The 144179-nt window shown below is 41.2% G+C and overlaps 1 protein-coding gene across 5 annotated transcripts; it reads left to right on the forward strand.

Annotated features, from left to right (window-relative positions):
- Positions 1 to 7699: 7699 nt before the first annotated feature.
- Positions 7700 to 120324, forward strand: TBL1XR1 (TBL1X/Y related 1). Of its 5 annotated transcripts, none has more exons than XM_071566066.1 (17): positions 7700 to 8232; positions 55690 to 55754; positions 79320 to 79387; positions 96779 to 96881; positions 99043 to 99188; positions 100645 to 100864; positions 104006 to 104138; positions 104745 to 104886; positions 105166 to 105229; positions 105331 to 105428; positions 107152 to 107212; positions 108414 to 108535; positions 108974 to 109048; positions 111485 to 111612; positions 111787 to 111952; positions 112897 to 112998; positions 115006 to 120324. In XM_071566066.1, the coding sequence occupies exons 4-17, from the start codon at positions 96824 to 96826 to the stop codon at positions 115030 to 115032; spliced, it is 1542 nt and encodes a 513-aa protein (XP_071422167.1). In that variant the 5' UTR covers positions 7700 to 8232; positions 55690 to 55754; positions 79320 to 79387; positions 96779 to 96823; the 3' UTR covers positions 115033 to 120324. The 5 variants fall into 5 exon arrangements, with proteins under 5 accessions (XP_071422167.1, XP_071422168.1, XP_071422169.1 ...); XM_071566068.1 differs by lacking the exon at positions 7700 to 8232 and adding an exon at positions 9180 to 9254; XM_071566069.1 differs by lacking the exon at positions 7700 to 8232 and adding an exon at positions 16417 to 16491.
- Positions 120325 to 144179: the final 23855 nt, after the last annotated feature.

The raw sequence follows: 144179 nt of genomic DNA on the forward strand, positions 1-144179 counted from the left end.
TAAACTTGTCTCTGACAGATACAGCCCCAGAAGAACCACCAAGGGCTGGGATATGGCCAATAAGTCTAATTGCTAGCCCATCCCCTGCTTCACTCTGCCTCTAGAAACATTCTCTCTCCTCCTCTATGTATATTTATTACGCCATGTTCTGAACTATGTGAAATCAGTGTGGAATTTGCCTGAGGTTCCTCTCTGCTGGCCCAGGGCTTCTTAGCAGTATAAGTAAAATTAAAGGAGATGCTGGGGTTGGGCTGAAACCACTGCTGCTTATAGGAGAGGGAGAAAGAAAGGAATCAGGGAGCTGTGCTTTCTGCTCTCGGCATTGCAGGAGGGTTGAGGAGTGGCTGGAATCCCTGTGATGGGCTTCCCACATACCTGGGATTTTCCATGTTTTACAATCTCAGATAAATGTAACTTTTTTTTTTGAGATGATTTGATATATTCTTACAATAATCTATTACCAGCAGATCACTGCCATGCTCATCACCACTCTCTAGGTCCAAAAGTTGGTTTTACTGTGGTTTTCTTTTTTGCATCCCTTGAAAATTTCTATTTCCAACAAGCCTACTGTTATCTCACTTTTGCTATTTTAAGTTCTGTGGCACAAAAAGGCTGACTCACAGAAAGCCGTGTTGTAGGAAATATTGGCTCAGCTGAGGAAATAATTCTCAGTTCATTCTTCCACTGTGAGATTTGGGATTTTTTTCTATCCCTTTTTTGTGTGTGTGTGTGTGTGTGTGTGTGTGTGTGTGTGTGTGTGTGTGTTTTGGTCTCATGTTATGGCACAGATCTAGCATTGTGAAAGATAGAGAGCTATTTCCAATGCACTGCTCTACCCAGTCAAATCTCTCTTTCTGTATATCCCCCAAAGTATTTTATGTACCTACCAAGCATGTTACACAGGATGCTCGCACAGCTCATAAAATTTGGTTTTGTTTTGGAAATGTTTTGTGAAATAATGCTGCCTAATCTACTGCAGCCAGTCGGGTCACTCTCGTGGCAGTGCACGTCGGAGGGGGGAAGATTACAGCCAGCTCGGGGAAGTTTGATACGTTATCAGAAGCCCTCAAGAATAAAACTGAAAGAAGTGGATGTTCAACGAAATGTAGATAATTGACAAAAAAGGGAAATATGGGAGGCCCCAGGGGAAGTCATCCTTCTGGCTGGACTTATGCTGCTCCTTCTGAGTATCTGCAGTCACCCTCTCACTCTAAAGGATTGTGTGGAATAAATCCTGGGTGTGCTTTAATTGAGTGTTAAGCACATCAGTGATGTGTAGTGAAAGACAAGGCTGGAGATCCAGGATGAAATCCTTGCCCAGCGGGGTGGGGAAACAAAAACAACCCAACAACTGCAAAACCTCTATTGACTTCAAGGGCTTTAATCAGCGGAGCAAGTTGTCTAATAACACACTGCAGGGTGTGCTTTGGCACTGCCATCTACTTCGTTCATTTTATGCTTAATATGCCAGAAAACAACGTTTAAAATCTTGAACAAATGGATATAGCATATCTGTCTGCAGGAAAGCAGCTGATGAAATAATATAAGAAATAAAACCAGGGTCTCTTGAGTGTACCTACTGATATTTTTTCCACACCTTTTTGACACCATCATTAGCAAAATCTAATTAGAAGGTGGTTTTCAACAATTGCTGTCCTCAAGACATAAAGTATAGCCCTCACATAAATCATATTATCATCATCTTTAAAATACTTCATAAACACTAATTTACCCTCCCAATTTACTTATGAGATAGATAATTATGTGTTAACAATAATATAATCACCATTAGTTGCTGTGTTAGTCCTCTCTTTTTATAGATGGAAGCTCATGCCCTGATAATAAACAGCTTGCTGAAGGCCACATGAGGAGTCTTTCAGGACTCTGATTAGGGAGCAAATCAGTCCTGGCTCAGTCCTCCCCTCACATAAAAAACACAACAATGTCAGTATAACGAAAGACAAGCAGGGTTTAAGCATGGGCAAGAAAGAGAAATCTTCTTCATGCTGGCTGGATTCTTGGACTGACAGGAAATATTAAAATAGTATGTGACAGAAATCAAGGTAAAAAATAAATATTACACCTTTTGTACTTGTGCCTTTATTTACTCTGCAGTAATCATACCGAGTAATGTAGATTATATTATGAATCACTATGACGCTTGCAAGAGCGAATTTTTTGCAACCACATCCTGGCCCTGTGAGATAATCTGTTTGATCTCCTACGAGGGCCAGATATGTCTTGCTTGAAACTTCAGAGGTGTGTGAGAGCAGCTGGTACACACCCTTTTTCGTAACCCTGTTAAAATAAAACAGGTTTGGATTTGCTTAGCCATTGTAGGATGTAACATCTGAGTTACAACCCTGAAGTTAACAGGGCACCCATCAGTATTTCTGTTTGAGAAGTAACATTTTCTTTCCATCCATATAATGTGGATATTTACATTTGCAACCAAAAAAAAAGAAAAGAAAAAATTAAAACAATTTTTAGAGCATGATTAAAGCCAAAATATAAATTTGTTCCTATGCCTCCAACACCCCAGTTCACACTGAAACCACAGCCCTGCACCTGCGATAACTAAACCTGCTGAGGTCAGTCAGTGCCACTTCTCAGAGTCAGGCCTGGATCAGCTTCTCAGCATCTCAGCATCTTTCCACATTGTTCACTCATTTTTCTCCTCTTCTTGTGTGAAACATCCACCAGTTCTCCTGGGAGAGGATTCTTGGTAGCAAGGGATTATACTCAGCTTTTATTTCGTCCTCCTTCTTGTGCCAGGAGCCACTGTGGGAGCCCAGGGGAACAGTGACATCCTCTGCCCTCAGTGGCAGCTCTCCATGGGCAGGGAGGCCCTGGGAGTGCAGCAACAAACCCACTGGTTTTCTTTTCCAAAAAATAAAAAAGGGACAACGCGCCTCAGCGGGAGCGGCTGCTTCCCTGCAGGAAGCAAAGGTGCAGGAGCCCTTGCTTGAAGGGGCTGAAGCAGCAAGCATTTCTTCTCTGTTTCTCACTTCTCCTTTGAAAATCCCTTCCTCTGGCAGTGAACTGGAAGTTCTCCTTGGTATGATACATTCACACACACATTTGTGTTCCTCTTAAAACCTTCAGGGAATGCTAGGCCTCTGGGTGGGAGGTAAGCAGCAACAAAACAATAAGGCCAATGGCTCTGTTTGGTAAGTATGCTTATCCCTGCTATTTTTTGGGGCCTGCTGGTAGCTTTCAAAAAAGAAGTGTGAAATTGGTCCAGTTCAGAAGGGCCAAGGCAAGCAGCTTGTGCCCTGCTGGAGCTCTGTACACCAGGGAGATGGTGACAGGTTCTCGTGTTTCAACACCAAGGTAGGGCAACGCATACTCTGAGCAGCACAACTTGTGTCCTGGAACTTCTGCAAGAGCCACTTCATGGCTTCGAATAACACAGTTCATCATCTGCCTATGAATGAGGGACTGTTCACCTGGTCATGCTGTGCCTCTGCTCTTGCTGTTTATTCTGGGAAGCAGAAGCCTCAGAGATCGATCTGGTAAGTGTATCAGTGAGATGATTGTTTTGGGATTGACTCCTCCCTGCCTTATGGAGATCTACAACATCATTATCTCTGTGTGTATACTTTAAAGGATCTAATAAAAACTAATGCTACAGGTGTGCTAATTAATCACCAATGTTAGACATTTTTTTACCCTAGATGTCCACTGATCAGTCACTGATGAATTTCTAGGCAGAGGTAGGGGCAGAAGATGCTCCATACCCAGAAAAAGAAGCCCTTTTCCAGCATGTCATCTTCAGCAGTCATTGCCAGCAGACTCAAAAAGAGTAAAGCCAGTGTCTTCAAAACAGTGAACCTCCATTTCCTTTCCTGGTATGCACAACACAAATAGTTCAGAAGTGTTTTTTGTTTGTTGGGGGTTTTTTGTTTGTTTGTTGTTTTTTTTTAAGTTGGTATCTCCCTCAAATTACAGGAAAAAATAGTCTTACAGTATGAAGGCCACCCGTGCTTCCAATTCAGAGCATGCAGCCACTGGGAAGTCATGGTGGTGTTGTTACAGTGTGGGTGTACCTGTTCATTAGGATTAAAGTGCCCTTGTGGTTTATGTTAATCCACTTTGGCATGCAAACTGACAAAAGCATCTTTGTGGGGAATTGGACTGTCCATAGGGGAGCCTGATTCCAGCCCCCAAGTCCCTCCTCCACTCTGGCAAGCAGGAGCTCCCCCGTGGGAGCCTGATGGTTCTTCTGTTTAAGTCAAGAGGGTTTAAGTCCTGCTCGTTTAAATATCAGGTTTAACTGGGGCTTGCCTGCATATCAAAGGCATTATGGTAATTTTTACAAGGGAAAGTGTTGAGGGAAAGTGTTTGCCCGGTGCTATCCAGGCTCCTCCCTGCTCTCACCGCTCAGTGCGGTGCTGAGTCACTGCCCTTTCTCACCCAGTAAGCACTTGCACTTTCTTGGTGCTGTGTTTGTGCAGGATTGGGTCATGCATGCCCAAGCTGGGGGAGCCCTCTGCATAAACAAGAGCTAAAAATGAACAAAGAGCCTTCCTGGTTCGCCGGTATTTATTTAACGCTGCCATGGCTGGGAAGTTCCTTTCTGGCACCTGGATTGCCTGTGGACTGGGCTTGAACTTCTCTGGAGTCAGTCATCCACTTCCCGCTGATGTGCTGGTGCCTCACTGGGGCTCCAGTCTCGCCTCGATCTGCAAAAGATTTATGGATGGATATTATATAGATTTAACACAATACCAGGGGTTTTATTATTTGCTGGAAAATGTTAATAAACCCCAAGTATTACAGATGCATTTTAATCCCTGAAGTGATTTTTGAGTAGAATGCATGAATTATTAATTGTTGTTATTGTTATTATTGCAGTGCATACCTACCTCACAGGGCATTGTGAGGATTAATTAATTCTTGTAAAGATGTAAAAGGCCGTATAGGTGTCAAGGGTTATGACTAAAGTGCTTTGAAAATGGAAACCATTCTGTGAGTGCCAAGTATTATTATTTATGGAGCTCAGGCAGTGTGCTTGGTGCTGTGCAAACACTGGGCCAGTTATTACAAATATTTGCTTATATGTGCTTGGTAGGCCGAGCACTCCCTGTTACAAGTCATTTCAGCTATTTTAAGGATGTGTCTTAAAAATATTGCTGTGAGAAGACTTGCCAGTCGTTGGGATGCCACAAACCATGAGTAGCTGTGTCACTGAAGCACTCTGCAGTCACGCTTTTATTCAAACATAGATGTGAACCAAGACCTCAGAACTGCTCTAGTTGTACATCCAAAAGTTAGGAGTTTGTCCTGTCTTTCTCACTGGAAACATAACAGTTATTGTTTAAAAGTGCCTCTCCCAGCTCGAGGCAAAACTGATTCCCCAAGCCCAGTTCGCTCACCAAACAATCCGCTGTAAACCACAAACTGCTCAACTGCCCCATGTTACTCAACATCCGTTCTTGGAAACCTCTGAAAATGAGAATCTCCCTCCCATTCGCTCTGGAAGTGGCTCTGGTAGCTCTGAGCCCAGCCGCATATTTGGGCAACAGAACTACAGAGTCTAAAGCTCATCTCAGAGAGTAGAAGGCCTTTATGCAGTCCCATGGGGGATTCACCTTCATGAAGAAAGAGAAAGCAGAACAAAACGGATGGGGTGCAATTATTAAAGCATAAATCTGCCAGAATGCGCTTTGGAGATCCTGCAGAACAGAATGTCTCCTCCGGTAATCGCCCAGTCGGGCACGTCATGATGTTAAAAATGAGAGCCTGGCACCCTGGAGCCACGACTGAACATTTGGAGAACACCAGACCACGGAAACCTCCAGCCAGATGACTTCACTTCAGCATGTTGTCGCTGCTCAGCAGATGGATGGGAAGACGGTGTTTGTAGTTCCTGAGGGCCAGACAAGGCACACTTCAGGGATTTTCCCTCCCCCATTTCTCACACAGGCTTTCTGAACGTTACACCTCTCATTCCCATTTCGTGGACTTCTCACAGCTCCTCCCATATCCTTCTCTAGGCCCTTGGTGTCCCCCACTCCCCAGAAGGGCTCCCTTTCCTCTTGCCTTAGGCTACGTGCAGATTCCCATTCTCCTTCCTCCACCCACTGTTTTTGCTTATCTTCTTTCACTAAATGAGAGTATCAAAGAGGTTAAACTGCTTTAGAAGCATGGACAGATCTGAGATTATAATGCAGAAATGGCTCCCTTGCCACATTTTTTTTGTCCCTTTTAAATTTCCCAACTTTCAGCAAAGCAGTCAAATTTTGGAATTGGACTGGATACGGTTTTCAAAAATTATCACCTCTTACATACCAAAAGCAACCTACACACCAGAGAAAGTTGCCCATTTGAGCCATGGAAATCATTACAGAAATAAATGTTTGGACACCAAGGGATTTGCAATTACAAATATGCTTCTTGGCTTTCTAGAGAGATTTTGGTTTCCTCATATAACTCTGGCCTTTTCAAGCAAATGGTCTGAAGGCCCAGGGTTTTCTCAGAATGATATGATTTTGCAAAGCAAAACAATCTGTTTTCTCAGAATATTTAAATCTTTTGCTTCATAGAAGAAAGGAAAAATGCATGTGCTTGACCTTGAAGGAAATGAGTACTGTGGGGTGATCCTACACCCAGGGACCCACCATCCAAGGCTTTGTGGAGCCGATGGGTCCCATCTGCTTTTGAGATGATGCTCAGGCAGGCAAAATCTGCCTGTGATCTGTCCCAGGCATAAGACTGAAGGTAAAGTCCACCCTTGACTCCAGAACTGCTGCCTTACGACCATAATTCTCCAGCAATACTGAATATCCATCAAAGAAAAAAAAAAGAAAAAAGAAACAAAAGAAGCACTGAGTTTGTGGCTCATCTCTTTGTCCTGTCTTGCCAGCAGTGAAATCAAGCTCTGCAGTCGTGGTGATGTGGAGGCCCCGTTGTAGCAGCACCAGAGCCAGGATGGGACGCATGGCGAGCCTTTGGAATGACCAGGGATAACACTGGATGTTTCTGTCGGATCTGGGCATGGTTTGTGGTCACTGGGACTCTGCACGGTGCCAATGTCCGGACATGGGAGTGCTGGACCATCGCCCAAGAGCGTGAAATGTTGTTGCAAAACCATTCCAATATGGAAAGTGACAAGCGTGGCTCTGATTAGCAAGGCTGGCTTGCAAAAGCAAACAATGCAGCCGTAGGGATGGCAAACAGCATTTCAATTCTAAAAATGAGCAGCGCCAGGTAGGACACCACGCCGCTGCTGTGCAGGGTTGCTTTCATTAAACGGGCTGGGAGGGCAGAGGCGGCTGCGGGGCCGGATCCCGGTGCCAGGAGCCATCGCCAACCGCGGGGCTGGAGGAGAGAGGGGAAACCACCATGTTACCTTCTGCATTTACATAAGCACTGCTGGCAGCGCAGTTTAATGGCTTTCCTAGAAAAGCTCCGCGGCCTGGGGCCTACCGTGCCCGGGCGGCCTCCCCTTCCCCTTCCATCCCATGCCATTCCCCGCCCGCCCGCCGGGAGCGGCGAGAGGGAAGGAGGGAGGCAGGGAAGGGGTCAGGGAACGCGTCCCCCGCGCTGCCAGGGTTGTGTGGCCGGGCCGGCCTGCTCCTCCTCGCCTGGCCTCGCCTCCCGGCTCCGCTCCTTCCCTTCCTCCTTCCTGCCTTCCCTCCCTTCGCTCCGTGCCTTCCCTTCCCTGCGCGGCGCCCATTTCGGCGCGGCCGGGCGCGGTGTGTGCCGGCGGCAGCGCCGCTTGGCTCCGGCCCCGGCACAGCCGCGCTCCCTCCCGCTCCTTCCATCTCAATCACACACACACACACACACACACACACACACACACACACATATTACTTTTTTTCCCCCTCCTTCCTCGGGACTTAATCTCCAGCCCCCCCTCGCCCTCCCCACCCTCCCCTCCCCCGGCCCCTGGCTCGGATATAATTGAATATCACAGCGCTACGCGCTGGGTATTTTTTTTCCTTCCTCCTCCTGTGTGTGTGTGTGGTGGTTTTGTTGTGTTTTTTTTCCTCCTGTTTTTTTCTCCTCCTCCTCCTCGCTGTGGACACCTTAAAAATACATTTATATACCTATATATATATATATAATCGGTACGTACACGCGTGTACACACAGAGCCCACACAGGCAGGGATGTGCGCGAACACACACGCGGTGGTGTAAAACACACGGGAGGAGCAGAGACAGCCCAGGGTGAATTCCTCGTGCCTCCATTCCCGGGGAAAGGGGGGAGCAGCCGCTCCAAGGTAAGAACGGGGGGCTCGGGGCTGGGGCTGGGGCTGGGCTGAGGATTGGGATGGGGATGGAATGGGATGGGGTGGGATGGGGTGGGGGGGCGGCCGCGCTGTTCGTGCCGGGGGAGGCGGGAGGGGGATGGGACCAGAACGCCGCTGTGACCCCCCTTTTAAATTAATCTGTGTATATATGCATGTATATGTGTGTATAATAGATATATTTACTCCCTTCCCCTCCCCCACTCCGCGCCGCTGGCTTCCCCTCCCCCACCCGCCTTCATTTTTTTCCTTATTTTTTTTTAACAAAAAAAGGGTTTAACGGAGCGGGGGATGGGGGCACACCGTCCTCGGCAGCGAATGGCACACGGGAGCCATAGCGAGGGGCCTATTTTTAGCCTGATTTGTGTGGAAGAGCGGCCTCCCCTCCCCCCTTCCCGCATATTTACTTGGGGGGGGAGGGGCGGCCCTGCCCCTCCCCCACCGCTTGGAGTTCTCCCCCATCCCGACCCGGCCATTCCTTAGAAAGGGATACACCCCCTCCCCACCCTCCCCAGGGCCATTCCCGATATTTCTCCCAGCCCCCCTTCACTCCCAGAGCCAAGTTATTGATCAGTTTCCCTGTGAAGTTCGGGGCGGAACAGGCAATACCCCCCGTGGCACCGAGCGGGCCCGGTTTGGGGCATAAAATAAGCTTTTTTCCCCACTTCACAGCGGCTCTCTCTGCCAGGGCTCATCCCTGACCGAAAGCCTGGTGTAATTTGTGTGTTGCATCAATTAGACGGGCTCACACGTTGATGCAATGTGTACATTTTATCGGTGGAGGATATAAGTCCTGTAATATGTGGCGGCTTAGTATTGTTGTACCCTCAAAAGGGTTAAAATGTGTCGTGTTGTTCCAGGTGAATTTAATCTTTCATCACCGAATTTCCTTTTAAGGCAGCCTGACAGAATAAAAGTCTCCTCTTGCTTGTCTTTATCCCCAGAACAGCAAAACTTTGTGCTTTATGGCAGGGGCTGGTTGCTGCAGATGACACGTGAGTCTGGAGGAAAGTTTGGTTTGTAGGTCGCTGTGTAGGAAAGTGAAGTTTGCTGGTGAAGTTTTTACTACTCTCCAGTGTGCTCAACTTCCTCGTTTTCCTGTCTGTGTAAATCAAATTCCTAACTGATTTATGGGGGAGGGGAATCACAAAGCATACTACTTATTGTTAAGGCATGGGAGGCATGATCAGGAGAACCAAGTCTTTGTTGCGTGAAAAAAGGAGTATTCTGGGCTTGTCTGACTTGATTTGCTGTCTTAGTAGTACTAAAATAAATGTCTGAGCATGTTGAGTGTATTAACAGGGTTCCTTGGCATTGGTGGTCACAGCCCTTTGGGTTTGTGAGTTGTGCCACTTTGGCACCATTTGCAAAATTGATGATTGGAGTTTCAGTTGTACCTGAGCTTTTTGGCAGTTTTGGGCCCTCTTCTTGCTCTAAATAACCTGAAGACTGGTCTGTGTGAGGCTCATTTTGGGTTTGGGCCTTCCTTTGGACATGTGTGTTAACGAGATTTTTGGAATATATTTCAAATGAGGACTGAACCTCCAAACTGATGTGTTTCCTTAAATTTAAGCAAGGGAACACGTGTTTGTGGGTTAGCGTGTGAAGGATTTTTTCCCTTATTCATAGAAAAAAAGGGTCTCCTGTGGTGGTGGCACTCAGGGCACAGGTGGTGTCCTGTAAATCATCGTAACAAACTTTGTGTGCCTTCTTGTAGTGACTTTTTTTTTCCTCTTTGATCTTGGCTAAGGCCTAATGGAACAGCAACGTACTGTATTGCCTAAGGTCACTTCAGGCTGTACACTGTTGTGTCTTAATTTTTCTTAAGGGAAAGTGGATTTGTCTCCATGAGAACTGTCTTCTGATACTGTGTCTTGGGAACTTGGTGGCCTGCCTTCCAAACTGTTATTGGCAACACCTGGAAAACACTTGGTTCTCACTCCATGAAGAAAGGGGAAGGAAGTGTAATTTAAATGTAGGAAAGGAGTTTGGGTTTGCCTTTTGGGCTTTATAATTTATTTTTAAGATTGTGCAAGAACTTATGATTTTTGTTTGTTTGAAGAAGTGGTGCCATAACGTGTGTGTGTAGTGTGAAGAACGCAATAATTACAGGAGATTGTGTTGCTTAAGCTTTTTTCCCCTCTTCAAACAGGTAGTTTAATTTTTTTCGGTGAGTTTTTTTAATATGAATGCTTCTTTCAGTTTTGCTCTATATATGGTAATTATTGATGTTTGTGTAATGCTTTGAAGTTGTAAGGCAGGGTATAAGCACTAAGTACCCAACTGCAATACTTCATAGTCATTTTCCCATCATGAAAGAGTTTGATGCTAAAAAGTGCTACAGCCCTAAGCATGAAGAGGCTCTGGATGGATTAGGGGAAATGGTCAAAATTGCTGATTAATGTTGTTTTCAGATAATAGTTTTTAGTTAGGAAGAACAGATCTGAGTAATGTAGAGCAAACTAAGTTATTTTACCTAATTTGATTTTGGTCTGGAGTTTAATTGAACATGGACTTCACATTTGAGTCAGAATGTGTTTGCTGTTACAAGTTTTGTAGTGGCAGTAAAGACCCACATCCTACAAGGATGTAATTGTGCAGGAGTCAGGAAGTCCTGTAAAACACACAGCTTTGTGAACATCAGTGGTCTCGTTCGGCTGAATAAGCTCCACAGCTGTCTGTGAAGTTGCTCCCAGAAGCTGGGTGTGTTTTGTATTTGTGGCGGGCAATGGGATGTGAATCTTTGGTTACACCAATGCTGTTTTGGTATCATAGCACTGTTAGGTGTTTTGGGGAAGGCTGAGGTGACCTGTGTGATACCTTTCCAACACTAATCCTGTTCCTTTGGTCATTGGGAGTCTCAAGGCAAGAGCCAACCCTGCACAGGTTTTGCTTGCTTTGCCTGTCTCTTCCACCCTCCCAGTCCCACTGGGGATTGTGGTGCCCGTGTGAATTCTGACACCTTGCTGGTGAGGATGCTGCTGGCAAGCAGAGGAGAGGCAGACACAAACCTCCTGCCTGCTCTTCCCCTTCTGAACTGGGATAGGGAGGTCCTAAGGTGGTCTGGTCTCTGCTCTGGGAGCAGGGCAAGGACAGGGTCTGCTGCAGGTCGGTGTGTGTCAATACTGCAGTGTTGTGATACTGAAATGTACCGAAGTGTGACTCATTCACAATCTTGTTCGTGTTGTTTCTATTGACCATCTTCACTGTGCCTGTGTTTGGGCATTTGTGCACACAGACTTTAGGGTGTAATAATGACTGTATTTAATGCCCAAAACATCAGCTTATGCAAGTAGCTGCAGGTTGGGAGAGAAGTGAAAGTGTGTGTGCGCACACTGTAATTATGCATGTTTGGCTTCTACAAAAAGTAACTGCTGTGAGAATATACTCTTTGCATGCTCATTTTTAAATACAAATTTAAGTGTTTGTGTTAGGTGAAGAAGTGTCAGTAGTTTCCCATTAGGAACTATGATTGACAGCTCTTTTCAGTGTTTCTGAGTTGCATTACATTAATGTAGTAGCTTCAAATTAACAGGTGATGAAGAACCCATTTCTGTGTTCCTGCTGTTGCTTTGGCTACCCCATTCCCAAATATGTGCAGTTTTCTAAGTGCTGCAGTATGAAGTGAGACGGTCTTAATTTCTCTAAAATCACTTAATAACAAGAGTGACTTTACTAGAAAAAGGTTCATCCAGTGATCCCAAGCAGAGTAGATGGAGACTGCTTTATTCATCTCGTAATTGGTTTCCTCCAAGATAAAGTATGACAATGAAATGAGGAATAAGGAATATCTTTTGATATGAAATTGTAGGGAAATATATTGGCTTTCTTTTAATTTTGCAAAATTGAATTAGCTAACTGGAGGTGAGAAGCAGTGGAGACGAGGCAGCATAGCTGTCACTTCGGGAGTGTTGATTGCTTGACTGAAAGGGTGTGGAAGTCTGGTCTGGAAATCACACTGCCAGTTTGTATGAAAACTGTCAACAACTTCTCCTCCTTAGGGTTTCGTCTTGTGGTATCAAATCCAATATGAGAAGACCCTTTTCTTCCTTAATGAAGACAAGGCTGAACTTGATACAAAATGCCCTAGAGTCTCAATGGCCTTGTCTGAGCTCAGGTTGAGTTTCCCTTTGGTTCTGAAGGATCCATAGAATTGTAACTCAGCTTACACTCCGAAACCATGATCTTTAACACTTTACCACGTAGCTTTCTGTGACATCCTTTGGACTTTCCTTTTTGTATCGCTAAGGAGCCTTAAAAAAAATATTCCTTTATGAGAAATAGGTGGCCATTCCAAGCCGGAGGTTCTGTAACAGCAGGGATAAATGCACACATTGGTCAGGTGTGTAGGACCTTGGTGGCTTGGCCAGCCAAGTTGTGGAATTGCTGCTGCTGCACCTCACCCTTGCTCACTTTCTTTCTTGGATGGGCTGATTTTGGGAAAGACTTTTGAGCATAATTCCCTACCTGTAGAAATAGTATTCAAAAGGTTTGGGGAATTGGTGTAGCTCTGTGAAAGAAGCTCTGAATGAGGAGGATTGTTACGGAAATTTTTGGCCAATATTATGTGACATCTTTCAAAGAGCCTCCTTTTGGCCTCTGAGTGTACTTGTACGTGGCCTAATTCAGTGCTGTGTGGAGATATATTCTGAATATGGTAGCTTGAATACCAGAAGCAACATCCCTGGGTGTGCTGTCAGACCAACACATCATTTTTTCAGGATGAGTAACACAAACAGGTTGGGTGTCAACCTGGTTATGCGGTTCAGTGCCTGCCTGTGGCCCTTGGTTGGTGCTCTGTGTGCCTTGCTTGGCTCCAGGGGCTGAGTGCTCCAGTGCAGTGGGAGTGGGGATCAGTGCCCTGCAGTTGTGTTGTGGTTCTGCTTGGTGCAAACATGATTCCTGTTGAGAGTATAAACTGGCATCAGCATCTGTAAAGTGAGATATTAATAGCCTTATTTTCTAAGATACTGCATCCCCACAGTTGCCTGTGAAGTTGACAGTCTCTGTGTGTGCTTAGCATTTCTAAAAATCAACTCTTGTACGTGGTTTGTTGGCTTTTGCAAACTCCTGTGAGGGTGTAGTTTCTGTTCCTGGGAGCAGTATTAGTAAAAGTCTGTGTTGTGTACTCTGACTTGTGCTTATTGTTGTAATTCTGAGGTCTCCATGTTGCAAAGGAGCAATCTGGTTCACTAGTAATGTCTAGCAGTAAAAATTCAGAATCATCCAGAGTAAAAACAGTTGTGTGGGGTTTTTTCTTTTATGTTCTGAGGCTCTGTTCAGTGTCGATGTACTACAGACACACTCTCTACAACCGTGTGCCATATGCAGACACACCGAGTGTCATTTTGGATTGCTGGAGGTGCATTACTGGAAGTTTTAGCTGGTATGGTGTCAGTAAAAGGCCTTCCCTTCCCCCAGTTTTGCCAGCCTGGCAAGGCAGACAAGCAGCTGTCCCTGCAGCCAATGCTGGTGCTCCTTTTAACCCGTTGTGGGTTTGGGGAATGATTCAGTCACTTCCCCAGCTGCACGCAGAGCTCCCTCCAAACCCCACTGACGTCAGGCCAGTGGTAGATTTTTATGAATTGGGACTGTGAAAGTGCCTGTCAGAACTTTCCTGCTACGTGCCTGCTGGTGGAGACCAGAGAGCGCACAGAAAAGATCTCTCTGCAGCTTATTCCTGAAGCGTTTTCTCAAGGTTAGGAGTTAAGGGTCAAATATTTACTGTTTGTGAAAATTTAGTGCTAAATACCGTGCCCAGTGCCAAACCCACAGAAATTGTCAAGGTCTAGAGCCCTAAATAGAACCAGTCCTAAAAGTTGCATTTGACATTAACAATGTTAAAAGTTCAGGCTCTTCCCATGGGTGACCTATTGCCGTCAAACTGCGGGGAATTCGCTGCTCGGCGAGCACATGCAAAGTGGATTTCAGTCCTCTGGTGGTTCCCTAAAAGTACCAGGCAAAGAAGATTTGATTTCCTGGAAGAAGTTGCCCAGGCGGGCCGAGGAGAGGAATAACAAGTTTCATAGCTCTTTTGTGGTTTTTGGACAGACTATTCATGCTTGAGTGTCAGCAAGACTTCTGAAAATATATTTTTGCTTTGTAAAACTAGTAATAAAAAGACTCAATTATTTTTCATTTATTATTGATATTGGTGTAACTTACAGTCCTCTTGGACAAATGAGCATTTTTGCCATTAATTTCAGCAGCTGGGGGAGTGCTAAATGTGGCTGAAAATCTTACAAGACCAATTGATCTTAACAGACATTAGTGAGTTTCCCGACCCTCCCCCTGCTTCCTGGTCTCTCCAGCTCACAGAAATCATGAGAACTTTTCCACTCTTAGGTTGTGTCTAAATTTGGGGGGGTAAAATAGTTTTGATATTGCATAGACCTATGGGGGAAATAACAAGAGATCTGGGTCAAAAAAGTAGGACGTGCAAGATTTAGAAGCTGTTGAAGTGTATTTATTTGTCCTATATTAGGTTAAAGGAAGTATTGGTGCTCTCAGTTGGCAACGTGTCCTTCAGTCTGCGGTGTGCTGTAAAGGGAAGGCAACTGCTAAACAATGAATCACCACTAATTTTTGTATGGGTGTCCACATTCTTCTCTAGTACAGAAATTTTTGCTTGGATATTAACACAAACACGAATTCCTAAATACAGAGTCTTGGAGACAAATTTTAATTAGGAAGTGCTTTGTAAAAGTATGGATTTTTGCCATGATGATGTTTGTGAATCTGTAGCGTATTTACTTTGGAGTTACATTTATTCAGATTTAATACTTTTTGGCATAGTTTTAAAGCAAAGTTAGCACAGATGTGGATGGAGTGTTGTCAAACCATCTATTAATGCTGACATGAAATAAATTGTGCTAGAAATGGCTAATGCAGTGGATCTGAGGTTCAGAGAAGCAGGGTCCATACTCACTGAACAACATGAATATTTTGCTGATTCAGACCTGGTACCTGATTTGTCACTTTATTTCAAATGCACAACGAGATTTCACAATGTGATGTCTTGTTGAGACTGTAAATATCGCGCACTGTGTAAGATGAAAGAAGTCAGGAATAACAGACTTCAATATGTTGACTTGTGATAAAACTTGACCAAAAATACAATGAAACACCCTCAGTTTTGGTGAACTTCATCTGATAGCAGGAACGAATATCTGAATGTAGCTGATTAACAGAAACCATTTTTTTTAACAGCTTTCACCATCATAGCAAATACGTAAATATTTGTCATAATTGTTTGAATTGTAAAAAAAATATTTTTGTATTACTGTGACTGTCTTCCAGGGCAGATGATGAAGGGCCTTTGATTATGATAGAAATATCAATGTGTTTATCTTACTGTTGGCAAGGTCTGTGTTAGTTGGGTCTTCTATTGTCTACACATACAAGGTTATTTTGATATTGGTTGTTTATTCCTAGTTCATCAAGGCCATTTGTAAGGTTCTTTCTTACAGTACATGTAATACACAGTAAATACATTAGTAATTAAGTTCTAAGTGTCTGTTCCATTAAAACAAAACACAGCCTTGATCGTGGTCATCCCGTTAAGGTGCCTGGGCACCACAGCAGTAAAATACTATTTTGCAGTAAAATAGATGGGCATTGCTTTTGCCTTAGAAATGAACCCTCTGCTCTCGCTGTGGTTCTGTGGACTGGTTGTGAAAACACCAAACTCAATATTCCTGTCTGTCTGCTCTCGTCCCAGTGCTGGGACACAGCTGGGGCCCCATGTTAGAGAGACAGTCCCTGCTTGTATATGCTGGGACAGAAAACTGGACTTTCAGAGATCCTGTATTGGCAGAACTGCTAAGAAGAATTAAAAAAATATATGAAGGATAAAGGCATGGAAACTTTCAGAGGTAGCCAGGGAAAACACTTTTGATGTGTTTTGACTCGCTCTTTGATGCTATGGATGACTTCATACATGAGACTTGGAGGGTATGTGAAATGCAGTGTCACACTCCGGCTAAGAGTACGTCCCTTACACAGGCTGAGGTTCTCTGTTGTGCCACCAGCAAGGGGTGTGTATGTTGGGCATCGCTGCAGAGCTCCAGAAAGCTCCACTGATGGTGTTAGAATATGTAAAATCTCATTTGCCTGCTCAAGGTGCCTCCCACTTTCTCAGCTGTGGTTTGTAACTACCTGCTTGCCGAATGGAGTTTTTTCAAGGTGAAAAGAAAGAAATGTGCTGGTATTAAAACCACACTCTGAGATCAGGTTAGTCAGATTTCATTTGTGTTAATGTTCCTGTAAATGCTGAAAGTTTGGCACTGCGATGTACTTCCGTGCGCCTCTTGCTGCCTGCTTTTGTTTGTTAACCTGGTGCTGTTGGGCCTACTTCTGTTCTGTGTGATTAAAATAACCTCCCAAGCTCCCCCTCTGTAATAAAAAGACAAGTAGTGCAAGATTGTACTGCTTTTTCTTTCTAAAATTTACCCTTCCAAGGGTCAGAGTGGCTGTGCCCTCTCTTCTGCTTGGCTCTGCTTCCTTGTCTGTGCTGTAGTGTAAATGTGGAAAATTAATGTTGTCTACAGGGGTATTTTGTGTCTATTCTGACAGTTGACATAATTTTATTTTTACCCCTTCCTAAGGCTTTATTGAGTTTTCTAATCTTTCCCCACCTGCTTTTTTTTTTTCCTGGACTTTCTCCTCGTCATTTTGGACTTTTCTTTCGCATTCTCCCCATCTGTTCTCTTGTCATCCTTTAAATTAAATGGGTGCCTTTTTGTTTTCACTGCTTTCTTCCCATTTCTCCTAATATTGGTGAGGTTTACGTGTAGGACTTGATCCCAGGTGGCCCTCCTGAACCAGAGGGGTTAGATGGGTTTGGATGGTGCCGTCAGGCTGCTGGGGAGGTCTCATTTTGCCGGCTGTGCCGCTGGCAGCGAGTGGAGGTGAGCGAGGACTCTGCCTGTGGCTGCGACGGGCACACAGGAAACAGAGAGGACAAATTTTGGCAGTGCTTTATTTGATAAAAATAATCTTGGCTTTAGACATAAAGCATTGATCCAACTCTTGATGAAGTCAGAGGGAGGCTTTGGAGGGAGTTGGTGTGAGCGTTTAGCGTGGACACGAAAAGCTGAGGAAGTTGGAGTGAAAACCTCTGCGCGAGGTGAGGTTGGCTTTGGGCTTTTCAAAATAAGCGGGTTTATGCAATAAGCTTTTATTGACGTTGCTCCTTAAAATTAGCAAAAACAAAGTCGGTCATCCTGAAATCAGTGGCAGCCTTATCTTACTGTTTTTGTTGTGGGTAGTGTTGACAAGTCACATGCCCCATTGTTCTGGGTGAACAAACACTGCTTTGAGGCTGCGAGCTGGGACGTGCGCACCGGCGCCGCTGTCCTGCCCGGCACAGAGGAGGGTGTAGAATTGTGACTTGGGAGTTGAAAGATTGTCTTTAAAGAGTTCACAACTAGCAACTGTGTAATACACAAAATAATATCTTGCTTGATATCTAAGCAGCGTTTTTATTTGGTGTCTTGGTGTCCAGAACATCAGAAAACAAACTCAGGTGATTAATGTGTCATGAACTCTCTCCTACCTTGTGGTCCAGTGAAACCTGAGGATAGCAGACTTTCATTCTGGCTCTGATGTGGATGTGCTTGGGACAGAGAGAGTGCAAGATGTTCTTTCTCAAAAGTCAGGAAAGAGTTTTTACTTACAAGTCTTCCAGGTGTAAGTCCTTTACCGCAAAGCTGTTGACAGTTGAGATGATAATAGTGAACCTCACCTCTACTGAAGTCAGTTTTGTGGATCACTTCTACATTACTCTTGCCATGTATAAATCCCTGTAATCAGGATATATGTAGTGTAACTAAGATGGATGCAATAGAGACTGGCTGCAGGAGCAGACTTGGCCCATGTGGATGTAGGGGAGAATTCCATTGAAATTGCTGTGAGTTTCACTTAAGGAAGAGCAGAAAGATTAATTTTCCCTGCCTACAGTGATTTTCATTAGGTTATTGTTTTTAGTGCATATTAATAATGCCAGTCTAGGTCACTGTCTGGTCCATATTTTTGATTTGTAGAGCAAGTTTTGGTTTTTTCTCTTTTTGTCAGCTCATAGTCTTGCTTTTTCCTGTTTGGATATTGGTGCTTGCTGTGTGTTTTACCTGTACAAGGCCATTCACCAAAATGGTCTCGGACTGTCAGATTCCATAGCAAGTATTACCAAGATGCTTTCATATGTAATGGCACAAAAAGTGGTAGAAACTTTCAAGCTTGGAGAAATTATCATAGCTTGTTTGAAGAAATTATGGATTTACTTTCTAGTTATAAATTCTTTCTCTATGTTTTCAGATGCCTCTCTAGCTCTCTGGTGGATTCTCAAAGACACACCTCCACTCCCCACACCCAAAATTTTGCTTTTCTGAGTTGACCTAATGTATGTGTATGTAACAGATAACTATGTTTACTTTACTTTGCATCACTGAAGATTTTCTGTCCGCATAATGATTAGGACAGAAAGCTGGTGTCGGGATTATCTGCTATTTCTGCCACTGTGTGACCTTAGCAAATGGATTAACAAATTTACCCATGCACCAGTGATTTAATACTTAACAGGAGCTTTTTCAGACCAGCTCAGTGCCCTGAGACCTGCTGGTGAAAGGGTGCATAGCAGTGGAAAGTGGCTTTTGTTTCATTTTTCAGCCTCTTCTGACTTGGAGTTTTCAGTTTAGGCAAGTGCTCCGTTCATACTCATTGGGTTTGTGTGTGTCTTCTAATTTTCTTTTATGTTGGTCAAAACATGGTCCTCCACATTGGAAATATTTTGCGATAGTGCCAGCACATGTTGAAATCAGGTATATTTGTGTCCTTAGTAATGTGGAAATGCAACCTTTTATGAAGTCTTAAGATGTGTGTGCACCCTCTGGCAGCTCTTTGGTGTTGAGGAAAGGCTGAACTTCCATGGTGGAACCACTTCAGGAATGGGTTTTGGAACGTAGATACCCAAGAAGCGACTTGACTCAGCAGTGCAGGTGGGAAGGGGCGTGGTGGGACCCTTAAGCTGACCCTGTTCTTGTTGGAGTGGAGACACAAAAAAGTTTTTCCTCTACCATGGTCTACTGACTCCTGTGCCGTGCTGATACAGTGGCTTATTGGTCCTAGAAACATCTCTGGAAGGATGTGTTAAAGGCAACAGCTATTTTAGGAGGGGGATGTATGTTAAAATCGAGGTAGTTTTGCCGAACCAGTTTGCAGCAGGGCTGCACAAACGCCTGTGTTGTCACCATAAAGGGGGTGGTAACTTCAGCTTAACCATAGGAGTGAACGTGTCTAAGTTAGGCGAGGGTGGGCCATGAACTTCTTATCTCAGCTTTGCTATCAGACAGAATCTTCCCAGGCTGCAGTGGGGTGGCTGATAGCTCAGCCAGCGATCGATCGTGTGACTCGAGCCGTCGGACTGCTTGGGTTTGTCCACGTATAAAATAAAAATAAATGGTGACACGATCTCTGTGACCTGCTTATAATTTCATTTGTGCAAGTCTTCCTTTATAATTTCCTAAATGGTTCTCGTTTATAATTTTATAGTTCAGTGTACAAGCTTGTATTAAAATCTTTTTTTATGCCCTTTACCTGGAGCTTGTCTGAAGACGTTGCTTTACGTGGGTGAGTGTCAGAATTGGTGTTTCCTAAAGCACACCTCAGTCCTGGCTGTCACAGTTGTGCTTGTGACACTGCTGAGCACATGCTCCCTCTTAAATTACCTTGTTTTCATCTGTTGTTTGGATGTTTTCCATCTGCTGGAATATGAAATTTTAGGAGGTGTTTTAATTTTGGGGAATCTCTTCAGTTTGGGAGCAGTACTTAAAGTTGTGTACATTTGGGTTTTGCTGTTGTAAATTGTACTTTTACATGGTGACTTTTCTTATTTTCACCATACTCTGAGAAGTTAATTTGGAAAAGAAAGTCCTGCCAACACTTTAATAAATCCCTTAAACTTTACAAAAATGTATTTACTCTTTCTGGCTTGAAGTTAAAAGTGGGAATTTACAGTACGTTCACATTTTTGTTTGGAATGACTCCAGAAAGAAAGAGTTTAATTCCTGTTTAGTGTAATATATATATCAGCAGATAGAGCTGTTGATGTAGTCAAGCCCTAATTGTTTAAGAAATATCACTTTTAAGTGTGATCCTTATGTGTCTTTAGAAGAGCCGAGTGAAGCCCTTTTTTAGTTGAACCATTTTCTTGTGTTCTGAAGTACTTCACGTGCTCTTTGTAAAAAATATATTATCACACTGTTGAAGTCAATTCAGGTTCTCTGGAAATGATCCAACCTTCAGGAAAGAAAAATATTAGTGTGCATGTTGAGGGAAAGGGTTTCCCTTTATTTCAGAATTTGCATGTCATGTGTAGCAAATAAGCTATTTTCAGATGCATTAAGGTTCTGTGAAACTAATTTTCAGGGCTGACAGTTTTCTAGTCCTGGGTTAAGCAAAAAGACTTAAATTTAATGTTTCCAATTTTTTTTTTTAATAGCAAAGGATACGCACGTTTGCTCAGTTATAATTTGAGTGCCATGCGTGTTTCAGGAGCACAGAAGAATGAACTGTTTAAAATGATGATGATGATGGGGTAGCGTTTTTTAGCCAGTCATTTGTCTCAGTGTCTGAAATGTTTTGTTGCCAGTTGAAATGTCGGAACTTACAGAAGTAGCCGTGCTTGGAAGTCTTAAATATTTGCAATGTGTTGTTTATTTGGTTTATGAAGTTTTATGCTGTTTGAATGCTGGTTTTTGTATGAGCTATGAGTTTTGGCAGAGCATATTCTAGCATATGTAGTCAGTCATAAACAAACTAGAAGCCACTAATGTTTTAGTCTTGTGGCTGTATCAAAGTGTCTAAGGTTAAAATTAAAACTGAATGTCTGTCTGTGCATCTTGGACCTGTGCTCCTCTGAGACCTTCAAGATGTTAATGTAAAAATTCTGTGCCTTCTGTCATTAAAGCAGTGAATATCTCAAAATTTTATATGACTTTAATATTTTACTTGAGGAGGGATTTGCAGGTTTTTAGGCTTGGTTTGTGGCCAAAGACCAGCTCATTCAGACCTGTCTTGAGTTGGGTGCCTGTTCTCCAGAGTGAGTGAAGCTCCAGTGATTTTTTTCCAGGATTTACTGTGCTTCCCTGGGGAGGGCAGGGATTTGGCAGAGGGCTGGCCTTCGGTAGCTGTGTGCTCTTCAAAGTTACACAAGCTGGGTCATTTAACAATCAGTTTCTGAAGTCTGCAGACAGGCTACAGGAGGGTGGGGACGAGGTGCGGTGAAGAGGAGCCCCACAGTCAAGGACTCCTCTTTCAAGGCAGGTGCTGACATACCTGGGGCAGCGGCGCTGGGGCAGCGTCACATCAAAGGAGGCACCATAGGGAGGGTAGTCCGGGTGTCCTCTGGCCGGGGTCAAGAGGAGAAGAGGCTGGAGCCTTCCCCCAACCAGAAGGGTTAACTGGGCTGTGCTTGAGCACATCCCTTCTCCAGGAAAGTGCCCTCCTCCTGTGCCTGGCTGGGACCTGCCCTTCCTTCCCTCTCCTCTGATTCAGCCGCCAGACTGGTGGCAATTCCCTGCACCTGTCCAGAGCACTTCTCTCGGTGTTGCTTCTGAACCAAAGGCCATCTTTGCCTCCCCATCATTGCAATCACAGAATTACAGAATCAGTTGGGTTGGAAGAGACCTCTGAGATCATCAAGTCCAACCCTTAATCCAAGCCCACTTTGATTACCAGATCATGGCATTAAGTGCCACGTCCAGTCTCTAGAACTGCAGTTTAGACATTATTTTTTTTTTGGTTTTTTTAGTATTTGCACATATTTCAGTTTATTTTCCTTATTTAGGCTTTTATCATCTTGATGACTCAAAACCTCAACTGTTTGGAACTGTTTCTTCCTCAGGCAGGAATCAGACCTGAAATGTATTTTTCTAAAGTTTATGAAGGAGAAGCTCTGTGGTAGCATTTCTGAGTTGTTGAGATTAGCTCTGAATTTCCAGATAATGTAATTTTCTTTTTTAAAAGAGCTCCCCTCCCCCCTCCCCGGCAAGCCCTTTGTGTGAATGTACTGTATGATCTCTAATTATATGATCACATACCATTCCACAAATAGTGCAATACAATAGCATAGAATTATTCCTAAGATCTTGTAGAGGTCTATTCACCAGACTACCTTAACCCTGAGCTTGCAATTTGTTTTGTGTAAATCGACTCCATCTCCTCCCAGAAGCCTGTTTACTGTAGCTCTGCCTCACAGCCCAGGTTCAGAGCTTGTTATGGAATCAGGGTTTTGGGATGGCAGCCTTGAAAGTTGCCTTTTAACTGCTCTTATACAGCTTGTGCATATTAAGTAGGATAGCAGAATAACAGTGAAATTGCTCACCTAGGTCTGCAGATGAATTACCATAATTAACTGCTGCTTCCCATGAATTGCACCTAACGAGGGCTGTGCTGTTGGCTGAAAATAAATTGCATAATGCATTGCTGTTGACTAAATTATTTACATACCTCAGAGAGGAGATGGTATAAAAAGGCTGCAGAATAAGTGCTGGACCATTATGAAAAAGAAATGGGGGAAGGGAATCAGAGCTCCCACACGGTGTATCCTGCCTTCTCCCGGGTCACCAGGAGCTCTGTGTCCTGTTTGCAATACAGTGTGTGCCTCCATGGTTACATATTTATCACATTGCGTTGCATAATGTATGTGTGGAGAAAGCAGAGTTAGATCTGTGCACACAGCCTTGGGCCTGCTCTTAAGAAGAGTGTCTGTGTGGTTATAAATTCCTAAAAATGAAATTTTTTTCCCCCCCTGTGAAACTGGTCCCAAAATATACGAGTCAAAAGCAATTATCAACCAAGCTGGACAGTTTTTGAAGTGCTTGCTGTTCTGTGTTTACTTGTGAAGCGTCTTTTGTGTGCCTGTTGTGAGGTGGTTCAGCATTTCTGGGCTGTATTCATTGCCTGTTTTTCTTAACTTCCTGTTTAGCCAAGAAGTATTTTGGAAGAGCTGTATTTGGAGCTGCTGTCCTATTTTTGTGTTGTGAATCCTCTGCAGCCCCACTTACTGACACTTACTAGAAAAGATGGTTTCACTACTATATAGGGATTACTTACACTAATTTACCAGAGGAGTCAGACAATAAATATGTGAGAGCTGCTCTGTGCACAAGCATTGGCAGCACCAAATAACTGCAATAATAAACATGAGCTTGACTAGAGATGGCAATTTGTGTTAGAATTTTCCAAAATAAGGCCTGTCTCAGCTTGCGTTTTCCATGAGTAAAAGCCAGTCTGGAATTGTGGATCTTGATTTCTGTATTTTTGGGCGGGTTGCTTTGGTGTGTGACTTTGTTTTGGGTCTAATCTTGGCAATTATTAACAAAAATTGAAAGCATTTTTTGTTCTGCATGTAGGGATGTTGGTCTCTGTGTCCCCATTGTGGACTTGGGATGGACAAAGGAAGCTGCAAGTGGGGCCTCACAGAAACTCAGTTGTTTGTGATCACTTCTGGTTATGATCCCAGTGAAAATGTGGGGAAAAGCTTTGTACAAACAGCTAAGCTTGGGAAATTGGATCACATTTATTTTTTTGTAAGTAGGCCAAAACATTTCATGATAAGGCTGGTATTGAGTAGGCTCCTTTTCCTTGCCAGACTAGCTGGAATAGGTCGGCTGTTGCGATAACAGCAACAAGAAAAACTAGTCACTTGTTTTTTTTAACCTGTTAATAATTTTTCTTGAAAAGCTTTGTTTCCTGTTTGAGAACATGTGCTTGAAGTTTGGCAAAGATGTGCCCTTTGTGTCAGCGAGGGATATTTTTGGGTTTGTTTTTGTTTTGGGTTTGTTTGGTTGTTTTTTTTTAATTTTGGTGGCACTATTCTATAAAATGTAAATCTGACATAGGCAAACTTAATTTTTGTATTTCTAATATAATAGACTGTTCATGCTAGTGAACCAGTTACTGTGGAGAGGTTGTGTGTAGTAGTATTATTAAAAAGCCATAAGTGACAAATGGTGTTATTTGGTATGCAAGCAAAAGGGTAAAGGTGGCAGAATAATCTTTGAAATTAAATATATGAATGTTCATTGAACATTTGTGACATACCTAACAAATTATGACATAGCCTTTTTAAGGAATATTTTTCTCCACAATTTCTGAATACTTTCACTTTGTTGCACAGTGTGACTTCACAGTGATGGGTGATTTACAGAGCTGAAAATATGTCCTGTGCAAGAAAGCACCACAGAGGAAAAATTTGGGTTTGTGTGTGTGTGTTTTCTTAATTATTATTATTTTGTCTGCCCTATATAGGTTTTGAGAGAATGAATGTTATGGAAACAAATGGGAGACTTTCATGTAAAAGTTGTGGGATTGCAGGGAACAAAAAGGGAATCTGTTCACGGTTAGTACAGTCCTTCAGACACAGTGAATCCTGAAGGCACTGGGGAAGGACAGAGCCTTTCCTGCTGTCCTTCTGCTGTCACTGAACTTCTGAGCTGTTATTTAGGAGAGAGGGATGACCAGAAAGGACAGCGGAGACCTTGGAAATGCTCTGCCAGAATTTGAAATCTGAATTGGGGTGTTGTGAATGTGTATTTCATTTCTGAGGACTGGAAGAGGAGATAGGGCATTAAGAATACAGAGGAAGGGGAGCAGTTGCAGTAATTGTTTGTTATTCTTTTTCGAACACTGATGACATGAATGAACAAGTTCAGTGCCCTGCTTTAACGTGGTAGGGACTTCACCAGCTTCCTAGTTCCGTCTGTTAGCAATGAACTGTTTCAGGATCATGAGTGTGTTCCAGACGCTGCCACCTGACGTGGCGCTGAGTGTTGCCCGTGGGACAGGGATCCATCATTGTGGTCAAACAACAGGGCTTGGTTGTGTGCAGTGAGAACTGCAGTGAGACAATTGTGTGGTGGGGAGTGGGTGTACAGAGATGAAAATGTGCATGGCAGTACTGATGTTATATTGTCCAGGAAGAGGAACAGTCACTTCAGTAACCTGTGGCATCACAGTCTTCAAATTTGTTTGGTTTTTTTGGTTGATTGGATGGAGTTTTTTGCATGTTACAGGGAAGTTTTGACAGAAAGGTCACAAAGGGAATAAATGAAAAAATTTTGTGCAAAGTCTTGGGGTAGCGAGAACCTGTTAGGAAGTATGAGTAGAAGGGGCAAAACTTTACATTTAAGGTATAACTCTAGGTATGGAACAATTGTAAATTTGCAGGTGAGAAAATATTCTACTTTGCGTCAGGCTTTCCAAATCCCAGTTGAGCAAAGACAGAATTTGTCTTGGCTAACATCTGTTCCTTTCTGGAGTAATTGGCTTTAGAGGAAGGCATGAAACTTTAATATGATTCCTATTTAGCTCAATCTATCTCTTTCTTCGTATTTTCAAAACGTATTTTATTTTATTAGATTCAAAAATGCAGGTTACCTATACAAGCTGCTGGCTCCTTACATAAGTAATCATATGATAAATACAATTAGATTGAGCTTCAGCAATATTGAAACCACTTCCATAGGAAGCTGGCTGACTGCCCAGACATCTGACGTCATTGTAGGAACCACACACTCAGTCTTGGACAAATGTCTTTGGCACAGTCCTGTGAAAGTCACTGGGGTTGGGATCTGGATGGAAACAGGCTCTGAAGTCTGAGTTTGTGCCCGATGCCATCTCCCTGCCCTCCGACAGCTTCCTGCCAGCCTCCGAGTGCCCGTGCTGTCCTCAGGCGGGACAGGGGGACGCCAATCCTCAGCCACCGAGCGTTCCTTCGCACACAGCAGCGAGTTTCCACTCAGCCTTCCAAACTCCTGTGATGTGGTGTAATAATGTGGCATAAGGACGTAGTTGTGGCCGACGTAAATCTTGGTAAACAGAGACGAGGAATGATGTCTCATTAAAAAATGTAGTGTGGCAATAGGAAAATCGTGTTTATTACCAGCTCTAGAGTTGTATAAATAGAGATGCAAGACATCTGCTGAGCATTGCTGTAGTAGAAATACTGAAATCACATTTACTCAAGTTAATAAAACCCGGAGCTAGGAAGGAAAGTTAGTGGAGTGAGGGGTAGAAGGAAGGCAAATGAAATGAGCAGTGGCAATGGAATGATGGGAGAGATTCTGAATTTGTTTTCGTGTGGAGTTAGTTGTATAACAGTATTCAGAGTTTTGGGATTTTATGTCCTTACAGTTGATGAAAGGGCAGGGCAGACTAACCATGTCTATGGAACTCCTTGCATCAGGCCGTTAGTTACACTTTTATTTAGGTGGTGAGCGTGTATTGGGCTGGTGCAAGCGAGAGCTGCATCTGCACGACAAGTGTTGTCCCAGCCGTGGGATCTTCCTGTGCTGTTGGAACAGTCATAGTGGGATTCCCAAATTGTAGAAGGGTTTTATGTCTCCTCTTTACACACCCGCAGGGTTTGGTCTTCAAAGATTGTTAATGCTCATCATAGAGTGGGACTTGGGTCTTTTGGTGGCCCTTTCTTTTATTGGTTATTTATTTTTATTTTTTTTAAGCAGTGAATGCATCTCAATAACATTCTGAAAATGAAAAAAAGAATTTGTGTAGTGCACTTCCAAGCTACTAAGGAAAAGAGTCATAATCTAGACATAAATTCAAAAGTAATTTATTGCCTGTTAAGCGCATATAATCCAAATATATTGAAGAATGTTTTGAATCTACTTTCACACGAAAACATAGACAGAAATCTCTCAAAATTAGTAATTGGCTCCCTAAGCAAGGTAATTGCGTCCCCTGGGTGACCAAGTACGTGCTCTTGCAGGATTGCTGGTTTTACTTATTGGAGCAAGAATAAAATAGAAGGTGCAAGTGTCACATAGTTTAGTTCCACAAACAGATGCAAGTATTTCTCTTTTTAATAACTAAGTTGGTTGAAATAATGAAAATATAGAAATGACATCAGATAGAATTCAGGATGGTTAGATAGAGCTTTCTTACCATTGTTTTATGTTAGTTTTGTTTGTTTGTTTCTGTTTAGTGTTTGGTTTGTTTGGGGTTTTTTTGTTGTTGTTGGTTTTGGTTTTTTTTTTTTTGTTTAGGTAAACCTAACTTTGGTGGTTTCACATGCATTGTCCTGAGTCTGTACATGTTTATCTGCTGTGTTTGTCTCTTGAAATTTGCAAGTTATTCTGTTGACCAGCACTTTTCTTTCATCTCATGAGTTTGTATTCAGAATTTTTTGTTTGCTTAGCAAAAAACCACAAAATAATGCCGTGCTGTTTTCCACTCAAACTCCTCTTTATTGCCTGAGCAAAATTGGTTTTGGTGGTAGCAATTTTACCTCAAGAGCTGTCCCTTCCCCCTCTCGTTTGACTTTCCTCAATAAAAACCCACTGTGCACCATTTCCACTGTAACAACCAGCTCCTTGAACCCATCCAGCTTTCTCCAAGACTGACACCAACCCAGGTTCTCTGTGGAGGATCCACCAAATTCTACATTCTGGGCCTGCTGTTAGTATGATGATTTTCTTTAAGGTTATTTTCAAAAATTGTGTAATAAAAAATCAATTGGTGAACAGCTCCAGGGGGATCAGAACAAGATTTTTTTTGATTCCTGAATCATTCTAGCTTGAACTTTGTTTTTGTTTTTATTTTTCCAAAAGATACATTTTTGCAGTGTGTATATAGAGGTGGACAAATAGTAGCATTTTTAATGTCCAAACAGTCTGGAAAACTGTGACTTTCTGCCTTCAGGCTGGATATTCTTTCATGTTTGGTGGACACTCTTGTGTATAAATGAAGTAATTACATTTTGTTTAATCCGAATGGTGGAAATTATTGTAGTATTTAGTAAACCAGTATGATTGCTGCAGTAGGGTGGCATGGGAAGACTGAGGAACTTCATTATTTATGGGGCAGTTTTTATTTTGTGGTTCATTATGTTGACTTAAAATTAATTCACTGCACAGCTCCTATAAAATTGCTTCATGTGAATAGTATTTATTTTGCCTTTTAATAAAATGCCCCAACTCCTGTGATAGGCATGAAAATAATTGAAATAAATTATATGCAAATAATTATTTAAATGGTACGGAAATATAATGTGTGATGCAATTAAAATGCTTGGACTCCCATCCGTCTCCCGAAGTGAAACCCTCCTAATGGTGTTTTTCAGCTGCCTTTGCCCATGTCCTGCTCTCAGGCTGTTCCTTTGAAGGTCAGTGGCACTTTGGGTCAACTGGAGCAACCCTGTGCATTCAAAACATGGGCCAGCCTGTCTTTCTATTAATGCCACAGTGAGGATTTCAGGAACACCCAGACAATACTGTGCTCAGTGATTCCTGGATTTAAGGCCTCAGCGGGTTTACGTCTGGAACTCTGCTGGGGTCAGAAAGCTCATGGACCTCTCACGGGTGTTGAGCTGCAGCTCCAATGCCTGTGCTCAGTGAGAAGGAGGCCAAAATCAGAGTGTTGAGGTGGTGTTTGAGTTACACAGCAAACTTGCTGGGATTTTGATATGCAGGGAAGTAAGGAAAGCTCTTTAGGATCACCGTTGAGGTGAGACATTGAGCTCTAACCAGATCTGTGCCTTTCCTGGCTGTCTCCAGGTTCAGTTTCCTCACATTGCTGTTTTTCAGAAGTTCAAAATAATGCGTTGTTCTCAACTGATGGTAATCATCTTGCATGCACTGAAGTGTGGATCTGACTGTGACCCAGAACAATTTAAAATCAGACTTCATGTCTCATGAAAATAAGTGCCTCCCAGAGGAGAAAGGACTTCTGTTTTCACTTATCGCTTGTGATGCTGAGCTCTGCTTCGTAGTTTGAGACTTCCCATCTTGCATTGACTTCCTCCGTGTCCCAGTTCATGCTGACAATGAGATTGGCTTTGATCCCAGCCTTTACTGGGAGAAAATCTTGTAATGGTTTGGGTGGCTTGTGGACAGATCTGATAAGAGGCAGTTTCTGATGTTTCGTCAGCGGGTCAGGCAGGAATTGACAGAAATGCAACTGGTGTACCTTTAAAGCATGGAGAGGGAAGGTATCATTGAGGGGAAGACAGCTCATGGGAGGAATTGAATTGGCTTTGGGAACAGCCCTGGAGCAAGAAACTATTGAAGTAAAGCCTGTGAAGATTGATCTTTTGGGGGTTATTGCTGGAGGGTATGTGAAACATTTTGCTTTCATTAAAATAAATTGTATTTGAGTGTTTTCTTACTGGTACCTTATCTCTGCACTACAATTGAAGGAAGTTACTTTTTGTCCTTGTGGATTGCAGTGGGTGTGTCTGTTTCAGAGTGTTTTTAGCCAGTTTTAGAGGTTTTTTTAGTTGGATTGAATGGCCTAGGATGGTTACCCAAGTAACAGGTTTTAACTGTGAAGGTAAAGGTAAATTCTCTGCACTGTTTGTTCACAGTGGACTCACCTGAGAACAACATTAAATGGTTTCATTGAAAACTGTTGAGAGCTATGGGAATATTTGCTTAAATTAATTCACCTCATTAATTTCTAGATGACATTGGGTAGCATGGGTATGCAGGCTACCCTGTAGTTCCACCTTTAGGAGTGGACTGCTGGATTTTGAAAGCATGATCTTCCCCATCAGAGGCAGTGTGTAAGATTAGTTGCCCATTTATTAGGAGTTTAACCAATCTGTAAGACAAACTTGCTCTTGTAGAGGGGTCTATTTCTGGAAGATGTTCTGGAGACAGTCATTTGCAATGACAATTTTTGTTTATATTTTGAAGACTGTCTTGTTGTCCTCATCCTTTTTGAAGTGGACAAAATTATTACATTGTAAGGCAAAAAGTGTAATCCTGTTTGGGAGCTAAATTGCATTATTCAACAGCAGCCTCCAACCAGTTAAATATAGTATTGACAGTTGCAGTACCACGCTTCAGTATACTGAATATTAAAATACGTGTGTGTGTTTGTGGGAGAGCATTTCTGGTGCTTTGTATTTGTTACATCATAGTCTATTTGGCATTGATCTGTCCAGTTTCAGACCCACCCACGTCACACCTGTGACCCTGCAGAGAACCTGTGGTCAGTTATCCTTCTCTGCACAGGCAAGAAGTTTTTGGTCGTCTTCTCCTCAGAAGTGTAAAACAAGCTGCGTGGAAGTGGGTGCAGATTCAGAGCCTGCAATTTGATCTTGTGTTATCCTGGTTACTTGCCATGGCAGTTTGGCCTCCCATTCTTTATTGTTCCTCTGTTCTGTTCTTTTGTTTAGGAAGTTTGGGTTTTTATGACACTAGTGAAAGCAAAATCTCAGGAGGCCATGCTGAATGGCTGCAGTTATTCGAGGAAAATTCAGGGTGAAATTTACCTTCTTTTCTCAGCAAGCGAGAAGACAAGAATTAGTACAGATTAAGACCAGATTTTTTCCTCCTATACTGTCATCTTGTTAATCGTAACTTTCAGTTATGGCTTGGGGAGGAGGAGGTGTGTCAGTTTACCCAATGAATTAAGAAAAGAGGAGCAGGTGGAGAAGTGTGGTAATGAGGAGAGATGCCAAATCTTTGAGTAGTTCAGTCCAGCACATGAAGTGATGTGTTTGTGTGGAGGGCACTGAATTAGTTCTCCTTGCCTGTGATGTTGGTTTTGGGCTGTCTCGTGCAGCAGCGTGTGGTTGGATTTGGGGCAGGATGTGTTCTTGATCAGCCATGACTTTCTGTTGCATTTTATTGAGCTGTGTGTTCCTGGAAATGATAAGCTTTGGGTGGAAGTGGGAGATTCTGGTACTTTTTTTTTTGTCCTGAGCCACATCTCTAGGCAGCTGTGTGGTTTCAGAGGGCAGGTGTTTGAAAACCTCCAATCTCTACATGATAATTGAGGCTTCCAGAAATGATTGCCCTTAGTGCATGGGCAAATGGAAAATGATGAACCCATCTACATTCTCTGTCCTGTTTTCAGTCTGATGAGGAGACTTAGAAAAGTTACCTAAACCACCTAAAATCCCAAACAAGACTAGCCCTAGGCCAGAGCTCCATGTTCATAATAGTGAGCGAGTGTGTTCTTTTGTACTTGTGCTTTTTGACTGTCTTGTTTCCAGGAAATCATCAAGGGCATGGTGTGACCGATTCGCTGCCTTTGGAGGAGCAGCAGTGTCTGATCCAACCCGGTGTATGCCACATCACAGTTGCTCCTTTTGGGTTTTTTTGGGGCAAATTCAGTCTGGCAACTTAATTTTGTACCAGCTTCTCCCTTGTGTGGTGGTTTGTTATGGTGTTTCATGTTTGGCTGAAGGAGCCCTTGACCTGGTTCAGCCGCAGACCTTGGTGTGGTTGCAGAGAGAATGGGTAAAGGTTCACATTTGTGGGGAAAAAAAACCCCAATCAAACCCTTGCAGTTCAAGGAACAGTGTTTGCCATTGTGAGAATTTCAAATTACTGCAGTGCCAAGTGTAAGAAGAGACCATCTCTTGTAACCAGTGCTGGAGTGAGACTTATTTCTCCAGTATCCTTCTCTAGCCTTTCTGTCTTCAGACACAAAAGGAAAAAAACACAGGTTGAAGTTTGTCTTTGCAGTCCCACTATGGTGGACCAATCTACTGCTGTGGGTTTGAGGTGTTGTTCATGAGGGTGCTGTGTGAGGTGTATTTTATGCCCCCACTCACGGGTCATGTACACTTGATGCAGTTCCTTTGTGTTCTTACCATGCTGGTACTCCAGGGTCCCAGTCTCTGAAACTCCAGGCTCCAGAGAATTTATCTGGTGTCCTCTGAAACTTCACAACAGCTGAAACAACTTCATCAAACTTGAGGATAAATGAGAGGGAGTTTGCTTAATAAAGAAACACACTCCGCAATGTTTTCTGGTTGTAAACCTCTCACATAAGAGTGTGCAGTTAAGGTAATTTTAAAGAAATGAAAGTTATTTTATGTGAGTGGCAGACTCTTATGTCTCCACATTGGATCCCCTGTTGGCAATTCACAATCTGTCCTTCAGGCTTGTGCTTACTGGGTGAGTGTTCACTGCATTTTCTCCTTCTGACTTCCACAGGTGCTTATTTGCTCCTCACTGGCCTGTGGCACTTACAGGTTTGCCTCTGGAGTGAGGAAATGAGGAGTCATTAAGCTAGAGGAAACTCGAAAATGGCTTGCTTCAGGCAGCTTATTGCAACGTTGTTTAGTGTTATGTTTTTTTCCGAATAGCGGAACAAAGCCACAACAGTGCAAATGTTTTAAAGGCCTTTTCTTCACTGCTGTGACTTGTTTATTTTCTTTTGTAAATTCCCCCCCCCCCCCTTTGTGTTATATTGTGCAATTTTGGGGCTGTTGCCTTGCCATAGCCAGCGCTTTAGTGAAGGTGAAAATAGTAACCTGAGTAACACCTTAAGCCAGGGGTGGCACTGGCACCTTCATGGGGACCCTGGTGGTGTCTGCTGGGCTGTGCTCAGTTATGGATCAGGGAGAGCCAACCACCTTGTGCCTGGGGAGCAGCTCTTGGCATCACAGGAGCTTGAGGCCATTCCCACATGGGGAGGTTTGGTGATGATGGAGGTGAGGAGCAGTTGATTGTAAGGAGGAATTTGACTGTTTGGGGCTGCAAGGCTTGACCTGAGAAGGAGAAGAAAGTGTCCACCACTCCAGGGGGGGCATGGGGAAAGCAAGGAGGCATTTGGAGTGGCAAAATTTGAGATCAAAGGAGGTGGCAGCAAAGTCCTGGGAGCAGAAATGGCTGGAAAGTGTCAAGGCAATAGACAGAGGTGGCAGAGGGTGAGTAGCTGGCAGAGGAGAAGCTTGTTTCAAAATGACTGGGACCATTTGGTTTATGTTAACACATTCGACTTCACAGTTTGAGAGGAGTGCAAATAAACTAGGTCATCTCATGCAAGCCTTGTTAAGAGAAACATAAAAATATGGCTAAGTGTAGTAAGAGAAACTATGGAAAATGTCAAAGATAAAATTGTTTGAATGATTTTATAATTTTTGAAATGATTACTTTTATTGGATGTGCAGTGTTAACTTAGTGAGGCAGCATGGATTTTATTTTCCCTGCTGCTATAGTTAATGATTATCTTGCCTCTTTTGGAGACTGAAAAATAACAGTGGTCGAGCATGGCTGGGGCTTTGGAAATATCTGTGACTCAGTAGGCAGTAGTTCTGTAAACAGATGTGAGGCATCTTGGAGAAGGATATAAAATTATTTAACCATAAAGCAGTGAAACCATAGAACCTTTCAGTGTGTTTACCAAAGTTCTTACAGGTACACCCTCAAAGGAAATAGAAGCACTACTAGAGAATCTCATTAATTTGTGTCTCAGTCAGCTTCAAGTCTGTACCTAAAATGCATTTCCTGACTTAAAAATATGAATTTATTAGGACAGTACTGCTGTGCTGTGGGCACCATGGGGAAGTTACTCATCTAGTGAATTAATGGAGGCAAATGTGCTGAACTTCCTTACACAGCCCTTCCCTTTTGCTGCCTGTAGCAGGAACTGATCACTTTTTTCCTGCTGTTGCAGAATAAGGAATTGGACCAGAGGCAGACAATGCTCTAACAACAGTTATGTTAGAGCTGCTCTCCGAGTGCAGGGGAACCAGGTCTGTGGCTTCCCTGCAGGTTTCTGGTTCGTCACAGCCACCTCGTCATCCTCAGTAAAGTTCAGCCCTTGGGTGGAAATCTAACTCATTTTTCACAGTAGTGAGATGAGGTGTGGAGACTGAATAACCAGAACAGCCGGGGAAGGATTTGATAATCCTCAGTATCCCTCGCTGTCCTTTCCCTTCTGCTGCCATGGGTGATAGGGAACATCTCTCTTTTCCTGGCAGCAGAGATTAGTAGTGCTGACAACTTTCTTTGTACACTGGACTCAGCATCTAATGTCCTTGAGGTAGAACAATTCCAGAAGCCTGTTCTGCTAATGAGAAAACAAACTGATTTCTTTTTAAGTCTTTGCTAGAAACTTAGTGAAGTGTCTGCTCAGGGTCACAAGTCGGGTCATGCCCATAGTCAGAATCAGCAGTGGAAAAGTTTCATTAAACAGTTGAGTGGTCTCCAGTCTGTGGCAGGAACCCATTAACAGCTGAGGGAGGTGATGGGGGAGGTTTGTGAATTGGGGAGCACTGTGGTGAAGAAAGTCAGGAAGTGATCATTGTTACTTTAATGCAAAGACTAAAGGCATCAAATAAAACTAAAAAGTGTTATCCAAAATAAACAACAGTTAGTTTTTTTTTTCCCAGAATATTCCTGCAGATTTCTTTGCTTCAGAACTTTGGTAGTGCTAAAAGTTTATGTGAATTCAGAAAGCCATTATATATTCATGGAATAAAAATTCACCTGGAGCTATTGAACACACAGTTTTTCAGCTGACATGGAAAAGGAGACTTTTGAAAAGGGATTGAAAGGAGACTTATGAATTTAGGAGCAGCTCTCATAATGAGCACTGTGTGAGAAAGCATGCTGATGCTCATCAGAAAATACATCAAGTGCATCATTAGCCATTTGGAGGGAGCTGAAGTTGGCTCTTTGGTACCAAATGAGTGATACGGAAAGTGCAAAGGACCTTCTTGGCTATTAAAAGAGAAGCCTGGTAAGTGTGTTATGTTCGAGGCATTAGAAGGTGAGGCTGGGTAAGAGTACAAAGAGCTGTGGCAGCACAAAAGCCAGTCGTCTCTTCAGAAGAATTTTGAGTGGATCTGAGTGAGGCAAGCTTGCTTTTGCCAGGACCAGCACAAGCTCAGGTGTGAGGTAATGAAGAACTTCAGTTGTATGGACGGCCTGAATAGGCCGTGCTTTGCAAGTGCTAAGCAGAAAGAATTGCAAAATTTGGATACTGCCTAATTAAAGCTGTAGTCTGTATAAAGATAGAGGCACACAGACCTGTGAAAAAGTGTGGCTTTCTAGTGAGTGGCATTTTTCATCTGGTATATGTATGTACTTGAGCTTTTTGAAGCTGCACAGTGACAGTCTCTAAGCTTAGGAAAACACTTTCAAAATAAGAACACATTTGGTTTTTATTGCCCTTTACTTAAAGTATAAGGAGCACTGGAATGTACACTTCCAGAAGGAAAATGGGCTTGCTTTTCTTTGTGATTGTTTAAGGAGTAGGTGCTCTGATTGCAGAGGCTTAGTTAAGAGGATTCTTTGAAGAGCAGTGGAAATGGAATGATGGTGCATGTCAGCCTTTCAGTAATGTTCCAACTATATGCTTTTAATTAATATTTTTTTCTTGCAAAGTGATCCTTACATGAGATTGTGGTTACTGTATGCAAAGACTCTGAAAGCATCACATGAAAATAGAAAGTGATGTCCAAAATAAACAGGTATCTTTTTCCTAGAATATTCCTGGAATCTGCCAAATATTGCTGAGATATATGTCACACAGTCTTTTTTTAAACCCTAATTTGTGAATGTTTATGACATTTTTTTCATTTTCTTACTGTGGGAAGAAGTTTTTTACTAAGCAGATATTTAGCTAATGAGAAGAACTTTGCAGGTATTTCAGAATTCCAGGAGCACTGTAAACATCCGTCTGCCAAATTAAATCTACTTTAACCCTCAAAATGTGGTTTAAACCTTACTTTTAAAGAGAATTCCTTTTAATAATTATGAACTTGATTCTTTTTATCTGCATAAATGTTCGGTTAGTAGCCTTGTGCTCATAGAATTAAAAAAATGCTACTTAGCATCCTTGAATGGTGAATCTTGCCTCTTAGCAAGGCAGGATGGGTTGAAGATAGTGCTGCTGTTCAAGCTTGGGAGAACAGTCACATTAAAGTTCCTTGCCTCTTTTTCTTCCCCCCAAATGCTCACAGTTTAACCTCCAACTTCCTCTCTGTGCAGCTGCTGTTCTTTTTCCTGGAAAAGGACAACTTTGGGGAAAACATTGGTTATAGTGTGGGTGCACATGCTTAGCAACCCTGGTGTCTAGGGGAAATGAAGCTGGGCTCTGTATGGCTTTGTTTTCCATGTTTCAAAAATGTGTTTCTATATAAAATATTTTGAAGTGTTGTATACATTTATGTGTATAAAATATAGTATTTGTATGAACATGCTGCTTGAATAGATTTGCTTTGGTGTAGGTTAGAAATAGCAATTATATGCTCTCAAATGGCTTATTGCATATGCCCAGTATACAGTTTTTCCAGTAAATTTGTAGCAGTTTGCTCAGTTGCAGGCCCATGTGAGCATGCGCTGCCTCCCCAGCGCAGTCTGGCTTTGCACGCGGAAATAAATTAATTGGGGTTTGCGTGTTAAGTGCTGTATTAATGAAAACTCAAATAGTCACGTATATTTATGGGACTTTGCAATTGCTTGACTTTTAAGATGCTTGATAATGAATTAGAATTAAACACAAACTCAAGGAGCTCCTTTGGCAAATAAGCAGAGATGCTCTTTGCACTCCTCATGCGGTGCTTTTTCATGCATATAGTATTTACTTTAGCAGCATGTGCTGTAGAACGTGCCCCTTAAAGTGCCAGTTGTGGCTTAATTATAGACACAGGAATCACAATTTTAACTTGTTTTGCTGAAGGCTTTATACTGGTGCTCTCTGAAGACAAAGTACCCATTTTGGGAACAAAAAATCCGCAACCAGCAGTACCTGCTGGACATGGGTGTGCTGGCATCATGCTTTCTACCAGGGTTACTTTATTTTATAAAAGAACTGCCAAACCCATGTTATTAAGTTTTCAAAGTCAAATATTCCAAAGGTGGAAAATAGACAGAATAACCCATTGTAGGACCAAGGCATGCAGCGAGTACACACCACACTGAGTGGTGCTCAGCCCCCAGGCTCTTCTCAGCAGGATCTGTCCGTGGGTCCCAGCCTGGGGTGATGCAAGGACTCCTCCCTCCCTGGAGCAACTCTCTATGCTTGTCCTTGCAGGAAATGCAGTGGGTTCCTGGTCCTTCTGGGTGGTAACCCTGCCTCCAAGCATAGCTGCTGGTTGCCCCCAAACTGGTGTTGCCAACGAGCTTGATTCTCTAAGTCATTGATAGAGGCATTAGATAGGTCAGATCCCAGGAGAGATGGCTGCAGTCTCCCATGTGTTACTGGCGTCCAGGTCAGCACAGAATCATAGAATGGATTGGGTTGGAAGGGACCTCAAAGATCATCTTGTTCCAACCTCCCTGCCATGGGCAGGGACACCTTCCACTATCCCAGGTTGCTCAAAGCCCCATTCAACCTGGCCTTGAACACTTCCAGGGATGGGGCAGCCACTGCTTCTGTGGGCAACCTGTGCCAGTATCTGACCACTGTCATAGGAAAGAATTTCTTCCTCATATCTAATATAAACCTGCTCTCTGTCAGTTTAAAGCCATTCCCCATTGTCCTGTACAAAATCCCTCTCTGGCTTTCTTGTAGGCTCCCTTTAGGTACTGGAAACTGCTGTAAGGTCTCACTGAAGCCTTTCCTTCTTCAGGCTGAAAAACCTCAGCCCTCTCAGCCTGTCTTCACAGCAGAGGTGTTTCAGCTTTCTGAGCATCTTTGTGGCCCCCTCTCAGTGGCTGAAGAACCCGTTAACCTCTTCCTTGGGGTCCAAGCACCCCACCATGTTTCTGCCCATCGAGTGGCCTTTCATCCAGCTGGCAACATCCCAGATTGGGTATATTGTGTCAGGCAGTGTCAAACCTCGCTTAGAGCAACAGCCTCTGCTGCTCTCCCTGTTTATTTAAGGGTGGCAGAAAATCTGCCTTTCTGCAGCCGTTGAGGACCCCTCAGCCTCCCCAGGTTCTGATGTGACAGTGGCCTTGCTGTGACCTTGGCTCTCTGCACCCTTGGACATGGCCCATCTGGTCCCATGGGTCAGGCTGTATCAAATAATCCCTGATATGAGCCTCGGCCTTATCGCCCATCTGCTGTCACTAAATCATCCCCCTCCCTCAGCAGCAGGTTTGCTTTCCCCTGTTTAGCCTTTTACTGTTATTTGCAGTATTAAACATCAAACTATTTTCTAAGCATTTCCATGAAACGTTGATTTGAAAAGTTACGGTTTATCTGTGCAATGTAGTGCAGCGTGTGTGCTACACCCCAATTACATGTGCATTAAGTGTTCCCATAAGAAGTCTAAACTGAATTTTGCAAATTTTTATTTAATTATAGACTTACATTTCAGGATGTATTAGGCCACCCACTAAGTGTGAGGGCGTTCTAGATTGCTCCCAAAGAGCTACTGGTTGCTTCGGGAAAACTTTGTTCTTGTCATCAACCTGATGAAGTTTACAGGAAATTTTCCTACAAAAATGACAGCAGCTCTGCATTGACTTCTCTATCTTACCTGATAATTTAATTTTAAAACCAAAATCTAATATTTGAAATAACTTCTTGTTAGCAACAGATGTAAATATTTTTCATTTTTATTCGATAGTTAAAGCAAGTGCTGTGACTGTGACTGAATGTGTGCATTTGTACACCACATAGAAAAGTACTCAGCATTTTATGTGTGCTTCATTCATTTTACTGTTATCAAAAACCCCCTTGTATGTCCAGCCAGAACAGGATTTTACTGTAAACCTAATGCAGTCTGCTCATTTGTATGGGTTGCTGCAACTGGAACTTTTCAAATGCATAATGTGGTGGTCACGATAATGTGTTTACAGAGTGTAAAATTTGAGCTTGAATTATGATTACTAAAATAATTGATCATCAGCATTTGTGGTTTGCATAAGAAGAGTTCAAGAAAGCTGAATATTAAATAAACAGCATGTTGGATGAACAGCATTTGTCTTTCCTCACAACTCATCAAAGGAACAAAAACTAAAAGTGTGCATTCTTATTGCCAATTACTGTCCAAGGAGGATAATGATACAATCTTTATGACCTGCTAGAACTGTATGCTTAAAATAAATTTCCCATTACATTCCTCTCAGTGTTAAAATACAGTCTTTCTACCAGCAGATAAGTTGTGCTAAAAATAAAACCAGAAAGGTCTCTCATACATAGTTTCTGGTTATTAAATAATGTGCACTCTCTCCATCCCTTCCCAGCAGGCTCTTTTGGTTTCTCCAGAGGCATTGGGAACTCCTGCAGGAACTCAAGGACCTGGTGGATGCAGGGGGTGAATGAACAAAATTGAAGTGTCTCCTTAGAACATGATTTGCTTGTTTTGAATTATCTTGCAAATGAGTAGAAATGTAGAAATGTATGGAATTTCTGTTTGTTTTAAAACAATATTTGCACTGTATCTCTGATGTCTGCAGCAGAGCATTCAGATATCAAATGTGATCTTCCTTTTGGGGGAATTTTATGTTCTGTAAGCAAAATTGTTAGGGAAATTATTAGGATTTAGAGGTGCATATTTAATTTGTAGGAGTCAACTGTGCATTCAGTATGTTTGATCAACCTGTGATCTGGGAATGTAATCTTACAGAGAGGCAGCTGAAGTGCTCAGTAGCGTGGGTGGGCCAGGAGAAGGATGGAATAACAGCTCTGGTCAGTGGAAAAGCACAGGGAGCCTCGTGCCTTGTTTTGATGTGGTGCATCCTCTGCTCTGGACAGAGAAATAAAACTGTCTCGGGGCTGGAGCCGTCGACAGTGCAGTCGGTGGAAATCTTTCAGAAGAAGATGCATTAGTGTCTCAGAGATGTTTACACCCCTGTGTCTTTGTTTTCCTGGAACACTCTGGTCTGGGAGCGTGGGAGCAACGCAGCTGCCACAGAGCCAACAGGTTGCAGGGACTTGGACGTGGCAGCAAAGACAGGGAATGTGTCTAGTGTGGCATAGGCAAGAGGAATACAGGACACACACACCCTCCACCCCCCTTTGTTTTGTTCCCTTTGGCAGTCTCCACCATCTCTGGTACATCTCTGTTTGCATGCTAAAATTATCAAATCAGTAATGATCACTTTCTTGGGGTTTTTATAGTTTTTCTTGTTTCTTTTCTGTAAGGAGTCCTTCAGGGCTTCTAAAGATCTCATTTCTATTCTTGTGATAGCAGGTGCCTTTGATAATCTGTTTTTCTCTAGTCTTGATTATTCTTTTTCTGTGTTGTTTGTTTCTTCCTTTTGGCAATTACATCCTCAATTTTGGATTATTTTAGATTTCTATTGCTGAAATCAAAACATAGTAACCATCTTTCTGCATTTGCTGATTTATTTTTTTGGGCAGTAAGCCCCTTGCCCCTTTGGCGTCCTAGTTGTCTGCATGTGCTAATTTACATTGTCTCTTAGCTGCAAGATATTTTTTGTTCAGCAAATTATTCGTGTTTGTTTGCACTTGATCATTTTTGTTTAATAGCATTTTCTATTCCATGGCACAGCAATGTCCTAGGAGAAAAGGATTTTCTCCCGGTGCTCTAATGAGTTGTTTTCTTCACTCTCCCAAATGGTGTCCCATTCTTAGAAACAGTCCAGTAAGTGTCCTTGTGGTGTGGATGTACATCAGGGTTTGGCAGATTCATTCTGCCCTGTTTGGAAATTTCTCAGGCACTGAGCTGAATAAAAGTGAATCGGACAGAAGGTTGATGGAGCCAAAGTGGCAATTGGATGCCAGTCCCGGGCTGTGGATCCCTCTGTGCTCAGGGGCTCCAGTCTCTGAGCTCCATGGAAGGAATGACTCGGCAGAACTGAATCCCCAGTGTCTCCAGCAATGATCTGAAATGAGGTTTTCGTGCTATGATCTAAAGATTTTTTTACAGTTCCTCTGAGTGAAATCTCTCCAACACCAGCAAACAGGGTTATCTGTGGATCAAAGGACACTGCCCTCTTCCTTTGGCATCCCCAAACAGTGATACTCAATGCAAAGGGAATTTTCAGAAAGCTTTTTAAAAATTAATGAGACTGGGGGGAAAAAGCTCAGAGGTAAAGCCTCAGAAACCACATTCCTTTAATAAAAGTTTTTCTTGAAACGCAAAACACCTGAATGTCAACTGGAAAACAATTTCTGTGTCATGCATTCTTTTCACAATGTTCTCTATTTGAAGATACAGGAGGTTTAGAAATTCTTGACCTGTTTTGTTACTTATATGAAGACCTGTTTGATTTATCTCAGTGTTTGATACAATTTAACATACTTAAAAAAAATAAAATTACTGATTTTTGCACCTTAGATTCTTATGGGTTGTATTGATCTCTTAGGGCCTTTCATGTTTTTGAAGTGTGTAAGAAAGTGAAATCTAAATTCAGCAGGGCATCTCTGAGGTTTCTTTGTTTGTAATGTATATATTTTATATTATTATTGATTCCTCATTTGCTACTGTACAAATGGGAACAACTTTACTATTCTTCTGACATTGCTTGTGGTTAAAATTGGCCCTTGTGGTCCAGTCTTTGGTGTTTCTTACTGATGTTCCAGAAGGGATACACAGGAGGAACTGTAAAAAAAACTTGTCAGTGAGCTGAGATTTTCTGATGTCCAAAGTGAACTTTTGGGGAACCCTTGCCTGCAAAACCAAGAGCAAGTGTGGCACTGCTGTGTGTGAATTACAGAAGTGAAGTGCAAAAAGCTTCATTTTGAATGAATGGTTAATACAAAAATAATTGTGAGCACAGTTAAAATAGATGTGACTTTTTGTGGCAACTGTCCTCTTTCTCAGTATAGTTATTTGAAGATTGCTCTATTCTTGATACAGTTCTGTGGTTTGTTTAAATAAGTTTGCTGGTTTAGAATTAAGTGATAAAGCTAAACTTGAAAAAAAAACACAAATGAAAAACTCAAAATACCCAACCCAGAAAAATTAAATTTTCTTATTTGTTTGGTTGGTGCTTGCTGTTTTAGCTCCGAAGGGACACCAAGTACCTCAGGATGTGTGTCCTGATAGGGTTTTCCTTGGATCTGTTGCCTGCCTTTGCTGCCCTATTCCAAATCTTTTTCTTTTGAAAGTATTGAGCTGCTCTTTGACTATCAAGGCTGGTTGTAGATGTTGCTTTAAGGAGGTCTTTCAAGCTTTAATTTACACGTTTGACTACTTAATACCAGAAGAAATGTCTGCTAGACCCAGGGTGGATCAAAGTGAAAACAATTTAATCAACAGGCAGAAGCCCTGTTTGAAGTAATTGATTGTAATTTTGTTTTGGATTTAGAGAAATCAAACTTTGTTGAGAAAATAACTGTGCTGCAATTTATTAAAATGTTTGATTTGCTACTAGGATTGAGTTGTTGTAGCAAAAGTGGTATTTCTTTTGCTAATTAGGCTGATTTATTGCTTTGTTCTGCTTTTGTTAAAGCACATAACCTTCATTTATACAGATTATTTAAGTTTTTATGACTTCTTATGAAGTTGCAAGCTGATGAATAGCATATTCCTCATTTACTGTGTCAAGCTGCATTTATATGAAGTTGTGTATCTAATAATGCACAAAATCTTCACTTGGTTTTCCTGTTGCAGTGTATTGGATAAAGAGAGACTATGAAAACTTCTGCATTTAAAACTAGAATAAAGAACTACTATTTTAAAAGTAGTGAAATGAACTGATTTTATTCTTCAGTATTTTGGAATTAGTTGGGTTTGTTGTTTTACAGATTGTAGACAAATTTCTTATCCTTGAATGTCCAGAGTACCTACAAGGCAATGAAGTTAGTTGAATGCAAACTAATTAGGGTATTAAAATTAATTTCTAAGCCACTGTAAAAGCTGGCAACATTTTCAAAGCACTGTCTTTGTGAACACTGTGAATGTGATTTCCAGCTGTTCCATCGGTGGTTTAGCTTTCTTCAAAGTTTAATGTATTGCTTGAGTATTTCAGTTACCTGAAATTATTCTAGTGGTTTAAGTCAGATTTTGGTTTAGTTGGCCAAGATTTTAAATTGAATTTGAAGTTAAAATTTAAACTCAGTCTTGACCCAAGGCATACCTGTGGAAAACATGCTGGCTCTGAGGTGCTGGTGCTGCTGCTGGGGCTCAGCCCTGCCCAGTGTGGGGGTCAAGGCAGTGCCATCCCAGGCAGTGCTGAGCACTTGGAGCAGAATTTTCCTGAGGGCACTGTCTCTGTGTGTGTGTTTGGTTGGTTTGAAACACGAGGTCCAACCTCTGAACCTGTGCATAGTTGGAAGCTGGGCTGTGCTCTTCCTGCTTTTAGAGATTCAAGAGGAGGTTGGGAGTTAGTTTTGCTGCTTGTCTCTGGCATCCTCCTGTTACTCTGTGGAAAGTGGAAATAGTCATGTGTGATTTCCTGTAATATGGTGTTGCATCCCTGAGTTTTAAAGGCTTTCCTGTGCTTGAAGGATGTCCTGTGTGGTCAGTGCAGCCTTTCCCTCACAGAAATGTGTAGCAGAACACATGCAACCTCTTTATCTGACTCAGCTGTTTTGGGGCATCAGTGAGACACCTGGATTTCTTTCTCATATCTGACTGATGTCACTCAATCTCTTTTTCTCTCAAGCTGAAAATTATATGATACATGACAAACTGTATAATTGTAAAAGCTTTTTTTTATTAAGAGAATAATAGTGCAGATACCAAAAATGCTGCAGTGGGCTCTCTCTCTCGCCAAAACACTGAAGAATTTCAGTTAAACAGTAACCAAAGAATTTTTTTTTGGTAGTGATTTTTTGCAAAGATAAAAAACCCCTAAACAAACCAAACCCTTAAAAAACAAAAAGCCAAAGCTTCTGTGATATTCCTCCTTCTTTCCTGCCGCCCTCCTGGTGTGACTCCATGGTGAGGCACCAGGCAGGAGATGCAGCTGGTGCTGGAACTGGAGATCCTGCCTCCAGTTCCCTTCAGGCACAGTCATTAACTTTTGTTTTATTCTAGTTGGTTATAATAATAAACAGTGTGGTTTAAAATTTACTGTGTGGTATCTGTAGGGGTTTGTATTTTAATCTTTTATAATTCTAAACACATAGTATTGATATCATGGAAGTCTCTGTGTTCTTAAGCAGAATTTAAGTTTGCCATGCCTGAGGTCTGGTTTTTAGGGTCTTTCTGGCCATGAGTAACTCAGCTACTCATCTTGGGCAGTTTTTCTTTGAGAAAGAGAGTGTTGGAGATGCTCCTGTGCACATCCAGGCTGTGAGCAGCAACAGTGAAGTCCTGCTGAATCCTGGTATTTCACTCAACTGAGGGGCTGTAGCAAGGGCAGTGCTGCAGCTCTCTGTTGGGAGGCTTAGGAAATGTCTGTCCTTTAAACTTGATTTATATCATCGTTAATTCATGGTTACCAGTGAGGAATGGTTAATTTAAAAGAGAAGAATAAACCCCCCAGGCGGGTTTGGGTGGAGTGCCTCAGATAGGACTGCTGAAATGACCTCACCAGGTCAAGTCTTCTGGTGACTAAGGATGAGCAGACTATTTGGATCCTCAGTAGTATCTTTCTGGTTTGTTAATCAAAAGAATTTTATATGCTGACTTCAATGTTTTTCCAAGTACACCTCTCTTTCTAAAATGTGTCACATGGGAGGTTTTTACCTGGAGAGTTACATGTGAAATCACATTGTCCCCTTGGCAATGTTGGTCTGTGCTGGCAAAAGCAAATTGCTGGGTTTCATTGCACCACGTTCCTGGAATCCAGGGCTATTTCCTTACCCTTTATGGCTCTATAGCATGTGCTGGGACACTGGAATTTCACACAGGGATGGGAGGCTTTGTGATCAGTTTCATTCATGTGTTACTAACACTTTATGCTGTTGTTGCTTCTCTGGCATGAGATATTTGCACTCTGCTGTAGCTGAATGCCTCATCCCCACTCATCTCTGCCCTGGGAGCCCATGGGGGTCTCTGGCTGGTCCATGCAGCCAGTGCCAGTATCCTCAAAATTTGGTAAGAGTGTTTGGCAAGTGTAATTTTGAGGACTGGCAATTGCCCAGGTCAATTAAGAATTTTGTAGTAAAGTCGTTACAGACTGAAGTAATAAAAATTAACTTCATGTGAAGGCTAAAATAAATGAATGTAGTTTCAAATCAATTTTTACTGCTTTACAGAATGGTATTAGGAACAACAAGATAAAACTAGTGAAGTTTTCTGAATCATTGTGTTAACAAATTATTTAGTTAAAATGCCTCAAGGAAATTATCTTAACTTGGTGAAAGAACAAATAGGACTAATTGCTCTCAAACTTAGCTTGTTTAGTCTGCAAAGTGTTACTAGCAAACTGCATCCTTTTTGTTTTTGTGGGAGGGGGAGTCAGTGTGTCTGTGGTGAGCACACCCAGCTGCTACCACAGTCCCAAAGGTCAAACCAGACTTCTCTGAAAGGGTGTCAAGACCAGTGAAGCAGCAGTATTCCCAGGATAATGTAGCAAGTGGATTTATTTCTGGGTAAAGCTGGTGTTAAAAAAAGGCAATATGTTAAATGGGTCAGAAGTGCTGGTTTTTGAGACATTTTTGTAATTCCAAGATTTTGCTTGTTCCTTAGGCAGTGATAAGAATGATAAGGGACAAGAAAAAATCTGATAAAGGATTGCAGCTGTACAGTGTCATACAACAAAAAATATATATATTGAACCTGGTTTTTATCTGATCTGGTAAACAGTCTCTTCTGAAGTGCAGCAGCTTGTAAACTTGGGTTGTTATTACTTGTGGCTGATGGAAGATGCATCATTATCAGGCTGCCAAGTTCTGTGCATTTATTACACCGTGCTCTGTAGGTTCTGTGTATCTATTAGTGCTAAATACATCTTTTAGTTCCATTTGAACATTCTGCCACTGACTTGGAAAAGCGTGGTAAAAAACATCCTCAAAAAAACAGGGAAGAAAAGTCCTTCACTAGGTGTGCTAAGATAATACCTTACAGTGTTCTGTTTGGAGATGAACCAGACCCCACTATTTGACATGCCTGACATTGAAGGGAGATACTTTTGCCACATGGAGTATTTTTGACAAATATGTCTGATACTCACCTGAGCATTTCCAGGTGTCTCCTTGCTGGTGTGTGTTAGCACGATCACAAAAGAAAATAGCAAAATTTACAGGCCTTCAGTTTGTTCTACACCAGAAAAAAGAACTAAATATCTGTAAATTCAAACAGAAAACAGAGGCATAGATTTTTTTAATTTTATTTTTTAAAAATTCATAGACATTGATCACTTTTGATTTTTAAAAGTGAAAGCTGAGCTAGTTTATGAATGATCATTGAATCTATATCAGAGCAGCAAAAACTGTTCAAGAAACAAGTAATTTCAGTGATGGCAATTATCTGGCATGTCTTAAAATTAAGCTGTGTATAAGTTTTCTATCTTTCACATGTTGAAAAATTAAGGAAATTTTATTTCCCAAAGACCACAACTAGAGGACTTGAGTTTGTTACTTTCTCTGATCAGTCTAGTAGCTCACATTGATAAATGTGAGTTGACTTAAACATGCAAAAAGCCCCAAACCCACCGGGTTCTTGAAGCCCTGACAGCAGTCGCAGAGAATTCTGAGGGTGTCTGCAGAGGCAGAATTCGGTAAACGAAATTCTCAAATAGTGAAATCCTATCCCCAGCCTATTCTGGTTTGAAGGAGATTTGCAGAGTGAAGAGCTCAGCCAGTTTCAGATTCCTGGTGTGAAACAATCAAGATAAGAATCAAAAAGTAAAGATAGGGAAAAGCCCTGTTAGATCAAAAGCTCCACCCTAATCTTTCTGCTTAGGCAGAATTACTCCTTCCAGAGTCCTTACTACTCTTGCTTAAAATAACAGCAGCCCCATGGCACAGCCTGTTTCTCATGATCAGTCTTGAGATGCATGATTTTGTTTTGGGCAAGCTTTTCCTGGTTATTTAAAATGTGTTTCCAGCTACCCAGTCTTCACTGGATAGACCTAAATCTTTTCTTGCCCTTGACATTTGCTCCTGTGAAATTGCTGTGTCTCCTCCTGGTTGGAGATGTTACATACTTGTACCTGAGACTCGCCCTTTAACAAACATCAACTATTTTTTCCCACCTTTTTAACTGTTTGCAAAGCAGTGTAGGTTATCTAATCACACTTCCACTTGTTCGTAGGGTAAACACCTGCTGTGTGTTGCTCTGTACGTGTAATACATTAATTCAAAGGGGCTATAAATTGAACTACACAGCTGCAGTGACCACAAGAAATTCAACAGAAAATATTTGCATTGAAACAAAAATACTGACTTACTCATTTTGGCAACAAATTCAGTTTGCTAAGGGATTTTTTGCATTCATTTTCAATAGGGAAAAACCTTTTCCTACAGTAGGAAACCCCAACACCATTGAAGTGTTAATTAACATAGGGAACAGTATTTTTAGGAAAATCTTTCATTTTTTTTATTTCAGGTTAGATCACTTAGGTCTGTTGGGGAGGTACATAGTTTATTAGTTCAGCTGTGTACATGTAGCTAAGCCTCTCTATTGCTTTGGATAGACTTGAATAAGGGCACTGTTAGGTTTTTATCAATTAATCATAGCTTAGGGATGCTCTTTGTGAGGCCTCTCTACTGTGGTTTCATTTCCTGATGCTCATCAGATCTTTTGAATATGCTGTCATTGATGAATCAAATGTACGTTTTCCTTGGTCATGCTTTAGTCCTGCTGTTAACAAAACAAAAAACAAATACAAAAGCAAAGAACAAGCAGCATTATTATATTTGTTTAATGCTGCTGTTGATTAATGACTTTAGTGCATTTATTTAAAAAATGTTTTTCTCCTTGACCATGGTGCTAAAGTAAATATTTTGCTGTGTTTTTCTATACTGTAATCTCCGTATTTTTTGGGACAGGTTTTGATGTGTCCTATTCTGTGTACAAGTCTAATATTGATGTAACTGTTTTGCTATTCAGTCAGTGTGACATACAAAGAGCTCTAGTATGTAAACAGCTTGAAAAGACAACAGAATAATATATATTTTATACCGTAATGTCTTTTTTTGTTTGTGGTGTTACTCATACCTGGTACATCATTCCATGTTTCCTGTGAGCTTTTTGTGCTGGGATGCCCATCCAAGGCCCCTGGCATTCCTTGGAAACAGCTGTATTTTGGTGGTGGAGCTGTGGGGCAGTGCTGTTCCCGTAGTTGGTACCTCTCAGGGCTGTGCTCCCTCTTCCTTTCTTGAGCCACTTCTGTCTTCCTCTTACCCTGCAGTGGGATGCTGCAGGACCTGCATGGTAGAGAACTGTTGATTTTTTTTTTAAGAGAAAAGGAAGTGTTGAGAGCACCCAACTGGAAGGGGGTAGATGGGAAGTCTCCTCATGCAATAGCAATTAGGTCTTGTGTAGGATGTGACTTGAGCATAAAACTAAACCAAAGCCTTCAAGTGAGCCCACACCTCTGAGCTCAGAAGGACACTAACCAGATTATTTGGGATCAGCTGTGCTGTCTGTCTGCCCTCCATGTTTTCAGCCCCTGCTGCAGGGCTGTCTTACCTGCTTGTGAGGCAGGAAAGCTTTTCATGGTAATGAGAGGCACAGGCTTTTCCCCCACATCCTCATCTGCAATTTGTCACGGCTCAGTAACTGCTGTGTAAGAGTAAGTTGTCCTTTTAGCAGGGGTGGCTGGAGAGCCAGTGCGTGAACAAGGGCAGCTCTCACTGGTAGGGTTTAACTTCTTGTGAGTCAGAGCCCTCACATAAGGATGCCAATTACCCTGTTAGAGAAATGATGGGGGCATGGCAAGGGCAGAGCCAGGTGGTTTGTAGGGAGGGTAGTATTGTCTACTGGTGGTTGGTAGTGGAGATACGGAAAAATGGAAAAAATCCTTGTGTTGTTTGGTCTCGGACAATTTGTGTGCTGCTTAGTCACAGGGTTTACCTGTACAGAAGTAACTTAATCTGAAGGTTATTTGTGTGAAAATATAACCAAGACACAGTATTTCTGTAGAAAGGTGGTGCTACTGCCTAAGTACATTGTGCTTCAGATGTCACTCAGTTTTGAAAAGTTCCAGGGGAACTGAGAGTGGTCTGTAAGCAGAAGCGCAGCAGGTTTTGTTAGCCAGTATTTTTGTGGGGGAAAAAAAATATTATTCCTTGATGCATTTAATGTATGATTTCAGGGTAATCAGTGTTACCTTTTTTGGCAGTGTCAGAGGCTTATGTTTTTCTCTGGCTTTGCACAAAGTAATAATAGTAATAATAATTTTAGGAAAAATCTGGAACACATTATAAACACCTTATTTTAGTGGAGCTGCATCCCAGGAACATCTGGAATATATGAGCCCAAGCTCCACCATGAACTTCACTTCTGACCTCTGGTGTGACTTAAAAGTTTTCAGAAAAATGTTTTCATACCTGTGGATTTTAAGTGCTTTTGAATATTAAAAGTAACTTCTAATTTTGAGGGCTATTTTAAAAAAACTCTTGGATCCCAACTCTTCAGCTTGTGCTGTTACTTTCACATGCCCAATATCACAAATAAGGTGGATTTTTGAGAGCATCTTGGAATACATTTGATTGGTAAACCTGTTACTTTGCTGCAAGGACAGATACCCTGCCTGGCACTCCTGCAGTGGGTAGATGGAAGGTAACCAGCCTCCCTACCGTGTTCCCAGACAGGGGGAGAGCCACAGCTCCCACACCACTGGGTGTACACAATGTTCAGGGTCAGTGGCCACAGCGGGACGACTTGAGCCTGTTGACGTCAAAGCGTCGGCAAACCCCGAGTCTTGCAGCGGAATCCAAGTTGCATTTTTTAAATGTCCTCAGCAACTCATTAGCTTGGCTTGACAAAAATGTAAGTGGAGCTTTTACTCTGAAAAAATGCCCCATTTTGCCCAAAAAAGTAAAAGTGGTAGTGGTACTGATACTGAGAGAAACACAGCCAGGGCTTGAATGATGGTTACATTAATTGGGGTTGAAAATAACACAGTATTGTCACATCCTCTTGTTATTTTGGGAGATTTCTTTATTTAAACATTTTGAGCCTAGTTCCAAATGTGATGTCTGCATAAAACATGTATCCCACCTTCCCAAAGCGTGCCATGTTTGAGACAGAATTTTAATGAGTTTAATAATTCGAGCTCTTGTTGTGCTTTTGCCCCACTGTAATGATTGCTGCTGCCTGCCATAATCTACCCAGGTTCCTCTGCAAGGCTACCATGAATCCCAAAGCAGAGGCATATATTGCTCTGAAAACAGTATCTGTCTGAAGGCACTGATGAGGCAAAGCACCCTTAGCAGAAGCAGGGAAAGGAAAGAAGGTGATTTTCCCAGGGAAGCAGTTTGAGCTTTGTTCCACATTCCCACAGTGGAGACCAGTTTTAAAGCCCTGGTAACTTTGCAACTATCAGTTCCCTACAAACACATTTCTGTGCTGACAAAAGCAGGTGCTGCCTCAGCTGTGAAGGCTCATCTGAGTTAACAGACTCTGTGTGGGGAAGGGAAGGGTTGTCCCCCAGCAGCACATTTGAGTCCATTTAGCAAGCTGGAGCAGCTGGGTTAGTATCGTGGGAAATATGGCTCTTCTACCTTGAGGAAAGGGAATGGAGAAATAAAATCTAATTATTTTTTCTTTTTTAAGTGCTATATTTTGTTTGTGTCTTGGTTCAGTTTCTAGGTGTGTATTTGAAATCTGTGGTAAACATACCAAGAGTGAGGGTGGCCTCTAAACGCTAAACATCAGATATATCTTTTTTTTTGTTTAGGAAAGGAAAATTTTTTTCTCTCCTGCCAGTTTGAGGTGAGTCTGCTGAGAGCACTCAGGTTGGCAGGGTGTTTTCTCCGATTAATCTTGCAGTGATGAATTTAAATTTAAAACTCAGTTCTAGAACACAGTCACAAAAATCATTTGTCAGTATGCTACTGTTGTTATCAATCATCATGTCTACTATTTTCAGAAAAAACCTCCACAAATTGGGAACCACCTGGAATTTTCACAGGTGGGCTGCCATCCTGCAGGCAGCAGTCTGTGCACAGGGGGTTTTGTGGCTGCTCCAGAGTCCCTTCATGGAACATTCAGTGTTTTGAGTAATAACTGTTTATGCTCTTTCTCAGTCTAGGCTGGGTTTAACTTCATTCTCTAGGATCTTTTAACTTCCAGTTTATGTGAATCGGATTACTTACTAATGAATTTCATTTAAATGCCTTGCAAGTGCAATGGGGCTGCAGCACAGCTCGCCCTCTTCCTTCCCAGTGGTACCAGCTGATTGGTATTGACAAGATTACTGGGCTGCCTTATGGGTTTTTAATGGAGCTGGCTAAGGTGGTTTCCTCTCCAGCAGTTCAGCTTCCTTCCCTTTCAGTGGCCTGTGAGCCATTTGCTGTGAGTGCCTCAATTTTTGACTGTTGTAGAAATTGGTGTTTTAACTTGTATATGGCTGATACAGCATTCTTTTTCTCTGGTCTGCTTTGTCCTGTGTTTCTCATTGCACAGAGGATTCTGTTTCTGTGCACTTCTGAAGAGTGATTCGTGTATCTGGGTAATCTTTTCTCCAGTGCAGTGCTGTCTGCTTACCCAGTTCTTACTCTTTAATCCCCTCAGATACCTTGCTTTGTTCTGACTGTTGGCTCACATACATTCATAGACATACAGGTGCTTGTCCTGTGAAAGAAGATTTCTGCCATGTGGAAAGCTGTGCAACTCTAATATGATATGAATGTACAAGTCAAGCATTTCTCCTTTGAAATATCCAGAAAGCTTATGCCAGGTTTTTCTGTATTTCTGATGTAATAAAGGTAAAAGACAGAACAAAGGTCAGGAGACACAAGTTTTTCAATTTGCACAGAAAAGCTGTTTCAGACAGTTTAGGAATGTGGGTGAATATTTTTGGGCAGGTGTTGGATACTTTCAGTGTTCCCAGGTGAGGCTTCTTGTAAAATACCCTCCGTGATGCTCCTTTCCATCCTGGCATACTCCCAGTGCTGTGCCACTCCGTTCTTCCAGAGTCACCTACTGGAGCAGCCTGTGTGCTGTTTTGTCAGTAGGAACCTCATTGCTACCTACTAATTGCAGGTGATGACAGTTTTTCACAATGTCTTGTGTGTGATGCTGATTTCCACCCTCCTCCCCCATGTGTATTTGTTTCTCCTGAATTTTCTGAATTGGTACTTGTCTCCATTCAGCTTCCCTGTTAGATCTGAAAAGCAGATGTTATTGTAGAAGTGCTGAATTGCTTGAAAAAATTGCCATACGTCACTGTGGAACTGTGATTAAAAGAAATAACTTTGGTTTGCTCTGTTCATGTTCCAAGCACGACCGTGGTAGATGCACCGCTAGTTTTGTATGTGCCTATTAACCAAATGAAAGGAAGGATTCAATGGAGTCATTAGTTTTCAATTTAGGCTTTTAAAATTATTGTCTGATGCTTTTTGCAGCCTGGTTACTGAGGGAAATATCCAGGATTTAGTTATTTTTAATTCTGTTTTGATTGGGACACTTTTTCCAGATCCTGAATCCAGATAAAAGCAGAATACTTGAGGATAATTTTGAAGAAAAGATATTGTGTCCTTAGAAGACACTCGTAATTCACAAAGCACAACATCTAATGACTAAATTTGTTGTTAGAGCTCAAATAGTACCAAAATCTCAGAAAGTAATATGAACAGTGTGATCCTAAGAGGATTAGAAGAGAAACACAAGTGCACAAGTTCAAATGGCGAGCGGGAGCAACCTGAAGCTCACACAAAAAATGCAGGTTTAGCTGTAGCACAAACCCAGTGTAATGGTTGGGGAGGAGAAAGTAGCTCGAGTGGTGGCCTTTCTGGAACAAAATGGCTAAACATTTTTGCATAGTTTTTAGAGAAACCCCTGCTTTGTACTGATTGTGTTTGGGAACAGGTAAGGAATAACATCAGTGTACACCTGAGCTGTGTGTTTATAAACACATTTGTCACTTTGTGGTTCCTGGGTTGTTTTTATCTGTGGTTTCCTTTGTACCACACAATTATTACTTGGTTGATACCAGCAGCCCAGTCTGTGCTGTCAGCATGGATTGGTATTTCCCTCTTTGGTAGTTGGTTTGGCATGTTGGTTTTGGCCCTGCAGGTGGGAACTGCGTGTCCTGTACAACCTGTTTGCCTTGACCTCGGTGTGCAGACTCTGGCCTGGAGTTTATGGCCTCAGGATGCTCTCTGAGATGATGCTGGGTGTTGTACTGAGTGCTTGGGCACAGTGTCACAGAGGGACATGGGCATCAGGGGTGTCATTCAGTGCAGAGGGAGCTGGTGTGTGCAAGGCTGGTGAGCACTGGAGCGAGCAGGTCAGTGCACACACGGCAAAATTGTTTTTCTTTTTAAGTTGAAGAGAGCAGCCTTCAGTCAGTGTTGAATTTGTTAGTTATCAGGCAGTGGCGAACTCCAAGATAAGGGAACCAAACTCACAAGCTACTATGCATTCCCCAGACGTGCTTTATCAACTTCAAGGGCATCTGGTGGATTATTTTTAAGTGTCACATAGTGTAGCAGTTACTGCACCTGGGCACCCGTTTAAATCACCGTAACAGGTCGGAATAGAAAGGCAAGAGATGGTCTAAAATCAATAAATTATAACTGTCACCTGCACTATTTCAAGGTGCATGCCAAAATTCAGCAGGATAAATTTGGAATGAAAAAAGCTGCTGCTGAGGCATTTGTACTTGGTGCTTGTTTCTGAAGAAGGACGTTGCAGAGTTTTCTAAATGTTTGCATGTCATTTCCAGCGCCCTTATTTAAAATTGGAGCCTACAACCAATTAACGTTGAGTGAGGAAGGAAGCGAAGCCAGTGAACCCTTTCTTTTCTCATTCTCTGCTCTCTTGAGTCTTTGCTTCCAGCTCCTTTCCGTGTCACTGCCCTGTTAGATACAAAGCGAAGGATGAGAAGCCTCTTCCACGGATCAGGCAGAAAGGTTTCCCTGTCTGGCTTCGACGATAAGTACTGCACTCAAGATTGCACAAGGGCACAGAGGTGTTGGAAGGAGACAGTTTGGGCAGTGTGTACCAAAGAAGGCCTGTTTTCATTGAAGGAAATGGTTTATGTTTGTGCAGTCATCCTTTTATTTATGTTTGCCATGTTCCTTCCCAAATGAAATAACCCAAACCAAGCATCACACTGGAACAGGGAGCAGGGCCCTCCTCTCCTTTCTCTGCACACAGCTTTTGTAACGAGTGAGACTGATTTCAAAAGAATGGTGTTTTGTTCTGGTTTTAGAGAAAACTCTTGTTATAAGCAAGTAATGTTTTTATGAGGTCTGCGGAACGAGGTGTTAAGGCTTTCTCTTCTCTGCTGTTCTGCAGCTCTGGCTGTGGAAAAACAAAACTTTCTGAGTAGCCTTGCACAGGATACTGTGCCTCTTGAGAAATGGAGATTTCCTCAGCCTATTTACATAATTTCTTCAGCACCGGCACAACTAAGCAAAGAAATAAGAGCATGTTTGCAAATTCTTCCAATTCCCAGCATTCCTCAGCATCCTCTGCAGTGCCTCTTGCATGCACTGTGAAGGTGACGTTTCTGCCTGCTGTGTGGGATCTTCTAAGAATAAAATAAGCCCAAATGCTGCAGCTTTTTTTTTTTGGCTGGGTCCAAAAATGGCTTTAAAATAAATTATTTCCTACTTGTTGAACTTGAAAATTGTACCTGAGAACCTTATGTTTATCATGAGCCCCAAACCCCATAGTTATTCTTTAGTCACAGTAAAAGTTTTTTAGCACAGGTTACAGATGCTTTGTAAAGAGTTTAATCTAAAAATAGTCTGATAATACTTTATTAGTCACCCATGTCCATCTGTCACCCTTCCTGCTCTTTGAGTGGGCGATTAGATTATGTCCTAAAGAAAAGTCGTCTGGCAAGTATTTGTATGGAGGGCAATATTAGAGTGAATACAAATCATTTGTCATTGCTGAATGAAAATGGGCGTTGCAGTGGATGGACGTCCAAATCTTTTAGCTTATACTTAACTATTTTATTGTTAGATGCATAAAATTATTATTGACACAGAGTGAAAATTACTGAAATGTAGGAGAGTGTGGATTTGTTTGGATGATGGTTTTGCTGAGGTTCTGAAGGTGAGCAAGATTTCTCTTGACTATTGCACTGGGAAGATTTCTATTATGTACATGTTGTCAAATGTTGCCAGCAATTATTATGAGCTAGATTTTTAATTACTGAGGTCACTGCAGGAGCTGGTAACTGGGCACACAGGCACACCTGTGTACATAAACGGAGTTATTTAGTGCAAGATGTGTTTGAAAAACAGATTTATTTTTCTTTTACTGCTTCACAGTGGATATAACCATTTTGGATGTCAAACCACTGGAATGTTGATTTTTGTTTGGGGCTTTTCAGAGTGTTAAGGTGTTGGTAGCTGAGGTTTATTTCTAGAAGAAATTTGCCATGGGCAGAAGATACTGCAAGTTGCCTTCCAGAAGCTTTTTCCAGAGAGCTAAAGCAAAATCCAGACATCAGGGTTGTTTTGTTTGTGTGTGCTCCTGCTGAATGGGTGCGACTGTCTGGAGGTCTGATGGTGCAAGTGCTCATTCAACAGGCCTGTTTGTTCCAAGGTCTGTGTTTCGGGCTCCCTGCAGGAGCCGTGTGTGATGTGGGGACTGACAGGATATGTGCAAAGCCCCAGCTCTGTGTGCTCTGCTGTGCCCCACTGCTCTGCCCAGGGCTGTGCAAACTCACTGAGCAGAGCAGGCTGCAAGGCCCCTCTTGGATAACTTTTTTTATTGTGTGTTAACACCACTGTTTTCAAAATAATAATGTTTCTTATTTCATCTCCTTATTTCCTTGTCAGCATCACCCTTCTGTGGCAAGAGGCGCCCGAAAGGAAAACTTCTGCATATCAATGCACTGCCAGTGGTAAGTACCTTTTTAACTAACTGAAGGTGGTGTTCCTTCCTGCACACATGCCATTAGCACACTTGTATTCAAACAGTAGTTTTAGATTAATTACTTTTCAGCACACGAGTACTGTAATTTTTTAAAGAATATCTATACCAATATGCTGTTTGACAAAAATATTACAATTACACCTGATTTTATCCTGTGGGAAGTAAGGCAGCGTGTTAATACTGAAGCGAGAAGTGTGACTTGACAACTGTGACTTGGTAACTGGTGTTGCTTCCTCTTTTGGCCAAGAGCCTGTTTGGGGTGAGCTGTGGCCAAGCCAAGTTGTTCTGTTGCCCCCACTTGGGTGCAGTTTGTTTCAATACTGTGCAGCTTCTCCTGGAAAAAACCCAACTACTCTGCAGTGGATGTTGCTTCAGCCCATTTGTCACCATAAGATTAGTGAAGTTAACATCTTAGCCTTGGGCTTGGTTGATGCAGTCTTCTTACTCCGTTTCTGGAGTGTTACTGCTCAGTGTTAAAGACTATTGGAAGTTCATATTTTCATATTATCTTTATGGTTTTCTGGTGCTTCCTGATGGTTGTGTGTATGAAAAGCAGAGGTGAGGCCCAAAGGGAAGGACTGGAACTTACTGCTCCAGCTTTGATCAAATAATATAAAACATTTTCTTCTGCAGTATCTTGTGTTGTCACAGTCGAGGTGTGCAAGAATGGGACCTGCAGTATTAGCCTTAAGAAATAAATGGGTAAAATGCCAGTCTGAATTTTGTGTTTGAAGAACCTCTAGATCATTGTGCTCAGAAGTTAAAGGGATGATATTTCAAACCACTTGCTTTGAAAACTCAGTTATGGATGTGAGAGCTGAGCTGAGTTCCTTTGGTTTGCCTGTGGGCATGGTGGATCTAAGGGATATGTAAATATCCACTGTCTTTGCCCCGTGAGGAAAATGATGCTCCGAGAGAGTTTGCTTGGATATACCAGCTTTACTTTGAAAGGCAGCAAACAATTCTGTTCACTCCCAAATATGACAGGGAGTAAATGTAATATATTTGGCACTAAGTAAAGCAAATATGCCTCTGAAATCAGCAGATTTGCACCAAATGTGTATGTAATTTAATAGTCTGATTTTGTTGGGGTTTTTTTGGCTCAGAGTTGATATGTGTAGAGTTTGTATTGATTTGGGATGAATTTCAGCTGGTGGGAACAGATTTGTTGAGTGAAAAATCATCTTGTTTACCTGGTCACTTAACCTGCTATTTCATCTTCTCAAACCTGAAATGAGCTGTACTCTCAGCCTTTTCTAGTATTGCTAAATCTTCATTGTTGTTGTTGACCTTTTTCCAGCAAAAAGCTACTCTGATTTCTTTTTATTTTGTAGTAGTTGAATGTTATTTTAGTTATGATTTAAGATACCACACTGTATTAGTGCTTCTCTTAAAAACATGACTCATTTCATATTAACCTAGTCCTTATACTTCATAAAATTTTAAAATACTGAGAGACTGTACTTGAAATGTTACTGCGTTTTGTCCTAATTTTCCCCCTACAAATTATATTAGAAATTCAGAATTGCACAGTCTCAAGGGCATGGTAGTTGTTACAGTTATCGTAAAACGTGCTCAACTGTTACTTGTAGTGAAGTGAAGTACTCCCCACCCTTTTCTTTAAGTGCTGTTTTTGTGCTATTAGTTGTATTTTATTTATTCGAGAGATTTCTAAACAGTTACTCACCTCTAATTAACTTTGAAATAGTTTGAATGTAGATTAAAGAGACAAGCTAGACATGTTCTTCATCACTGCAAAAGTAATCATAACTTAATCAAACACTTTTAAAGGGTTTCATTATGATGGTTTTTCTCTCTGATGTGTGTAAACAAAATGTGGGCCAGAGGTTGCTGAAAAAGCAATTTGTGTACATCTCCCTAACAGAACTTGGTTTAACTTGGCTGCTCATGTCCAACATATACATTTGAATAAGAAATTAATTTCTGTTTTCCTTGAGAAATGATAGTAACATATTTGATCATTTTTTAATCCTGATTGTCAGTTCCATTTCTCAATAGTAAAAATACAAAGTAAAACAATTTACATATCCTCTTTTGTTTTTTTCTGAGATTTTCTATTTTAGAAGGAATTAAAAGAAGCTTATTTTTTGCAGCATGGATGCTGCATAACTGATAACCAAACAGGGTAAAATACCAGTTACTCCTTAAAAATACTTTGTAGTTGTTGGCAATTTTTTAAAAAATAAAACATTTATATTGTGATACAGCCTCCTAAAAGGAGTATGGCTGTGTCCAGTGGGTGTAAGTTCTCTTTCCCTTTCTTCCAGACAACTTTAATGTTCCTCACAGTCTTAAGGGAAAGATGCAAAGGCTTAATGAAAAACACCTGTTAAGTGCAGGAAAATAAATGCATAATGCTACTTTTTGTAGGATTTTGAAGGTTCATTTAGAGGCTGATAACTGGGTACTTAATCCACAGTCACAAGGATTAATGAATGTGTTGGAAATAAAAATTTAAAGCCTTGGTCTAAGCAAAAGAGGATGTCAGGATTTCAGCAAAGGCTTTAGCAAATAAATTTTCTTATGTGAGGGATCAGGTCACTTACCCGAGAGAGGTTTTCCATCATACCTTGCAAGGCTTCTCTTGTGAGTTTTGAAAGCAAAACAGTTTGTCTTTCTGTCTCCTACAAGTCGTTGAAGCAGATCTGTGTATGTGCATAAATTTGTGTGGCAATAAATGAGTGTGCTGATCTGTGCATGCATCTCTACAGGCATGTTTGTGTGTATCTCAGTGTATATGAAGGACTGTGCAAACCTCAGAAACTTAGAGAAACGTGGGAGGTACATTTGAGACTCTCATATGGCAGGTTGCTGTGAGGGGTCTAATTTTGCACCCAGAAAGGGCTGCGGAGGAATCAAGCAAGAAGCAACAGGCATGCTGGAAAACACTGTGCCTGGGTTCTCAGCTCCATCTTTTACTACATAGATAGCTTGGCAAACATCAACACCTTCATCAGTTAAAAAGATCTCATGCAGAAGAGGCTAGAGGATGTTATTGTTTATTACAAGCTGCCACAGGCCAAGTCTGACCATAGGCAGTGAGCACAGTGTTACTTATGCTCCAGGAAACCAGTGTCATCCACAGCTAAGGCATGTCCTCAGAGTCCTGGGGGAAATACAGACTAGGGGATTTAAATCCATTCTTTTTGATGCTGTCTGCTTTTAGGTGAACTCACCATACTGTGTTTTGAAGGTGTAACACGCCTATTATGTGTTACATCACCTGTTCCTACATGTAGGAGATGTTACAGAACAGCTCTGCTGGTGCTAAATCTCTTATGCTGGGAATTTCATGGGTGCAATAGTTCAGTGTAATTATCTCCCCAGCAGATTTAATCCAGAAACAGTAGGAGTGCTTGGAGGAGCTGGGGAGAATGAATAAGTCACTCCAAAGAAAGAGGCATTCAGTGAAGGGATTGGAAGAGGCCTACAAAAATTTCCCCAAGACTACATCAACATTTTTTGCTTTGAACCCCTCCATGGTGCCTTCAGGTTGTCCTGTGACCTTACCACTCCTTAGAAGACAGGTGAAGGAATAAATGAATATAACTATTAGCCTGTGGTTCTCCAGCAGGTAACCCATCTAAATGCTGATCTATCTGCCAAGTTAAGCTTCTGCTGGTCCATTTTGTTAAAAGGAAGACAAACAAGGAGACGACAGCAGCCTGCACCCAGAACTGGAGGAGTTTGGTTTGCTGTGGAAGCTTTGCCTCTGCTGGCACCTGCCAAGGACAGCTGGAGGTCTGTGCCATCAGCTCCACGGTTTTTGCACTGGAATTGCAAAACTGGCTTTGTTTCAAGAGGAGCTGAGTGGCATCTCTGCAGTACAAGTGTGTACGACTGAGCGTTTGCAGATGGGCAGCACTTTGTAACATGGTAGAGCTGAAGGTCGGCTGTGATTGTACTGAGAACAGGCATCCCTGCTTTCAAGAGTTTATGAAACTTAACAGTGCTAAAGATGTTGGCCTCAAGAGCCTTGAATAATGGCTTCAGAATAAATAACCCTGCAAGACAAAGGCCCTTACTCTATGAAATACAAATGCATGTGCATACATGTAACTTTGAGTGTGGGAGTAGTTCTTTGGAGATATAAATAAGGAGCACTTGCATAAAGCTAACCAAGCTTGAAAGCACTTTGAACAGTAGGGCCTAAAAGTGCCCATGAAATTTATTGTTGAGGCTGTTGGTTGTAGAGTTTATAGAGTACAGCTTTAAAAGGAAAAAATATTTCTAGCAGTTTCTAAAATAAGTGACAACATGAAACTTTGGACTGTTCTGCCCCTTCTGAAATCGTTGGATGCTGTTTTCAAAGAAGGAAGGTAAAGGGCAATGTGTTTTGTCTGATGATTTGTTGTGGCTGAAAAACTGTATTTCAGAATGTTCATACATCAGTTCTATTTATTGGATCAGCATGAATTAGTTGATCTTGTGGTTTATGTGTGGAAGAGGAAATGCTAATAATGTGATACAGAAGAAAAATTGTGGCGTCTGGTAGGATGCATACTGTGATAAGCATTAAAAATCATATGTACATTGTATTCTGAACCATTTTTGGAAGGGTTTTTGAATTTCCAGTTTCTTTACAGAAGGCAAGTTAAACACCCTAGCAAGATCCCTTTCTGATTTAGAGGCAAAACACCCCTTTTTCTGCCATTAAAGTTCACCAGTGAATTCAACAACTAAACCCGAAATGAATGTCCTTAAAAAGTTAAGAAGTGGTGGTTCCATTTTAAAGTAGCATTTGTCAGAGAACTTTCTCTGCTGGTTCTCTAAGCATTTTACAGTTCAGAAATAAGCTTTGACTAAGAATTCTCGGCAGAATCATAAATATATAATGACCTAAGCAGCCGGGTTTATTTAGCCCCTGGCAGGTGCCCAGTGCTGTGCAAGAGCAGAGGGAACTGGGCCAGTACCTCAAGCTCTGGGGGAACATCCTCTAAAACAGGATAAGGGCCATTGCTGTTCCTTGCCCACTGCCATTCATACACTTTAGATCTTAAATGTACCTGAAAAGAGCACATTTCTGCTGGAGTGGGTTGTCTTCTCTTACAGCTGGTTTACTGTGGTTTTTTCCTTGTTGTCTTCCTCCTGCTTCACCTTCCCTGCCTTGGGTTTTTTCTGTCTTTACTGCTTTATTCTGGTTTTGTTCAATAGATAATGGCAGCAATAGCAGTGCAGTTAGCATGAGATTATATCTCACTTGATCAGCATGCCATCTGCTTTAGAGGAGAGGGAGATTTTATGTTTCTGCTCTGGGTTCATTGCCATATGCCAGTGGTGGAACCTGAAATGACCTTTTTCCTGCTTTATTTTATGAAAGGATTAGAAACACAGTGTAAAATCTTCTCGATGTTGACTAAGTTTGTTGTGTAGTTAACAAATTTGACTCTGTATTAGGTGTCTATGAAGTAGGATGTTGTAGAGAAAACCCAAGGACAGACTCTTTTGTGTCCCAGCACGAGTGTTGCCATCTGGAGAGGAGCAAGGCTTGTTTCACAGAGGACCGTGTTAATGTGTCACTTGTACCATCAGGCCTTGATCCTGGTTTCCTTCTTGTCAACAGAAAGTTGATGTTAGTTCAAGTTAACAAAAGTAAAAGCTGCCCTTAGTCCCAGCAGTGCCGATGCTGGGAGATAGTGGATAGATGTTGCCACAGAACAACAGGAAGTCTGTAGGCAGGAGGGAATGGCACTGACAATGCTGACTTTGATTTACTCAGGAGAAACTGAGCCCTGTTGGCCTCCAAAGACCAGGGACCTTGGTCTGTGTGGCCCCAGCATGGATGGCAGGTTGGGAAGCTGCACTTGCATCCCAGGTCTCTGGGTCACCAAATGAACAGAAACTGTGGTCAGTGGGTTAGTGCACCTGTGTCTGTGAATAAAGGTCATGTGTGTGTTCTTGCTGTAACTTAGTGAACAAATATAAGAAACTATTCAAGGCAAGGGATCTGAATAATACTGGGATTCATACTGAGCCTATGTATGTAGGATCAGCATCTGTGAATTTAATATTCAAACAAATGGAAGGTATTGATGTCAAATGTGAGCCACACTTGGAATCTTTCTCCTGATTAATGATATTCATGAAATCTTCTCTTTTCACTTAATTTCTTTTGACTGTAGGTGAACCATATTTTATTAAGGTCTACATGTGTTTTAATAATGTTTTATGATGTATTCAGGTGTTTGACAGCTATTTTTAAAAAAGATAAGCCCAGTAGCCTAAATTAAGTTAAAGTTCATCATAACAATATGAAAAGGAGAGGATTTCAATAAAGTAATAAACTGGCAAATGAGCTGCTACAAAATCAGTCATTTCACTCTTGTAATTTTTCTATATTACCTTAGTTGACATGGTTTGTGAAAACAACCATGCACTTCTGGTAAAGAGCATACAGTAAGTGAAATAACATGTATATATGATGGACTGTGAAGACGTGAGTTTATGCGTGTGCTTATTAATGAGAATCCAGAATGAAGTCAGTGGTGGTTAAAATGAACAGAGGGCAGATCAACAACCAGAGCAGATTCTTTTTCCATGAATAAAAGAAACAAATTTGAAACTATCAGGTACATAACACACAAATTAAGGGAAAAAATAGATGGTCAAAGGTTAAAGAGGGAATGAAAACACAAGTTTTATGGTCACAAGATCAAATGAGGCATTAGTTAATTTTCCTTTTTTTTGGTGCAGTTCAGCAGAAGTTCAAGTAATTCAACCGAGTGATTGAACTGGAACAGAAAAGAGTGCCAGAAAAACTGGCTGCTAATAACATAAACAGAAAAAATAATCAAATGAACTTAAGACTTGATGTCAGCATTTCACATTAAAATGCTTTCAGAAAGGCTGGAATTCCATCCCAGTTCATGGAACCTGATTTACATAGAAAACAAATTTGTAACAGCTATTCTTGCAACAGCCGATAAATTATTCTACTAATGAGCCATCAGAATGGATTTAACCAAGAAGTGGCCGAGGCTCAGAAGGTGTTTTGGGGAGACTGACTGACCATCTGGGAAATAGGAAGTAACCTGAGGAGTAGGTGAGGGTATTTGAGCCCTTACCTTTGAACTATGAGGAGGTGACTTAATTATGTAAATTGCAAATGGAAACCACATTAGGCTTTGCTCTAAATAAAAGATAAAATACTGAGGTGATGTGCTGCACTTTAGGCAAGATCACAGCTGCCTTTTCTCATACACATTTCATTCTTTTTACGGTAAGGAAGTAACTAGGATGTTTTTGAGTTTGTGAATGCAGCTTAGAAAAGATTGTTGGTGTACCTTTCTGCTGGCCTAATTCCCAGCCTCTTTTATATTTAACTTTTTCTAAAAACAAAATCCCTTTGTGCTGAATCTTCAGTTTGGATTATCCCCAAGATATTCTCTAACTGCTGTTGCAGTTTGCAAGATTCCTTGGTGAAAGTCCGCCCCAGGAGGTGGGCAGACTCTTGGCTCAAGCTGGAGCTGCCGTGAATAGGCTGTTGTGGAGCAAAGTTGCTGTCACTGACCTGACCCATCCAGTTTTGTTTTGCCATTCCCTTTGCTGCAGCTGACTGAGGTTTCTCAGCATATCAGCCTCCTCATAGCCTACAGGAACAGGCACTACCTCTTGTTTTGGTGGCTTTTTGGAGGGCTTTTAAGGGGATTTTGGGGGGGATTTTTTTGTTTGATTTTTTTTTTTTTTGAGGGGGAAGGGGGGTTGTTATTCACACATGCTGTGGTTGTCTCCATGGTGGTCCACGTATTTCAGTTGAATTTCCTTCTCATCCTAATGTAAACTAAATAAAATCCCATTTTTTGTCTTCCAATATGAGCATATTGAGGCAGTTGCAAGGATTATGCCATTGAGGTTGACTTGGACTTAGACTGCTTCTTTTAAGGCTTCTCATTTTCATCAGGCTGCTTTTCAGTCATCCACGGTCAGATGTGAACTGGAGCATATTTGGAAGAAGTTAAAAGTGTTACATGGCATAGCATAACTGTGATCCACTGAAATATCTTAGTCCTGACGCCCCAGTCTCTGGAGTTCATGGGAGCTCTGCCACTGGGTCGTGAGGGAACTGGGAACATGGGACAAAAACTGTCACTTGGGAGAAAACAGTTTAATTAATGTGAACATTTTAGTTCAGCAAATTGAGAACCACATGTCTTGGACTCATTTTTTGTCTGATTTGGAAAGCAGTTTAATCTGTTATGTAAATCTTTAAATTTATGCTTTAAAAAGGAGTGTTGCGTGCATAAATTCTAAAGCATCCCAAAGAGAACTCATGGCATCTATACATAGCAAATCTATGGAAAAAATACTCATTTTTGGTGTTCTAAGGTTCTGTTGTTACCCCAAGATAGATGTGGGACTTTTTGCATAATGCATGAGTGGAGAAACATAGGGAAAGGCAAAGCTTGAGCAGAGTTTTGCTAGAAGCACCAGCTGTGGTGAGTGACATCAATTTAAAAAGATGTCAGCTATGCAGGACTCATAAGTTAGGAACTTCTGTGCTTGCTTTTGAAGAAAAGGCATTGCAGCCTAAGCAAAGTCAATTGTTCCACATAGTTTTGTGACTTGTAACTCATCCAGTGGAAAATCCATAGTGGTTTGTAGGCACAGTGCTCTGAGTAAGGAAAGGAGCATGGAGATCCCAGGAGGAGATGTAGGTCACAGAGTAATGCACTTGCTTCCCCACTGTCTTGCTCTGCAGCATGTCATTTGTGTTCCAAACAGTGCTATATCCACAGGAATCACAGAATCATTGAATCGATTGGGTTGGAAAAGACCTCTGAGATCATCAAGTCCAACCCTTGGGCCAACTCCTGTCCCTTTACCAGATCATGGCACTCAGTGCCATGTCCAATCTCAGTTTAAAAACCTTCAGGGATGGGGAATCCACCCCCTCTCTGGGCAGGCCATTCAAATGCCTGATTACTCTCTCTGTAAAGAATTTTTTTCAGATATCCAACTTAAATTTCCCCTGGCAGAGCTTAAGCCCGTGCCCCCTTGTCCTATTGCTGAGTGCCTGGAATCTTGCACTTGAAAATTAATACATGTCAGAGAATTCAGATATATTTAATAATAAAATAAATCTAGCCTTGCCTCACACATCTCTTCTGGCTACACTCATGAAAATTGCCTAGAGGTCAGCTGAAAGGGCCTGTTTGGGAAGTGGGTGAATTCACAGCCTTTCCTTGGATGGTTTATGGAGGCTGAGTATAACTGAGGACAACTGGGAAGATAATGCTGGGGCTTGTTTACACAGACAACTTGCTGTGCACTGTCAAGGTTGTGACCCAACAGTGTGATCTTACCATGTGCATGGGTTTAGAGGGTTTGAAGAGCAGTTTGTGGTCATCTCAACTTTGAAATCAGTGTGCTATACAGGCCCTGAAATCCTGTGATAAGAGTGCTATAATTAGGAAGCTCAGTTGGAGAACTGGGTGAAGGAAACACTTGCATTCCTTAAGTATAGTGGATTTGTCAAAAGGAAAAGCTTTCCGTGACTTGCTTTGTATTCCAGAGAAGAATTTCATGATACCCATCTTGACTTAAATGAAAAGAGAAGGAATATACTGGAAAGGGGAGGAGGAGGACAATTTTTTCCCTTGTAAGAGGTGAATGCCAAAAAATCCTCTAAATCGCAGCATTTTGAGGAAGGACTTTTGCTTCTTTTTGTCCTTCTGTCATTACATCTTAGTACAGGAGACTGTAGGATTTGTAAAGCATGGACTTCACTGTAGGAAATGTCTTTATTTATCACTTCTAACCAAGTCTGAGCTATATGGATTCTTTTAGTAATATCTAGAAAAAGTAATTTGTTTGGGGAATCTTAAATCTACTAAATATTTGCTGAGCAAAGAAAGACCCCCAGCCAGGCAGAAGTGCACGTGTGACGCTTTGCCTCACACCAGGATAATGGCTGCAAATTTCTGGAGCTTCAGCTGTTTAATAAGGCATTCCTTAATTCACCCCAACAGCCACAAACAGAAAAAGTTCCTGTTCCTGTGAGGCTTTTTCCTTTCCTCTCTCGGCCTGTTCCCACAAAACACGTCCCTGCTTGCTCTGCTCTAGTCCTGCTTAGTGCCCGAGTTTCTGCCGTGTTTGCTGGGGCCGACCCAGCCCTGGCTGAGGAGGCTTTTTGCTGTATGGTTAGAAAATAAGAGGAGTCACGTTCTCTCACTGCTATATAGATTGTTTTTTCAAAACACAGGATAGATGCCTGACATAGCTCATTAGATAGTTTTTTTCCCCATGTAAACCAAGGGTTTAATCCTCATTCAGTACTACAAATATTTCATTCCACTGGCCAGAGGAAAAGTTAGTGAATTTAGATAAAGATGGCAATATTCAACATTGTATTTATCCTAACTCAGAAACAACTGGCACTTTCTGGAATGTCTGGAAAAACTTTGTTACATCTCAACACTCCCATTATCTTTGAAGACTCTTCAGTGTATTTTGTCTCCCACAGAAGAGGAATCTCGTCTCTCTCTTTTTTCTTTTTTTACTTTTCGAATGGGTGTTCTGGGAGGACAGACAGCAGTGATACTGACTCTCTGGAGAACCTTGGTCCATGACAGGGAGTAGCAGATGACCTAAGGGAATATATATTAAAACAAAACAACAAAAGTTATCTAAAGGAGTCTTTGTTGTTGACTTTTGATGTTGTTTATTGACCTTGTCTGGTTAAATTACGATCTCTTCAGCACAGGAATGAAGTCCTATGTGTTTATGCAACGTTAGCATAATGGGGTCCCCATCTTAAAAAAAGGGTCTTTTGGATGATGCTGTTATTAAAATAAATGGCCATAATAATGTGCATTGTGTCTGGCTTTAGTTGTAGTGAAGGTTCCTTGAGCAAAAAGGGATGGGCCTGAAATAGAGCAGCAACATTTTTAAGTGAAATGAATAAAGTCTCCATGATCTGATGCATGTGTTGCCTTTTAATTGCCTGTGTGTTTTGTAGATGTTTTTGTACTGCTCTGTTTTATCCAAGTGTATGTAAAACCACATCAGAGCTTTTACAAGGGTTTGTATCAGTGCATGTTGTGATTTATACTCAATAGTAAAGATGATGACTTCCAGAGGTTTTTTGGTTTTATATAATCCTGGCTTTGCAGCCTTGTAATTCACTTGCTGTCTGTTTTGCAGTGCAAAGCAGTGATATAAATTCTGCCCATAGACCTGTTTGACTCTTCCTTCTCTGCAGGTGATAGAAGCAGAGCTGTGGGGGTGGCATCTCCTCCCCTGCTCCTGTACCTGCTTGTTTTCCTCCCAGGCACTGATTCCTGGTAGCCTTGGGGTTTTTTTCCTTCAGGTTTTAGTGTTACAGATGGAACTGAGGAACAGGGTAAACAGAGATGAATTTGGTTACATATGGCTGTGCTGTGAAAAATGCAGGTCGTTTGTGTCTGGAAAATTGGGTCAGGTTTTAATTGCATTGTCAAGGGTAGTTAATGCTTAAATAGTTTGCTTCTCAGTGTAAAAAGGAACAAAAATGGACCTGCTGTTAACTTTTCCTAGCACTTTTAGAATTACAGTGTGTATGTATAAATTGAAAGTACAACAGGTGTAGAAAGCCCTACGAACCTTTAACTGTGTGCAAGTGCTCTGTTTTCTCTGTGACAAAACGAACTACTTTTGTTTTTCAATAACACATTTTGTGACATATCCACAATGAGCCTCTTCTCATCCGAGTGTTGCCATTCTGAACAGACAGACCATTTGCTTCTCCTGAGGCAGAAAATAACATTTTCAGTACATTTGGAGTAACATTTCCAGCAGATTTGGGAGCTGAAGTCCATGATCACTTGCCAGTGCTGCTGCCTCATCCCTCTGCCTCCCATAGCCTGAGTCACAGGTTTGCCCTCGGCAGTGACCACAGGGGTTGTGTAAGTGACTGACTGTCTGCCTCTCTTGCTGTGCTGCACAGGGTCATTGGAGCTTCTTCCAAACTGAACTCGGGTGAAGAACATGATGGCAAAGGATTTATTGTTTCTGTGGTTATATAACAGGATATTCAGTTAGAATAATTTCAGTTAATTGGGGTAAATTCAGTGGAAAGGCAGCTTCCCTGGCATCTTTGAGGGGGAATCCTCTGACCAGGAGATCCACGTGGCCTGACCATGAAGTCTGTGGTTTGTCAGGTGGAAACTGGTTCCCTCAGGAGTGGCAGGGAAGCTGTGGGATATTTGATAATAATCTGAAAACACAGCACTTACAAAAGGGTGTTCATCTCCCAGCAATAGGGGTTGTGTCCATTATTTACTTGGGGTTTTTCCATGATTTGAAGAAATTTTTTGTGTAGATTGCTTTGAGTGATCTGTATGAGGCAGAACTTAGAAAACCATTTGTCTTCATAGCTTACCCAAACCTTTAAATTCTATCCCTATTTCTATTAAGATGAATTAAACCATAAAAAAATCATGTCAAATGTCCTTCCATCTGTAAAACCAGCTTTGCCTGGGGTAAATGTAACTAAAAAAAATAAAAATAATATTTTCCTTCTGCTGGTAGTGTTTGCATGTTTTAAGATAAGTGTTGCAGCAAACTGATTTGGAATAGGAGAAAAATCAGAAGATATGAACTAAGTCTTGACTTGTTGCTGGTTTTATATAAAGCAACTAATGTGGTGTTGATTGTGGTGTTACAGCTACAGAGGCAAAATTGCTTATTGATAGCTGGGCTCCAGTTTTTATTCAGAGCTGTAAGATGTGGGTTCCTACAGCTATTGCTTGAATGGCATTTGCTGATAGTGGAGACTTTCACTTAGCTGGTCAAGCCCACCCTAATCCTGAAAATTTTTAAATGATCTTCTTAAGGTTTAAATTTTTCAAAATGCCTGAAGGAATAGCCCATCAAGGGGGGGATGGAACCACATTCATCTTTTCTTTATTACCTCCTTTTCAAGCACCTTGAAGCTTTTCTGCTTACAAGTGTGACAGTTACTAGAAAAAATAAATTGTACAATGGATATAAAAATATCCCATGTGATGAAAGTGGCTTTGGATCCCAACTAGCTTTGTGTTCTGTTTCTTCTTGCAGCTCTTGTTTCCTTTTCTCACTTTTGACTCCTTCAGTTTTTTAATAGTTATAGTGTTAAAGGGAATTTTAAGACAAAAGGAAAATATAGGAAATTGAAAAACATAGACAATCCTGTTCCCAGAAAGCAAATGATGATCTTAATAATTCAGGATTCTCTTCACTCCCCTTGGATTTAAAGGTGAATTGACAATGTGCAAAATTAGTTACAGCTACAATTGATTTCTTTGTGCAAGTGCTTTGCTATGCATAAATACATGAGAAATTAAACAGCTGGCAGAGAGCCCCTGTTTTTTTGTAAATCTTAAGTTTAGGAGGATGATTTTTTTTATTTTTTACAAGATTGAAAGAGCTAGCTGTAGAAGGAAGTAAAAGGCATTATTAGGAGGAATTTGCTCCTGCAAGCTGATGGAAAGTGATGTGATTTTGTACCAAGAGGAAAGCTGAGCAGCAATGATTACTGTGTTTCTCTTCAAGTCTATCTCCCAAACATTTCTGAGCATTCCAAATTAATCTGCTATAAAACTGTAAAAATAGATTATTATTATTATCCGCTGAATCATGAGCACGGGTCACATCTTGTTGAGGAGATGGTGTTCCTTAGTCTTGTTTAGAGAACTGTTTCTATGTAATTCTGTCTCCACTTCTGCTTCCTCTCCGTGGCAGATATACCTGAAACAATTGAGCCCTGCTTCTCTCTCAGCAGAAGGCTTGAGGCAATTTAGTATGTGCTGGCAGGGTTTCTCCTGCCAGCTCTCCATCTTCAGTGAGCCTCTCCAGGATGCTCCTTTTTCCACTTTTCTGCAGATAGTGTCAGGCATCTGGAGAGGGAAAGGAAGAAGAGAACTGTTTTGAGGGCAAATCACAAAACAGAAGAAAACAGTGGAATAGGCCATGTTCTTTAAAAATGTAATTTGCCTCCTCTGAAGTCTGTGGTCTGGCTTTGCCAGAGGAGTCCTCAGTTACATCATTAACAAAAGCTGTAGAGAAGGAAAGTTCCATGTTGATTTTCCTTGATAGAAGAAACAGGAGAGGCTGTAGCAGGACCTCAGTGTGTCAGTGGGTACTGTGTGTGGAGTGTCTTCACTCCTGCTGACTCTTGAATCACTGTGGGGCTTGGTCTGGACCCAGGGTAGTTTCGTGCAGAGTGTCTTGTGGAGGTGCAGGCCCTTCCCCCCACTGATTGATGAGATATATTGTTAAAGTGGTGATTTTAGCTTTGTTGGTGACTCTTCCATTTAAATACAGCCTAAAGATGGAGTTGTACATTGTATTGCATCTCACAGGGCACTGCTTGTAGTACCAGTAATCAAAGCCAGGCTGTGGGTGGGGAAATTAAAAAACCAAGTCCAAAAATTTCTTACTGTCATGTCCTGGACACTCACTCCTTCCAGCATCACTGTGTCCAGTATCCAATCCTTTCTCTAGATAGAAGAATGTTTGCAGCAGCTTATGTGCTGTAATAAAGACTACTGAAATGTACCATGGCTTTTGGTATAGTTGCCAATAATGAAGGTTAGGTGTTAATTTGGGAAGGCACACAATAGGGGTATTGTAATTGAGCAGTGGCTGACACGTCGCTCAAAACTCAAAGTAGGTTGTACTATAAATAAAGTCTCTTGTTTTGCAATTGACATTTTGCTAGTGGGTGGCTAATTTGAAGGGAAATAGACCAGTGATCTAATATTAATAACTAATTAATAGTTATGTGGATATTTCAAGTCTATTTTTCTGCTTATTTATAGGCATGTATTATTCATCTATGCTGTGTGTCCTTCTTTGCGTGTATGTTTAATTCTGAAAGTTTTGCTTCAGTAATATTCAGGCTTATGGGCCTTTGCAATGTAAACCTTGAAAACAAAGTTGGTGTGTTCTTCAAAACCACTTTTTGAGGATGACAATTTCAAAGTAATGACACTTGGCAACTGAGGGAGGTCTCCCTCTTGAAGGAGGGCCTAACAGGAAACCCAACAGTACGTTGTCTACATCTCATCTTAATTTTTGAGTCCTGAATCATCATCAGCACTGTGTGTTTTCCTGTGTATGAAGGGGGCAGTTTTTAGGCCTCCATTGAAAGTGTGTATCTGATAGACAAACTGAAGAGGAATAAAATAATAAGGGTTGTCTCACAAGAAGCCTTGTCTTTTGGAATCAGAGTAAAACATGCATTCAAGAGCACATCGCTTCTTACTGCACATGTGTTACTGTACCAAAGAGATGTTCTTGTTTGCTCTATGGGACAAATTTCTGTGTAGATTTGTATCTCCTCTGCCTATTCCCCTTGCCTTTTGCCTTCTCTCACACTTAAAATCATCTGCAAATCAATAAGTGTGTGATACTTGCCCCCTTATGAATTCTTAATTGAGTTGGTAATAAGGCAGAAAAACTATGTGAGAAATGGATTATACTTTGTATATGCTTCATGTTTTAGATCTGTTTTGTCACACATCCAAACATTTTTCTATGCATTCCACTGAACTCTGTAGAACAGTGCTGTGATACCCCAGGCTGTGACTGCTGGCTGTGGAATTTGTGTGTTGCCTTTGTATCTTGTCCCTCTTGTGTGAGTAACTTTGCTGTGAGCATTCAACTCACAGGGAACAAAAATTGTTTCCTCACTATCTATAGGGTTTACATTACTCATTTAGCTGTTGTCCTACAAGGTTTAAGCTGTGTCCTAGAAAGCATTTGCTATTATTGGATTAAAACCCAGCTGCTGTTACCTGTGGAACTCACCTGGCAGTGGTGGCATCTGTCGACCATGCACTGCATTTTCTGCATGAAGGTCTTCTCAGCATTTGTTGGAAGTGTGAGGAAAAGCCCATATTAGTACCAAATGTCTAACAACAAGCAGATTTAGTGTTCTGCCTTTTAATCCCCTGCACTTCAGAGGGTGGGTGTGCAGCTGTTTGCTTGTTGGAGGGCACAGTTATCAATGATAGAGGAAGTGTAATGTGGGGCTTGGAGTTTTCACAGCCAAACTGGCAGCTGCCAACACCCCTCCAAAGGGGATGGGCTCTTTGGATGGGCTCTTTTTTATTTGGTCTCTATAAAGCTGTGTCTGCATGTGTTTCAGTGTAGTTCATAGCTCATCATTGTGAAACATACAGTTCTAGATGGACAGACTCATTGAAGAAAGCTTCTTGCTTCCCATTTTCTTGCAGATATCTGAAGATTTCAATTTCAAAGTGGTTTTGTTTGTTTGTTTGTGATTTTCTTGGTTTCTTTTTCCTGGCTCTTATGTACTGTGCTGTGCTCAGGACAGCTCTGGGCAGAGAACCAACACAAAATAGGTTGTGTCACTGGTGCAGTGAACTCCAGCTGGAGAGGTTGGGGTTTTGAGCATCACTTGGGATCCAGGACATTTCAAGAAGTGCTTAATAAGGTTTGGTTATCCATTGATAAAATGCAGCTGGGAGTGTTTGTCCAGTTCACAGTGGTCTGAGGAAGAGCTGAAACCACTGACACACAAGTTGTGTATGAAGGCAGATAACGAGGCCCATGTTTAAACTCTGCAGGACACATGAAGTGTGATTTCTCTGATTTCTCTTGTTTCATGGTCAGTTTGAGGCATGTTGGAAGTGACTGGCAGGGGGTTGTTGTGAAGTTTTTGTCCTTGTGTATTTTTCTGAGGTTTTTTGTGTAACAGTTCAAGTTTTTCTTTTCAGTTCCCTGTGACTCAGGATGTCTTTTGTCTGTGCATGTGCTTATTGCAGGCAGTCCTGTGTTTAACATAGTCCTGTTGATTCTCATGTAATGAGAACCAATCACAAGGTGCACTCTTAATCTGCCAAGGTGTTTAGACAAATTTTAAGATTCTCTAGTAATCAAAAAAAATCTCTTAATACATTGAAAATTTGCAGAAATTCTCTTGTGTTTCAAGTGTTGACATGGTGGTGCTGGGTCATAGATTGGACTCTGATCTCTGAGGTCTTTTCCAGCGTAAGTGATTCTGTGATTCAGTGGCAACTTCAGTGTTTTCTTCTCTGCTAAGAAGCATATCTGTGTGGGCAATCCTGCTTGTCTTTGCAATATTTCCTTGCTAATTTTTTTGTTCAAAAGTAATAAACGGTATTTGTCAAAGTACAATTATAGCAGGTCACAGCATGTTAAGCATCTTAAAAATTACTTGTGTATCAATACACAGGAAATGTCTGTCAAACACTGGGAATATGAGACAATGATTCCTGTACCAAATTCTTATGTCTTGAGCTGCTGCTGATCTACCAATAAATTCAAGGAACTTCATCTGCCCTGTGAAGGGTTGAGGGCAAAGGCAATAGACAGTTCGTGTGTTGGAAGTAAACAAGTTAAGTTTGAGTGACTCTTACGCCTACATGAGATTTGAAATACAGAACTTTTTTAATGGCTGGGATTCTTGTTTGTTTTGGATATGTAGACTTGGAATGTGTTCTTCCAGTTGAATGGATTTTTGACCTGTTTTGTTTGAGTTTGTCTTGTGCTCCGTATGAGCTGCTCCAGTATTTACAGGCCTTGAGACAGTGTTTTCTTATACAAACGTGTAACTTTCTGAGTAGCACCACAAATTAGTGTCCTTTTGCAAACACTTTTTTCCCCCTCTCCCATTATTAAAGGCCCATTGAGTCTGAACGTGAAGTAATGTAACTTTCTACAAACATGCACAGTTTTCAGCGTGATTGGAAGATGTTTTGGATTCCTGTCTTTGGCCCTGTGCAGCCAAGAGCCCAATTACAGGCATGGTTAGAAGGCGATCGCGTGCGCTGGGCAGATTATAACAAGATTCCAATAATGTAAAATTGCTGCACGACAAATTAGTTTGTGTAGATTTTGACAGTTGTTGCCTTTAATAAACTGAATTATTAAGCAATACACAGCTGCAAGGCTTCTAAAATTGAAGAAAAATAGACTCTTATTTCCTTGTCAGAATGTTTTCCGTAGAGCAGGACCCTGGGCATCAGTAAGTCTGATTTGAATTGTTCAGTTGACTTTGTGATCAATCTGTCCCAAGATGATTTTGTCTCTGTAAGCAGATGATAAACAGATTATAAGAGCTACGTTAAAGACTTTGTCAGGCACCTTCTTTTTGCTGTTAGTCCTCACAGATGCAATCGCAATCTAAGATTTGTCGGGGTTTATTGGGATTTATGAATAAATGGTGACCAGATTAATGCCACCTTCTTATTTTCACTACAAACCTGAGCCAAGAATTTACCTCAGGTCTCCTGGGAGGGTGCAAGAGCTGTCGGTGTGGTAACTCCATATACTGATTGAATGGAATCTCTGAAATCCAAGAACCTGTCGTTCCCTCTAGTAAGGTGTTACTACAACGCTATAAAATACAGCAAAACTACTACATTCTAGCAATCAGGTTATTCAATCAGTAGCTTTATTACACTCTCCTGTCCTGAGCTGCATTCCAGCTGCAGGTTTGAGAACTGCTGTGGCTGCCAAGTGACATTTGTATCTACATTGGCGAGTCTCTATTTTAGTGATACGGACTTTAATTAGATATGACATAATTATGATGCGAACTGATCTCAGTCCAATTTAGGGCCAAGCCCCACTACTTTTACATACATTTCTAAGCAAATTAGAGCCCAGTTTGGGGTGTGTGCTCCATCCCAGAGGTGCTACTTGGTATCTGTTCCAAAGGAAGTGGGATGGGGCAATACACGGTCACTGCCCACAGTTGGGCTCTTTCCTCCTCTCCTTTCTGAGCGTCCTTGGCTGCTGTCGCTTGTGGTGTTTTAGCTCTTGCACTTTTCTCCTGGGAGAACATGATGGCACTGACTTAATGGGGGTAAATGGAAAGATGAAGGCTGCTCGTTTTCTGCACATGGAGAGGGTGAACCTCTGGTCATGAATTCAAAGGCAGGCTTGGAGTATGTAGCAGCCTCTGCTCTGGGAATGGTGGCAGTGAGGATGGTTGATGGCATAAAATAAGCTGCTGGAGATTGTGTAGAGTGGGGAAAAAATAAGAAAAATATATTTATTTACCAAATTCTAAAACTGGAAAGTGGAGGATTTTCAGGAATGAGAGGCTGACAGTGAGGTTTGCAATGCTTTTGAGTGGCTTACACTTTGAAAGCTGCTTTTTAAGGAAAAAGATGCAAGCTCCAGAGATCATTTTTAATGAATATGTGAAGTAGTGCCCGTAGCATTTGCAACACCATGGAACAGTACTAGAGGAGACAACCTTTAAAATATTAAATGCTTCTGCCTTCCAGTTTGGTAAAAATGATTCCTCTGTTGGATTTTTTTTGCACTGAGCATATATTTATAAAACTTAAAAACATTAAGCCAAGTAGTGTGAATTACAATCAGGACAAAGTTTTGGAATCTCTCAAACAGAAAGAATGAGAATTTCAGCATCTTGTTTCCAAAAAAGTTGTACATACTTTTTGCTTCCTTGATGAGCCCCTTGGCAGTCAGTCAAGTATAAGACTTTTTGAGCACCATTGATGTACTCTGAAAATATCCTCTGCACTTAAATCGTTAAGAGGATGAATTATGGAAGTGACAGGGGAAGGAAGAGAAGAAAAGATGCACATTCACTTGGGGCATTGCCTTGAGGCTGGTGTCATTTGTTGGTTGGATGGTCTCTGAAATAGAGGCATTAGAGGGAATGAGTTGTAGCAAACAGATCAAATATCTCATATCTAATCATACTCATCATACAGAAAAGAAACAACATCAAATACTATAAACAGGTGGTCTGGTGGGGAAGACAGCAGTAAACAATACTTCCTAAAAGTAGATAATTTCTCTCTCCCTGAAGGGCCATATTCAATTTATAAAATGCCCATCAGTACTTTTTATGACCGCATCATTTACTTTTCTGTCTTTTTCCTCCTACCAATACATGATTTAAAATCAAAACAAGCAAAAACCCCAGACAGTCATTAAAAAAAACATAGTTGTTTGTTGAAAACCAGTTTGGGGGGATTTTTGTGTTGGTTTTTTGTTTGTTTTTTAATTTAAAAATTGGTACTTAAGAAGCCCCAATCTAATAGCAGTAAGGGTTTCAGTTTAAGAAGCAGAAGAGAAGAATCTGTAATAGGAGTTGCTGCCCAAAGCTTGGGAGGGTTGCAAACAATGCTGTAATTGTAAGAGATTAAGTCGTTCTAGTTTGGATAGCTATGTTCCTTTAATTCAGAGAAGTGCTGGACACACTTTTCCCTGTGTTTCTTTCTGTCAGCAAAACGAAAAAGGTTGTGGAAAAAACCCCACCCTTGCAATGGGTGACTGGGCTCCGTGCTGGTCTCGGAGCACGCTCTAGTGGCAGGTCCATCCAGCCCATCCTCCACCTTCACTGATGGGAATCAACCTCTCAAGAAAGAGTGACATTTTCACAGGATCTTTTGAATTTTACCATTTCTGTCGCTGTCCTGTGCCAAAGCAAGTGCAGTGTGTTTACATGCACCATCATCACGTGTGTTGGTGGTAGTGAGATAAAATTCCTGCTCTCTAATTAATTTTTCAGTGGGGAAGTAATGTCTAGTTTAGCATATGGTTTTTAAATGCATAGATATTTTAAGCTGCAGAGGGAAAGATTTCATGGTCACGATGCACAAATTCTTACAGAGTGTGAGCATTTTAGTAACAGATACAGTTGTTAAGTTTGCCTGTTAGCATCACATAAAATGTTGAGCTCTCAAAATCATGCACATTTTTGCAGTGTTTTCTGTTCTTGTCCTCCCCCTGGGGCTGATAAATCTCTTAGGCCTTCCCCTCCTACTCAACTCTTTTTTTTTTTTTTTCTATGATGAGACTGTAGCTTTGCAGTTTGATTCTCATCAGATACTGTGAAATACATGTAGACAGGCATCTTGGAAGAAAAAATAAAGACTAAGCATGTAACTATGAAGCAATTCACAGCTGAAGAGTGGATATAGTTAGGGAAATTATGCCCTGTGATTACAGGTGAGCACCCTGCAATGTGCTTCATTTCATCACGTCACTTGGTAGGAATATGATTAACTGTGAAGTTTTTATCCTTCATCCTCTGCTATATGTGAAGTTTTTTTGCTACAAATTCTGCTCATGTCACTAATGTACATTAAAAAACCCAAAAGAACATTCTTGTTTTATGTAATGTATCTGTGCCACACATGCAGTGATTGTTACTCTTATGTATTAATTTGAAGAAAGTTCAAAGTGTTTTCAGGATAAATATAATTTAGGGGATTCTCTGATAGTCACATTATGTGCTGCAAGTACTGCAGAAGTAGCTGAGTGTCTGAATCCATCTCAAAAATTACTTTTGTCATTTAGTCATTCTTAAAAGCCCTGTCAAGCTGGGCCATGCATTTAATTCTTGCTGTGCACCTCGGCCCTCTCCATCCCATGGCAAGTGAGTTAACTCTGAGCAAGTTTCCTGCTGTTGTTGGGACATTAAAGCAATGGTGAATTTCTGGTGTTCTGTCTGTGTTGTGTTTTGTGTGTGTGCTCTGTGGGGAATTGTGGAGAGGAAAGGAATTCCTCTCAGTTGCTTCTGTTGAGGGTGTAGTGGTACCCTGCCCTGCTTCAGGGCCTCTGGGTTCTTTCTCCTGTTTGGCATCATTTGGGGGGTAATTTCAGTTATTTACTTGAAACTGAATTTGTTCCAAATGATTGAAAAATACCTAATGTCAACATGAAGTGCACAAAGTTCAAAACATGGAAGTGTTGAAACTTTTTGCTTTGTCTTGTTTGTTCAAACAAGCAGGATCAACATCCCCTTTTAATGACCTTTTGCACTTAGAGTTAAAATTTTATAAGTGTTTTAAACTTGGCTTCTATTTTTTTCACATTAAATTTTAGCAATACAGTTTTTATATACAGTTATGTTTGTAGAAATGATCAAAGCAGTACATGATAGCCTAGCAGAGAATTAAAATTGCCTTAATACAGGGTCAGGACCTTTTCACTTATCTTGTGAACTGCTGTCAGTGAGTGTTAGAGAGGATCAGGGCACTTCTACAGTCCAGGGTGGTGGTACTGGAGTGTTTTTCTCAGAAATGTGATGATGAATAAATTGACTTTATTATGGTTGCACTGATGATCTCACAGTGATGGTTTGTAGCATTAACTTCTCACTCCTCTGCAATGTAGTATTTATGTCTCCTTATTTGGAAATGTAGGCCATTAATATGGAGATATGAATGAAATATTAATTAAACAAATGCTGCAGTCCCCTATACATGGAGGAATGTAGAGCCATCAGTGCATGTGGCCTTCTCCCATCTCTCACCAGGGGTTCTTTCCACGGTTTTGGTGACAAATCTCCATTTGGCTGTTTGAGGTTTTGCAGGAGGGAGGAAGAGAAGTTTATTTGAACCTCTTGGGAATTTAAACATGGAAAATGAGTGCTGACCACAATACCCTGGGGTTCCTCAATCAAAAAAGGAAAAATATTGTTCAGCTTAGCAACAGACTAAATAGCAGAGGGTTTCTTAGAGGTCAGTGGTTACTTTTAGGATGATGGAAAGTCTGTAATGCTGTGTCCTGTTCAAGGCATGTGCTGCCTTCCTTGGCTTTAATCCTTGTTGTAAGGAGGTGTTAGGGAACCTTCAGTGTGACTTGTGTTTCATGAGCCCTTTTAGCTGGAGTTTAGATGTTTGTTGCCTTTCAGATCCTCTTCCATTTGGGGCAGGGTTATCTGTTTTACTTTGTCCTGCTTCAAACAGTGGTTTTTTGATACATGGATTCTTTTTTTGTGGTGCCCAGACAGTGTTCCTGTATTTCTGCCTTCAAACCTTTCTTGTTAATCCCTTAGTTTACATAAAATCACTCTCTAATGATTTAATCTGGATGAGTATTGGTGGTAGGAATCACTGTTACACAAATACAGGATCAGTAATTATTCTGATCACAGGTGGGTAATGGACTTCTAAGGGGTGTTTAAGTTTTGAAGTCACCTGTAGGAATTACCTTCATGAGAATGTTTCAAGGATTGTTTCATATAATGTGTTCTCCTCTTTTTGGTGTTAAATTCAACTCAAAAATGGTAATTTTTGAAAAAAAATATTTTTTTTTTATTTGATCATGGCCTTGTATTTCCTAATTTTTTATCTTGCTATTGTATCATTGTGATTGTATACACTGGCTAACCCTGCAATGAGCTACTGCACCAATACTTACCTATTTGTAAACTCTAATCTGGATTCTCATAAAGTCCCCTTTTGTCAATGTGGGCAGACAAAAAGAACAGAAGTTCCTTTGAAGCTGATGCTCTATTCTGAGCTGGGGTTTTGCTTTCAACTAATACAGTGAGAAGAGGATAGAGTTGAAACTGTGCCTGTAATTTGTTTTTAAATAAATTCCATGTAAATAATCAAAAGAACGGTCTTTAATTTTTGTTTATTTTCTTAGCTAAGCATATATTGTTATCAGTAGGAAACTGAATGTTGTTCTAATTCTTTCAGTTAACAGGCTGATAGAAAAATAGCTTTTATCCTTTTTTCATCCTTTAAAATAAATATTGATAGAAACTATCATAATATGGTTTGTGTTACAGGTGGTGTAATACCAAGGGCTGTACTGCTGCCACATCACAATTTTGTGGGGTTTCAGAGAGTAGTTCTGGTAAGGACACTCAATGATTTATCTATTTATTTGTCATAAAAGTGGACTGATAGTTTGGTACAATTTAGTATTACGTGCATTTATCGTATTTGTTAGGTATTGGTTTCTGCAGTTCACTAAATCCTTATATTAAGTGCTATTTTATTCAGTGGTCTTTAACATCTTCTTTTAGAGCTGTTAGTGCCTCATGTGTAAATCCATATTCATTTGGTTGAGAGTTGTTATGATATAACACATCAATTCACAGCATGGAAATATTAATAAATAGACCTTTTGTCAAAACACGTAGTAAAAGCTGTATTGTCTCCTAGAAGTGTGGAGTCACTATTGCTTGGTGTCTATCAGTGTTTAAAAAGGGGTGGAAAGTTACTGTAGTTTGGTTATAGTATGGGGTTTTTTCAAGTGCAAAAGTCTTGTCTTCCTGAAGGAAAATGTGATTCAGAGGGCAAAAATTCAGACCATTTGCTGTTGTTTCTTCTTAAGTGTAATGCACAGTCATGATTTTGCAATCATTTGCTTTTAAATGTATGTAACTACAATCCCTGTATCATTTCTTTTGATTTTGGATGCTTTCCTTAGACATATTTTCTTATCTCTCCATGGTTGGAGTTACAAGGGAGATGAGATTACCTTTACTTTTTTCTTAGGAAGGGAAAATTCATTCTGTCCAAGTCCACAAGCAGCCCTGCTCAAGCATTGTGCAAGAGCACAACTGAGCATTTGTTCTTTCAGCAGGAGATAACTGATACCACATTTGTATCTGTAGAATTTTTAATATATACTGTAATTTAACAAATGTCTTGTGGGTGTAGCAGATGTCTTTTCTCCCCTCCCCCCCCTTTTTTGTGTTAATTCACTTTCCCTTAAAGTTTTTGGCAAGCTCCCTTTCTGTGCTGTCTTAGGTCTACAGAGGGCACTCAAAGACAGAGGGAATTTGTTTTAAAAAACCTTATCTTGTAAGTAGACCCCCACAAGGTAGAGAAAAGGGTCTTGCTGATGTTCTCTGTGGCCTTACTGTACTGGCTCTGCTCCAACACATCACTTAAGCAATTCCAGTCAGTGGGACCAGAATATGTTGAAATACTCTTCTGGATTGATCTATAACTGTGTATACTTTCTGAAACCAAGGTGGGGTACATAAGAACTTCTCAATGAGATTCTCTGATCAAGCTAAGAAACAGGCAGCAGGTCTGTCTGGGTTGGAGATACTGGAGAGGGGGATGTCTTTTCTTGAGAAGTCTCCAGCGGCTGAGGAATTAAGGAAGCAAAAGGGAACTGGAAATTGAGTGAATGGGTGTAAAGACTGAAGCCCTTTCCCTTCCTGTCATTGCATTAGATTAGTTTATCTAAAATAATTGGGCATGGTACTGTACAATCTGTGTGATTTCCAGCTCTGTACGTACATAATGCCTTGAGCATGCACTGGTCATACATTTAGGCTGACACCAGAGTTTCTAAGTCTTGAAGTGGAAGAAAATGGGCTTTCAGATTTATATGAGAGAGATGGCATTTGGAAAGTTTTGAGTAGCATCACTCAAGAATGTTAAATGGCAATTCTGCAAAGTAAAAACATCACAGCTTTATAAATATTTTAAGAAAAGAAAGATGATGGGAGCTCCTTGGAGTCTGAGAAATACTGAAAATTTTTCAAAGTGTTGTGAGCAATTTGTGCAGTACTTATTAAAGTATAATGTCATCTGGAGAACTCATGGAGTTCTTTCTTCTAGGATTTCTTTCTTTTCAAATAATGCTCCCATTACTGGAAATGGGTGAGCAGAATTTCTCATGTATAGAATCTGTTTTTCCAGTGTTTGAGGTAAGGTAAAGATAACCAAAGACAGTGGGTTTCTTTTTTTGAAAGGCTGTCCTGTGTAATTTAACTCTGAACTGGCAGAAGTAGTTACTGCGATTGCCTAATTCTGCAGAAGACAGAGTAGAGGTCACTTGTGGGACAAGCTGAAGATCATTTCAGTGCAGCTGCCTGTGTAATAGTGGCCTGCAGTTACAAGCCGTGGTGTGTTTCCATCTCTGCTGATGTTTTAGCTTGACTAAGCAGAACTGTTCTCTCTACACAAAGCTATGATTGTGTTTCCAACTGCATCAGTGGAGGAGATGGTTTAATTCAAAATAGCACCTTCTGATGGAGGGGGGTCCTTATTGGACAGATGATGTATTGTCAGGTTTTGAATAGTTTGCTTCAGAGGGGAGTAATTAAAAATAGTGAGAACAGATGTCTAATGTAGGCCTAAGCTGTCAGAAAGAAGAGGAAATGTCCTGGGTTTGAACTTTTTATCTTAATTGGATCCCTTGTGACTTTCAGCCCATTTGATAAGGGTTTCTTTAGCAGACTCTCCTGCTTCTCCTGTACAAAGCCAACAGCTTTAAATTTTAAGGTTTTTATGTGTGGGTGTAGGAACTCATATAGTTTTTACATACAGTTTGGAAGGATGATTCCTTCACAAAACAAAAATTTTGTGTACCACGGGCTGTTTTATTGTAGCTTTTTTATCTCCCATGTGCTCTACAGAAAAGCAAAATACTATTCTTTTAAACTGTGTTTTAGTAAATTTTTTGAATCTTGCTAAATATTCTCCTATAGGTGTGTTCAGGCTCCTTTTATTAGTCAGAGCTCTGTACAGTGCCAAATTATCAAAAGGAACATTTGGTACACTACTTTAATCTTAAATGTGATTGCTTTTAGAGATACAGGTGACTTTGCAATGTGCAGGAGCCAACTGGGGCTGTGCTATGGCAGGCGTGTGCATGAAATCTCTGGGAATTTTTCCTTTACAGTACTATAAATATGCCTCTAGACTTCAGCACTGATGAAGTACCAAAACTTGGCATTCATTCAAAGTTGTTCTTCGTCTAGGATAATCTGGGTTAGGTAAAATATTCCATTTTCTACAGGCAAGGAAAGAAGCTTGTTTTTATTTTTCAGGGCATACTGTAAAAGAAAAAAACTGGTTTTGATGATTCAGATATTGGAAAGGTTCCCAGTTTAAAAAGTGTCTTGGTTTGAGATAAGCAACTGCCAACCCCCCCAAGCACAGAGAGAAAAGCCTCCCTCCTAACACCAGGGAAAGGGAGGAAAAGAGAGGGGAAAGAAAAAAACACTTCAAACTGCATTTATACTAAATCTACATATATTTTTCACAGAAAGAAAGAGACAATTAGAAGAGAGTACAAATATACACTCACACAAGTCTACAACAACAAGTTCCCCACCTCAACTTCTTAACGAACACACAAATTCTACTGTCCTAACTACACATTACTTAAGAAAAAGCTTATTCCCCAGGGAGACAAACCCAAGCAGAAAGGAGAGACCCAGAAGAACACATTTTACTTTCCTGAGGTACCCTGTGAGCCAGTGGTGGGCCTGGTCCTCTCCATCCCCCCTGGGACAGCATCGTGCGTCCTCCCAAGAGGAGGGCTGAGAAGCAAATGCCTTAACCACTCCCACACTGGTTCCTGCTTCCCTGGAGATGATGTCATAATGTGGTATGGAATACAAACTTACTGGCTAGAAGAGGTCAGCTGTTAGCTCAGCCCAGCTCAAGTCAGCTGACAGCTCCGGCCTAGTCCACACTTCAGAGCCCAAATCTAGGCCCACCTAGGTGAACCCATAACAAAAAGAAAGAACAACAACAAAAAAAAGGATACACTGCAGGGTATGGAAAATCTGGTCAGGGATGATGACGGTATTGCATGTCTTTTCCATGTATTCCAGGCATATCAGCTCAGCATATATGCTGTTCTTAATGTTGTGCCAAAAGACCCTTGACACAGCTTCATTTAGAGAGAAAATAAGCAGATCTTGAAGGCAGAAGGCAGACCAGCTTAATGCCTAGACAACCTCTGGAGGCATGAGTGAGTGATTCATCAAATATATATGCTTGAAGGGAGAAATCAATACTATTTCTCATTGAACTTTGGGTATAGCTAATATAGATGGAGATGTTCTCTGCCAAAATGCATAGCACTAACACCTAGACATACAGTTTCTGCTCATGACAACTTCCACAGTCAGATTGGAGGTGTGGTGCAGAGTAGGACTTAAGAGATGCAGAGATTTAATGTTTGCATTGAAGGTGGCTGCTGTAGGAGAAACTGAAAATTGTGTAAATTAAGCAAAGAGGTGTTTGCAGGCTTGGAACACAATCTGGTCCCTGTTGCTGAGGTACTGGGGACAAAGTGTTTTTGTTGGAGCTACCCCTGTCCTGGTGAGGGTCCTGTGGCTGCAGCTCAGCAGGTTGTGCAGTTGAGTGTCCAGCCTCAGAGGTGGACTGGCCAAGTCACTGCACTGCCTCTGTCATCCTTTGGTTGTCACCTCACTGCCTCCTGTCACTGCCTCTGTCACTGTGTGTGGGAGGCAGTGACAGTCCTGAGAGACCAACAAGAATGGAATGGTGGCCCAGGAATGCCCAGTCTTTTATTTCATAACAGTAAACAGTCCTCTACCCTCCTGACCTGCTGCCACAGCCCTTGTAACCCACTCTGGGCTGCCTCAGGCACACACACCATCCTTGCTGCCTCAGCTGGTGCTGCAGCTCCGAGATGTTGCTTGTGTGGCTGTTGCTTTATTTCTCTATTACCTCATGATAGATCACACCTGTATTGCAGGTTAGTATGTACTGCAATGAAAGAGAAATGGGAATTTTACACTGGCCTCACATTTCTGTTACTTTATGTTGTAAGTAGAAAATAGGATGAGTGTGCTGATGGTGCTGTGTCACCGCCCAAGACGAATGAATCACCATCACTGCGCAGTGTCTGCGGCTGCGCTCGGTCCCGCTCGTCATGAGTGGCCCTGCCCAGTGTCCACAGCAGGGCTGAGATCAAGGGTATTAAACTCCCACTGTAATATTTGAATTATGCTTCACAGCCAAGAGGAGCTTTGCCTCTTTGAATACCAAAAATAATGTTTGTCAGACAGTGTTTGTTTCTTAATTTATTTCATGTTTCTCTAAGAGACGCATCTTGGTGTTAGGAAGCCAGAAAAGGCAAGTACTTCACATCCTGTTCTTCATTAGAAATAATTCCGATAAGACTTCTGAGTGATCTAAGTGCTTCTGGAAAATTTGGCTACCTAATTTCAAAGTTCACCTGAAATTAAATCTTGAGGTGCCAAAGTAAATACAGTTGGTTCGTGAAGCAATTCAGTGGTCCTTTTTCTAAAATAAATTTGTAAGCTTTAAATTCACTTTAATTAGTATCTCTTTTTTTTTCCCAAGGAATCTCAGATTTAGTTTCTTCCCCTGCTAATTGTTCTTTAATTAAACAAATAAAACCTAGATGAAGATAGTTTCATACTGCCCTTTTGTACTTGACCTTTTTTACGCTGGTCACTGATTTCAGTCATTTGTCCTCAGACACTGCAATTTGATTGTTCTTGTACAAAAATGTGCTGTAGTTCCATAAAGGCTTTTTAAAGACTGAGAGCTGTGGTTTGCACTTTTTAATACTGATGTTACATTTAGTTTTATTTAGGAATAAGGTAAAGTAGTGTTGTAGGTGGCATTGGCATGAGGAAATGAGGCTTTTTTTTCAGATATGCAACCTAGGGAGGCAGGGATAGTGTGGAGGAGTGTGAGTAGACATCCCTAATGTAGATTCTTCACATGTTGTTCTGTTTTTACCTTCATATGACCAATTGCAGAAGCGTGGGGGTGTTTTGATTGGGTTTTTTTTTTCCTTTTTGAGATCCTGAACCTGTAATGGGTATTTACCTGCAGGTTCTCTTAGGCTCATTTCAGTGAACAGGACTGGATGTGAAAATGCTTGGGTAAAGCAAAGAGTTGAGTTTTTAATCTGAGGGTAAACTTTCTTAAGCTTTCTTTAAAACTCTCCATTCATGCATAAAGCTGCAGTCAGTCGTGAGTTTCATCTCTTTAAATCTTTTGAGGTGAATGTCTTGGAGGTAGAAAGAACTTGTCAGTTTACATTTAATTTATTTCAGGCTTTAGGATCTCTTTCATGGCTGTAGAGAACTTTGAACATTAAATATGATGAATGTTAGCACATATTTTCAATACCAAATTTTTCAGCCAAACTGCAGTTAGATTCTCAACATGTTTAATATCTGGCTTAATGGAGAAAAACTTGTCTAAAGCACAGTGTATTTCTACTACGAAAGCTCATAAATACCAATGTGCCTGTTTGCCATCAGTCCATGGCTCATGAGTAATACTGGTCTTGTCCCAGGTAGTCAGAAGTATTCAAGGTTTTGTATTAAAAATAAAAAACAAACCCACAACAAACCCCTACATTGTTAATATAATTAATTATTTTTTTCTCTATCCAAAGGGCAATCTTTGCTTTTTCTTCATCCCAAATCTAAAAACCAAGAAGTAAATCTGGCCTCCCCTTCAGTCAGTAGCAGGTTCTGATGCAGTTGCTCTTGATTAAGAGCCACTAAAGCTGGAAATTTTATCTTTCCTTGTTAACAGTTTATATTTTCCTGACTTGAAATTTTAATAACTTGTAACTGAAGGATCTTCTCTGTGTCCTGTGAGGTTGTTAGGTTGGGGTTTTTTCTCTTTTTTTCACCTTATTATGGTATTTCCTTAGAGGGGTTTTGCATTTCATCCTTCATATTCAGAAACACAGGGCTCAGAACTGTTACTATTCAACAAGACATCTGCCTCAGGAAAAGAATTGGCAGCTTTCATGCACTCACAAAGGAATTTCAGAAAAATTATTTGTTATTCCCAAACTAGATGCTGCCAGAGTACATAATTCCAAAACTTCTTTTCTCATGGGAAAGGCATAAAAGACCAGGCTTAACAATGGGGAAATAAGCTGGGTTTATTTGCGTTTAGAATAGATCAAAGCCTCTTCACCTGTTCTGTGAACTGAGCACCTCATTACTGTCTTTTTTTTCATATATTTATATCACCAGCACTTCAGAAGTTGTGCTGTGCCTGATAATCCCTGATCTTTTCTGAAATACTGTAGGAGTCAGGGAAGATGCTCACATACACACACAGAGCATCTTTCCCTGGGTTTTCGACCACAGGAAATGCTTCTCTTGCTCCATTTATGTGGTCAGTATTATTTATAGAGTAGTTCTGTCAAATTCCGTGCTGAAAATAACACCTGCACTTGAAAATAGCTTTGTAGGAACTGAAAAAGCTGAGGTGAGCGTGTTGAGGCTCATACACAAAGGGCAGGGCAAATGAGTGAGTGGATCCTTTGTTGGGAAAGGTCATGTTCATGGAGCTGTCCGTGCCCAGAACAATATAAGTGTGTTTACTTTTTAGTTTTCCTTCGATCATTCAGTAGGAAAGATGAACCACTTCCCAAAACTGGTACTTCTGCCATGTGCAGTAATTTTGGATAATTACCTGAGTAATGATACTAATCTTAATTAAACCTAAAAATCTCATGTTTCACAAAAAATTCTTTTGCAAAACTGTGAGGCCGTGGTGGCCACTATTTGAAAACCTGGACCCTGCCGGAATTCCCTGATGTGCAGCTGGATGCTCTCAAAACAGGCAAAGGCTGCTCCGGTCCCTGCAGGCTCAGCCTCACAAGTACCAAGTCACACCACAGAGCAGAATTTGGAGTTTGTTTGATTTACTTTTGGCTATGCAATAATTCCATGTAGCATTATGGAATGGGCTTGAGCAAGGAGGTGCCCAACCTCCCTGCTGTATATGTAGATGTGTTCCTGGTGCAGAGGGTTCAGGAGAAGATGCTGGTTGGCTTTGGCAGGTGTGCTCTGGTCCCAGTTTCTGCACTGGTCCAGATGCTGTTCATTCTGGGTGGTTCTGTGCTGCTGCTCTGCACGGGGCTACCTCCAAATCACCTCGATTTGTTGTTGTTATGGCAGCATTGAAAACTCTTCCTTATCAAGAATGAGGGAACCCACTGCGGGAAATGCACTGACATGAGTCAGACAAAGGCTTTTCTCCTGCAGGCACTTCAGGACATGACTCAGGGCACAAGGTTAAACAAACAAGGATAAATAAAATGAACGGGGTTTAGTTGGAACACTGTTGTTGATGATTTTTTTTTTCAACCAGCAGAATTTATTTGTGAGAAATGTTAGCAACTCAGTGAGGTAATGGAAAAGCAGCAAAAGAAGAATGAGGCAAAAGAAATTGGTGAAGGAAGTTACAGATAAAGTCTGAGCTCTCTTGATGAAGAGATGGATTTGGGAGTGCAGAGAACGTGTACGCAGTGCAGTGAGGAGGTGAAAACCAGGGCCAATGCGTGACCACAGGCTCGAGATCGTATGTCAGATCAAGAGATGAAAGCTGGAAGATGGATCACCAGCTTGGGAAAGAGAGCAAGTGCAGTGGATGGAAACTGCACAAGGGTGACAGTACAGGAAAATGGAATAGGAGTCCATGCAGCTGTATGAAAAAATCCCTAGAGAAGAACAGGCTGCTGTTGTAGGAGTGTAGAAATCCCTTTCCACAGATGCCTCTGAGAACCACTGACATCAGGTAGCAGTGTAAATATTTTAATCATAAAAATAAAATTCAGGCAAAGCTACGTGGTCACTAATCACTGTTCCACAATAAGATGTACAGAACACACAAAAGCCCCTGAACCGTAGGCAGTTGAAAAGTGACTAATTACGAAAGAATGCCCAAATTTCAGTAGCTTTCCATAGACAAATAAATAGCATTAGTTTGAGCTCAGAATGAATCTTATTTTGTAAGCCATCAGCATCCAGGGCAGTGAAAAACTGTGTCACTGTTAGTGCACCAATATCCATCAGCTCAAGCAATTGATGTAGATGTAATCACTGTCTCTAATAGAAATAAAGTCGGGGTAATGGAACATTGTCACAGGATCAATGTCTCCTGTTTTGAAAATAAACCCCCTCAGCTTTGCTTTTGCATTTATGTACCAGCAGGCGACCACATCATTCAGTTCAATTGACACAGTCCCTTAGAGCCCTGAATGATCTATTGTGGGAACATCAGGAACAACGTATTGGAAAAAATGGAATGTTCCTGATTGGACTTGCAGGCCACATTGTTCAGTGGGTTTTCCAGCAGTGAAAAATGAGAATAAATCAGCAGAGAGCAGAAACTTAGCATGGTATGGAGGTCTTTAACCCTGTTTAACTGTTTAATTTCTACAGGTTCTTGATCAAAAAGCTTCAGCCATAGTACTTGAGTTTAATTTCCGCAGTGCATGTTCACAAATAGAAGAACATTTTTGAACGTTGCCCCTCTCCACCTTAGTTTCACCAGAAGCCCTTGAGAGGGCTCGTTTTGACTGTCTTAAGGGCTCTTCTCAATCCATTATTTTCTCAGAATTTTTTACAGAATTTGATCTGAGGATTAATGGGTGTGCTACCACATCCATCCATAATTAATTTTTTTGCGAGGGCTTTAATGAAGCACAGGAGATTAGCAGTTGTGTAGTTGCATGCTTAAAACTGGGTGCCTGCCGAGGAGGCATATCTGGGATTTTAAACAACGTTGCAGATGAGGTTTCTTCCAGTTTTCACCTTTGTTGGACGTGATTCCAGCAGCTGTTCTGTGTCTAGATCCAGCAAGTATTAGCAGACTGCTATTTTAGTGCTTAGTAAAGCCATTGAACAATTTCACAAAGTCTCTTGAGGCAGGGTCTAAAACTTTGATTGCAGAAGTCTTTACTTCAGCAATACCTAATTTCAATAAATACTGTTACTCTGTCTAAAGGGACATCCTTCTCAGGGCCTAAGAACAGAAGCTCCACAGGTAACTTGACGTTACCCTGTTCCTGAGATGGCCCCTCTAGGAAGAAGATTTGCCCTTTTGAGGGAGACATGGACAGGTGTCTCTTCTCCCTGGGAGCATTACCAAGCATTTGTCTGGTGGTTCCCTCTCTGTTACAGGGATAGGTATATTTAGCATACTGGGCCTGGAAGCTGGACTTGCAGGTCAGCTTGAAGGAATCCACACTGGCCAAACCAATATTGCTGCTTCCCCTGGTGACTGTGCTAATTTGGGTCATCACTGAGCAGCTATCACTTCCTAATCAGTTTTAGAAATGCTACATTTCCAATTTTGCTGCCATGAGCATCTGTCCACCATGAAGGTCATCCCATCAAGCCACAGGTTCTTTTCTAAAAAATATCTTTGCTCTGGATTAGATGTTTGTTCAAAGAGAATTCCATAATGTTCAGTTAAATTTCCTGGTGTATTCTGAAAATTATTTAAGTATTGGAAGAGGATGGTGGTTCAACTTTTGAACTAATACATCTGGACAGTTTTCATTTAAACCTAATTTGTCTGCATCAATGGGCTTGAGCTCTGTGACTAAAAGCCTTCACCAAATGAGATGCACAGGCTTGGGATCTTGGGGGGAGTCAGGGAGGGATGAAGTACTTACTTATGGTGGTTTTACTGTGTATTTGGTGCATATTCTGAACAGCTGAGTTTGGCTTTTAAGTTTGATAGGAATAATGTATTTTTCATCTGCAGAAAGATGTATCAGAACTATCTGCATTTCAGCAGGGTTGTAATTGTCATGCAGGAGAGTTGTGCCTGGAAAGAAATGTTATAGAATCAACAGAATGGTCGGAGTTGGAAGGGACCTCTGGAGATTACGTAGTCAATCTATGTCTATTTTCATTGTTACCCAAATAGTTGAAAAGTCTTTAAAATGTTAGCATACAATACCTCTTTGATATTCTCTTAGAGGAAATAAGGAGAAAAGTCTCCCCCAGACACAATTTCTTCTGTTGTTGCACTGTAACAATGTAAGAAAAAAAAAAGAACCTAGAGGGTGTTGAATAGTGTCAGTACCAGAAATAATATTCCCATTTCTTTAGTCAGCCCAGGGGATTACAAAATATGGCTGCCAAGAATCACTGCAAGATTCCCTATAGCTGTCCAGGAAGATGTTTTTTTAACACTAGAAAATACAGAAATTTGCAACTTTTTAGCCGTGGCCCTGGAAACAGAATACTGATATATTGTCAGTTGTGACTCTGCTGTAACATCCGGAATCCCAGCCTCCTGGGTCACCCAGCATGTGACTTTGGGGAGGAGATTTGGAGTTCAGTAATTAAATACTACTTTGCTCTAGGCAAAACCAACAAATGGGCTTCATCTGCAGCATATTTTGTAGCAGTACTCAGGACTGAATACTCAGATAAGTAGACAGTAACATATTTTTAGCCAAGGTTTTGGGTGGTTGTTTTTTTTTTGTTCTGTTGTGGGTTTTGTTTTTTTTCCTTCTTTTGCCTTTCAGGGTTGTAATTCTTTTTCTTCAGAAAATTTCAGTCTGGCTTTGTCATCCTGTATGCTTCATACTCTCAAATTGGCATGAAAAGACAGAGATTGTTGCCATAAATTAGGTCACTAAGGCTGAAGTACAGAATACAAATATTTATCACCAGAGCTAAGGAAGATAATTCAGATTAGGAAAGGAAAAGTTATTCTTTTAGTATTCAGAAATTAAGCTGTATTCTTGATTAAAAGCAAAGCAGTAGAATTAAAAGATGAACATGAGAAGCATGTCTTGATTCAAATTGCTAGAAGGAAAACCATCAAAGTCTGATCATATAAGAAATCTTTAAGAATGTTCATAAGATAGAAATACAGATAATTTTTTATGCAGGTTCACATTTGACATGTATTATTGAATCTTTAATAAAGGGCACATTTAGATTATGGCAATTTAGAGAGACAGGTAAAAATTCAGAAAATGAGAACTTTATTTTGAAATACTATGAAAAAACCACTTATGCATCCATATTAAAAAATGTTTTTCTTTGAATTCAGAACATTAAAAAGAATTCCCACCTGCAGATTGTCAGGTGTGGGAGAAGTTTACTAAGGGATCATTTGTATTGTGCCCAATACAGTACTGGCCCCATCTCTTAAGTGATGATGTGAAGGAGCAAACAGGAGTGTTTAAAGCAAGTAGGTGATCCAGTTGAAGAAAACTTTTTCTTCTTTCTAAAGAGTGAGAAAATGTTCATTTTGGTTGAAATTGGTGTCTAATAAAGTCTTACACAGGAACATGGGTCATTCACTGAATGCTTGAACCACTAGTTTATATCACAAGTTTTCCTTTATAAAGTGTTTCTAAAGGGCTTTACAGAACTCCTCTTTGGACGTAGTCTTAGGAAGTTCAGCAGCCATTTGAGGTAGACTCACCATGTCTCAGGGAAGAGCCTTTGGAAAATGCTTTAGTAGAACAGCAGCCACCAGGAAGGGCATTTTGTGGGGCCCTTTATTAAAACTGCACTTCTGCGAAGCTGCTCCTGTGGTGGCTTTGGTATCTGAATGAAGCCCTGCTGAAACCTCACACATCCAGGAGTTTGCCTGGTCAGAGTGGCTGGATTGAAATAGCAGCCTTTGCACTTCATTCAGCACGTCCAAGTTGATAAATCATCGCAGACTGGGGGCACTGGTGCCTCACTGTCTTAATCAACCTGGATACAGTTGGAGGAGCGGTGGAGTTCAGTGTATCAGCACTTTCCTGGGCTACAGGGATCGTCTGTCACCAGAGTCACCGTGACAGCGATCGCAGAGCTGTCGAGGGCAGGTTTGCCTGGCTGAGGGATCAGTGTTTGCTGCAAAACATAACAAAGAGCAATTGTGTGCAGTAATTAAATATATTTTTAAGAGAACTGATCAAAATGTAAGGTGGAATGGTAATAAAGTGTCCCAAAGGATTTGTAGGTGTAATCATTTTTTTTGGGTGGAATGAAAAAACTGCACTTTCTTAGGTTGGGTCACATAATCTGCCTTTTATTTTTTAATTATCATGATCATTAAAACAAGGAAGACTCTTAAGCAACAATTAATAAAATGGTGTCATTGTGTGCACGCATACTAACAAAATATTTGTCCGGATTTCCTGCAAAAGAGGAAAGAATAAAAGCTCTAGTGGCAATATTTCTGTTGTAGGGGATTTATTGTTTCTGTAGCCAGATTTCTGTTTTCCATGGATAAATGTAGCAGTCTCTCTGTATCTGAACATTAAGGATTTTTCAGAGCTACCCAGAGCATTAGCTGCTCCCTTTAACATCTCATATTTGGTATCAAACTAATGATCTCTATGTTTTGGGGAATTATTATTCACAGCAGCATGCCAGGTTTTCCTGTTATCCTACCTAGTGAGGATGTGTTAGAGCCCTCCTACAACTGCATAAAATACCACTTTCTTGGGCTGTTATTTGATGATACAATAACTCTAATTGTAGTGTAAATCCAGTATATGTTATCAAATGGTGATTAAGAGATACAGAGTGCTAATCTTACGTATAAACTTTCTCTGCCAGTTCAGGTTTGTCTGAAAAAAAACCCCAAAACAACAAAAAAATCTATTAGGCCAGGAGCCATATCGGGCAGCATCTGTTCTCCAGCATTTGGCATGAACCTGGAAGAGGAGCACAGGCTATAATAAACAAGCAGAGTGGAATAATGATTTGTCAGAACTACAAGCAGATTTGCACCATTGGGTACCCATTAGCCTGCAGATCTGGTGTTGGTGAGAGTAGAATTTGATCTCCTTATTAACGGATTTTACTTGTAAATTTTACCCAAATTTTGAAGTGTGTGAATTGTTCTCAAGGGGTGGAGGTGCTGTGGTGAGACCTGCCCTGTCTGAGTTGGGTAGGCAGGTACTGAAACACAGGCACAGTTTTGCTATGTGGGAGCCCAGTCAAAATTGATAAGTTGTCTCTGGGAAAAGAAACCTCATTTCCTTTTAAAAAAGTAGCTTCCGGATGAGTTTTTACGGAATTCCTGGCAAGGAACGAGTGGGTCAGTTTGTCTAAAGTGCAGGCGTGTGCTTGTCTTTCCTGATCTGATTTTGAGGAAATCTTAAGGCCAGTGTCTGTATAGACTGGTGTGTTATGCCTGACAAATTTTGGGAGTTCAGGAATTTAAAATTTTGGGAGTTCAGGAATTAAAAATGACTTGGGATACCTGGATACTGATTCTAACTGAACAGCAGTGTTATAAACCACAGGCTCATCCTCTGAGAAGGGATCCTACAGATAACCGGTGCCTGTGGTTTGGAGTTTTTGGGTGGTGAAGGGAGAACAGAGTGATTGGTCACTCCCACTGCAATCCAGTTTCCTTGGCACTGTGTCATGGCTGAGATTTGCAGGGGGGTGTGGGCTCTGAGCCTGAGAAGATCTGCTGAAGTGGACTTGGATTTGAGTTGTGAATGTCAACCCTGGTGTCATCACAGGGATTGGAAGCCCATGAGCTAATTGGGCATGGTTTGTAAGTCCTTGTGCACATCCTTTTTTGACCTGGTATGGGGTATTTTATTTATTTAATCCTGGTTTACCAGAAAGGAATCAACCTCGCATGCGCTGCGCCTGCTCCAAGGTGGAGAGCAAATGTAGAGGCAAGTGGGAGAGATTTCCTTTATAGGCAGAATGGGCTCTAAAACAGTACTGTGGGTGCATCATGCTTTACCATATAATTCCACAGAATGTTTTGAGGAAGACTCGGAATATTTTTAAGGGCCAGAAAAAAAGAGCCTCAAGGATCTCATTACATTTTCGGAATGATTTTGGGACATACAGCTGCAAATATTTTAAGATATTTTTAATTGTCCCCTTGCAAATTAAGCTATAAATCTGACTCATAGGAGTTATGTGTAACTTCTACTTATTTTTGTGTCATTTTTTCTGTTTCTTTTTGGTGACTTAATTGCTGTATCTAAAATAAAGAGCAATATTCATATCTATTAAGTTCCCAAAATAAGTAGTTGATTGCGTATGGAAATAGTGGATTTGGGGGAAATAAGGCAGCATTAATGAATTAGATTTCTTAGTATGCAGGGTACGTGTGTACAGGCATGGGTGGATACATAGAGATAAATTTTCCTGTAATTTTCTTGTTTTCAGCCTTTCCTTCTCTATTTGGGTTTCCATTTACATGACGCCACTTCTGAGAAATCCTCTCCGTCACCTCCCAGATGAGCTCTGGGGCCATGTTGGGCACTGGGGAAAATGGAGCTCACGTGGTTCGTAGGTTAGCGGGTTTATTTTCTTTCCCATTACTGTTTTCCTTCGGCAGACACCCTTGGCAAGTTGTAACTTGAGCGTGAAGGGAGGGGTGGCCGTGGATGTCGAGCACTGGCAGGAGCAGTGGGTCCCCTCTCCATCCCAACTCTGCTCCTTTTCACCATCATCCCCTCGGCTGCTGCTGCCTTGGATCATTCCCACTGGGGGTTTCCCAGGAAGCTGTGAGCAAGAAGGAGGAGAGGCAACAGAATTCCTTGGGGGGAACAACAGCAACTTTGCGGGTCAGCAGGATAAGCCCGGCAACCAGAATCCATCCCACTATCAACTTGTCAAAGGGAAATAATTATTGTATCATCTCCTGTCTGCACTTCTGCTGTCTTCTGTGTGACATTTTGCTTTGGGATGGGAGGGAAGGTGGTTTGGTGGTGCTTTTTCTTGTCACAGTTCCACACATCCCTTATCTGTGGACACTGGACCTGGGATGGGGAAACACACACTGGGCTTTTGGAGAATGCAAACCAGCTCCGAGAAAGGGGACGAAGCTGTATCTTAGTAAAACACTGGACCCTTTTGCTCCCTTTTCAGTTTCAGGTCCTCATCGGGCAGGGTGTGTATTACTGAAGGCATTTCTGTGTTTTTTTTGGTTGTCGGGGTCCTGCAGCCAGTGCTGCACTGCCACCTCCCGATGGCTGGGCAGCAGCTCCTGCCCTGCCAGAGCCTGGTGGAAAACACTTGGAACCAGCCCCGGAAAAATAAGGCTCGTTTGATTTGGGCAGGGTGAAGAACACTTTTGGCAGACAAACAAAACGTTCGCTTTTTTCAAGTCAGGTGAATTTGTGTGGCATCTCCACGGTTCTGCTTTGAGTGGGGAGCCCTCTTTATATTAATAATTCAGGATTTGTCTGTGTGGCAAATAGTACTTTCATCTGATTTCTGCATTTTGATCTATCTTTTTTGGTGATGCAAGAAGGTTTTAAAAATCAGTGACAGACTCATGAAACTAATACTGCCATTTGTGTGTGTGTATGTAATGTAAAAAGGCTCCTTTATGAGTCTCTTAAAAGTTAATTACCTTTTTCTCTGAAGGAGAATATTGTTCCTCTTCCTACTCTCTGTAACAAACAGTCTTAAAGAGGGATAATTTGCACTACATATGGCAACAAAACATAGCTGAATAAATTAGTGTTTGGTCCTGCACATGGTGGAATTGGTTGCTAATGCATGAAATGGCTAAAAATGCCATCAAATTTCACATACTGCTCAGTAAACGAGCCCTCAAGTTATACTGGAATTTGGCAAATGTGCCTTGTACCCCAGGCACATCTGGGAGCTGTGCAGGGGTGGAGTAGGGTGGGTATCAGAGTACCTTCCTTTGCCAGCCGTGTCGCACCCACTACAAGTTACTGTACTGGAGAAATTGTGCTGGTGGGTGGCTGGGTAAAAACCTGGGAGGTTTGCTGATGAAAAGTGCTGGACTGATGGTAGGAACGGGAGATGGACATTATTTCATAATGTGTTCTGGAAGCTGATGTTTTTACTTGTTTACTTGGAAAGGTCAGGGTTTGCAAACATTCAGAAGTCACGAGAACGTTCTCAAAATTGAGACTAGGAGTTAGAAAAAAATACTGTATTCTGTCTCATCATGTTGTAAACACTCTCGTTGCTTCAGGTTTTCAAAGTTTGTCATCAAAAGTATATACAGTCAGATACGTTATTTATCTTGCTAAATATTTGCCGTTAATAAAATCAGAGAAAAACTGTATTCATGTGTATCCATCAATATTTTTGATGCATTGAATGAAAGCCTTAGAGGAATGTTACTAAAAATGGTCTGTTTAAAGCTCATCTCTAATGTCAGGAATTCCTTTGCAAAGCTGAAGTTAGTGGCTGAGATGTTTTCTGATTTTTAGTGGAAGTAACTGGGCTTTGAACAGACGCCATGTTATAGCCCATATTGCATCTTTTTTACTAGAGGAGGAATACCTGAAAATTGGAGTAGATTAGAAAGTAAAACTGAGACCTTGCCTGGACACCAATGTGAAACCAAGTTTTTGGTCTTGGCTGGCCAGGTAGAGAAAAATCTGCATTTTAAAAGTGTTCCATAGTAATAATGTTGAATAGATGAAAGTCACTTGATTATTTTTTAAAACCTGTGAAATGAGGCCTTCTTAGTACTGATATTAAACAGTGTAGTTCCCTAGTCTGTACCAATTTGTATTGTTTGAGAATCTGGCCCTTCAATATTTAATTTACTGACCTTTATGTTGTGTTGAGGCAAATGCCTTTTTAATGACTCCAGTAGACTTATTTGCATTATAAAATAAAACCCTTGTCTATGCTGCCAGGGAGGTACTTGGTTTATAAACACAGCTTTTTTGGGGGGAAATACGTATTAGGTACTAGAAATATTTAATTAACCTACTTTTTTTTTTTTTTTGCAGGGTTGTGTCCTTTGTTGTGACCTCATGGTTTAACTGGGAATAAAGATGAGTATAAGCAGTGATGAGGTTAACTTCTTGGTATATAGATACTTGCAAGAGTCAGGTGAGTTTTTACAATTCTGGTTATTAAACAATGCATAATTTATTTGGTCTTCATCAGCAAGTGGCCTTAGCAAACACAGGCTCATTTAGTTATTTTGCCAATGGGCATGTGCTTTTGTCTGAACTGTTTCTTGGTATTTCTTCTCAACAAGAGAATGAATGCCTGCCAAGTTACCTTCTGTAACTTAATCAGATTTAGTCATTTGGAGTCTTCAGATGGCAGTCAACCAGCCAAGGACTCACTCGATTGCTAGAAATGCATTTTCCTGGAGATCACTGCTCTGCAGGGTAATGATGGCACTTTGCGCCTTTTTCTTCAGGGCTACTTGAAGAAGGAAATAGAATGATCAGCAAAATACTGGTGTTTTTTCCTGTGTTCTTGGAGTGATGGTGCTCCTGTGAGCTGGTCTTGTGTCGCTGAATTCCTTGCCTTAATGTTATCGTGGGAGGGCAGATGTTGCTCTGCTTCAAAGGAAGAAGTGGCAACTGTGACTGTATGACTCGTATCACTTGAATCTAAATAGAGATGAACAGATTTTTTACAGGAATAAGTCTTGGGTTCCCAAAATCCTCCCTCCCTGCAGGAGGATCTTGTCCTTTGCCACCAGGCTAGCCAAAACCTGTATCTTGAGAGTAAAAGAGTTCAGTACTGTCAGACTTGAAAAGAAACCTTTTTCCTGTCATGTTCATCCACACTGTGTCCGTAAAACACAAGCAGGAATGCAGCAGTGTTCCCTTATTTTTAAAGCTTCCCAAACCCAGTCAGATCAGCAGTTTGAGTGTGCGTTGCATGTTTGGGTTTCTAGATGTGGCCATATGGCTGCAGGGAGTTTTGTGGTGGTGGTTATTCCTGAAGCTGTGTAAGAGACATCATCTTTTACTCACAGCTGTGATACTGACTGCTTAACGCAGCCTACATTTAGCACGGGTAGATCTGACTGGAAGTCAGGGCATGCCCTAGTAAATGATCAAGTGATGATTGTCAGCTGGCAGGAGGGAATATGATCTCAGCAATACATAAAAGAGGTCTGCATATTAAAGCAAAAATAAACTGTAGTCTTAAGATAACAGTGTAAGAGATCAGCTTTAATGTCTGTGTATATATATGTAAGATACATATATAATTTATATTTTACTTTGCTGTTTCAACATTTACTGATTCCTAGTTTTGTTAAGTGATTGCTGGTGGGTGGCTTCAGGCTTCCTGAAAATGCACTTGACTGATGCAACATATGTCCACTTCTCATGGACTTTCCAATTTGAGACAGAGAAGCACCAGAAGCAGTGGAGGATGGCAGAGTTTTTCAGTCTCTGCTTGTCAAAAGACAGCAGAAACTCATTGTTCTGCCTGAGTTTATTGAAAACTATTACATGTTCTGATTCCTGTTGCAGATTGCTTTTGTCACAGAAGCCAAACTTACAAAATTGTTTCGTCTTCATTTGAAAGTTTGCAGGAAACTTCTTACTTACATGACAGGAAAAAAGGGAAAAAATAAAGTGGCTTAAGAAAAAATTTCAGGACAGAAAAGTTAATTTGCTGAAATAACTATTTTTCTCTAGGTTAAATTCAGTTTTTCAGTGTGATCAAATAAGTACCAAGCACCTGCCAGTGCTGCTCTGTAACTTATTTGCCACTTCTTAATCAGTGCACCGTGGTGATGTAGCTCTAAGTGCCAAAACACACACAATTATAACAGCACTGTACCGTGAGCTGAATTCTGTTCCATGTACAGATCCATTTCATTTCCATAGGTATCAAATCATTGAGTAAAAACAGACAGTGAGTCTTAGTGTCTTGGATATATATTTTTTAATTAAATGCTATATATGATACAGTACATATATGTAATTTCTGAATATATAAATATGTTTAAATGCTGTTGTGAATTGTATATTTTATATGTTTGTATTGCATCATGCACAAATATTCTGCCAATGGTACTGTAATTGATAATGTTTATATTTAAACATTTCTCTTTCTGTATATTTAAATTAGGGACATATGAGGGATATTAGATGTTTTGGTGTGTTTTTTTGTAGCTCATAAGTGTGCTATAATGTTGTATAATTTGCTCAGGTTTGTAAACAGAAGATCTACCATGGTACAGCAAGTAGCATTATCTGTCTGTAAATCATTTCTGATGTCTTTGCCTTGTCTTTAGGGTTTTCCCATTCAGCATTTACCTTTGGTATAGAGAGCCATATCAGCCAGTCTAATATAAATGGTGCTCTGGTGCCACCAGCTGCTTTGATTTCCATCATCCAGAAAGGTCTGCAGTATGTAGAGGCAGAAGTCAGTATTAATGAGGTAAGGAGGCTTTGCCTGCAGGAGCAATGTGTCCTTGCTTGCAGTAAGTTTGAATGTTAGTATTCTTTCTTAACTTTCTTGTATCCTATTTATTTACTTTTACTTCAGATTCCTTACTGCTGGTGTTCACCATGACTCCAGTGGTGGAACCAGAATGGAGTGACATAACTGGGTAGGGGTTCTGCCCAGTGCAGCCACACAACACCAGGCATGGTGTTCTGGCTCAGTGCTTAAAGGTCCGTTGTCTGTAGAGCTTTTTCCCTAATTTAATTTTCTAGTGCATCCAGAAAAGGGAGATAACATAATAATTGAGACAAGTAATCTCTTAATTTTTTATTTTCCTAGGCTGGCACTAGGGAGGTGGGGGAGCACTATGCAGCTCTTGTTTGGGTAATGTGTTGTAACGAAGCAATGGGAGCCCAAAGGCCAGGTTTCCAATTAGAGGGTTTGAATTCATGGTAGGAAGGATGAAGGTATATGCCAGTTTGCCTTTTGCCTCTGCTGACTAATTCATCTTGAGAAGGATCTATTAAATTTGATGTTTAAATGGTTATTCCAGCAGTACAGAAAGCTATGTATCTTCCTGCCTGATGCTACAGACACTTGCCCTCAATTTCCATTTTTATTTATGCCTGGAAGGTTAGCAGCCTTTCTGTGTGTCAGTTGGATTACAGAAGGAAATTTTTTTTTTTTTGCTACTAATTCTGCTTTCTTTCCAGTCTCCCTTATGTCTGGTGTTTATATGTCGTTTTCATAGTTCCAAGCAAATCCTTTCCCTTAGGAAGCCTCAGAAAAATAAAGCAAGTGATAAGAACAGAAGAAAGAGACCCTATATTTACTGCACGGAATCCTTCTGACTCCTAAAAATAGATCCTTACAAAGGCCTAGCATATGTATAAGGGTATTTTTAACTGGGTCTTGTCCATTTCAGGAGAAAATTTTTCCTTGTTGTTTGAAAGCATGCCAGCACTGTTTAAAAAAAGGAAGAAAACTAGTCAACTCTCCAGATAATATGTTTATGGAAAGTATTAGTCAAATAAGATAGAATAACTTCACAAGTCAGTGACCCAAGTTGCAATGTTTGCAGCTCACTCTTCAAACAAACCATTAGATTTTGCTGCAGCCACTCAAGTTTGAAATCATATTCATAGATAGCTTACAGAATTTTTTGCTTTAGCAGATGAATTAGCAAACTCAAAGCAAATAACTTTTGATTCCGTGGGCTCTCCCAGAGGCCTGCAGTGGTTTTTTTGCATATTTATAGTGGCCACTTAGCTTTAGATCAAAATTCCAATCCTGACCACCACAATGATGAGGTATCACTTCCAGCACCATTTATTGTATTTATTGTATAAATCACTTTTGCTATAGTTTTTCCTGGAAATTTTGCCCATAATGTTAATTTGTACTTAGTGTTGTCTTTTTTTGTTGTTTTTTTCCCTCTGCTGTAATTTAGGATGGTACCTTGTTTGATGGTAGGCCGATAGAGTCTCTCTCACTGATAGATGCAGTGATGCCTGATGTGGTACAGACAAGACAACAGGCCTACAGAGATAAACTTGCACAACAGCAGGCAGCAGCTGCTGCAGCTGCAGCCGCCACCAACCAACAGGGATCAGCAAAAAATGGAGAAAATACTGCGAATGGGGAAGAGAACGGAGCACATACTATAGCAAGTAAGTTGAGACAGAAATAACCTTAACCTGTGTTAACATTTTCTTGTTTCTCATAGTACCAGATAGTTGACAATGAGGTAAAAGTGTAGAGGTAACCCTTCAGCTTGCAGAGAAAACCTCCGTCATAGGTGATGCTTTAACAGACGGTCTCACCTTTGAATGTCCCCAGTTTGGAATTGCAGGAGGTGCAGACTTCTGAATTCATTAATTCACCATATTCCCTTGACCCAGTCTCACTTCTATTACGGCTCCTTTCCCATCTCTGAAAGTTTTTCACAGGACCCTCTGAAAGGTCTTAATATGAAAAGCAGAAAAAAGCATAATCAGAGGCAACTCTTTTAAAAGTTGCATCTGCTCAGATTTGGTCCCTGCACAAGGAATGAGGAGGGGGACTCTGCCAATGCCCAACCAGTTAAAACAGCATTGAAGCTCCACAAGCTCCCTCCAACAGGTTCTGTGAATCCCATGGATCAGAGAGCTGTACCTGGCTCCCCCAGGACAGACCTCCTTGTCACGCTGACATCATGGTTGCTGGGACAAGTCCTGTGTCACTTGTCCTTGGGGTGATATCCCTGATAATGGTTTAAGGGGGACACCTCAGCCCCTGGAGGGATGCTGTCAGGAACCATTGTCAGGGGACAAAGAGACCCCAGTGTCTCCCTAGAAGTGCTAAAGTCATATTGATGGGGTTACCAAAGAATGGAGTGTTATGAAAATGACATGGCCCTTCTTTGCCACACCCTGTGACACCCCTCAGGCATCTGTCTATCACCCCCAAAACTATTATTGACTATAGTCACTAAACCTACCTAAAGAAAAAAGGGTATAAAAAGAGATTGGATATGAACAAAAACTGGGAAAAAAGCTTCCACCACCTCTGGGAGGACAACCTACAAGCTATCCTGTTTCCCCCCACCCCATCAAGCATTGCAGGGGTGAGCAACCAATTCTTACTCTGTTTTCTTGTGGCTTACTAATTACAATTTGTTATAACTCACCAGGTAGATATGTTAGTGGGAAGCAGCTCAATTCTTCCTGTTGCTTTTGCTTTGGGTTACTGGGTGTGTTTAAATGTGGTGTTGAGCTGTTGTGTTTCTGGTCAGTAATCTTCTGTTAGTTAAGTTTGTCGTGGGGGGTATACTGCTGGATGTAGAATGTGTTTTGTGCTGGTTTCTTTTGGGGTTTTTTGTCATCAGTTAAATACAATCCTGCAGCTAAATGTTTACATTGACTCAGCAACCCATATAGTCATTGTCACATACTTATATTAACAAAAGTTTTTTCGGGAGCTGATACAGAGAAAGTTATTTTTCTTGCTATTAAGTGCGGTCCATAAACTAAGTATCAAAGACCTTTCCAGGCAGTGTGCTGTCCAGTGTTGTCTCTCTAGCTGAGGTGCAGACAGGATGATCTGGGTTATATAAAGCTTTGATATTCTGCCATGCTTATAGTTAATAAGTTTTCCCTGGCTAAAGTGTGGTCCTCATAGGAAGGTTAAAACCCTTTCCAGCCTGTGTTCTGTCCATGGGTTGATAGGCAGTGCTGGGTTCATAAAGCTTTGATTGTTCCAAGGGCACTTAGAGCCAATAACTTTATATTAATACAGGAGAGGGATAAGAAATCTTTGCATTTCTGCCCCGTCCTTTTCATGTGACACTTGTCTCTCTTATCAGTATCAGTTTTCATGATTTGCTATTCAGAAATATTCAGTGCAACTGCTCTCGGGTTTGGTTTATTCATTAATTCCATTTCAGCTTTGCTTGGTGAAATCAATTAGTTCTATTTGTCATCACTAGTTAGAGGATCAGTCAGGCTTAGTATTGAAAAGTCTGAGTCCAACATTAAAAAGTGATCCTGAAAATACTGTTCTGGAAGTCTGAATTTCACATTTCAGAGTGAGAGTTACAGCTCTTGCTGTAAAAACCCCTGAAGAAATGCCATTTTTGAGAGAATATTAGTATCAAGCCACATACAATTCTACATTTTACAGCTAGATTTTATTAGGGTTTGTTTTATTAGTATATATGATAAAAAGCTGGAAATACAATCTTTGGCTGAAACAAATAAGCTTTCTACTGTGATGCTTTCATTTAAAAATCTGAAGAGAATATTTACTTGTTAACTGTGAACTGGATAGAGTAAGGGTAGACCTTGGATCTCAGCACTGTTAAATGTGATCTACCAGCAGCCCCTGCTGGCTGGGACAGCACTTCATACTGGCATCGATTCTCTGAAGCAATGCTTTATATGGAGTCTTTCTGAAAACTAGGCATGCTCTAATAGCCTTTTCTGTTTGCTCACACGTACAAACAGTGACAGAAACCCTTAATGCTAAATTAAGCAATAGATGTGAAATGATTTGTTTCACTGCAGTGAATAAATATGGAACAGGTGAACGGTGCAGCATTTCTTATATTCTGCTTTGACACTCAGCATGAATTTATTTTTAATAATAGAAAATGATTGATGGTAGATGCCAAGAGAACTATTGCATTACCACCAGTGTGTTTTAGAGAACAATATGGATTCAACCTCACTTCCACATAGGAAGTTTTGTGTTGCCACAATTCCACGGTAATTGCTGATGAAGTTTGAAAAGCTCTGTTATCAGTTTACTGTGATAATCACCAAATGTGATTATATTAATTAAAGACATTTTGTAAATGAAGTGTCTGAGATGTAGATTTAAAACCTGTTTGACTGCAATTGATAAAAAGAGAGATTCTTGAAAATGAATGTGTCATAAGCGTATTTTTAAAGCACAAGCCAGACTAGTAGCATATTGTACTATGCAGCACTGGGCCTGAAAAACTGAGTACTTGTAACAGCATTTGGTTTTTAACATAACAAAAAATTAACTTTTGGCCTTAATTTTGAAGCCTCAAAATTAAATCCATTTGGATATAAAAGTTTAGAAGGGCAAAGAGCTTTCTCACATTTTTTAAACACCCTGTCTGTTTATAGTACTTCCTAAATTAGAACTGGAAAAATAAGGCAATGTGACAGCTTTGTCAAATTTTTGAATCACATAAATTGTGAATTGTTGCACTTATTCCAGAGGAATCTGAACCATACAGTAGTCACAATGTATTGTCCTAAAATATTAAAATCTACCTCTCTCTACTGTTTCCCACAATGCAGATAATCACACAGACATGATGGAAGTTGATGGAGATGTTGAAATCCCTCCCAACAAGGCAGTGGTGCTGCGTGGCCATGAATCTGAAGTATTCATCTGTGCCTGGAATCCCGTTAGTGACCTTTTGGCCTCAGGGTATGTGCACTAAGCAGGAATGTTGGGAATATCCATGCTTGTTGGCACACTGATGAGTGTTGATGGCAAAAAAGTTAAAATAACACCCACCCCAATGCTCTCTGTGCCAAGGGCCACGTTTGCAGTTTAGAAAAGAGTGTTTTTAAATGGACTTGGGTTTTTTTTAATAGCAATAATACTAATTATTGTATAATTATACATAATGCTTTGGGGCGGTCCTGTGGTGTAATGGAGAGCCCTCTGGACTCCAAATCCCAAGGTTGTGAGTTCAAGTCTCAGTAGGGACTGTCCCCTGGCAGTTCAATGCCTCCCTGCCATCCGACCCGGTCAGATCTCGGATGCTCAGCAGGGTCAGCCCCAGTTAGTACCGGGTGCTGTGGCAGTCCCAAAGACTTCACTGTCACTGTCCAAACTCGCTCAGCCATGGCAGATGGACCTTGGGACTTGAACGGTGCAGCCAGTTCTGCGCACGCGGAGCCTCACCTAAAAAGTCCACTGCAAAAGCTGGAAGGGCTCACCCACGTGGGGAGAGCCCTTCCCAAATCTTTGTCTGTGAAGTCTGGCCATACATACATATGTATAATGCTGTGTAATAATGTTCTGTAGATCTGGCGATTCGACAGCACGGATATGGAACCTCAGTGAGAACAGCACGAGTGGCTCGACGCAGCTGGTACTCCGGCACTGCATCCGGGAGGGAGGGCAGGATGTACCCAGCAACAAAGATGTGACATCGCTGGACTGGAACGTAAGTGCCCAACGCAGTGCTCCAAACACTCAGATAACATTGAACTTAGTTTTGCCTAGTCAAAATTTTAAGTGACGACAATGGTGCATCCTCTGTTGATACCTGGAGTATTTCTATTTTCAGTGATATTGTAATTTCTTCTGTTGTACTGAAGGAACTTCTTTTTGTAAGTTGTAGTACTGTGAATTTTATACAGATGTATTCTACCTGAAATTTGTGCTCCCTAGCTTTGAGTGATACAGTAAAAATAAATAAATGAAATAACCTTTCTGCTGGCAGAGTGAAGGTACACTTCTAGCAACTGGGTCTTACGATGGTTTTGCAAGGATATGGACTAAAGATGGTAAGTGAAATACTTTTAATTTCCAGTATATTTTCCTGTATTGTGGCTCACAGCATAGTTTTTTATTTTTTTAATGTATTCATATCAATATAAATTTTCAGGTAATCTTGCCAGCACCTTAGGGCAACATAAAGGTCCTATATTTGCGTTAAAATGGAACAAGAAAGGAAACTTCATTTTAAGTGCAGGAGTGGACAAGGTGAGATAATCTTTGGTAAAATTAAAATTCTTTCCTTCACCTTTATAATCTAATTGTAAGCAAAATAACAAAGCTATGAAAAGTAAGTAAATTAAACTAAAGGCGTGGGATGTAAATACATACTTACAAAGAACTTGTTCTCGCTGTGTTTCTTCAGGTTTCATAGTAGTGTATTGACATATTTTAATTTAGATTTCAGTGTCCATGAATCTCTTCAAAGTTAGTTTAGCCTAAACTGGAAAGTAAGTGTTTTGAAAGGAGAAACATTATACCTTTAGAAAACCAAATAATCTAATATTTAGTGAAGGACTTTATGCAAAGTGTCAGGAAAAAAACCCATAGTAGATGCTGAGTTGGATTTCAGTCGAGCCTGAGAATGGTTGAAAACTGTAGAGCTGGCACATAAGGCAGGTCAATACATGTGACTGGGGAAGTGCCAGTAGTGTAATGCCATGGAGCTCATTGTTTTAACTGGGTTTTATTTCACATCTCTAAACAAAGACTCAGAAAGTCTTTAAATTCAGAGCTGTTGTTAGTGTGAGAGATTCTGTGAATGGTAGGAAGGGCACAGAGTGATAAAGAATAGACTTAAGATGAATTCAAAGAAGCAAATAAGAGTATTCAAAGAGTAAGAAGAGTTTTACCTCTGCAGCTGATTCAAGGTGCAGAAGCCAGCATAGGCTTTCTCTTAGCAGAGTAGCAAACTACAAGCTCAGTACAAACACTTAAAACTGGTAGTGTCACTATAAAGTTGGAAATTCTGGCCTTTATTTGGTTTCTTTTTCTGCACACATTTAACCTGTTTTACTTTAGTGCCCAGCTTTATAAATGCTTGTGCTGGCACAAAGAAAGGAAAATTGTATGTCTCAAAGCATGGAAAAGGATTTGTTTCCTGTTTTGGCAGCTGTCTTGGTTATGCCAGTTTTAAAATCTTTGTAGAGGTACAGCTTTAATTTGCACAAAAATATTCCAGTGGAAATGGAAGCTTTATTTCAGTCCGTAAGACTTAAACAAAGCCCTGAGCTTTTGCTTCAAAAAATATTCTGGATTAGCAGAAAGGTTGTCCTAACCTTAATGCTTCTTTTCCATAAACACTTTGTGTGGTCAGTCGATGCTTCTATTGAATTTGGTGTCAACATTTTCATTGATCACTGAGGTAGATCTGGGATATTGGCATATAATATAGTGATCATAAGAAACTAATTTTGTCATGTGAGATTTCTGTAACCAGAAGGAGATCAAAGTACTGGCAGAGAATAAGTCAGAACAGAATTACACCCTTAAATCTTTCAGAATGTGATCAATTGTTTATAAGATCTCTTTAGGGACAAGTGGGTAGTTGGTATTACAATTTGAATATTCAAGTATTTGAAACTAAAGTAGGTGTGTGGAATGCATTGCATGACTATAAATAGGACTAAGGAGATAAATCTATTTAATTTTTGTTTGTTAAAAAAAATGCCCACAACCCCCTTCTTCCTCCAGACCCCAATGTTGTGATTAAACACCTTTTTAATATTACAATGTATTAAGGTTTTCTACAATTGTCTGTATGTCTACTACCATTTCCTTTAGTACTAGGTAAACCACTAGAAATGTATAATCAGGGGCAGGTTTGGGTGATGGGGAGCAAGGTAGGAACTCTGTTTTTTGTGAGTGATGGTAGTTGTGGGGAAATCAGCAATTTGTACAAAGTTATTTATTATTTATCTGTTTAATACAGACCACAATTATTTGGGATGCCCACACTGGTGAAGCCAAGCAGCAGTTTCCTTTTCATTCTGGTAAGTCTTGATTTTGATCATTCAGGATTGTCATCTGAAAAGACAAAAAAAGTGTTATTTGTTAAAATATATCAAAACCTCTTGTGCTTATGGTGCTTATTTACACCATTTTAAAATCTATCAGGCAGTCTTTGGTTACTGACTCCCATATTCGTAATGAGAATGTAAACAAAGATATATTTGTTCTGATTTTATAACTCACAGTTTTATTGCAGTTTTGTGGAAATCATAAGAGATAAATAATCTAACTATTCCTGACTTCCTGTAGTACAGTGGCAGACAAATCAAGTGGGTGGGCCACAAGGGGTTTGTGTTTATCACCTAAGAACTGCATTTGTCATCTTGTGCTACAGTAATCCTGGCCTTGCATCCCATTGTTCCCTGCTTCCCACTGTGCTGTCCCCAATTTGTTTGGCCACAGACCAGCTGAAAGGCTGTTTAGTGGCCAGCTGGGATGAGAGTGCAGCCTCACAGGAAGTCAGACAAATTGCTCTGTGGGCTGCATGCTGAGCAAGCCTGCCAGAATCAGCTGGGAAGGAGAAAAGGAAGGATGGGGGACGTGTCATTGAAGGGCCTTTAAGAATTGTGTCTTGTTTCCACACTTTATTCCGCTCACGCTACATTTCCAGTGGCATGACAACAATGAAAAACTTCAATTCATGATTTATGCCAGGCAATTCTGAGTGCTATCTGCCATAAATATCTGGCTTGATCAAATGGAATATGTTGCCCATGATTAAGCTTCAAGTTACCACACCTTATAATGCTGAATTAAGAAAGGAAATAAATCATTACCTTTCCCTGCCTGCCATCTCTCAGCACAGGCAGGGGCTGTTAGTGGAGATGAGCTCATGCATGACGATGGGTTAAGTTGTGGGAACCTGTTCTTTGCGCTGACTCCTGAGATTTATTCACAGATGACTTAACTACAGCCTGGTGTCCTGCTGCACTGTCTTCTGTATAACTTTAATTTCAAATATGCTCCTTATTTTAATGACTTATATTTAATTTTGTTTCCATTTGTGTAAGACTCATTTTGGCTGCATTTCTTACTGGTCATAGTAGATAATCTTCAGAACTGCTGTAAAGTTAATGGTTGCTTCTTGTTAGCATTTGTTCTGAGGTGGTGCATGCCAAATTTGCACATCAAATTCCTGCAGAATACAGGAATAGCTTTAAATGTCTTTTCTTTTTCTTTTAGCACCAGCATTAGATGTTGATTGGCAGAGTAACAACACATTTGCCTCTTGCAGTACAGACATGTGTATTCACGTCTGTAAACTAGGACAAGATAGGCCCATCAAAACCTTCCAGGGTCACACAGTAAGTACTGGCAGATGGGGGATTGCTCTGGTATTTTAATTAATGAGAGGCTGGGCGCCAGGTGAACTTGCCAGTACACAGCACTTGTACAGGCAATAGATAGACATACAGGGAGTCGTGGTTAAGGGCAGATGGTAACTGTAGTCTCTGTGATTAGTAGAACAATTCTCACTCCCATGTGCAGCTTCTTTTACCAGTGTCAGGATGCAAAAGGGAGCTTTAGAAGAAGAAACATGGTAACTTTAAAATTTTGCTATGTGGTATACAAGCATGCATGGGAAAATACTGGTTTTGAAGGCAAATCTGTGAATTAAAATTAAATGTTAAAATCCTGACAATTGTGCAAATACTCGTAACTGCTGTCGACCTTTATCTTTTGTAAGCTGTCCTTTGTAATGGAAGTGAAGACTCCAACTTACTCTCGTTGTTCAATTCTAGAATGAAGTAAACGCAATCAAATGGGATCCCACTGGTAATCTCCTGGCATCCTGCTCTGATGACATGACTCTAAAGGTAATGGGAATTCTGGTTATGGCCTTTGTCTTTGTAGGACTCTGGAACATGCACCATTAGTGTGGACAATCCAGCAGTATCACTGTACATCTCTGTGTACTGTCCAATATTTGTTCTTTTGTAATGTCAAGGTTAGGCAATCCTAGAAATCCTTGTTAATCAGAGCCAAGCTTTGGTCGAGAGAACTTGTTACAGGCTGCCACCCTGAGACTCTGAGCATGATTTATTAGGTGCTTTTAGCTGTTTACAGAATCAGGTCATTAATCATTAAACTGTCACGCTTGATGGTTGCTTTTGGTTAAAAGAAAAAGCTGGAATGCATGTCATGTAACACATACAAGACTGGGTGACTTGCTCCTTTCCTGGTTTTCTTCTGTTTTCCCCTTCTTTCCAGTTAAAATCTGTGGCGTATTGCTTTTTCAGAGCCTGTGTGCACTCCTTGGTTTTTCCAGTTCATCAGGAATCACTCTACAGTTCTCAATTGCACCTACTCTTTTCCCCCAAATAATTCATAGTAGCGTGCTTTCTTGTGGAACTGGGACAAACCTGTGAATGCAGAGGACACTGTGAGTGTGACATGTATGACTTCAGGGCATCCTAGAGATCCCTACAAAAGTGCCACCCTCTTACATGCACTAGAAGAAATGAGGCTGTTCATGCCTGTCAGGCCTGTGCTGCTTCCCTGGTACACATGCTTTCCATTACTCCCACACTGCTTTACATTTAGTGGTGCTTTAGCAATGTGGTAGAGTTTCAGGATACACTTTTTGCACTGACAGTGCTGTCCTGCCACAGCCCTTGGGACAGTTAATTCCATCCAGCTCGCTGTTGTTTAATCAGAGGCAGGGAATGGCTGAATGAGTAGCCACATATCCCTCCTGCTGGCACACAGTCAGGCTCTGGCAATGGAAATCACCTTATCTAAATATAAACATTTAGGCATTAAGCCTCCTGTCTGAAGATGTCTAGACATCTTTAGTCAGCAGTGTCCAGCACTAAGGAAGAGCAATTCATCCTTTCCTAAGTTAAGTGTCTTCAGTCAAGTGTGATGAGTAAACCCCTGAGAGCATCAGTTTTTTCTCTGCTGGCAATGGATGGAGTCAAAATAGCCAGTTTAAGGTAGGTATTTAAAACTTAAACAGCTGAAACTCCATTGTGATGAATTTCAAAGTAGAGCTCAAGCTGTTGCCTCTCAGTGAGTAGAGGTGACAACTGGGAACCTGTCAGTGTTTGTGGGCTCAGGCAATTCATGCAATTAACTTCTTGGTTGCTGTTTCAATTCAGCCCAGACTGGAATGAATGTTATCATTTCAATCAGGATTAGCTCAAAGACCAAGTGCTTGGGGATAAGTCTACACATAACTAATCACCTGTGGATCACTTATTTTTGAATTTCAGAAGGAATAAATTTTGAAGCACATGGAAGGTGCCCTATGATTTATTTACTTAGTTTTCTCTTTTGTGATGACAACTTGATGTTCTTTAGAGCATTTGATACGGACTCTTTTCATCTATACTAGTTTTAGGACGAGAAACTAGATTTGGATCCCATCAATTTAAACTGGAAATACAATTTCATTTCTGTCTGCACATTGAAAATCAATTTCCTCTTCAGTGAAGCAGCAGTTCTGAAAAGCATCCTTTATTTAAACATACACCTCAATTGCATCTTAAATACAGCTGTGCTTAAGCATGCTCCTTTAACTTTTTCTAACAAAAGGTGAGCTAAAAGCACTACTGAAACAGATATCATTAAAAAAAGTGCTCAGATGGTTACCTGCTATATCAAATTTCACATTTAGGAAAAGGTATAAAAGCCTTCCAAAATCCCTTCTGTAATGGCAGTGTAAGCTCTTAATAGAATATAAAGTTATTTTGTTTGTTGAGCAGATCATACAGGAGTTGAAGTCCTAATCACCTGGGTGAAGTACTGAACACACACCTGGCAATACAAATCCAGTAAGCCAGGAAAATGCCATAATGGTTTTTGAAGTATGTATCTGTGGATTTGTATGAAAGCAGAAAATTTCTCTACTATCCCTTTATTGCACTCAGTCTGTGTAGCAAGAAGTTCATTTAAAAATAGGACTATGATATTTTGTCAACTCAGACATGAACATATACATATTGCTCTTCTCATTTCAGCATCTGTTCTCATCCCTGCACTTTTTGAGGGGTTTGCAGTTAACTCAGGCAGATTGGTTTCTATAGACAGCACCTTTATTGCTCATTAAGCCTCATCGGGGGACTTAAAACCCAAAGAATGGATGGTCCTGGAATAATACTTGGCATAATTACTCTAGGAACCCAGCAGTCAGAGCAAATTTTTGAGTGGCTTAAAAGATAGCAGTCTTGAAAATGATAAAGAAGATGGACAATGTGTTTTAGTACAATATTGTGCTAAATGTCTTGTGTTTTCTTCCCTTTTTGTCATAGATCTGGAGTATGAAACAAGACAGTTGTGTCCACGATTTACAAGCACACAACAAAGAAATTTATACTATCAAATGGAGTCCTACAGGACCAGGAACAAATAATCCGAATGCCAATCTTATGTTAGCAAGGTACTATTTAATCCACATTTTAAATGCTTGTTAAGCATTATTTTTACTTCACTCTCTATAAATGTAGGTTCACAGAACATTTGATGCATGTAGAATTCTTAGTCATATTCTGTTTGTATTAGTAACAACAATATGTTGAATTGAGGTTTTAATTCATCTCTTTTTCCTTGACAGTGCATCCTTTGATTCTACTGTCAGGTTATGGGATGTAGACAGAGGAATTTGTATTCATACTCTGACAAAACATCAAGAACCTGTGTACAGTGTAGCTTTCAGTCCTGATGGCAGGTACCTGGCCAGTGGCTCCTTTGATAAATGTGTACACATCTGGAATACACAGGTACAGCTCCTCTGTCTCTTGAGAAGTTTGTGTTTTGCTCTTTTTCATCAGCTCCCTTCCAACCTTTGTTACTCCCTCACATTTCAGCCACAAAGAGCTTTGCCTTTCCTCCCACACTAATTCACCCACCTGGGGACAGCCCTTCCCAAATCTTTGTTCACGAAGCTGAGCCACACACACAATTCTCCTTCTCTTTGTTCTAAGGTTGTTCCTGTTAATGGATGTGTACATTTAATTTCACACTTTGAGTGCATGCCTATGGTGAAATAATATGTGTCTACTTTGTCTTTACTTAGCAAAAAAACCCCAATAAATAAACCAAAAAGACACAACCAAAAATCACTGACAAAAAAAGCATACAGCAAAGTGTCTCCAGTAGCATGTTGCATCCAAAAATTGTCTTTAATTCTGAACTTGTGACTCATGATAAAACAGGTTTTTTGTGAAAAGTGATGCCTGGATTTAGACATACTAATCTGATAGCTGTTTCATTGAATTTCACTGAAAATCAAGAGAACATAAAGTAAGAGAAGATGATGACAACAAAATCTTTCCACATAACTTTGTAAAATAGGGCACTATTTCTTGTTTTGTGTTTTTTGGGGGAAAAAAAGGGCTTGTTATGAGTGAAAGTCTAAGGACATTGTTGTCAGACATAATGCAATCTCTTATTACTGGGAATTAGGTATTACTTTTTGAAAGGCTCATTTTAGTAATTGGAAACAGTCATAACCTTGCCCAGTTTTACATGTCAAACACAAGTCCTCACATTGCAATAATTGTGTCACATTCTTTAACCAAATGCTGAGACTGTCCAGAAGTCTCACCTGGACCATTTTCATGAGACCTTTAGCTTTTAAAAGCAGTGGGGAATTTTGCATACACAAAATGTACTTGTCCACTGCGGTTTTGTTGTATTAATTACCTGTTTTGTCCCATTTTAGACAGGTGCCCTAGTTCACAGTTATCGGGGAACAGGAGGAATTTTTGAGGTTTGCTGGAATGCAGCAGGAGACAAAGTTGGAGCAAGTGCTTCAGATGGTTCAGTAAGTGCAGCTTGACTTGGCTGACATTCTAACAACAAACGTCTTCTGAAAATCTTTTGACTAACAACAGAAAGAAAATTTCCTTCTCTATCTAAAGGTTGAATACAGCCAGCTCACCTGTAGGTTTTCACCTGTAACAGTGCTGTCATGCTGTAAGGAAAATGTCTTTTATTCCAGTTCAATGCATCACTGTTCTAAACCCTCCAAAAACCTCAGGAGGTGGAGATGTCACCAGTTTATATTTTTTATTCTTACTGGGGCTTACTATGGAATTTTGGCCAGTCTGGAAACAAGTTCATGTTTGCCTCTTTGCCCTTTTCAAGTTAAAATGTTCAGTGTAGGTGATACTGTAATGCATGATAGGAATGAAATACCTTCTGCATTGCGTTCAGCAGCAAAACCAAGTACAAATTTCTGAATGCTTGTAATTAAAAAGTTCCATGTCAGCATGTAAATATGTAAATAATGTATGTAAATACCAGTCTGCTTACTGAGCTTAGAAAAAGCAGGGAATAAAGTCATAGGTTTAACTACTCATGAATGCCCCCACCATCATCTCCCAGTGGGGTATTGGAGCTTCATCTCCTGGCTGCCCTGGCACTGTCCTGCAGAGAAATGTGACATGCAAGTCTTCATAATGAGCACAGTACTCTAGTTTTTGTTTGCCTCTCTCTTGGCACAGATTTCAAAGAAAGGAGAAGAGAGCCTAAGGAAAAGGAAAATTAAAATAAAATAAGGGTGATAGAAGAATTGTGTTTTGAAGGGCTGTAGTTTCCTTTACCAAAGTCAGCAAAGAGCAATCCAGCTTAGTAGTCCAGAGTCTTGGGCAGTATCTTTACACAGGTGCCAAAGTGTTCTCCCTCCTGCATGTTCCCTGCTGCTAAGGTTATCTTGTTAGAGTTCAGAACAGAAAATAGAAAGTTCTGGATTTTAAGAAGCCTAAATTCTAGAGAATTAATCTTGATTGGCCTTTCATATCATTTTAGTCTTGTAAGTATAGGCAGTATCATAAAAGAACAAAAAGCTCAAGGCGTATCCTGAGTAGAAATTAATTATCATTCCCCTCAGATGACCCTTTTTTATGCATGCTGTGTAACCTTTCCAGTCCTCCAGTCAATCTGGCCCAAGAAGTTGATTGTATTTGCAAAGATTTGTTTTCATTTACTTTTTGCTTTTTAAAAATGTTGGACTTACTTTGTTTTATATTGTTTTCTAGCGAGAGCCCTTCCCATCCACTTAAAACTGGTAGTACCTTGTATATAATCATAATTTGCTAATAGATTTCTAAATCTAACAGATTTTGAGAAGACTAAAACTGGAATTTTTATACTCTCACTGTTTTCTCAGAATTACTCTGATCAATTCTACTGTTTGCCCAGCCCCCAAATGTTTTATTTCATTTTACTTTATTTTTACCATCCAGATTACAAGAGAATGTAGTAACAAGACAAGGGGTAGTGCCTTCAAACTGAAAGAGGGCAGGTTTAGATCAGATATTAGGAAAAAACTCCTTACTGTGATGGTGGTGAGGCAGTGGCACAAGTTGCCCAGAGAAGTTGTGGATGCCCCTATTCCTGAAAATGTTCAAGGCCACATTTGATGGGACTTTCAGCAGGCTGGTCTAGTGGAAGGTGTCTCTGCCCACGGCAGGGGGATTGCAATGAGATGATCTTTTAAGGTCTCTTCCAACACAGGGCATTTTATGATTCTGTGATGCAAGTAAGTTCTCAGCCTCACAGTAATAAATAACAGGCAAACAGCTTACATAAGATGCTGTTACTGTTCTGATAGTAACTCTCTAGGGAGCAGCACCCTTGGCCCCTGGGGCTGACTGGGGGTTCACAACCAAAGTGCTCATCTGGTCATTTTCTCCCTAATCTATTTTTAGTAGATTTAAGGTTAAGCTTACACAATCTGTGTCTTAGGTTTGCTTGGATACTTTACACAGAGTTGTAAAAACATGTAATATTGAGCAGTTTCTATACCTTTTACCTCTTTCTCTTGCAGGTTTGTGTATTAGACCTACGGAAATAGCGCTACTAGTTGGAAGCCATGGACCGACTATGAATGTGTACATAGCCAAAATGACTGTCCCTGACCCATGTACTGCTATAGTCCCAATCGAACCATGGCCAGTCCACTACAGCCAAATGTAAAAGAAATATATACATATACTGTATATAAAAAAAAAAGAAAAAAATTTAAAAAAAAAGGAGGAAAAAAAATGACAACCTGAAGAGGATGACAGAGTTTTGTCACAGCTTGTGAATCCTGTTCACCAAGTGCTGGAATCTGCTGTGCCCCAAAATAACATTTAAAGGTTTTGGATATGAAAAACAGAAGAGAGAGAGAGAGAGAAATATACCATATACAAGAGCAGACCCATATACATACCAAATTCAGAAGATACTAATGGCAGCCTTCATTACCCCTTCCCCCATTAAATCCATTCTCACAAGGATTGTGGGGTATTTTTGTTTTCCTTCTCCGTAGTTGAGCAGTTTGTGTGTACAGAGAAAACGGACTTACAGAAATCTGCAGCAGTAGTTTTTTCTTTGCTTTTAAACATTGGGTTTTCTGTTTTGTTTTGGTTAAGTTTATGGATGCATGAAGTAAGGGAGTGAGTTAGTTTCTTGTTTATGTTTTTTTCACCTTGCAAAAAAAAAAGCATTTCTTTGAAACATGTTTTGATGCATTCTTTGAAGAGGTAGTTTGAACCTGATAATGTTTGGTACATTTTGTGGCTCCCAGAGAACAATTTTGTGAACAGAGGGAGGGTGGAAAAGGGATTATGGAGAGAGAAGAAAAAAAATCCTTCTTCGAGGCGTAATATTTCATGTCCTGCTCATCTACAAAGTATGCCAGTAATGGGTATAAAGTTGTGTTTGATTTTTCTGGTGACATGGCTGAAATGCAGTAGTTTCTTATTTGGGACAACATAATTCTGCCAATCTTAAGAACAGAAGGGCAGAAAAACACAGGAAAAAATACAGGGATGCAAAACAAAAAGGAAAAAAAACGCCACAAAACCAAGAAAAAAATAAAAAGGACAAAAAAAGAGGAAAAACGCATCTTCTGTTGCTTTAGGACCATAGCTAAAATATGGTTAAATTGTGCACTATTGTGAAAAGGAGCAAAGTATAGCTGGGGGATTTTGTTTAAGAGGTTAAGGTTTTTCTGGACAAGGGTTCATGCCACAGCTTCTTGAGAGTTGCCCATCATTATTTGTAGGAGCTTAGATGTATAACTGTAACCAAACTCCAGTATTAAAAGTATTTCATGTAATTTTTCTTTATAAAATAAAATCTTTGGCATATATTTGATAACACTGCCATTAAGAGGCAAAATGTTTACTACCTTAGATTTTAAAAAAATCTGAAACAGAGGACTTGCTTCAAGTTTAATAGCAGTGATTCAGCTTATTTAAAAGATGAATACTTGCACTAATTGCCCTGCTGCTCCAGTCCTGCAGTTTATTGTATCTTGTGACTACATTTTTTCCAAATATAGGGTAGATGTAAGCTGCTATTTTTTTAATAATCACTACTATATAGTGTCTTTTACTCTGTTTACAATATCAAGTATTTTTCTTACAATGACAGATGTATATGGCAAACCTTTTTCTGCTCATGTGATTAAAAGTATATTGATAGTGATTTTATTTGTAAATGGTAGCATGAGGTTGTGTTTACGCATATGTGTAGTCGAAAAGGTTGCATCTTGTCTTGCATAAGATTCCAAGAGTGTAAATTTATAAAAAGAGAGGTTGTCAAATTTATGTCGCAGACATTTTGCGTAAGGAATGGTTTGTATTACAGAGCTTTGCAAAGTTATCAGTTTTATAACACTATTTCAATCACAATTAATTTTGTGGCTTATGATTGTTAGTCTCTAACCTGTTTTTTATTCTTTTTGTTGTTTTTTTTCCCCCCTCCAAGTTAGATATAAATTCATTTAATTGAGATAATGCAGCTTGGACATTTTAACCATTGTTCTTTAGGCATCGATTTCTGCTATTTCTATGAAAGAAACATGACTTGAAGCAAGTCTGAGTTTGGCTAAGGTACGGTAGCAATTTGCCAGTGGTAAAGACAAGTCAACAATACATTTTTTTATATATACCCCAGAATTATGCTACTATCATACACAGCATTTAAAACCAACACAAAGTCATATCCATAAAGGCAGTTATTCGTGGTGGTTCAGTGCCAGCTACTTTTAGGGTTTTCAAATGTTTAGAGCAATTACCCTCTGAGTTACAATATGTAGGAAACCTAATATATTGAGTGTCTGGCACTTGAAATATTGCTTTTATTGCTGGAGGTCCATGACTGTGGCTGACCTCTGTCATTTAATGAAAAAAAAAATAAAAATAAAAAAAATTCTGTGCAATAATTTTAAACTGTGCTCCCAGGAATAGACACAAATGTTTTGAGTATGTTTAAGCTGCATCTTTCGTTGAGCAATGCATTTGTCAGTTGCACTGAATTTAAACCTGAAAGTCAGAAGTGATTCTTGATAGTACTTTTGTATTTTAATATGGACAGTTTATTCATTTTCATAAAAGTTATGGGATGATTCTTTCAGCCAATCTAAACAATTGTGGTGGAATTCTGTGACATAGCTGCAAAATCACACAGCCATGTTTTAGGGTATTGCCATTTTCCTCTTTCTCAGTCATCAGCTGTTTTGGTTGTAATTCTGGTTGCTTAAGCATAGCATCACACACTCAGAAACAGACAAAACCAGAGCTTCAGTGTCACCAGGACAGGGTTCCCAGGGGCTCGGAGCACAGTCTGGCAGGGATGGAATGTCAGCTCCCTTGGCTTGAGTGCTCTGGATGCACAGGCTGAGCTCCCAGCCTGGTTGGGTCAGCAGTGCCCCCTGCCCCGCAGTGAGGCCGCTTCCAGCAGGGAAGGATCCGGCCGCAGCTGTTTGTTGTCCTGCCATGCCACAGTGCTGCTCCTGCTCCCGCTGCCTCTCGCCTCGCGCTCCACACGCCACCGTCACCGCACGGGGTGTGGGGTCTGTCATCACATGAACCGAAAAGACCAAAAAAAAAGGAGAACTACAACGTGAATTACTATCTTTTATAGCACAAAGGCCTATATTCAATAGTGAGGTAGACTATCCAAATTTGTCCTTTAAATTGAGGATGCCAGGTGGCAGCAAGACCCTGACTTTGTGCAGCATGTATGCTCATGCTTAGTCTTACGTACGGAGTCATTCCTGTTTTTTCCAGTTCAAGATAACAGGAAAATATCCAAAGAGAGGATAAAAGGAAGGGGAAAAACTGGGCTCAGAATTAATGATCGGATAAGAAATGAACTGCTCTTGAGTTCACTGTCTTTCTCTGTGTCCATCTCAGAATCCCGTTTCTCATTTCTGCATGATCAGATCCAGGTTTCTGTAGAATTCCTCTTTTCCTATTTTTACTTTACCTTTTTCTGCATTTTTAAATTGATGTAAAGACTCCCAACCAGTGGACTTTTTAGTGTAGTTAAGAGAATATCTAGGTCCTCATAAAAGCTTTTTTAGACTCTTTGTAATGTTGATAAACTGAATTTATTCTGGGACTACCATTGTGCAGGGTTATTTAGCATGTCTACTAGATGATTGGAAATCTTATATGAAACACTAAAAGTGCCTCTTTTTCTGGGTTGGGTGGAGGGGAGGTAGTAGTTACCAGAGTCAGAATGACATGGCATTTCAAAGCATGTTTCTTGATTTTGTGACACTTTAATGCATCTTGAGAGAAAGGCCAAAGATTTCTACCAATTTTAATTGATTTTTTTTTTTCATTTTAAAAAGCACTCCTTTTTCCTTACACTGCTTACCTCATGCTAGGGAGTTTAATGGGACATTGTACCTTTGAAATGTTCTTTGTGTTTAGGAAGAGTAGTGGGTGGCACAGGGCGGTCGTGCCAGTTTGCCTGCAGAGCAGCCTCAGCTGCCGATGTGTTTGGCTCTGCTGAAGGAAAGAGTTCCATTACAGTCGTAGACTGGGGTTTTCAGCCTGTAAATAAAAGGTTGTCTGTTTTTGTCTGTTTAGTGAAGAGGAGCCTTGGGACCCGGTTTTTGCAATCTTTCCTTAACCAGAAATCCCATTGTCTTTCACTTAATGAGAAAACCTTGGCCAGAGTGAGCATTGGAGGCGTTTGGGCCGTGTTGAGCTGCCCAGCTTTGTGTGTAGGTAAAATGAGCCACATCCCCCTCAGTCTGAGGCTCCCCTCGGCTGCGGTGGGGCTTTGCCAGAGCCGGATTTAGCCCAGTGTTCCTCTTTGGCTGACAAGCCTGACAGCTTCTCCCTTCACAAAGCCCTCTAGAGCCGTTCCCCAGTGGGATCTCTCCAGACGTCTTGAAGAAAGCAGAAGCAACATTGTGGCATGTTAGAAGCAAGTATGGCTTCAGGAGACAGCAGTAAATCTCCATCAAGATCCCTGACATTTTCCATAGGGAGAGAGCCGTGGAGCAGTCCTCACTTCTCCCTCTAGAGAAAGCTCTGAAATACCACGATCTGTGAAAGTGTGACTGTCTTCACTGTCAGTCTGGTGGGAGGCAGACGAACCAGGAAAATCTGCTGTTTCGAGCAGATCGCAGATTTAGTGTTAATAGTGCTTCAGATCAGTAGTTTTGAGTACATAATTTGCTTTCTCTGCCTTTAAGTTTGAAGCTTGACAATAACTTGAGGCATGTTTTTGGGTTTTTTTTGTTTTATTTCTTTTTTTAAATAATCATTCATTTTTACTTCATAATGTTTTTTGACATTTGTGGGTAAATACAAGCAAACAGTCTGCATGTTGTTGCTAGTCCAGTGTACTTTGCAATCTTGTCCTCAACAGACTGCAGTGTGCAGAACAGTAATTCTAGAATACAGAAGTAATTTTCTCTCTCTCCTGACATTGACATTGTAGTTGTAATGGTTTCATTTGGAGTTACAAATCCTTTGGGTCTAATTCTGTGAGCCTACCTATAGCACTGGATTAAAATGTCTGCATCATTTCTTCAGTTATCCAGTTAAATTACAACTGTTGTAAAAGTGTAAACCAGCCCATGACAGTTTTTTGTACTTGTTTAAAGGACTTTTGTTGTTCAGTTTTCATGATTATTGTCTAAAGAAGACTGATATAGATGTTCTATACTGTCCTGGACCATGTTAATTACACTTTATGATGTATTTTGGTTCTACATCACAATGATTTGTCCCCAAGGCCCTTATATCCCTTCTAGGCACATTTTCTGTTGCAGTTTCCCTTTGCATTGTATTGCTTTGACAACTGTAATTTGAATCAGAATTGAAAGAGGTCCAGAATAAAATATATTTTGATATTACCTTGGCTGAATGTTATATACCAGTAATTTTAAATGCCTGGGATGAAAGATTATAAGACTGGGGAAGTGTCAGACTGAAACACTTTTTAATACTTTGGCACATTTTCATGTAAGACAAGATGTAAAAAGCAGCAGGAGGCAGTGCATTGTGTGGCTGCATGATCTTTGTGAACACACAGGAGATGCTCTGTTGGCAACCCACCCACTGCCACCATCTCCCTCTGTTTGATTTAGAACTGATTTCTCTCGTATGGGTTTTACCTGCTTCATCTTCTCCTTACCCCTACACTTGTGGAAGAGAAACTGAGTCTGACGGTGCTTGCAGCTGCACCCCAGCTGTGTGGAAGACTTTGGAGGAGCAGCTCCTGTATGGTAAAGCAATCTCATGTTGGGAAGATCTGTTGTTATGGAGCAATTCAATTTTATTGTGCAGAGGAACATTATTTGTGTTACTGTATTTCAGATGTATGAAGCCATTTAGATTTACACATGAAATAACATAGATCTATCTATACAAAATGGTGAATTCCTTTAGAATTGTGGATCATGTCATAGGCCAAGTGAGGGAACTGGGATAGTTTATTTTCAATGTCTCTGGAACTTTATGGTGAAATCTCTGTTCAAAAGGAGTAGTTTTCTCAGTAATGTTACCAAAATCAATTGATTTTTAATATTTTGAAACTTGCTGTTGAAAAGTGTCTGTAATGTATTGAAAGCAGAGAAGGGGCTCTGTTTTACAAGTGTAAAACCAGTCTTGGATTCCCTTCACCTGGAGTCCAAGAGCACTGCAGGATTCCTCTGTCATCACATGGATTTTGTAAGAGAAATACTGAAGCAATTTCATGTTTCTGAGACAGACTGTACTAGTGCCACGAGACAGAGGGATTGTGTGTGCTGACATTTCATTAGTGCAAATGCTCCCTTGCAGGAGCGTGGCCACCCCAAGATGCAGGAACCAGGGAGTGGTGGTGTACCACACAAATGTTTCTGTGGTAGCAATGCCCAGATCCGTCCTGTGAGGAGGAGACAGTATTCCAGGTAGGTGCCTTATGCCTTTGCTTCCCCAGTCTTCCCTTTGGAGTTTAGTTACACTCGTGCTATAACAGTCTGGTTCTTGTAATTCTGTAGGAACTTGTGATCTCAGGTGTTCATGAAGTCCATGTTTCCTGCCTCATAGGGAAATGATTTAATGGAATTCCAAGCTATATCTTTGGTTTGCTGATGTCAGCACAGGGCAGCTGTAATGGAATAATAATTTAAGAGGAATTTATCGATGATCCTGTAGAGAATGATGATACCCCAGTTAGTACAGTTTGTGCTTAAGGAAAGCTGACCCAGGAGTTCTGCAGTGCAGAGGCTTTTCTGTTTCTCAGACTAAGTGAAAATTGGTGCCATAAAGGACTATTTGAAGGATTAATGAAGACACAGGTTTTCTTAATAAATGTAATGTGAAAGTGTTCAGCTAGTTTAAATCTTCAGATACCAAGTCAACATTATGGGCTCCAAAAGATGTGAAGAAGTCTCAAGAAAGGTTGAGTACTTTGAGCAGATTATTTTCTTGTTTCCACAAAGGTTTTCTGACTTGTTCTGGATGCTGGGAACTCTGATTTTAACCTTGAGAACACTGTATTCTGAGCTTTCTGTGTTCCTGAACTTCAAGACTTACTGGACTGGTGACAGCTTAGAGTGTTCTGCCTTGCCAATTAAAGAATCAAAGGCCCCTGCTCACAGGAAGGCTGAGGGGAAATTCTCAATTGCTACTTCAGTGCAAGCAGACCTAGGGCAGCACTTCTGAAAAGAAATGGTGGATGAAGGTTTTTTTTTTTCTGACACATCAAAAAATCAGTCTATTCAAGATCATCGTTCTCATTCTGCTATCTTGAAGTGCTCATACAACAAACTTAAGGCACTATTTTCTCTGTGTGTTGTCTCAGCCTTGATGGAAACCATGAAATCTGCAGGGTCCATTTAGTTTAATTTCCATCCTTGCCTTGCTTCAAACATCTGCTGACAAGAACATGAACGTGTAGGGTCTGCCTTTAATAAATGCCAGGCAGAGGGGCATAGGTGGAGTGTAAGTCATCTGGACATGGCTGTTGGCTCTCCAAAGATGTGTGGGGTCTGTGTAGTCTCTTTCTTGCTCACGGAGTTGTGCTGCTGAATCATTTGCACTTACAGAAGCCACTTGGAGCACAATGTCTGCTGACTGTTGTTTGAGCTGCACTGGGGTGCTGTGCTTTATAAATGTGGAAGAGGACTGGTTTTTATGATACAATGTCCATGCATTCCTAATACCTGGGAGCCACAATAGGTTTTGACATATATGCCTTATTTTCTCGTAAGTGAAAAATTTTTAAGGCAGGAAATTTGCACTTCAGGAAAACAGTGAAGAATTGTAATTACTGATGCTTTGTTTACTTCTTAAATAGTTCTTTGAAAGTTTTGCAGTTCTTTTGCTTTCTATTGCCTCATCCCATTTATCTTCAGTTTGCTTGAACTCTGCAGCAAAGTCAGGTGCTGATGAGGTGGATGGGAACAAAGTGGTTTCTAGCAGTAATTTGAAGCCAGGAGCCAATTCCCAAGACAGAGAAGTAGGAATTTATGTAGTTTGTTGCAATTGTGTTGTTTACCATCTCATGCTCTAATTGGTAAAACTTGCTGTGTGTGCTGAATTAAATATTCTATTTATTTCATTCTATTTATTTCTGTCGGTTCCTGCAGTTAATTCTACAGGAATTCATTCAATATAGTTTTCATAGAGAACAAATTATCCCTTTGCCCTGTGTGTTGTTCAAGCAGGGAAATCTCCAGTACTCCTTGGAAATGTCAGCTATACAGAGGTGAAGTTTGTTGCTGTTTCCTGCACAGTGGGTAACCTCTAAATTTAGGCTTTAGGTATATGATTTCTTTTCTTGAGCATTCAAGTGTGAATTACTTATTGAGCCATTTATTTATCTATCTCCTGCCTTATTACTGTTTGCTTGGGTGGGTGGATAAATCCAGTCGATGTTTCCATTGGATGCTTTTCTCGTTGCAGGTAAGTTGTGCCTCTGAATTAGACAAGAAATAAGAAATCTGTATCCACAGTGCTCTGTTAGTTTGAAATTTGCACATTATGTGACTGTGTTGTTTGCAACTGGATCACTTGTTACATGCATGGATATAGGAATTTCAAGACTTCTGTCTCTCCAGCTCTTCAGCCATTTTATTCCACTGTCCTCTAGGAGGACTTGCAAATAAGCAGGATCAAATGGAATAGTTTTGCTTTTGGAGGTTCTCTTTGAAAATAATGGGGATCATCAAGTATTCAAGAAGGTGAGGGGAAATGTTTGCATCTGTAGGTGTGGAAGAGCCCTCGGCAGTCAGGCAGCTGCACGTGCCTGTTCCTGACAAACAGCTGCCAATACTGCAAAAGCCTTACTGGTAAAGCACTTTCCTCTCTAATCTGAATCTTCTTTGTTGCAATTAAAAATTTGAGTATTTTGACCACTCTGAATTTGGAGGAAAGAAAAAGCATTTATTGTTCGCAGCAGCCTTTTATATATTTGAAATCTTGTGTTGTGTCTTTCCTTCTTTAAGATGAACAGTCCTCAGTGAGTCTTAATCAATTCATCACCACTAGCTGCTCTCCTTGACAAACCATCTAATGAGTCTTGAAATAAGAATCTTGTTTATGAGAAATATGATCTCTGAAATGAGGCAGAAAGGAACTGAAAACAAGGCTTCTGGTTTTGCAGTTCTGCTATAAAAAGCATGAGCAGTGGCTCAGAAATTTGTAGGTTTGTGTTGCTGATATCCCAGCAAGGTTGGGGCCCCCTTGTTCTTGGAACTTTTGCATAAACACCTTTTTCTCTTTTGCAACCTTTGTGTTTGTGTTGTTCCCCTTTCCTGGTTTCCAGCTAGTTTTTGTCCACAGCTGCCCAGCCAGGTGTGTGGCAAATGTAGAAATTAAACTCAAAATTTCCCCCAAAATAGGATGGAGGACCAGGCTGAGGGTTGTATGTCTGTGGCTTCCACCTGGGACCATGATTCCAAACCAACACTGTTACAGAAAGGCTTCAGAAAGAGCGAGAATGGAAAAGGGGTCCCTGGGAAGTGGGGCCTGCACTGAAACAACAGAAAAGTGAATTCATAAAATGCTCCAGTGATATGTTAATACACTTGGTAAGAGTACCAAGGAAGACAGAAAAAAATCTTTGCTGATTTATATTAAACATGCTTTCAGGCAGTAAGTGTTTTTGAATGTGATAAAAATATATTTCAGTCAAGGCTGCTTCATTCTCATGGAGACCCAGATATTCCTGATTTCATGCCACACAGCTGTTTTGTCTTATGAAGAGCTTCTTTTAAACAAACCAAAGTCACAAGGATTCAGTAATAACCACATCTATTGTGAATACAAAGCTTTAAGAACTTTCAGAACTGGAAAGCCCCAAACACCTGCAAACGACAGGTCATTTCTCAAGTGTGACTGCTGCTGCTGTGAGGAGTAAGAAGGAAATGCATCTACTTTTTCAGCCTCATTTGAAAGAGTTCTAAGGATCCAACAGTCCCAGTGGTGGTAGAGAGGGTAGGTGTGTGCTGTATTCTCAGCTGCTTCCATATTCCCAAGGAGAAGTGGTTGCTAGAAGAGGAGGTTTTATTAGCATAGGTTCATGTATCATGATATATGTTCATTAATATTAAGAAATTATCACTGCTGCTGAGCAGGATGTGTTATTTTCCCATTAGATTTATGCAACTTCACTGTTTTCCAAAACTTGCTGCTCCAGCTGGGCTGGCTGCAGCTGTGCTATACTTAGTTCACAATAAGCTGCAAGATTTTGTTTTGTTTTCCTTTCCCCAGTGTTCGGGCAGGAGTTTGCTTTGTATGAACTCCAAAGAAGTCACAGTTCTGGGGCTGAGAGCAGGAACATCCAGCAGAGCCGTGCAAGCTCAGGAGCTGCTGCAGGGTGTCCCAGCAAAACTCGCCTGGTATTAAAGGCTGTTTCCAGAAACACAAAAAGGAACTTGATTTGGACTAACAGAGCTGGGGTTTAAGTTTCAGGTGTGGGTGAATAACTCATTCAGGTGTCCCAACCCCTCTTCTGACCCAGAGCAATGCTGCTCACACCCAATTACCCAGTGTCCAGTGTGTGTAAATGTGGAGACAAGCTAAAAGGGCAATCTGGTGTTGTAATTGCTTGTGTAATCTGAAATAAATTAGAAATAGATAACAGAAAAGTGTCTTGGAATTGGAGGAAGTGTAATCAGTCAGACTTATAACATAAGTGGCATGGTTTCCCATTTCCTGTAAGCCAATTTACTGTACTTTTACTGTACCTCCTTCTTCTCTATACAAAGCAGCAGCCGGAGGAGTCATTAAAACAAAGATTGGATCCCAAGATTGCCTATAATTCAGATACATCAGTCATATAAAAATGTATAGTTTCAAGAGAAAGCATGTGTGAGTACCAAATCTCACCAAATTGCAGAGATGTAAGTTTGTTCAAACCAATCCCTCTGTGCTTTAGAGGAAACAATTTACTACTTTGGTAAATAAACACAGCTGTTAAGAAGTTAAGATTAGACTGTCAGATTCATCCTCTGCTGAGGAAGTGATAACGTACAGGCCTTCCCTATCTGCAGAAGGGAAGATGTTGGAGCATGCCTCAAGTGCAGGAAAAAAGGAGATTAAAAGGCATAGAGAAGAGCTGACGCACTAGGACCATACTCTTCCCAGCTGGAGGGTGGATGGAGTGCTCTTCTGAAGTAAAGTCTGCTGTTGGAGCAGGCACACATGTGTCTGTCTGGGTGTGCAGTCAGGAGAGAAGGGTTAGGATTTCAGGAACAGTACCATGCTGTCGGCCTTGCAAAATAACGGAGAAGCTTCCACAGTCACAGTTGTTGGAGGCTGGAGTTGGCTTCTGTGCACTTGCAGACCTTCCTCTCATTTCCTTGTGTTAGCTTGTCTTGCAGGAGTGCTGCCTCATCCTGCTGTTCTGTCTCCCTGTGGGGTGCTCCGTGGCCATCAGCATTAAATGCAGGATTTAAGGTGTGATTAGGATCTGAGGCAGTCTCCAAACCAGCAACTGGGAGGGGTATCTGGCCAATGCTACATTTTGCCTTTCTCACCCATAAACGTAGTACCCCAGGAGGGTGGAAGGCATTTTCCCTCTTGGTATTATAGATATTTCTAGGGAAACTGACTGCTGACTCCATGAAATTCAGCAGCCACCTCTCTGAAAACTTTAGTACAAGAGAAAACATCCAACCCTGCCTCTGTGACTTTGGCCTTGAAAATTCATCATTGACATTCAGTGTGGGCTCAGATAGTGGTTGTAATTTTGAATGAAAATCCACTCCTTTCCTGTAATTTTTCAGTGCTGTCCTGCTAAACTGTGCTGCAGCTCTTTCTGAAGCAAATGTTGTTGGTTGAAATGCATGTTTCAGGTTTCTTCCCATCTATTTTTCACCAGCCCAAGAGATTTTGCAGGTCCCAGGAGCTGGCTGGGAGCCTCACTCCTTGTCTTCCCCTCCAGAGGCTGTGGCAAAAGCTCTGTCGATTTTCCTGCTTGTTGCCTGTCCTTGTTGCCTTCACCAATACTCTTCACTGGCCTTTTCCTACTCCTGCATCTTCTGCTGGTTCCAGTCAGCTGCTGAGTCAGTGATTCGGTTTTGCAGCTGCCTTGAAGTGACATTTCAGTGCAGCAGTTCATGTCTAACACTGTCTCATGGTTCTCCAGCAGTCTGGTGGAAAAGGGGTGCTATTTTGGGAAGCAGCAGTGGCTCATCCCAGGCAACAGGTCATGCTTCATAATCATTCCATGCCTTTTTCCCTTGAATGAGATGTGGGGGAGCATTGAGGTTTTGACATTCTATCTCTTTAATTGTGCCTAGTTGCTTATTTTTTAACAATAAACATCCTCATGAAAGTGCACGGAATTGATGTCCATGATTAACAGTAATTTAAAAACCACACTCATCAGGTGATCTATCTAAGTGATGCACATTGGATGTTTTTGTGATGCAAGTTGATTGTTTGAGAAAATGAAGCTATTCTGTTTCACTAGAAAATGTAGCAGTTGCTTATTGGGTTTAATTATTCCATATGTTTATGCCTTGCTGCTCTTGCAGCTGCTGGCAGAGAAGGGCTCCTGTCAGGCAGAGCTGTGCATGCTAGTGCATCCCAATGTTTGTTTTCCTGGCTTTTACACTTGTGCTGCCACTCCAACTGTGCGTGGCCCTGGCTAACTACAGCAGAGAATCCCATATTTAGTGGAAACAAAGTATATTGATGACAAACAGGTTTTCTGTTAAAAGGGGTAAGCACTGATGTAAATTCAATGTGTGCTAAGAAGGCAACTATGAGATTTGTTAGAGAAACCAAATGAGCCTTTAAAATGCATGGGAGAAATTATCCAGAGACTTGCTTTTATTTTTTAGTCATTGTCATTCAAAATGTCTGCAGGAGATAAGGCTCCTTTTTCTTCTTTCATCCAAGAGCCTTACAGCTCCAGGAGACTTGGGCATGAGTTATCCCTATGGCATCTCTCCTGAGTCCATGACTGTTATCTCATAACCCATGTCTCTCTTACAGACACAAGCCTTGACTGCAATGTTTTGTTCAGTTCTCAGTTTCTGTTGTATTTATGGCCTCATGATTGTGACTAATATCTGCTTAAGAGACTATTTGTGCTTTATTTCCATGCTGTGGTGTTATTTAAAGTAGAGCTGCCAGTAAACTCTTTGCCCTGAAAACCAGCAGAGTGTATTTAACAGGTGTTGCCTTCCCATTCAGTGCTAAATCCAGTGGCTCCCAGGGCCTGCACATCCACCAGGAACTGGGGCTGTGCCGTGTCCTTCTGCACACACGAGATCTTCTGTTCTGGGTAGGGTGTTTGGGCTGTATTGCCTCTTTTTCATGGTTGTTAGCCTTTAAAGTCAAAGTACAGAATAAAAATATGAGGGGGAGGGAAGAGAGAGAGGAAACAAGCCGGGCTCTGCTCCTCTGCTCCTTTCCAAGCTCTATTCAGACCTCACGCTTCTTGCACAGCTCTTCAGGGGTGTGTAATTATCTGGCACAGCCATGTACTTTGCTCTCCCTTCTCTCTGTTGAGTGAAAGCTGCTGAGCCCATGTTCTTTTCAAAAAATAACAGTAATAAAAGAGGCATTAAAGAAAAAGGTGCTGTTCCCCTGCAGTGTGCGCTTGTTTGGGCAGTTTGATGTCCTATTTTTATTATAAATATAATTGAATTTCCACTAGTTACATGCAAACAACTGTCGTTTGGGAATAAAAAGAAGGAGACGTATGCTAATCGAAAGCTCCAATAATTACACAATCTTCAAATTAATTAACGAGCCAAAGGCAGCCAAACATTAGCATTTAGAAAGTGCTTTGCTGCATTAACCACTAATGAGTTCATTTAAATCCATCATGCAACCCATTTTGGAAAGCATGAGCCATATTTAATCATATTCAATCAGATTTAATAATGGAATCCTCAACACCAGGCATTGTTGATTGTGAAATTACCATAGAATTTTATTTGTTAAATACAGGGGATAAGACGTTGGTATTTGTTGTTGGCTGAATTGTACTTGGAGAGAAATGTGGAAACAGAAGATACAGATGTCCAGGTAAGTACATTCCTAATATAAGTGAGAAGTCCCACAGGATTTTGTATGTGTTTGGTTTTGTTTTTTCATTTATTGTTTTTGTTTTCATTAAATGAGAATAATTTATGTTACTTTTGAGAAATGAATCACCAATTTGCCAAATAAACTTGTGAATTCCATGACAAAACATTTTTGCTTGAACTATTTGCTGGTTTCAGCCTAGGCAATTATGGCACAGCTCTGCTCTCCATTCCCTTCCTTTAGAGCTGAAATAACACAAAAGGAGTCACAAGAGCTTCTCTGCATTTAAATCAGAGCAACTGAGGTGAAACCTCCATCCGCTGCCTTTTCACAGACAGTCTAATTTCTGCTCCCATTGAAAGCACTGGCACTTTGTCATTGGACTTAATAGAGCAGATAAATCACCATCAGCTCAGGGAGGAGACTTCTTCCACCAAAGTCAGGGGAGTTACTAAACTCAAGACATTCTTTCAGATAAAATCTCTTTCTCTATGAAGTCTTTTGTTGAACATTTCAGCTAGATAGAGCTGTTTCACTGGGAAATTTCAACCCAACAGTTCCTTGAATTCAAGGCTACACTGGCACATGCAACAGCCAAAGGTTGGGCTACCTGCCTGGCGTGTGGCAGACCAGTGAGGACACCATCAGAGAGCTATCCTAGGATAGGGGCTGTCCTGGCATGGGTTTCTTCCCGTTTTTCATGAGTGGCTTTGATGGGGCTCAGTTTTGTTCCCATAATTTGAATTTTCATAGTAATTACCTGAACACTGGAAATCAGCACTGGCTCCCCAAGACTCTACAGGTCCAATTCAGTCCTGACATAGAACCACTGGTGGTGAAGTTCTCATAAGAGTAACAAGCAAGGCCTATAATGCTATAAAAACATGGAACTCTCCAGGAGGCTTGTGCATATCCTTGTTTATGGGGACAAGTTTATTAGGAATAGGAGAGAAACCAGAGACTGAGATTAAAACAATATCTGACTGGAGTTATCTGCCTGGCTCTGTGCAGGTATGGGAGAGGAAACCTGATGCTCCCCAGAGCTACCCTTGTGGATTTCTGCAGGACAGCTGAAGTCAGGTCCCTCTGACACTTCTGCTCATGGTGTTCTACAGGACCATGGAGGTCAGATGTTCTTTCTTAACTGAAAAAACAAAGCTTGAAGATTTTATTAGAAATGGAGAGGTTTTCAATCTTCAGGTCTTGGAGTGGTAATGGCTTCATTTTCTTTCTAAAATGTTGGATGCTTTCAGAACAATTTAATCCGCTCCCCCCCAGAAAAGGGCTTATTTAAAAACACCTTTAGTAACAACTCAATTTCTCTTCAATTTCCTGGTAAACTTCTCTGTTCTATCTCTTATCCAGTGTTGCTGGTTCAAATTCAGCTTCTCAGCTTCGTGACTTGGGTCAGAGAGAAAGGGATTAATTCATTAAACCACCCATAAACACCAATAAAACTACTCAGGGACTCTCTAAGAACCTCACCAGCAGTAAAATGCCCTGGAGTGAACATGCAGGTTAAAGGATTAAATGCCAAAAACCCCTCACCCTTTTATTGAATAAGTTCACAATAATTTCTTGACATCATTACTGTGCATTCAGTGGATAAGGAAATCACAGTCACTCGCTTTGGGGACAGCACAGTATTTCTGTCCCACAACTCAGAAGAAACCGAGGAATCCCAATTCCCAATCTCTTGGTGTAATTACAAAACATCCCTTAGTGAAATGTTAGTTGTAGGAGTTGCTGCTTTGCATCCTAATGCAAAAATACCCACCATTAACAGCAGCATAATGGAATAAATTTGTCAGGTCTCATGAAAACACACTGACTGAAACATTTGATTAGGACTAGTTTAAGACTTCAGAGGATGTCTTTAGCTGTTAGGAATACAGCTTCTGAGAGTCACTTAGTTTTTACAATTGCTTCTGTCTTATACTAAGCTCTTAAATGCACATTCTCTCTAATTATCAAGTACTTCTCGGCACAATGCACTTTAGAAGTAACAGGACAAAGTTTCAGCGTGTTGTATTTCTGCAAGTGAAAGCCATTAACTTTTAGAACTTCTTCACAAAGAGAAAATTGCACTGGTAGGAGGAGTGATTTCTGAGTAGACTTAAACCTGTACCAGCCAACCCGTGGGTGTTCATATTTCATTTAAGAATTGTTTATATTCCCTTAACTTAAATCAATCAAGAATGCATTCGAGTCGAGCTAAATGCAGTCCCTTGAATCCAAAATGCCTAAGACCCTGTAGCTGTTGTGCTGCCTAAATTTCAGTGTTTCTGAGGCTGAAGTAAAGCAGGTTGATGCAGCCAAACTCAAGCAAAGCCTTGCTCAAAAATGCCGCGCTCGCCTCTGAGTACTGTAATACTGATGCCTTTCCCAGGCTGATCTTGTAACATGCTGCTCAAAACATCCCTGACAGGACGCTTCAGGGTCCCACCCAGTTCTCCATGCCCTGCTCAGATGTTGTTCTGTGCCAGGGCACGTGCACAGCCTGACAGATGTTTAATCTACACAAAGGAAAAGACATATTTATACAGCACTCCAAGCAATGCTCTCGTATTTTCAAGGAGTTTTATTTTAAGTGATATGCGAGACAACCTCACAAGATGCTTACGGAGCAGTCAGTGCATGTCAAACTGCTCAGAAATATCCTACTCACTTGAAATCGTGTTTAAGGGTACAAATACCAAATTAGACAAGCCACTAAACACTCATTCATTTCTCAAGGTGTCTCTCACTTTTTCCTCTGAAAGGATAATGGGAAAATCCCAGGCCTGCTAAACTGAAGCAGGGAGAGAGAACCTTCCTTCATTTCTAAACCAAAGCACAAGAAATCTTCACCTGATTCTGACATTCCCAGATCTACACGTTTCTGCTCTCACTTGAGTGATGTCCTTCAGTTAAGCATTCAGTTTGGTGCTGAGGATGGTTCATTGAGACAGGATTCCTAGTGCATCCCAGTCTTCCCATATGAGATGCTCTTAACAGCCTGCTCCCATGTACTGGGCAAGGTTTCTGGATTGAGCTCAGGATGATCTGCACTCTGTTTATACTTAGGATGAGTTAAGCTGACCTGGGCAAACATGGTCGTATCCAGCGGTACAGAGACAAAATCCAGTGCAGCTCTCCTGCAAGAGTCAAGGCATCAGAGAGGGCACTGGGGTGTTGTCATCATGCAGTAAAGAAGGTCTCTTGTGCCCTGATACATGGCCACGTGAAATAAGAGAGTTGGAGCCTCTTGCTCTGAGGTGAAAACACATCTGTCTTCAAATGGTGGAAATTTGGAGGTGTTTGAAATCCAAATCAGGAGTTCAGTAGCTTAAACCCCATCCCTAACTGGTACAAGTGAAGGTGCCTATATTCTTCAGTAGTGCTGGTGTCATAAATATCTCCATTAAGTAGCAATTAAGCTGCTGGGATCTGGGCTGCATGCCACTATAAGAGGTAATTATAAAATAATGGGATTAATTGATTCCTGAATTATTTATATAGGTATAAGTGTTAAACAGGATACTGACATGAAGAGAGGAAGGGAATGATATATTGATTTATATGATTTCTTTAGTTCTTCCTTCCCAGAATAGTAAAATGGTAGAAGTTTGTTAAAAACTAGCTATTCCCACTGTTAATGTGCATACATCACCTCATCAGCTTTTATAGACATATACTCCCCAGATAAAGCCCATTGTGTGCTTTTGTAATCTCTCCAAGTCCCCACAAATAATAAGTGTTCAGAGTTCTCTCTTGTCAATACAATGAAGTCAATCTTCTGTCTGTTGCAGTATAATTTAGAGCTAAGGGAAATGACTGATTTCACAGATATTAACTTTATCGAATATACAAACAACAGATGTATTATAGGGGAAAGAAATTTTGTGTGAGCAGCACAAAGAGCTCCTGCAATCAGCAAATTCAATCTGCTTTTGACACTGCAGCGTTCTCACAGTCTAGCAGTGCTTGTCAGCTGTAAAAATAATATAATACAAAGAGGTGGCAAAGTGAAAACAAGTCAGGCTATTTAGTATGCAAACAGCCAAGAAACTTAAAGAGGAGACATTTATAAAAACAGAAATTATGGTTTGAATTAAAACTGTAATCTCTCAATTTATCTATTTTTGTGTTTCAGGGCACTGCTTGATGAGATCAGGAAGAAATATTCTGAAAAGTAAAACACAGTGTTGAGTTGGGAAAAGCCACGCTGCTCCTCTTGGGGCAGACTGGGCAATGGGGAGATGTTCTTTGACCTTTGTGGTCCTTCCTACAACTGCCTTAGGTTGGCGAGACCAGGTGATGGGAAAAGTTACCTGATATAAATGTATTAACTGCATGTTTTATGCCATTCTTTTTTAAGATGATGGAGGATCCTTTTATTCCTGTAGCAGTGGGCTCACACACAGGAGGTGGTGCATGCAGTGCTTGACACCCTGGAAAGTCCATAGCCAGGGGAGATGGAAAACAAAGTGTCAGAGAGAGGATCCTGCCCTTGTCAAGATGATCTTCAGTGGCACTCGAGTGATGTGTGCAGGGCACCAGGCTGCCTGCAGACTGGTTTTCTGGAAATGAAAATTTTCTGTCATGTTTTCTGAGCCTCCATTGCCTTGTAGCTGGTTGGTCTTGCTGCTTTAGGGAGCTGTAAACCGTTATTTGAAATTTTGTGCATTTCTTAAACTGAGGTAGATTGGGAGAGGTTTTATGTGTTCTTTGGGGGGGAGTATTTTGGGCCGTAACTTGCAGCATCAAAACTGAGCTTCTCAGCCCATTCATGGGAGTTGAAATACTTGAAAGTGACACGCGAAAGGAAGGTGAGACCTGGAATAGCACATTCTGAACTTTCTTCTGTAGCAGTAAGCAAAGAAAGAAATGGAAATGCTACCAGAAGCTTCTGACAGGTCCAGTTTCTCAGCTTGATTTAAAAGGCTCTCAATGTGCAAGAAATTACCCACTCTTAATTACAAATTAGCACAGTCTGAGTGGTTTGGTACAGTTTCAGAATTAATTTACACAAGCAAGACAGAATTATATGTTTTGACTTCCTCCGTTAAAAATTGTCCAATTCTCTGAAAACTGAGTTTTCAACACTGATAGTAATGCCTTTCCTACAAGGTAGCTCTTCCAGACTGTTTTATACCAGTTCTTCCCATGAACAGCCACACCAGCTTCAGCCTCAGCAATATCCATTGCTTTGTTGGTGTATGGTCCACAAACCTCAGGAGGCACCGAGAGTGGGCTAATACTCCCCAAAAACCAATTCTCAGGTAAGACACAATTTGAACTTAAGTGTGCAGCTTGGCCTTGACATAGTGTTGAATCCTATTGGGTTCACACTTGCTTTAGTTCCTGGTGATGCTGAATATCCCAGCCCCACACTGCTTGCAATGCTCCTTAGTGCCCTGTGTTTGGAATGTTAAAGGCACCTCACTGTGTGGTCTGGGATCACCCTCTTCCCTCCCAGCTGGCTACAACAGAAGAGCTTAAGCACACAGATAAAACCCAAATGAGGTCTGCAGAGAAATGTAAATGTTTGTACAAGGCATCTGCAAAAGCCAGCTGAGAGCTTCCCAACTGCATGCCAGCCTGTGCCAATATGGGGAGCAGACGGCTCCTGGGCATGTCCTGCGTCTTCCCTCTGCTTTCCCAGGCTGGCAGCAGGGCACTGTGGTGGCATGCTGGTTCCCTCAGATAGGGGAGAAGTGGAAGGGAAAAGTTTGTGACTGGCTTAAATTCATGTGCTAGTTTCACACAAGCCCCTACAGCAGTCATCTGTCTTCCCACTGATGATTAGAAAACTGAACCACAGGTCCACTCACCCAAAATCACAAATACTCGCTCCACTTTCTCTGGAGCAGCTCATTTATATGTACAGGTTGAGGTGCTGGGGAGAGTTTCTGAGATCAGCCATGGGAGCCTCAGGGAATGGCTGAGAATTAAATATGAGCTTCCAGTTTACATTCCAGCTTTTCTCACCTTGAAAGCCAACAATGCTGCATAGTCAAGAGACTTGAGCTGAGGACCTGACATATATTTGTAGGTCCTTTAGCCTCTGGAATTGGACACCACCATTGTATGTGAGTAGCTCAAACCATTATCTTTCACGCTGCATTTACCAAAATGATTTAAGCACTGATATAGCTTAGTGTGTCTCAAAGAGTGGGTTGTGATTGCTGAAGCAATGCAAGATGATTTGCTGGTTTGTTTTTGTTTTTTTTTTTGTTTGTATTTGGTCAGGGTTTTTTTTTAAGTGGAATAGTGGAGGGGTAGATGACAGCAGTCGCTCGGCAGCTGGGATGGGGAAGTGATATTGGTAATTACTGGTTGAAAATGTTTATGCTGCTGAGGGCACAGCTGACTGTCTTTAATTGCTGGAAGAGCTTAGTTCCTGCAGAGCAGGAATTGAACATAAATGCCAGTAACAGTCATTTCTGGCAGCTCTTATTCTGGCACTTTGTGGATGAGAGAAAGTCCATTGGGATCTAGGAATGGGCATCACACAGCTGACTTCCCCTGTCATCTTGGCTGGCAGCTCCACAGGTTCACCCTCTGCTTTCCCAGAGGTTCATCCACTGATTCTCCAGAGGAGGTGCTGACGCCCAGCACCAAATTGATCCCCATGCCTGAGCCCACCTGCTGCAGGCTGAGGGGCTGGTCCCAGCCCACTGCCCTGGCTTGGTTGCACAGCCCAACATCAGCAGAGCAGCTCAGCCACTGGGCAAAGTGTCTTACAAACACAGTGCAGGTGGTACTGCCTGTCTCAAGGGTCCAGGTGTCTGTCTCAGGAGCCAAATTCCACTCGTCATAGTCGAAGGTAACAGGGTTGATGCCACGAAGACATCCTCAGCTGGCATGGCTGTGAGAGGCAAGAAGCTCCATCAAAGAGTTTGATAACTTAATCTTGTATTATTATTGTATTTATTGTTATATTACTGTAAATAATATAATTATAGAAGGCAGTGTAGGTGGCTGATTGCTCCCACCATCCCTCAGGGAAGCTGCCAACTGCACCCCAGCCACGGCGCTGAGTGGGTTGCGGCCATAAACACAGGATCTTTCGCCTTTTTTTTTTTCCAGGCGCTGAAGAGACCGGGCGGATCCCCTCTGTTCCCAGCGGAGGGAATGCCGAATCCCGGGCGCATCCCGGCGGAGATGGAGCGGGAAGCGGGGTCGGTCCAGGCACTGCAGCTGCAGCAGCAGCAGCAGCCGCCAGGTGGCGCGCGCGCCCCGCCGGTCCCGCAGCCCCGAACGGGAGGGATCGAGGGTCGGACCGACGGACGGACGCACGGATGGATGCCCGTTGTCACCGCTGAGGCTGTCTGAAGGTGCAGGCAGCGGCTGCCGAGCAAGTGGCTCACACTTCTCCCGTGTGATTCCATCACTGCTGCCTAGAGCCCCATCTGTCTTCCATGACGGGGAAGAGTACAAAAAAAAAAAAAAGCCTAAAAGCCTGGAAGACCTTTTTATTGGATAGGCGAGAAGCATTTTGGAAATTAGTATTCGCAAGAGAAGCTTGGATTGGGGGGTTTCTTTCCAAATTAACTGAATATTTGCCTAGTTTGAGCGCCCCTAAGCGGCTTCTCTAAGTGGGATCTGAATCAAGGAGAGGGGGTGCAGGTTCCTGAACAGTGCCTGAGCTCATCAGACAGTGGCTTTACCTCTAAAGAGTTATGCTGACTGAAACAATAATGCTTCCTGCTAAGCTGGGAAGTTGGGTTATCATGTAACTCCTGGCATGCTGCTGGGGTGGGAGTGAGGGGTTGGGATGGTGGTATGTTTCCTCTTAGGGATTAACTTTTGGCCCTGGATCTCCATGTCTCCTCCCCTGCACTGGAGGGATCCCAGTGGAGCCAGCAGAAATGGTAATGATGTTGAGTAAAACTCACATTTTTTGGTGACAGGCACAGCTAGGAAATGCTGATACCCACAAAGACAGCATTGCCTTGGTGAGCAAAGATGCCATGAATCCGCTGGTGCCTCTAGGGAATTGCTCCTGAAAAAAAAAGGTGGAAAGGGAAAGCTTTTTCTTTTAGGAGAAATTTGTCTCATTGTTCCAAATCCAGTGCTTTCTTGTGGCAGCCACACCTCTGTGCAGCTTGTCTGCTGGGTGATCTCCTGCAGACAGAGTCAGAATAAGGTGTCACATGGGAGACAGGCTAGATGGGGAGGGGGCACCATTCCTGAAAGCCCTCCCCAAAAAGAGGCTCCTTATCCAAATTACCAGGGCCTAAGGTGATGCCTCCCTCACAAGCCTGTTGTCCTGGACTTCTGTGATGGTACCTCGTGGTCCAGATGCAGCTGGACAGAGTCTGGGCAGTCTGGACACACTGGCATCTCTGACCCTGTGGTTGTCACTTGTCCAAGTACACCAGGGGCAAAGGAGAACAAAACCATATAACAGGTAACAGTTCAGTGTAAGAGCCAAGTGTAAATCTCAGCAGCTCAAACTCAGCCCCAGTCTGTGACCTATTGGAAACCTTTCCAAGTGCTGCCTCACAACAAAAGACTCTGCAGTATTTTTAGCTTGACTGGGAGAAGATTTTACTCAGAAATTTTCTGAAAGGGGAAAAACTATCCCTGGCCTGTTGTGATATTTCTAAGCCCATCCTTACACTCCACAGGACGCAGGGTTAAACAGGGAAAATGGGATGCTGTGCATTAAAATTGAAGTTGAAACATCCTATCGCTCATTGTAACCATAGATTTTTTTTTCACTACAATCAGAAGGCTAGGGAAAAAGTACATTGAAAACTGTAGAAAAACCATCTAAAACATTTAATGGTGCAACTATGGCAAAAATGGATAGTAAAACCCTACTTTCCCCCATTTCTGCTGGTTGTGAATGACCATCACCAGCGCCAAACTCAGTGCCCCAGTGCCATCCAGTGGGAAGATGAGGCTGCATGCCCAGCCAACTGCATGCTTTACCTTCTGCCTCAGCATGCTGCCCGGTGGAAAAAAAGATGAACACGGTTTGGCACTTCAAAAAGAAAAAAAAAATTAAAAAATTTGCTAGATCACGTAGAACTGGGAACCCAGCTCTGTTTTCTAAAAGCCTTGAAGAAAAGGCATGCCCTGCTGCCTCTAAATTAGATCACAAATTTCTGGCTGTTGGCAGCCTCTTAGTGTTCACCCTAAAGGCAAAGATCTGAACAAATTGTGTTTTACTTTCACAGGTCTGTGTCCCTGTGCTGCATTCCTGCTAAAGGTGGAGGAATGTGCCTGCATGAAACATGAGGGCTTTGGGGAACCTGAAGGAATTGCAGTTCTTGGGAAGCTGCAGCCATGAGGGAGCCATTGCTCCATGTGGGTGGCCCAATCTGTGCCACTTAACATGTGTCACCAACTTGGTGAAATGCACTACTCTGGGGGGAGAAACCCATGTGCTGCACACATGTGCTGCAATCTGAAATCATGTGGTTTATTGCCAGATCTTTTATTCAATAGAATTCTTCATAAATGTGAGGAATGCTGATGTTGATGTATATGCTACCTACTGCATCTGTGGGTGTGCCCCTGCATCTCTTCCCATATCAAAAGCATTTTCACCAGCCAGAGATGTGCTCCAGCAATGCTGAGTGATTTTGCTCGTGGGGCCTCACTCTCCTTGCCATGTTTATGCAGTTCTTGTTGATGCTCATGCATCAAAAGCAGGTTCAGACCCTCAGGAAGCACAAGGTGACCCCAGTGACTAAAGAGCAGCAGATGCTGATCTGTTTCTAGTCCTGGCTCTGAACTCTTCCTTTGTTCCTCTAATTGATGGTTTGCTGCCGATGTTTTCTGTAATGAGGATGTTTTCTGAGTAGCAAGCAATGACCCATGCCATGGGGCACGTTGCCTTCAATCCTCAATGGTGCTGACCTCTGTAGAATTCAGGTGGGTTTATTTTTATTGGCTTTGGGGCTGCTGACAGGAGAAGGCTAAAAATTAAGGCGATGGTTGGACCCAAACTGGGGAAAAATGCATTTACTGTCCTGAATTGCAGCCTTCACTGGAGAATATCAAAGGTAATAAGATGTACCACACTCCTTGAAAATAACTCTTGCCTGCTCCAACACCTCCTCCTGAGAGGTGTAATCCTTGAAATACTCTTTCTGTAGAGCTCTGCCCTGCTCTGTTGCTCATCCTGTGTGGCACATGATATTTTTTACTTACTAGCACAAACACCTTGGTGAGCTGACATAAGAGGAGACCCTTAGTGAGGGATGAGACCATGCAGGGCTTCCAAAAGAACCTGTAGATAGCTACGGATGCTCTGTTCACTCTCAGACTTGAGTTTGCCCACAAAAATACAATAAAAACCTTAGCCTAGATATCAGGCTACTTGAGCTGATTAAAAAACAAATTTTTCTCTTATTGAGCATAAACCCCAAAACTTCCCTTGCTTTGCCTCTTTTCATCCCTCCTCCAGGTAGCTATGACCAGGATGGCTTCTCTGCAGGTTTGCATCCCCAAGGTCCTCACCAGCTCCCTGAAGCAGCTCTGCTCACAGAAACCCGTAGGACAGCTGCTTGTCCTGATGTGGTCATGCCTCCAAGTCCTGTCCTGAGTCTGCTGGGAGCCATCTCTCTTCCTGAGACATTTTCAGATAAAGGAAAGTACTCATGGCTGTGGCATGTTACAGAGGCTGGCAGATGAATGGTTCAACTTCATCTTTAGGGAGGGGGTGCAGTAGCTGCTCCTCTGCCCTGCCCCTGGCCAGATGTGTACAGAGGAAAGGGATGTCCTGTTTTCTTACAGGGAGAGAAATCACTTTTCTAGTGCTTCAAGAGAGGCAAGGATAAAGCTTACTCAGACATCCCTGAGTAATCCTAAATAGTGCTGCTCTCTGAGTTTTTCTGTTTGTTTTATGCAGATGGGCTAGGGATTTCACAACCAAACATCAAAGGTTAAATGCAGTGAAATCAGCAGGAAAATGTGAATTTAACCTTTGGCTGTAGCTAGGTAAACCACTTAATTTCACAAAATTTGCACTGGAGTGACAAAAGGTTTGTATTTTATGACTGTCAGAAGGACATAAACTGAGTGTGGGCAGGAAGAGAAAAAGAGCTCAGGAAAATGCTCTTAACAGTTTGGTGTGAATACACTAAATGGGTGTGAACTTTTTGATGGCTATGTATATACAAATAACTTGACCTCCAGGACTCTCCTGTTGTGTATGATCCTGCCCTCCCTTATCCATACTTTGATGAGAAACCAGGTGTAAAGACTCATGAAGCTGGGGCAAAGACCCCATAAGACACTGTTGTGTCCTCAGGACTGTCTTAGAGGGGAAAACCATATTTTGCTTTTCCTGAGGGTAGTTCAGCTTTTGTGTTTTGCTTCCAGAACATCTTCAGGATAGATCCAGATAGCAAATAGCCTGAAAATATTTGCTTTATGTTCTAAGAGAGGCCTCCAAAGATCAGAGGAAGAGGTGTCCTGTCAGGGAGGTACGGCATTCGGATTTGTTATGTGCAGGCTCAGTGGTCACAGCCCAGCAGGTTCCACAGGAACCTGGCCCCAGGAATGAGGGGCTGGACCCACAGCAACACTTACCTGGGAAGCTGAACAAAACATTCCTGCAATAACACTGAAATGCATTTTGCTGCCTGGTGCCAGCTGAGAGGAGCGTGCTGGGGGCTGTTCCCCAGCACTGCACTTTGCTCCAGTGAGTGCCAGTGGCAGGGACGGTTTGCCTGGCAGGAGTCCCTGCTGCTCAGGGAGCACTGTTTTGGGTGAGCTGGTGGTAGGGCAATGCTACCCAAACTCTGATCTATCTGGCTGGGATCCAGCTTAGAGCTGGACATGATGCTGGGCTTAGCAAATGCTCTGTGTCCATGGCTGGAGAACCCACCTGAGTGTAGCCATTTCAGAGCCTGAGCACAGTGGTTTAATGGAAGAGCTTTATAATGACACACTGTATGTTTTTTTGCTGTGCCTTATTTCCCCAGGAATAAAGAGAGAATAAAATGTCTTTTCTCTATCTTCCCATTATGTTGCATTACTGCTGTCCCAATGGGACAGAAGCTCAGCTTTCAGAATGTGTGGGTGCAGCAGAAGAAGGACCTCATTTCAGCTGCAGGTAACTCAGGTTACTTTGAAGAAAATAGGCTTGTTGTTGGCTGTATCACAGTAACGTTAAACTGGACAGGCATCATGCAAGTGGTTCTGCTGAAGTCATGTCACCTGGTTTAGCAATTAAAAATACCCCAGTAATAAAACTAATCTGGTTGCTATAATCACAGTATTTTAGACAAATCTCACCTTCCATAAAAAGAAAAAAAAATAGAAAAAAAATGAAAGAGAAAAGAAAGAAAAGGTTAGACTGTCATCTTCCTGAGCCAGAGAAAAGTTTAAATATTAAGCAAACACAACCTTGCATTTCAAAGATCAGAAGTTAGGTCCTACCCAGAAAAGCACACATCATCCACAAATTATTGATAAAGTCAGTAATTATTTATTGAGTGCTTTTATTTTCTTTATTCTAAAGACTGCACCATGATGGTGGGCAACTGCAGCCAAGATTTGAATCATTGAAAATCGGCAGAGCTTTGTAAATTGTTGCACAGTCAATGAAGGTGCTTGAGAAGATCAAAATAGATAATGGATTGAACTCGTTAATTAGTGCTAAATACAAAACTTGTGTGCACTGACCGCCTTGCTGGGTTTCCACATCAAGATTAGGAGCAACTGTACTGGTATTCCTGACTTTTTTATGTTCAGCTCATTGCCTGTGTGCGACTGAATTATCTAAAACATCCACTGAGTTTGCATTGATTATGCAGTTTCTTATGGTGTATATTTGTTAAGAAATTTTTTATATTTTTTTATGCTTGCTGTCTGAACTCATAGGAAAGAAAGATCCTTTTGTAATTCTACCAAGTTTAATTTTGGGAAAAGGCTCTTCTGGGGACATGAACAAGAACACAATGCCATTGTTATGTCTGGGACCATACTTTAGAGTCAAAGTTTATACACTTAATGCCTACCTGGAGATTACTCACTTATGTGAATGCAGTTTTTGTATTAATTGAGTAGTGAACGGGTGAAATGTGCTGTGAGCCCTGTGGAAGTGAGCAGCAGGTCAGACCAAGCATTGTGCTTTGCCAGTTGGGATGTTTGGATAGGATCCCTTGCAGGAGCAGAGCCCCACAATGGGCAGTGGCTGGAGCAGGACTAGACTGGTTCCCATTCATTCCTGGCATGGCCACTTCACTGAGCTTGAGGTCATTAGGATGTGGCTGCATTTGGGGAATTTGGGGATGAAATTCTGCAATCAAATCATCACCACAAGTGACTGTGATCGGGAATGTTGTGACCCACAGAGGTAGATGGGTGTCAACAGAGGGGATTTGTTTTGCCAAGTAACAACTAGCCTAGATTATGTGCCTGAGACTAGGTAGGGCAGACCAACACCAAAGTATCAAAAATACCTTTGAACCATTGTATTATTTTGTATACATCAAAACTTCTCTGTGTAGTGGAGGCAATGCAGATGTACCTGCCTGACTGGAGAGCAGGGAAGCTAAATCCATTCATATTTAAGAGTCTCCTCACTGTACATTTGGGTACCTAATGTTTTTCGGCATCTCTATGCCTGAATTCCCCCATCCATAATTCAGCCCTATTTTGAGACTGAGGCGTGCTGTGATCTTGTACCTCTGCACATCACAGGGAAGAGACTGGGAGCAGTTGGTGTTTTTTACATGGTGCTTAGAAAATGAACCTGCACCCAACAACGAGAGGAATTGATCAGAACAATAATTCCCCTGATGTTAACAACTGACTCAGCTTCTGACAGCATTTGCACTGCTGTAACTAATAGCAGAGCTTGCTCTTTGCTCCTCTCTTGGCTGTGACCAGCTCTGTTCCTGCAGGGTAGGGAAACATCAGGATGGTTGGCTCAAGGACAACAATGATAGCTGTAATATTTTACGTGTCTTGTATCAACAGTGCTTGCTGCCAGCAGGGAACGGGAAGGATATGGTCTTTTTTTAAGCAATACCTTCTTAAGTATGAAGTATGAGTGAAAGAGTGAGTGAGGTTTACTAGGAGCAAGTTAATTATTAATGTTAACTGGGTTTATTCTTTCAGCTTTTTAGAGTGTGTGTCTGAGTGATAAGGGATGTGCATGAATGCTTTTTTGATTAGGACCATCAACTAAGACCAGAGGGTGGTTGCTTTTGTTTGGTGCTTTTTAATAACCAAGTAATTTCTTTGGTATCCTGTCACAGACAGCCAATATTAGTCACATCATTTAAGGCAGTCATCTACCTCCTGGTGTTGTTTCCACTGATGTAATGATTTTTTTCCTGGCTTATTGGCTCCTTTTTCTTCATTATGAGAAGTGGACTCTTGCCCTCTGATTGGGAAGAAGCTCTGAAGTGCCTGGCTCTGATTTTGCTGGGACTTATGTAATAATTAAAAGATGGCCAGTCCACTCAGGTGATAGTATGTAAATGTTCAACTCTGATATCTACTTGAAATGTAGCAGACAGATTTGCGGAATTGCCTGCCAAGGGACTCATAATTATTCTATTCCTGAGGGTAATCCCACAATCCCAGTCTTTAAATACTGAGTCTCTGGTTATGAAAAGACAGCTGCAACCTCCCAAAAGTGCCTTGAGGCAAAATCCTAAAAAGATCTGCCTCACAGCAGTTCTGTGCAACAAACTGGGATGCTGGAAGGGTGTCACTGTATCTGTGAATTCCAAGATGTACTCTAATTCATGTGAGATTGTCTTGTAATTGTCACCCTCAGCCTTTTCCAAACTCCACATTTCTTAAACTGGCTGGTGTGTAACTCCACCGATACACAGACATAGGTAATCCCATTTTCTTCAACAGGGCTCCACAGCCGCATGAAATGACTTGTGTGTGTAAATATTTGGAGTATTTGCAAACCCCACCCAGGCTGTCAATGGATATGAGATGGATTTTTTCTAGGTGAAGCATATGAGAGGGAGGCAGGGCTCAGGCATGGCTGCATCTAATGACTGCACTAGTGCTGTGCCAAGATGCTTTGATTCAGAAGTTGATCTGCTCAGTAGGATGTCCCAGCCTTCTGCAGGCTCTTGTTTAAGTGGCGATGGATTATCCATGGGATTCCTGCAAGTGATTTTTATTTAAAGGACAAATTTTCACCAGATCTTTCCTGGACTTGAGCAAACACCTCTGGACTGGCTGTACAAAGTTTCAGGTTGTTGTCATTATGTTCCTTCATGTAAAGTACTTTATACCTTAGGAACAA

This window comes from Pithys albifrons, chromosome 11 (genome assembly GCF_047495875.1).
Source record: "Pithys albifrons albifrons isolate INPA30051 chromosome 11, PitAlb_v1, whole genome shotgun sequence".
Lineage (NCBI taxonomy): Eukaryota > Metazoa > Chordata > Aves > Passeriformes > Thamnophilidae > Pithys > Pithys albifrons.

Excerpts from the sequence above, each read along its gene's own strand:
- TBL1XR1 (XM_071566066.1), top strand. The coding sequence starts at position 96,824 with ATGAGTATAAGCAGTGATGAGGTTAACTTCTTGGTATATAGATACTTG. Across the intron at positions 99,189-100,644 it reads CAGAAGTCAGTATTAATGAG|GATGGTACCTTGTTTGATGG; the intron begins GTAAGGAGGCTT and ends GCTGTAATTTAG. Across the intron at positions 111,953-112,896 it reads TACACATCTGGAATACACAG|ACAGGTGCCCTAGTTCACAG; the intron begins GTACAGCTCCTC and ends GTCCCATTTTAG.